Here is a 144,179-nt window from a genome sequence, read left to right on the forward strand (position 1 = left end):
TTTGTCACCGTGCCGTACATTGATTCGTAGGCGACCACCTATGCAGGACGCCTAATGATCGCCTATCTCTCGGCCGGTGCGACCTTGGGACGCATTGACGCGCCGTCAGTGGATCGCCGCTCTCTTCCGCGGACGGGCGCGCGCGCCCGCCGACGCTGACGCACAAGACACCTACCTACCCACGAAACGCAGCACGGCTGCTCTGCGTAGCGTCGGTGTCCTGCCGTGAAGCATCTGGTTGCGCCGCGGGGGCGCGTTTTCAGAGCGTCCGGAGCCGATCCGGCAGCACACCGTGATTCGGTAAATACAATATTCTGGCAGAGCTAATGGTGCATATAACGTGAAGTTTTACCATAGCACTGCCGGCGTAATGATGTGGCCCCGTGCACTGCACACTAAAAAAAAAAAAAAAACTGCAGCCAGTTTCACGCAGTGAAAACTGTTGGACTGTGACACTGCAAGTGCGTGAGTATATGGATTGGCTAGCGAGATGTCATTTATCATCATTCCCATAGTTTAGAATGATTTTAATCATCATAGTCACCATAATTCAGAACCATCATAGTTTTGGGCGTCTCCATCATGGCTAATAATAATAATAATAATAATAATAATAATAATAATAATAATAATAATAATAATAATAATAATAATAATAATAATAATAATAATAATAATAATAATGACATATATTTCATTTTGTTATTAACTTCCCTCGGTCATGTGACTCATGTGACGAAGAGCACTACTATTGTTGCTGCAACTATGCTACTACAACTACTTCTACAAGTAGTAGTAGTACTAGTAGTAGTATTAGTAGTAGTAGTAGTAGTAGTAGTAGCAGTAGTATGACGACGGTGACAACCCCAAAGGGTAGACTCAGCATCGCTGCAAAAAAATGCTGAGGGCGTTGCGGGAGATGTCATACCAATAGGCATGTTATTTAACTAATCAGACATCATCTCTGGCTTTTTTTTCTATCTTCATCGCATTCCCTGAAGATGGAAGGCCGATATATGCAGATATATGAGCAAGTTTCATTCTTTCTCGCTTTCGTGATCTTCTGAGTTTTGTCTTGGCATATACTTTCCATTTCACCCTGCTGCTTGAGTAGCGAGCCTGGGATTTTACAATAGCCGGCCCTAACGCAGCCTACCTCCTCACGTTCGTGAATACTCTTAGAAAGAGAAGCATTTTATGGTATTACGCGCCCCAGGGTAGAATAGAAACCTTGAAAATGTGGCGTTTCGGGCATTCATGGAGAGGCGCCCCAACGAGCGGCTGGCCATTTATAACTTTTTATCGGCTTCGTCACAGCGCGACAATGTCCAGCAGAGAAGCACCTGGTTTGAAGTGCTCAGCGTGAATTTTTTTAATGAAATGAGCGTGACGCAAGACAATCGCACGCGCCGACCCCAGCTGCCCCTGCAACTCTGCACCAAGACAACGCAACACAGTTATCGCTGTTTCCTTACATTTACTGCCGCAACGACTCTGAAAAGTGATAACGCAAGCATCTCAGTGGTGCACAATCGTTGCTGAAATGCGAGCGTAATCATATTAGTGCACGCGGTTCTCCACTAGGTGGTGCCAAGTTTCACAGCAGATGCTCCCACGTTGACCAAGTACGAAGGAAAAAAAAACAACCTTTGCGGCGAAAAACTTTCAAAAAATTTGGCCGATCCCACGTACCTTGGGAATCGACGTTATGCGAAGCATGCGGAGGGTGGTCACCGGCTTTCAGAAGTATACTAAACGAGACAGGTAAGTAGTTCGTGGCATGCACCGTCAGAAGCTACCATTAATGGCAGCCTGTATTGGAAGAAACCTGCATGACGGTAACCCTGCATTTCAATTGAAACGATGGTGGTACTACCAAGGAATTTGTGGCCTAACCTTCTCTGTGCGTGCGCCTATGAACGTAAAAGCGCTATCTGCAAGCTTCTGTTCTGAAAATGCTATACCACCATGCCTTTTCCTAGCGAAGACGCGGCGTTCTATGTCCTATTTCTGCATTCCGGGAAAATACTGTGCCTACGGAGATGTTTCTCCTCTGATTTTTATACACTGATCAATCAATCAATCAATCAATCAGTCAGTCAGTCAACAGAAAAATCAAACTTTCAGTATATCAATTCAGATATTTTCTCTGCAGACAATACATTGCCACTTCGACAATAGGGGGTAAGAAAGAAAGAAAGAAAGAAAGAAAGAAAAAAGAAAGAAAAAAGAAAGAAAGAGAAAAGAAAGAAAGGAAGAAGGAAAGAACGAAAGAAAGAAAGAAAGAAAGAAAGGAAGAAACTAAGGAAGGAAGGAATAGAAAGAAATCAGAGGGGTTAACCAAACACATGCCCGGTTTGCTACCCTGCGCTGGGGGAATGGGAAGGGGTTATAAAGATGAGAGAGAAGAGAAAGAGAAGGAAAAGAGAGGAGAAATTGGTCAGTACATGGGCTAGAAAAAAGCTGCGCCTGCGCAGCTAGACTAAGCTCGGCTTTCGAACAGCAGCGGGGACAAAACATACAACAAAATGTAGCCCCAGTAGAGAATACTATTTCATAAATTAGTTAAACAATCTACAAAGTTGCAATGAAAAAGAAGCCACCAACGTGTGTTTCATTTACAATAACTTTGGTGAAAGGGGCTACCGTGCATTTACAAACATGAGTAGCCCAAATACATTTACGCAAACAGAGATAGTAAATTTTTGTTCGTAATGTCAAGAACGCCAGCCCTTCTTTAGGCTTCTTCCGACAGTTGAGGTGCCATAAAGCTAATTGTGCGTCTATGAAGACCGCCTCAGGGAAAGTGGCCACAACACGTACGTGTTTTACGTGTCATGCCAAGAAGCGCCCACGGATCGATTGCGACACAAGGCAGGTGAGAATCCGAGACGAAGCGGAAAGCTTTATGCGCACATCGGCGGCACTTTCTTGCGCACTTTCTTGGAAGATCAATTGTCATCCAACGACGCCAGAGAGTGGTGCAGCAGCTGCCCGCACGTTGACGCGCGACTGATTAAGTAAAACACTGCATGAAGAATAATAACGGACCGTCATTTCGAGAAACATGTATTCTACAGGCGATTTCGTGTATAAGTTTAACATGTTATAATAACAACACTAAGCGAACGCGTTCGTCTGCAGTGTATACGTTGCAAGATTTCGGGACCGGAATATTTCGACAATACGGTCGCCGTTTCTTACGTCTCATTATCTCCCTTTATCCTGTATTGTTATTTGAACGCGCGCTTATATAGTTTGTGTTTAGCCAGAGAAGAGGATCCAGAGCTCGTGAGGCTTCAATAATGCCACGTTCCATTTCCCGAGCTTTGTTCGTCCCAAAACACTACACGATTCTCGGCGCAAACCGCGCCTGCAGTTTTCGAGAAGCTTCCGGACAGTCGTAGATCATTTCGATAAGATCACGCCTACTCTGCGAACTGTACAGATTATTCTGGAACCTACGCCACCGCCGGCGATAACGCTAGAACATTCGACGGCAAGAGTATAAATGCCGACGCGCTTCGCCGCTTGTCAGTACATATATATATAGTTGATCGACGGCCGACGTTCCGTTCACTGCTATCTGTGCAAGACTGCTACTGTGATCGAACTTTCCGTTCACCGGGCACAGTTTCGCCCAAATAAACAGTTAAATCGCAACATAAAGTCTCCTGTCTTCGGCTACGTCACGACCCCGTGGCAATATACTCCACACGTGCCGCGACTGTGTAGAGAATCAACGAACGACCTAAACGAGATCACGCATTCCAAGCGAGCGTTGTTGACAACATGTGGCAAGTCAACTCAACTCGCGCCTAATCGATCGGAACACGTGGCAGATTTCTCGAAGCCATGCATATACTGCTCGTAAGTGGCTGATACGCGCTCACTAATGAAAACCACCGGAAACCGGCCCGTTCAGTTGGTTCTGCGCGCAGCTAGGGGTCGACCTCCGTCGTATACAGTTGAGGGACGACGGCCGAGGAACCAAGGCCTTTCGGAACGCGTGTAGGACGATGCGTGGTCGAGAACGCGTGTACACAAACACGATGTGGCTGAGCAAGCAGTTCGAAGTCTGTTTCGCATCTGTTCCATGGCACCCTGACGCGATGTAGCCTCGCCCAGTAGCACAGCCAGATAGCGAGACAGTTTCCAGACAAACTCCGAAGCTCCCGTTTTCCGGCCAGTTTTTTTTTTATCTTTTTTTCAGCAGTTGTCTTTCTTAGCGTGGGGGAAGGGCGACCACCGGGAGACGCGCGAAACAGAGTATACACAACGGTATACGCTTAAGAAAAAGGAGACCACTTGGTGTGGCTTTTCTGCGCAGCTTCTGTATATACGTGCACGTATCGGCACAATCGCCACTGCACAATCGCGGAAGCGAGGCTTCAGATCTTCATCGTTATCTCTGCTTCTCTATCTTCGTTCTCTGTGCGGAGTTTTCATTCCGCTACAGAAGCTTCTTCCTTTCCTCACGAACCACTAACTAACCATTCCGCTATGGAAGCAAGACGTGTGCACTTTACGCGATGACGAGATTACGACGAGATTACGCTTGCGGAGAACTGCTTAATGCGAGTCCGTCCGAGGGTGCGAGCGTATATATACGGTGCTCCGATCGGTCCGTTGAAGGAGGCATGCGCACATACAGTCCACGAGGAAGTGGCTCAACCCAATGACGATAACGACGTCCGGCAGAAATTATGGACTGCGGTAGCCGCGCCCTGCACATGCACCGGGTCCCGTGCGAGTCCATCGGGCCCGCGGTGCACATTCGTCTTGCCAGACAGCGCCATGCGTCACGCTGATAGTTGGCCCCGACTCGCTAACGTCTTCTCCCCGCGGGAGGTAAGAAAATCAGCGAACTGGAGAGATGAAACACGCAAAAGAAATGAAGTAACGGAGAAAGTTGGCTTCCAAAATTGCGAAAGTGGCCATCTTATACCTCCATTCACGAAACGTGAGTGTACGGGAGAGCGTATACACTAATTGCCTCTGGACGATATGCGCGCCCCGGTTCGGCGTATTCGCGAAGCTTTTGGGATGTTCGATTTCAGACGATGTGCATAAGAATAATTTGTTTACTACAGTGCAATATACTTTGTTCGAACATGTTAGGGGTGCTGAAATGATAATAGTGAAATGTGAGGATCGATACCAAACGTTCAAACCCATACGCGTGCGCACGAGGGGGGAAGGGGGGAGGACACCCTCTAAGGCACCTAAGAAGGGGGTGTGATACTAAGCATCTACCATACATTTACCTTATAAAAAAAGGGGGGGGGGGGGCATCAAGCCTACCTCGTACATTCACTTTATATAGGGAGGGTGGGCGCTGCGGCGAATTCGCCCCTGCTGAATGGGAACCTGCGCACGCTTATGCTCAAACTCACTGACGTATCTCTAGGCCAACATGATATCAAACGACACTTCTATAGCTTTGATAAGTGGAGGATATAAGTGACGGTGACATTTAACAGAAGCTTTAAGTCATGAAGAGCATATCGCGTTGTAGTGACGAAGACTTGCAAGAGACAAAAACCGAGTGATACTTTTGATGAACGGATTCGTGTCCCGTAAACAAAGTGATAATCAGTTAAAGTGCAACGATGCCGGTGAGCGCTCTCGCTGGTCGCGGAAAACTCGTCAGCCCGTTGAACGCATCAAGATATTCGCGCGTGACGCGCGTCGCACATTTCAGCGCAAGTACTGCCGCACGCTCATACTAGTTCCAATGCGTGTACTAAAGTTCGCACAAGTGACCTCGTGTCACTCACTTCTTTACTATATATATGGTGCGTCACCACATTTGAGAAGGACCGCATTGAGAAAGGTGCGTCTTATTCGCCAAACGAAAGCTCTCTTATACCATTGTGGTGACTGTTTCACATCGCCTGACATATATGTTACAATTGATACTGTGGAATATGCCTCATCGTAAGGTCCCAACATCGTATTCCAATGGATACCCAGCCACATTGGAATAAAAGGAAATGAAGAGGCTGATAGCCTCGTGAAGAAAGCGTTGAAGAATTAAGGACGAGATTGCGCAATTCCTATGTCTGGGGCGGATATTCGACATTTTATATCGCAAGGGGCTAACCATTGTTCGATGGAGAAGTGGTTTGAGAGCCCCAAATCAAAGGAAACGCTACTTTATGAAGTTGATCTACACAGAAAATTTTCCATAGCGACAGACCTCCCACGACACCTAGAGACATTGATCCGCCGTCTTCGATTGGAAGTAGCATACACAAACAGCTTCCTGCACAAGATACATCGATCCAACTCACCGGAATGCCATTGTGGTCATGCAGAAGAAAATGTTCGCCATATTGTTTTGGAGTGCGTTAAATACGCGAATGAAAGAGAAAAATTAAAGAACAAATTAGCAAGTTTGGACAGACGGCCCCTCACAATAAAGAAACTACTTGGACCATGGGCTGAGATGCACCTCCAGAAAAAGGCAATAATCTTCCTGACAGACTTTTTAGTGGAGACAGGACTGGACAAGCGCCTATGACAGACAGCCTGAGATGGGTACATATAAAGTGTGGTCATGTATATACTGACAGTAGAATAGTAAAGTGTGCGTGTGAATAGTTTATGACTGTGTGAACTGCGCGAAGAAAACTCTGTATTGGCATGATATATTAACTGGTTTCAGCGTGCTATTATGTTTTTTTTTCTTTTCCGTATTGTTAATTTTTGGGTACCGTTCTGTATCATTATTTTATTTTTCGCTGAAGGACTTTGTGATATGGAGTAGCCGAGGCAATACGCACCTCAACCACTCCACAGCAAAACAGTTAAAACAGAACAGAACAATTGATGTACAGATATCAATGTGGTTTCTGGAAGGAGTGCTCGCGGAGCTGGTGCAGCAGAAAAGGGTAGGATACACTGATGGAGACTTATAGGGAGTGGAAACTTAGCGTTGGAGAGATCTAAATGAAAAGGGCGAACTACAGTTCACTAGAAAGAGGTTTCAACTTTCTCACATCGGTAGTCGGTGCACAGCTTTAGTTAACGGATGCACCACATTTAGATTTCTTGCATCCACATGCTAAAAAATTACACCGTATTCTACGAAAAATAACCACAGCACTAGGTTATGTTAGGTTAGGTTATGTTAGGTTAGGATAGGTAGCGTTCGTGTCCTTCTTGTCTCTTTGTCGTCGTTCTGTTCTCGCGCTATAACTATCGTCATGCGAAGCAGCGCATGGGTCGACTTAAATTTCATTCATCACCGGCACCTTGACCGATGTGAACGCGTCCTTGCTAGTATAGAGCGCCCCATGAATTCACTGTATAATTTTTGTCGATGTTACGCCACGCGAAATCACGTGGGTTGCGTCTTGCGTCTGCAGAATCTCATTCGTGGACGCCATCACGTGATTCGTGAAAGAGTGTAATGGGGAGAGGCCACATACATAGCCACGGGCCGGAACGCGCTAGCGCGTAAGCACGTTCTGACAGTGCTTGGGTCAGCTGCTGCGTATCCCAAGCACTGACAGAACGCGTGAATAATGCATTCTGACATCATTCCGACAAGTCATGAATAATGTGCACAATCCCATCGCGTACGTCAGAATCAAAATCAGAATCAGAATTTTATTAATAAAATTGTGCATAATAACAGACATTTATTTAGTACGCAGAAGGAGGTACTATAGTCAAGAGACTGTATTGAGACCTCCTGTACAAAAACAGTGTGTTAGTAAACACTTGATAGCAAGAATACCACTGAAAACGAAAAATATAGTAAAAAATGTACAAATAAATGCATGAAACAGTAAAGGCTAACATATCAAATCAAAGCGAAAAGTACAAGACAAGAAAGGGAAAAAGCGACGCAACAGTTTATTAATCTTTATCCAAAAATAAAAAAAAACACCGAAAAAAGCACACCAAATGAAACAAACAGTAACTGCTGTGGTTAAAGTCCGCGTGAAGAAAATACATAGGTGTTCTTTCGAATTGATGAAATGAGTTTTAAGTTTTTATGTAAAGTAGAAGAGTGATCCATATATAGTGAGATGGAAGTGAATCTTACAGTTTGTTTACCATAATTAGTATGAATACCGGATAAAATAAAATTGTGTTTTAATGCGAATCGGGTATTACTAAAAATCATAAGATTAGAAGACAGAAAAATGGTCGGGGGAAATACGTTATTAATAAGTATATAGAAAAAGAATACCTCAGTCGTATTTAGTGAGTTCTGTAAGGGTATGTTATTCTCGTGTAGTAAATATTTAGCATTGGAAAGACGTGAGCTGTATGTAATTACTCTAATAGCATGATTCTAGACGACCCGGAGAGGTGAAATATAAGTATGTTAAGTATTTCCCCAACCTATTATGCCGTAAGTAAAATGAGAATGAATGAGAGAGTGATAAAAAATACAGTGCAAGAGAAATAAGGGTGCGTTTTAATTAAGACTCGTATGCCATATGCTATATCTTTTTTTTTTTTCAGCAATATTCCTCTGATATTTCAAGTTACTACCTAGAAGGATGCCAAGAAAGGAAGAACACGAGCTATAGGAGAGATGGAGTGGGTGCCAAAAGTGGTACGTGGTGCTGATGTTACATTCCGTTGGTGTGAAGAGAAAACGACAAGCTTGGGTTTAGAAGCAATAATATATAACGTGCTGGTATTACACCATGCACTTTAAAATTTTCTCTAAATCACTATTCAGAATGTTTACAAGAGAAAAGATGTCTTTATGAGAGGGGAATATGGTGGTATCATCGACGTACAAATTGCATTGTGATGACGATAGACAATCAGGTAAATCATTAATGTAAATCAAAAACAAAAGTGGTTCTTAAATGAAGCCTTGAGACACGCCAATGTTAGTAATCTGTTGTCGGGAGTAAACGTTGGAAATAGAAACAACTTGAACTCTGTTATATAACTAGCTTTTTAGTAGTGAAAGAGCTGGGCCGCAAATGCCAAGAGACTTCACTTTAGTGAAGAGATTATTATTTATGTAGTCAAATGCTTTCGTTAGATCGATAAAAACTGAGGCCATTAAGTATCCATCATTTATGATTTTTTTAGATGATCACTAAGATGAATAAGTGCCATATCTGTTGAGAAACCATGGCGGAAACCAAATTGAGAAGATGGGATATTAAACTTGGCAAGTTAATTTGTTAGTCGTGTTTCGATGGGTTTCTCAATCGCTTTACCAAAGAACGGCAAAATACAACTGGGTCGCTGGTTCTTTAATTATGATTTCCCTCCTTTCTTAAGTACAGGTATTACTTTGCCACACTTCAGTTCACAGGGAAACACACAGTTCTCACACAACAAATTAGCGATGAATAAAAACATGTCCGATATTAGATGTACAATTAATTTTATGTTAGCAGGGTGGATATCCTCTATACCAGCACTTGTAATTTTTAGACTACGAACAACAGCAGTTATTTCATCCGGTGTTGTAGAAAATAAAAAGAATGAGCGAGGTAGGCGAATAGTGTTGATATAGCTTGTGTAGGAGTATTTGAAATTTCAAGGAAGAAGAAGCTACTAAACACCTCAGCTCCGTAAGAAGGAGAATCGCATTATACCCCATAAATAAGAATTCGTAGAACCTCGTATTGCCTTGAGTTGGTATTTCAAAAAAAGTTGGCAATCTCTCGTGTTTTTTTTTAGTGTTAGACGCCTACATGGTTCTTCCTGCAAAATAATGTTTTTGGCAGTTTCAAATTTGCAGTTAAAAGTATTGCAGAAACTCTCGTCATCAAACACTTCCCGCCAAACAGTGCCACATACCCGTGGCCGGGTATGTGCCACATATGAGAGAAAGTGAGCAAGGTTCATTACCGACGTAAGAGAGAGTACCCCTCGCTCCCACCAGGCTATTTTCACGTGGGTACCGACAGTTCCAGCTGGCGGGTCTTGGTCACGGGCGTATCGGACGGCCATGATTTAGTCTTGAGATTTAGTGCTGTGCAGCATGGCTTCCCATCTTGGCTTGCTGTGTGTCGGGTCCAGCGACCCACATCCTTTAGTGCCAGTCATGATTGACACTTGGTATCTATACCCAGGAACGAAGAGAACACACATGAGCAATTGAATGCGTAAGCGTTAAGAAAAACCTGACACCGGAAGCGTTGACCCGATGAGTGAAAAGAAACAATCGAAGCCAAGCATTCTGCGTGGAGAGAGAGGAGTAAACGTTTATTTTGAAACAGTGCCCCGAGCAAATGCATGCCCGGTGTCACCCTGAGGTGGGAGGGCTCCTTAGTCCAGGAACCCTCTGGCTTCTACTGCCCTCTTGGCCCTGGCGACGAGTTGTTGTTGCTCTTCCAGGTCCTCGAGGGCGAGCTTCGCCTCCCACGTTTCGGTTAGGTCTTCGTTCGTCCGTCCTGCTTCGTTATCAGTCGTGTGTTGTTGCAGATCACGTCTGGCAATACACTGGCATGCAAGAAGAAATTAAGTTTGCCAGGGTGTCCAGTATGCTGCAGAGAGGGCACATAGAGCTATATCTCGTTGGGTAGAGACGGTGTATTAGGGCTCCATGTGTGTATGTGCTGCTTTGCAGGCGTCTTAGTATTAAGAGCAAACCTCATAAGCGCGAAAATGCACGCGACAGCGACGAGCGACGCTATGAGCGACGAAACAGGGCGTTCGCGCGACGTGTCGCGTGCTCGTTTTCGCGCGATCGCTCGGTTCTCCAGATTTGGAAACAGTCGCTCATCGCCCGGAAGTGCTGGGCTCAAGCAGCCAATAGCGAAATACCGGAAAAGACAAAGACTACATAGATGCACGTGACCCTGCCCGAGTCACGTATGCGCAACAAGAAATAACCAATGTTTACGCATGTGCATATAAAAAAAGTGCTGCAAGGCAATAATAAACACTTTCCATTCCATTACACAACAATATATCTTATTTTTAAATTGCATACCGCTCACTACGCGGTTTTCTTGGTGCGAGTAGAGCCTCATGCCAGCAACAGTGGAATTCGCTCGCCGAAGCCGTCGCGTGAATGAGGTTTGCCAACTGATCGCGCGAAGACGATCTACGTCGCGTCACTCGTCGCTGTCGCGTGCATTTTCGTGCTTATGAGGTTTGGCCCTTGCGCTTTTCTCTTTTGTCAGTTTTGGGTGTGGTGGAGGGTATACTCGTCACTCTAGCCTGCTGGAGTAACGACGAGTAGGTGTTCTGAACAACTTCCGTCTCTTCAACGACGGGTTGGATGTCCTGTGGGTAGGGGGCAGCCCGGCTGACGTGCTCGCGGGCAGTGGCGGGGGCCGCTTCATTTTTCTGCAGACCCTCGTGTCCTGGCACCCATAACACACAAGTGTATGGGAGTGGAGTGCTTCGCCGTTTCAAAATGTCGATGGCATTGGCTGAGATACGGCCCTTAGCGAAATTCCTGCAGGCGGCTTGTGAGTCGGTGAAAAATCACCGCGGCGTCTGTACATGTTGTGGTTGCTAACGCGATTGCCGATTCTTCTGCGGCGTCTGAATTGAGTGCGTTGACCGTGGCCGAAGCTCATTCTCGGCCTTGAGAATGTACGACGCTGATAGCGTATACGCGTTTCTATGCGGATACTTGGCTGCGTCAGTGTAGCGGGCGTCCGGGTCTTGCTTGAACTTTCGTTGAATAGCGTTAGCTCTAGCCTTGCGTCTACTTTTGTGGAAAGTAGGATGCATGTTGCGTGGAATAGGTGCGATGGACAGCAACCCTCTAATGTACAGCGGGATTCGCTTTTTTCCGGTCTGCATCGGCGATGAACGTGTCGCTGTATAGTTGAGGTGCCGGAGCACCGACCTCCCCGTGGGCGTCAGCTTGAGCCTCTCCAGCTGACTATTCCTATGCGCTTCAATGAGCTCTTGCCACGTGTTGTGGACGCCCATCTTTAGAAGACGTTTGGTAGAGGCCATCGGGCGAAGTCCCAGGGCTACTATGGTGGCCTTTCTTATCATGATATTAAGTTCTTCAATTTCAGCTGTTTTCAAATATTCTACCACAAAGCCACGCCAGGTCTCGGAACTACGTTTCAAATAGACCCCAATGTTCGTGAAGCGTTAACTGCGGTTCAGTGCTGGCTACTCAATTTTATAAACATTACGTATGTACTCCTATGATACAGCCGTCACGTCGACCTATAGCATCAGTTGTAGTTATAGGTGTCATGCGCTGAAGTTGATTTATGTAGCAGTCTCCAGGGTTACCACGCATACTCATGAGCACCAGCGCTTCATATCAGTTTATCGCTTCTGGTGTTGCTAATAGTCTAATACTCATGTTCCTGTTGGCATTGTTGTGCATGTGCAAAGAACTGGTTACATTAACATCTGAAACTCTTCAACACATGTCTGTGCGCATGGCATGTTGCTCAATAAAAAAAGTTACAACACGGTCGCGTTCTATCTGCACGCTTTGCATAACGTCAATTGCCAAGGTACTTGAGATCTGCCGAACTTTTCTTTCGGAAGAGGGGAGGTGGTGCACTTGTTGAATAACTTAAAGAAGACATATTTTTTATTATTTTCCTTCAATTTAACACCCCTCACCAGCCGATTCCCAGGGGTCGGAGGAGGGGGGGGGGGGGGCCAGGAGCGCTGATTGTTCACCAATGGAACTGCGTTGAATGCTCATGAACAGAATATTAACCGGTGCGGTATGAAGCGCATGAAAACGTTTACATTACGCCATAAAGTACTTATGCACATATTCGCTGTTTAAGGATTTTTGACAAGTGCAGGTCTGTCCACAGTAATTGTTATTCAATGACTTTGTCGATATGATTTTCATAATATTTTAAATATATTTGTACGACTTGAATGAGGCCAACTTGTAAATAAAGCTATTGTACTTATCTTTATTAGCTGCGATAATAGGAAATGTTTAGGTACTGAAGAGCCCACTACCTCAAAACTGTAAGCGCAAAAAATAAATATGAGGCTCAAGAAAGAAACACGTTAAAGAACCCCAGGTGGTCAAAATTTCCGGAGCCCTCCACTACGGCGTCTCTCATAATCATATGGTGGTTTTGGGACGTTAAACCCCACAAATCCAATCAAGAAAGAAACAACGCAAAACTACAGGTTGATTGAAAGCAATGAAAAAAAAAGAAGAAATCGTCATAACTATTCAAGAAGTGAGAGAGACACACTATAAAATAAATGCTAAAAATTGTCGCAGAGCTTTATATCATTAACATCACAGCGACAAGCATGATTTTTTACAGGAAAACAGAGTATATATTGAAGTAGTATCGTTCGAAGCAAAGCGCGTTCAATTCAACAGAATATACCCGATTGAATGTCAATTGAATGTCCTTAAATACTCTTTCTTTCCAAATTGTATTAGTGACGGGAATACGCTAAAAATACCAATATTCTCTGATTCTAATTTCCTAACAGTCATTGAAACAGCATTTTGAGCTGCTGAAATAACCCATATATTTAACGTTGGCTTTGTACTTCTCTTGGTTGTTGATTCTTTATATGTATAATTACTGCTTTCGTTGTATAATCCTGTGTTTTGTACTTTTGTTCTAATGCTGTACTACAAGTGTTGATTTCTCCTGTATACTGTAATGCACGATTTATTTGCTTTTAATTTTGCTGTTTTGTATTCTATTTTCTACTGTAACCCCCCTACAAAGATGCCAAATGGGCGATGTAGGTACTTGTAATAAATAAATAAAATAAAACGCAAACCACACCCCCTCGTACATGGAGAAGTAAGCACATCGTATACCATGTCATTAACAACTGAGTCTATGACAGGCTTCTTGGTGACTCAAGAACGCGCGCGCATATTATTCACGTGCACGATGTAACGTACAAGACATTGCGAGCACGAAAATGGCTATAGCCTTGTGCACACGGGCATTGCAGAAAAGCCAGCTTTGACGAGCGAATATCTCCCCGTTAGGTGCTCCGCTCGTAACTCGGAGATGGGCGTTCGTCAAAGCTTGCAGCTGTTGATTGCGCACTGCTGACGCGTACTGGAAGTACATAAGCACATATATGATTCTGTTTATGACAGCGAAATCATTCGCCTTTTGAACTGGAACGACTGACAACCCTTTTTGCGACAACTGTGGTAGCGAGAAAACATTAGAGCACATCGTTTGCCCTCGCAACAATGCGCAGAGAACATGTCAATATCAGCCACTCTAGCTCGGATATATTAAAGACCGATGACGGCTGAAATCATTCTGGAGTGTCGTCCTGAGAGATTATCATGGGTGAAGGCGACCAAGACAGTGCTCAACTTATTGAAGGCAACAGACTTGCACCAGCGATTGTAAATTTAATGTGCTATGAAGACTGAGATGTGGGCGACTTTGTGTGCATGCGCTCATTTCTCTCTCTCTCTCTCTCTTTGCAAATATTTAACCACCTCTCTTTTGTAGGGTAGCATACCAGTTCCCTTAGATTGGTTAACGTCCTGGCCTTTCCTTTTCTTCCTTCCTGTTTACAACAGGAAAAGTTTCATTTTTATTGTGTATGCGCGAATCCCACATCGTGTCTAATATCGCATCAACTTGATGCATTGCTATTTTTGCCTGGTCTGCTACTTCTCTGCACAGCAATGAACCTTCGGTTGTGAGCCAGATCTTAACTGTGCAGTGGCGCCGTTCTTACGTTATAGTGAGCCCAACGTGCTTGCACAGTGTAAGCGTGTAGAGTCACAAATATCCACTTCTGATGCATTTGATGACGTTTCGGCAAGCCATACATAGTCCACATTAGACCATCTCTAGTAATCCTAATATTTGTTTTGATGAATGCTTCAACCTTTGTCATGCGTCCAAGATCTTCATACTGACTTCAAAACCACCTTGCAAGCTTTCGCACATGCTAGTCGTGCTGCGTACAAAGTGTATGTGCTCTTCCATAGTAGGCCATTGTTATAAAGATGGAAGTCATGTTAAAGGGCAATATTGTTGTCCCTCTTTGCAACCATAAAGTATTATGCGTATTTCATCCGTCCCATTTCACACAATCTACAGAACTGCGTCCCAACTATTTGATTTAGGGACCTGCCGCCAGTTTGCGAAGCGTTAGTTTCATTCAGCGCACTCAATTCTTCTAGGTCCTGCAGTCGTGTGACCGGTGGAGCTGTCAGACTCATAATGTGAACGTCTCAAAACTTAGGCATCCTATCTGTTAACAAGAACAACGTATTAGATCAATAATGGCAACACCTTTTCACCATCCCGATGTCCCTTCAATTCGTTAACAAACCAACATTTAACAACAACAAAAAAGACAAGCAGGCTTCTCCACATAAAAGTCCTTTTTGTGGTGAAGCTAGCTTCGACGACCTATTTTAATGGGCGTACTGTGAAGAATCCAGAAATCTCTTACCTACGTAAAAAGCATACCACCTTTTCACATTATGTGAAATGTATGCACAACAGTTCAACAGATGTATTTTTATGGAAAAAAACCAATATTGTGACTATACAGCTCACGTTTCGATTCGCAGTTCTTGTGGAAGGCTCAGCTGATACAATTTGGACATGAAGACAACGCACATACGATTAGCGACTGCAGCTTAACTGAAACGACATTGGTGCACATTGTATCTCAAAGGTGATATTGATTTCAATAATATGATATGATTTAGGCTCACATTCAAAACTCTTTCCAGCGTGCCATATACGTCCGCTGTACAGGAAGACCAGCAAAAAGGGGCACATGCACACGTGACATGCGTGTATGCTTGAATCGGTATACTGTCTGAAAAAGGGTCACTGTTATTATTATAATTTTTAGTGCACGCAGTTGCTCAAAAAAAAAAACAACACGAAATTTACGTGTGCCGTGGCGACGGGTTGGTCACACTTGCCTCCAGTATCGGTCGACAGACTTAATTGGTCATGTCACTTCTGCCACTCGCTAGTATGAATGATCCCCAAATGTTTTTTTTTTTTTCGGCGTCTCGATAGTAACACTGTGGAGCGTTAGAAAGGCAGTCCGTTGTGAACCTTAACAACGCCTACAGACCCGTTTCGCGCGGACGAAACAGTCTGCCATCGATCGGCCTTGAGCGTAACACCACAGCCAGACAATTGCGCGAGCGCCACAGCCCTCCGCCCGGGGCTAATATGCGTGCAGCTGCGCGTCCGCATTGAGTGTCTGGACCAATGCCATCAAAAAGGCGGAAAAAGCGTGCTCCTGTCTTGTCTTTCCGGGCGCTATAGAGCGGTAAGTGCTACACTGTGCGTTTCCCAATGACGGAAGCGGAGTTTCGTCGATTCAGCTCACGTTTTACTACCGCCTGGTCGGAGTCCGATGCGTATGCGCGAAGGCACCCACGTCACCTTATGCTTTGCCTTTTACGCATGTGGGTGAAAGGATGAAGAATAAAGTGCCGCTTCGCAGGGTCCTTTCAGTTGCAGTGATTGAGAAGCGCGTGAACTTGCCCCAGGAAGAAAAAAACTTCCGCCACAGACTGCCGGAATACGAAGGTTTTATTTCTGTTTTAGCGCCTAGATGTTGCTGGCGAGGTATTCTAAAGCTGGCCAAGTGAGCGATGCCTCACATCGTTACGATGAAGGTAAAGTCGGCGACACATCAACTGTTCGTTAATGCACTTGTACCGTCGTATCGCCAGAAGTTCGCCGTGACTCGGCTGGCCTCCAAATGAAGCGTAATACGAAGCCTCGGCCGACTCGCCGCTCCGTGCGCTGTCAGCGAGCGTCTCGCTTCTACGCGCGCGATTTCGTAAATAGCCGGGCGAGCGGGGGAGAAAAAAAAACAAGCCGGTCGCGCACGCCGACCGACGAATGTGGGCGTCCCGCGCAAAACTGCTCTCATGACGTCACTGTTTGAAAGGCGGAGCTTAGTTGCGGGGATCGCCTCCCCGTGGGCGTGGCTCGCGGCACGCACCGCAGCGCCGGAGGCTGGGAAGGGTGTAAGCAACGCGCTACGGGGAGTAGCAGTGGCTGTGCGCGCTCAGTGCGAGTGAGAAGTCGTCCCGCAGCGTGCGACGATGCTCGCGGGAGCAGCAGCATGATGGACACCGCCGGCGGCCTGGGCCGGCCGCGAACGGCGGCTGCCGCGGCCGCTGCCGCCGCCGCAGCTGCCGCGCGGCTCGACACTTACGAACAGGAGCTAGGAGTGTCCGAAGCGCCGCACTTCCAGAACGGATTCGCCATGCACACGCCCCACCCGCACGTGTCGGCCGCGGGATACACGGCCGCCGTGGCCAGGGACTTGCTGTTCCGCGGCGCCACGGACCTGGGGCCGCCGCCCCCGCACCACCACCATCATCACGCGGCGACCGCCGCCGATGGCATGTTTGTGCACCACCATCACCACCACGCCGCCGCGCAGGACCTGTATTCGTCGCGACTGCCGCTCACCGCGGCCGACGTGTACCGCGGCGAAGCGTTCCAGCCGCGACCCGAGCCCGTGTACGCCACCTCGATGGGAGGCCATCCGCACGGCGCTTTCTTCCGCTACATGAGGCAGCCGGTGAAGCAGGAGCTGACCTGCATGTGGGTGGAGCAGCCGGCCATCCACCACCATCCGCACCACCACCCGCACCACCACGCGCAGCTGAGCAGCAACAGCCCGCGCAAGCCGTGCGGCAAGAGCTTCTCGTCCATGCACGAAATCGTGACGCACCTGACGGTGGAGCACGTGGGGGGACCGGAGTGCACCAACCACGCCTGCTTCTGGCAGGACTGCGTGCGAAACGGACGCCCGTTCAAGGCCAAGTACAAGCTGGTCAACCACATTCGCGTGCACACCGGCGAAAAGCCGTTCCCGTGCCCGTTTCCCGGCTGCGGGAAGGTGTTCGCGCGATCCGAAAACCTCAAGATCCACAAGCGAACGCACACAGGTCAGTCTACTGTTGTTATCTCGATCCGCGAACTGTTCGCGTACACGCCTGCGTGATCTTGTTGAGGAGCTTTTTTTTTTTTTTCTTGCAACTACGCCGTGTTTACGCGGACAAACCCGAACCGCCGGAGAAATATGCATGTACAGCTGATTTCATTGCGGTGCGCTTCCCTCCGAGAAAGGATATCGCGGCCAGCGAACTGCATGCATGGCCTTCGCAGGTCCCTGCACGTCTCCGGCTTGGGGGAAATCGCGCATTCGCAAGCTACACGTGTGAACGACCCGAACGTATATAAACTACAGCTGGGGAACCCTGCGTTTTGTTTCCATGATTTCAACTCGAGTAGAGAGAGAGAGAGAGAGAAACGCACAGGCGGGCCTTACAACAGAGTCGCGCGCCCTTTTTCGAAGAAAAAAAAAAACGCGACGCGCATCGTACGTTACACATCGCCGCAGGAGATCTCTCGAAGCGTATTAGGCGTGCACGAATCTCTGGCGCACCGCACCGATCAAACAGTGCAGCGCAACGGCAACGCGCGACACAACGGCCGGCCGTCCATTATTTACGCCGTTAGCCACAAGGTGTTTCTTTTCGCGCAATCCGAGGAGCGAGTGCCCTCCTCTCTTCTCCGTCCTCCCTCGTTCACTCCACGCGGCGGCGACCGCTCCTTCCTTCCGTCACCGCAGCGCGGTGTCGCGGGCCTATTATGCACCCGAACGAGGACTCCCTTTCCGTCGACGACGAAGCGGGCTGCAGGGTGTGCAGCGGCCCGTCATCGGCAATTTGCGAGGCCCTGCCCGAGTGTATACTCGTTTGTTAACCGGTCGACTATTGTTACTTCTCGACGCGAACAGGTTTCGTGACAAATTTCTCCCTTAGTCGCCTTTAACCGATGACGCGCGGCATAAGGCGACATGTATAGACGATGTCTCGCGTAGTCAAAGAGGACCAGTTAATGAGCGATTGTTTGTGGGACTTCGTGGGCGGTGGCTGTACGAATTACATTTTTGAAAAAGCGCCTCCATCGTATTCGTACATTTTTGCTTGTAATGGACAGCTAGCTCCTCCTCACTGAATAACACTAAGATTCCTTGCTTGTTCGACTATATATATATTTGTATATACATCAATAGGTATAATTGTTAAACGAAACTAGCTGGCGAATTATTATTATTATTATTATTATTATTATTATTATTATTATTATTATTCATGACAGTGTTAGAAATTGCAAGCACCTTGTGGCATTGACTCACCTTCATTTGACGTTAACCCACAGTGATTAGACTTGACTGTGTTTACGCCAGGCCCCCAATACCATATATATGAATACGATTCTACTGCGTAATACGTTTACAATATTTCACAAATAAAGTGGGGGGAGAAGGGGTAGTGACATCGAGTACTCTTTGATGAGCAACGTCACAAAGATGTATATTGTGACAATGACAATTAATGGTTTTTCTCTGCTGATTACCGAGTATCTTGAAGCATTTGATGACGTGTTAAAACGGTTCAATGTGATTGCCGTGCACTTTTTGATCTGAGCGTGCCATATTTATTTGTTTATTTATTTGTCTAAAGGAACTGTGGACGCGTGAGTTTTTGTTATAGCAGGAGAAAAAAAAACTGCCAAAAATAAATCAATGACACCGTGAAAAACAATGGAACGTATATGTAAATAAACATCAATGAATGTTTCTAAGGCTGTATATAGCAAGTCCAACATGAAACACAATGCAAGCACAACGTTGGAACATTACATATAGTTTTCAACACTAAGCTACGAATAAATTATTCCTCCTGCATATGTCCTCTGAAGTCCATGGAAGCGATAACATGGTAGATGATTAGTTTTCTTTTACACTGTTCCATAAAAAAAATGCGCTTGAAAATATTACTTCGCGCAACAAAAAATGGGTGCTAATCAATGTTATAGTTTCGGCAATCAGGCGAATGTCAATGGTCTCAAGTTTTGTTCGCATAATATATTATTTTTCTTTAATTCTGATGACGCTTATGTGGACGTTAACCAAGTGTATGCAACGTACACCTAAGCGATAGCATGTACGAACACAAGTTATGCACGAAGGGATGTGGCGATGTGATATACAAAGCTTCATGTCTCTCAGTTATAACTGTTGCACCGCTTTCGACAATGCATTGTGCGCTTAACGCAAAGCGCATCGACACGCACGCATTTCATAAATATACAGAAACATGTTTAAATAACGTGTGCCTTTAACCTTCTTTTGTATTAACCGAACTATACTGGAATGCAGGACATTCTTCGTTTCGCTTTATACCTAGTACTGTTGCCGACATTCAACCAACCTAATTCGCCTCAGTGCTGCCTTCGAAAATGGCAATACATAGCTGTTCATCTTTTAAAGAGAAAGGCTTCCGTTATACGTATATGCAAACGCACTCTGTAATGTATGCATATGGCAAGTCTTCGAACACCTGTTGAAATACTGAAGTATACCGTAGTTACGTTTTTTTTTGGTTATGTTTTTCTCTAGTTTTGTTCTGTTTTGATACTGTTCGTGACAAAAGGCGGCAGCATATCATTTGAATATAATATCGCTTTGCGAGTACATACTGCGTTTCTGTTGCGCTGGTTAAGCCGATGGTTAGCAAAGATGACATCCATTCTACGGGAGTTGCTTTAAAGAAATGTGATTTTATAGGGACCTCAGGCAGGGTTGAGGCACATACAGCAAGTTTAAATAATTATGCCACTCGGAACTCTGTAGCAGTCACGTACGTTTTGATCTGTTTACGGGTAAGATGTGTGTGTGTTTTACAGCAGCTGTTCATCTCCTTGCCTTCACTCTTATAAAGTACCCTATTCAAAATAGAAAGCCCTGCAGAATGCAAAGCTGGCAGCGCCATCTTTCATCAAACTCTCCAAACGTAACGTCAGAAAAGTTCACCGAGATCGGCCGTTTATGTAAAGAGACACTATAGACGCGTCGTTTTTAGACGCTCTCTCTCTCAAAAATCGAGTGTATCAATGTTGAAATACAAACGAGAAACGCATCTGGGCTCTCTTTGCGAAGGTCAGTGGTGTTATGACACCGCTTTGGCTATCAGCGTAACATCGATTCCAGAATAAGACTATCGAGCCGATATGTAGGTATAATAGAGTTGGGGGAATGGTCGTTATGAGTACACCACCTTCTTTGCATAACAATGTGTTACCTTATAAAGACGAAAAAATCGGGTTATAAAAGCAGCGATATAAGAGCTCACTTTTACGTCAGTAAACAGAAATGTGCCAGGTTACCCAACCACTCGCTGCATGCTTTTCCGGTGTCCTTCACTGTATACACACATATGAGAACGTGATGCTTGGGAGGGGTATTCGTGCTGTACACGTCTGCTGCTTCTGTGGGCGATTTCTGTATTCCATATACAGAGCGATGAAGTCAAAGCGCGCAGTATATATATATATATATACTCCGCTCCGTGCAACTGTGTCGCTATCGCCTAAAGGTCCTTCACCGCACACACCAAGAACATTTTGTTGCATCTGAGCGCGTGATACGAAGTTTATCGAAGAGAACAATGTTTTTATACGGAACTTATACGGTGCATATACTTATGCGGAATAAAACAGTGTGTAAGGCTATACAGAAGATAAGACATATATCGTGTGTCCTACGGGCGGGGATACAACACAGGTGGGCATGCATAAGTTAATAATGATAATAATGTGCAGCTAATTTCAGTTGTTTATAGTCGGTTTATGTTTTTGTGTGAAATTCTCCTCTCTGCACGTCAATCTCGCAGCTGAAGCGCGGCAAAGCCAGTTCTTAAGCAGCGCCGAATGATATCACACACACACACACACACACACACACACACACACACACACACACACACACACACACACACACACACATATATATATAAATATATATATATATATATATATATATCAGGAAGTTCAAGGGGTCTGGTACGTATAAAGAACACAAGCGAGTACACGTACGAAAGAGCAATACTTTTATGCCAACGTTTCAGCCGTGGCACGGCCTTCGTCAGGGAATAAAGAGTAGACAAGCAGGTGCCCCTTTTAAGGGCCGTTGAAATCACACAATTGATCAGAATAGTGATTAGAAAGTGCGAAAGCAATACCAAAACAACATTGTCAGTATAATTTGATACGAGTATTGAGCAACAATATCGCTGTGGATAACTCAAGATATGAGCGCATAGCTTCAGCGTAGGGCAAATTTTTATGCGTAGGGCAAATTTTTAAAGCAATAAAGCACTTCATAAGCCAAGCGAATATCATGAGCACATGTCACGCACACTGTAAGATACCCGAGGGACAGTAAACAAAATTCAACTGGTAACTGAAGCGTCAAGTTTGATGCCAAACTACTGCATGCGCACATATAATAAATGGAAGCACACACAAAAAATATATATAATCAAACAAATGAGAGAAGAAACGATGGCACGGGTTGGGGGGCATTTAACGCATTCCTGTGATGGACAATGCTACATAGAAAGGAAAGTAACGCGTCCAACGCTTTCGTTGATGCCTGAGTGCAAAGTGTTGAACTTGTTAATGAGATAGGACTCGCGAACTTCTCGGTCATGATGAGTTTTAAACCCGGATTGTAATATTGTGGCTTTGATGTTATCGAAAGAGTGCCCTGGCATCTGGACATGTTTTGACAGTGGAAGATGAGGAAGGTTAGAAGCATGGGCTCTGTGGTTGTTAAAACGTAACCTGAATGATGTTTCGGTATGCCCAATGTATTGCATACGGCAAGTGGAGCACTCAAGCATGTAGATAACATTAGCGCTGTCGCAAGTGAAGTCTCCGTTGAATTTTAAGGAAAAGTTTGATGCGGTGCTAGTTGCGGTATGAGTACTTGACATGTGCGGGCAAACCTTGCAGCGGGGCTTATTGCAAGGATGGCAACCACTGTAGTTGGACCGATTAATTATTTTCGATGATGTTAATGTATCATGCAGGTTGCGTGATCTGCGGTAAACTACCCTCGATGGTTCCGTAAAAATGTCTTTTAAGTGATCACTTTGTTGCAAGATATTGTGGTGTTTTCTTAGAATATTGGCCACATTAGGAACCGAAGCTGAGTGCGTAAGGATGAGGTTAACACTGTTACGTGAAGTGTTTGCAGATCGTTTGTTGCTTGTGAGCAACTCTTTACGGTCAATGTTGTTAGCCTTCTTGAGGGCGTCGTCTATGATTCCCGATGGGTATCCTTGCCTCGCAAGAGCACCTCGTAGGTCTTCGCAGTTGCGAGCGAAATCATTGTTATCAGAGCAGATGCGTTTAAAGCGAATGGCCTGACTATATGGAATACTGGTTTTGCAGTGTTTTGTGTGACTACTATGGAAGTGAAGATACTGATGTCTATCGGTTGGTTTCCTATATAGTTTGGTCGTCAATTTTCGATTGCACAGTGTCACTGTGACGTCAAGAAAGTTGACACTGGTGTCCGAGTATGAGTGCGAGAATGAGCCTAAGCAAGACAACGTTTCAGACGAAGGCCGTGCCACGGCTGAAACGTTGGCATAAAAGTATTGCTCTTTCGTACGTGTACTCGCTTGTGTTCTTATATATATATATATATATATATATATATATATATATATATATATATATATATATATATATATATATATATATATATATATATATATATATATACTCATTGCACCTTCACGTATTTCACCCTCTTATATAATCACCAAACAATCCCTTTCCATTATACTGTACCAGAAATTATTTACCAACCAAGAATTAAGAGCTTAATGATCTGATAACTGTGTAGCAGGCACTTAATACGTTACATGCCTGTATATGCAGAGATTATGATCATGTTTCGATTCGCACTGAGTGGAATAAATCCATTTCTACGGTGTTAGTCACCACTCCCGAAATGCCACATCACAAAAAAATTTGCGTAAATAAATCTGTGTTCCATATCTGAGGTTAGGAAATATTAGAGGAATTGTCAATGGAACTGTTGATCGAACACAATTCCCGCACCCGCTAGCCACAAAACTTATCTTCTTCTCCTTCTCTCTTTTTTTTTCGATAATAATTTGTGTTTGGTCGTACGCTTATAAAAAAAAAAACTGTTGGTCAGAGTACGAACTGATCGAGAAACAAAACAACGAGTAACAAGTCGCCGACTTTTAGAATATAATCCAGTGGCCACTACAAATTTGGTGCATAGTTTGTTTAGTTGCCGAGTTCCTGCTAAATGCATGTAATAATAAAACCATCACAAACCAGTTTTATTCGCTGCGTTTCGAATCAGAGGGAGACCCGCGATAACGTAAATGACCCGGTAAAGCTCACGTGGTCTCCACCATCCACCATGATCTAATCTGCGCCCGGTCAAGCGCACTGTCTTACACGGCAAATCAACAGGAACCCATAAGAGGCGCGTGCACCGGAGGAATGGCAAGATATGTATCAACGTTGGTCGGCTCGCTGAATTTGCCTAAATTTGATTCGTTTAAAGGCTCGCGCCCGTAAAGATGACGTTTCTAAGTTCTTCTCCGCGGAAGCTTTCGCGTTACGCTATATACACACTCAAACGCGTGCTTCCAGTCACGTGCAGAATCACGCGTTTACTCGCCAACGTGTGTACACAGACCTTAAACGCACAAAACAAGAGCGGATGCTATCGGCAGCTCAATCAAGTCGCGAGGCATTCCGCGGGGAGCGGCGCAGGACATCGACGCAAGGCGAGGCACTATACTCGTGGAGCCGCAGTTTATCGGCTGCGGAGACACGCGCCACGCGTTTAATCCTCTTGTAGAACCAGCCGAGGACTAGACCCTGCCGGCCAGCCGATCGATATACTGCAGCCGGGCTCTTTCCTGCGTCGAGAGCAGTATATATAGTAGCTCATTCGAAGCGGACAGCGGTGCCCCGCGTAAACCTCCCCTCTCCCCATGTTCTCTCGCTCTATAGTCACTTGCACAGACAAACCTCTGACCGTATATATGCACTATTTTTCTTTTTTTCATCAGGAACAAGCACAATCCGCAGCGATGCATGTATATGCGCATAAACTAGTGCACGGTGATCGATTTGATTTAGCCATGCACCACGTCGTCTTATAGATAGTATATATAGTGTCCTGAACGAGCCATAAACGCCTTTTACTACCAATAACCCCGCTGTGCTAGGCCGGCTATCAAACGTGAACTTATTTCTGGGTTTCGAATTCCCCAATATGCGTCGCGATCACGAGGCACGCCGAATCTTCGTGGACATGGTGTTCATTTTGAGTACATTTGGGTCTTTGATAGCCGCTTATGAATTTAGGTACACGAGGGTTTTTGCATTCTGTACGCCGCTATGGCAAATAATTGAACTCTGGTGCGAATATAGCAGGTGAGAAATTTCACTTTCACCATACTTAAGCCGTTTGTTTTATAAATATGCAGTATAAATCGGAGGGGGCACCCAGGATAAGTGAGTTCCTTCAAATGAAGGGAGCAGGAAGGCAGGGAAGTTAGTCCTCTTTTGCACTAATGCATTCTTTCCCTGCGTCATCCTTATTTATAATAACGTAGCGCCCTGCCTTATTCACGCAACCCTGTTCGGTTTAGCTGGTACTCGTATAAAGGAGTCAGATGGTGATTTAGCTAGACATTTACAGTGGAACCGAATATTCATCTTCTCCTTCATTAAGGTGAAATCCCTAGGGTGCTACGTTGACGATCGCATGCAGGAGACGTTGTGAGAGTTAGCGAAACGGTAAGGTCTCAAAAGGTTTTGTCCAAAAACCCGCGTGACCTTTTTCGGGCGATCGATGACGTCTTCGAGACGTCACAGATCGCGAAAAATTTTGACGTCATCAGGACGCCGTCGTTACGCGAAACGATGACGTCACCATACGACATCATGGCGTCATAAATAAACATATTTTTCACAGTTGCAAAGTTAGCTTTCCGGCTATGCAGTTGGCGATAATAATGGCCGCTGGCCACTTGCCGCTAACAGCGTATTCAAGCGGACTTTGCTTGCACTATGAGGTGAAAAATGTAGGCTCGGCTCTTTTGACATGCACATGTGTAATACACACGCCCCAGCGCGGGCATCTAGGACTTTGCCTCCACTTGAAGCACGACAGGCGGCGCCTTTAGTTGGGTGAATACGCAACGCAGTGAAGCACACTTGCCGATTATTCATGAAAATGGTCTACCGACATTATCAGTGTGTGGAAAGTGCACAATTTCGGAGGCGGTACAACTAAGGCAGAGAATGTTATACAGTACAGAAGGGAGAGGAACGTTGTGATCGACTGACAACGACGTCAAAGTATTTTACTGTGCGTCAGCTTGTTATGTCTCGCAGGAAGGCTCGTCCCCGATGCACAGAGTGTGAAACAGACTTCCGCCTTCAGATGTTCCGCGGATTGCGAAGTACCGCCATTTTGATAAATTTGGACCACACAATTTGATCGTAGGTCAATTTGACGCGTTGGTACACGTTTATTGTCTCTTTCGTGAGCGCTACCTGTATGACGTATTTACGTGAACGCTTATGAGTTGCGAAGCATGTATATAGTCCGTCCACAGATAATGACGATGATAGTTTCTTGTGGGCTGTCCGTGCAGCCTTGGCGTCTAGCACGTGATGACTGTCTTACAGTTGATGTCATTTATTGGGATCATATTCTATCAAAGGACCCACGTGTCACCATGATGTTAGACACAAGTACTAGCAGAGAGGAGATAGAAGATATCAGGAACAAGTGTTAAAAGAAGAACAGAAAGATGTGAAACAGAGGAGTAAAATATCGCATAAATGGTGCATAACCAGCGTACATCATGAGTGTGTATTCCTGGAACAGTCTGTTGGCAATACGCGTACGTCAGAGGGCATTGCTGAAATATCTGTGCATTGGCAACGCGAAAAACAAAACGTAAACATGTATAGTAGAATGGCAATATAAATAACACTACTACCTGCGTATACGCACGCATAAGAAACGTGTAATATGCGTTTAAAGGTAAAACATAAAACCTTGCTTGCACATACAATGCTTGCATAATCCATCCTCGCCTTAAGTAACTTGCCGAAAAAAATAGCACCTCTTTTAAGCTCAGACGTTTAAAACGTAGCCAGCATTGTGCGAATATTTCCGGATATAGCTAATCATATACGCAAGAAAGATCACACAATGCAGCCAGCACAAGATCAGGAAGAACCTTGAGGACCAAATACATGAGTGCAGTTCGCGCTATTGCGAAGCGACACATTGTCAGAACAGCCGATGATGTATCTCGTGCACCATGCAGTACTAACTGATAGTTGAACCATTCAAGCACAACTCATCGGCAACTCTAACTCACCAATAAGGGGAATCACAGCGCGTTTCAGATACACGTACCTGCAGTTGATGTTCACCACAGATTAAAAAAAAAAAGACAATCTCAGAAGGGTTTATCTGGCCGATACCACGAGGGAACTGCAAACTCAACGAGCGAGCTGTGTGCCATTTCCCGCTAAACCACCGATTTTCGTTTGTTTATACGTTTTTCTACATTGACGCGCCTCCGCGTGATACAGCATTTTACTGGGGAGACAATTTCCAGGCTATAAGTTCCAATTATGAAGCAAGACAGAGTCTGGAACATTCATTTTTTTTTTCACCAGCTGCATGAATCAATAATATCATTATAAAGCAATGTAGTTGAACATCCTCGAACTGCACGACGGATTTTGATAGCTAAGCTATGTAGAGTATAAGGTTTAGGGTTAATTTTAATGTCAACGCTAACGTTTTCTGTCATTTAGCTTGATTAAGTATGTAGTCGTCCCGGTAGGGGGTCGTATACCGCGACTAGGCAGCCATTAATCCTCTGTTGGCTATAGTGGTGATTCCAGAAATACTGTACAGGAACATGAATATGTAAATTTGTATACAGAAAGGAAAAAAAAATGATATTTCGCCTATAGTTTCTTATGCAACCACCTTAGAAGACTGGAAGGCAAAAGCCACCTTCTTTCTTGCGTATTAATCTGCCCCCCTCCCCATCCGAAAGTTTTCTGATCCCAACCTATAGTTTTGCACTGCTGTAGGATCGGAGGCATTAAAGATAAATAATAACTGTTGAGACTTTACGTCCTTATATCACGCTATATGATCCCGAGGAGGCGCCTTATGGAGGGCTCCAGAAGTTTCGGCCACTTACCCCCATATTCACGAACGCTCCTCGACTCGACTTTCACCCTTCACTTGGCACTGCGCCGCTGCTCGTTTGAAAGTGACGCTGCGCTACTCAAGAATCACAGCAGATTATCACTGATATGCAGTGACTTTCCCTGTCTAGAGACGGCGCTCCCATCGGCCTTCTCAAGTGAAGGTGAAGCGTTGAGTGGAGGGACGTTCTATAGAATACGGGGGTTAAAGCTCTTAAATGTGCATCTAAACTTATGTATGCGGCCAATCGGGCATTACGAGCATTCTGCATCTTGCGTGATCTTGCACAGCATCCATGACCCGCCGCGTTGCCCAGGCGATGATGTTCTAGACTTATGTCATCATATTCGGTGATGCCACTATGACGTCATCATTTACGGCTCTTTGCGGCGTCATGTAGGAATACTGTTGATGACGCCTTGTTATACTGAGATCACGTGACGTGAGGTATATACACCGACTGCGCGCACGCACTCACTTGATTATCACGTGAGTTTCGACCGACTTTTTCTGCTTAGTTGTTTTTGGCATCATTCGTGATGACGGTGACACGTGCACTTATGCATTGTATGCAGTAGTTGTATGCAAGTTTGTTTTTTGAATGTACGAAGCCTGACGGTCTTATTGCGCTGCTCAGAACACATGCACGGCTGCCATGGTGGTCTAGTAGTTGGGGTGCAGACCTGAAGGTCACGGGTTCGACTGCCACCCACGGTGGCCACATTTTCGATGGAGGCGAATATGCTTGAGTCCCATGTACCGATAGATTTAGGATCACGCCAATTAAGAACCCCAGGTGGCCGAAATTTCCGGAGCACTCCACTATGCGGCGTCCCTCACGATCCAGCAAGATGGCAAGTTGGACCAGTCGGATTACGTCCATAATTGAATATTTTGTTTAAGCACGCCAAAAAAAAAAACACAGGCAAAAGAGGCTCACAAGGACAGCGCTTGCTCTCACAACTGAAGTTTTATTAGTCAGAAAAAAATTATTTAGAAGTGGTTACATGGTTGATTCTTCGCGCATGTGCAACCGAACAGGGTGAAACAAAAACCGCTCGTATCGGTATTGCAAGATCGTCTGTGTTATTTGTGATTTATTATATTTTTCAAGCGTTACGCATTGAGATGCGCGCATTCTTTATCATGCAGCGCAATCATGGCTCGGCTTAACACATGTCATGTCCCCTCTTTTGGATGTGATATGATTCCACTTTCTCTTGGGTCAGCTGATCCTTATGTCAGAATAATACTTCTGTTTCTTTAAACACAAGGTAACATCCGCAGTTTTTACAGTGATTCGCAAGGTGAGTGTTGCCTGATGCCTTAAGATACGCGTGGTGTTCTCTAAGGTGGTCGTTGACGCATCTTCCTGAATCTTCCTCATAAATAGCGTTGTTTTAGGACGTTAAAGCTCAACCATCAATACATTAGTATTATTATCATACGCTGCTCGGAACGTGAACCCCAAACCACGTGCTTGCGCTTTTCACGAGCACTTGTAGTAGAGCCATGTATCCTTCAGATGCGCGGTTTAACGAGAATATAAGCAACTTCTCCTGCAGAGCTTCCATTCTTCTTTCGAACAATGATCGCAGAGTAATGCCCAGCAACTATAGGGTATTCGACTTTATGACATACATCAGTGAAACGCCTGTCTCAGAGTTCGCTGAACCGATTCTCTGCCTGTAAATTGATGGTATACCGAGAAGTTATTCACCGCTTCCGCGCCTTTCGACTCTTTATAGCAGAAAGAGACATGTATGACCGGCTTGCTTAGTATATCTGCCGGTAGTTGAGCGTACGTCGTTTACGTGAAAACAAAGCTACTTGTGACGTCATCGAGACATTGTCCGACAAGCAAGTTTAATTATTTACCGAATTTTCTAAAGTGAAATCGTACGTGTTGTTTAGAAGATGTTAGCGCTAGCGCCAGATACTGCCTTTCGCACATGACAGGACTCCTGAAAATTACAGCAGCAGTGAGCAAAAAAAAAAAATGCTGGCAGAAGTACCGACAAGGAGAATTCACTCAAGTTACTTAAGCAATGAAAGTTGTCGCATAATCACAAAGTCTGTTCACGTAGCCACACAAACACAAAAATTAAATACAGTCCAATAAGAAACTACTATGCAGTTCACATAAAATGCATGCCCCAGGAACATCCTATGCATATATGGTGAAAATGACATTATTACATAATTTCCGGTCACAATACAACAATGCAGTTGCAAAGTGCCGCATTGATTTGCGAATCTCATAAAAATATTCTCTCAGCTTATTCCTGTCTTGATTTTCGTTGAAGCACGGAATTATCATCGGTGACATGGCGCCATAGCTTCTGAAGCGGGATACAATTTAGATCATATATATGTATATATATAGACAAGTTCACGTGAATTTTTAGTCGGTGTGTTGCTCATTTCATTAAGCCATTGTCACCCAGCTGCCGTAGAACAAGTCTTATAAATTAAAAATCGCACAGGACGTTAAATGGGGGTCCTATAATCTGCAGCTGTCGATAAGTTCCCTCGTCACCCAATGAAACCGCGAGTTTACGAGTTTACGAACGCCGATGATGTATAGTGAGCAGGCTGGTCCGAACACCTTTCTCCCTCCCCTGAAATTTTCACTTCTAACGTTTGCGTATTCGTGCGCGCACGCAAATGCGCGCCCGCACTTACATGAAGTATGTTTGAATCCTTCACCGAAAGAAACGAAATTCTGGCTGTGCTATACTGATGAACACCATGCTGATAATCCCAAGTTCCTTATATAGACTCATCCAGACATTTATTGCCCTGTGGTGTTAAGAATGCCCTCTAACTATGAACGTCGTCCGTGGGCGGAGTCGTTGTTACCTGGCTCTCATACCTTCCTCTTCTGGCTAAGATTCATTTTTGCTCTACCCGCGTATAGCTTGTGAGACATCACCGAAATAAAAAGAAATCTTTATTTTCAGTGTGCCTTTGCTTCGAAAGGACATTCAGGATTGTACTCTAGTATCTACAAAACTTGTGTCCTCTGCATATTAAAATAAATACGTCAACCTCTCGCTTTTCTCTTTTACTTTCAGAATGAGAGCATTGCCCTTGCAACTGTATCATCCGTGCATACACATCGCGTGTCAGCTTTGTTACTTAAACTTTTACTGTTACATCCCAGTTTTCGAAGTCGTATTTTCCGAGTTTACAGAATTTCGCTAGAAGTTAGAGCTAGCTATTGCGAAAGAATACCTCGACTATATACTTTTGGTGGTCTGCGTTTCGTACGCCAGATGCTCGCATTATATTCTGGCCACTAAGCACTCTTAAAAAAGTTTTCGTGTAGTAAAATTATTGTTCCTAAGAGAAAATCAGTTCAAGGCGTTCAAGCGAACGATGAAATTAACAGCAACACTGCAATTTGTGCTTTATGAATCCGGGATCTCCTGTCATTTTTTTCATTACGGGAAATAATAGATCTTTACGGCGAGTATACTGTGGTGACGAGGTGCATATGTCGCATACAAGATATAACAGTTATCGATACGTGAACGGTGAACTGGGGGAGTGCACCAGTGTGACCGACGGGTTGACATAAGGCAGCGTAATCCAATCATGCACTCGGTTTGCCTAATATTCAATGTTTGTTTTGCTATTATTGTTGTATCTTTACAGCTTTTGCGTGGTCGCAAGCGCCGGCTAATACACACTTTGAATTAATGACATTGAATAAATTTTCAAGTAGTAAGCATTTATTAGCACTATACATGTAGTACATGCAGGCAGTAACTATACCAACTCACCGACTCCTCCGCTGTTACACTTACCACTTGTAGGTGATACCCAGCGGGTTTGTATTGATGAGCACTAGCAGATAGCAATGCCAAGGCATTTTTGGCATTTTCCGTTAGTTTTTATTAATATAAATGTCGTGTTTAACAAAGAAAAACGAGCCCCTTGAATTTACGCTTCCTACCCCCCCCCCCCCCCCCTCAGGAAATGTAGTGACTCGCTCCAAAGTTTTATTCCTAAACAAGCAGATAATATAAGTACGCGCAGCATTAGAGCATTAAAGATTATTTACATATGCGCAATAAACATGGGTATGTTGCTACCTGGTTGCTACCTAGTAACGAGATACAACCAGCGATTTCTTTTGGCAAAAGGGATATCGTATACATAGCGAGACTAATGCAGTTAGGTGTTCTGCATCGACCGTCCTGATAGGATCGCGATGAGATGTTCTCCTCGGTTCACGCAATCGAAGGACGACCAGAAAAGGGATCGCCTTCAACTGTTACTCGTACTTCCACACTTTTAAACAGAACGCACCATTCAGACACTTGCATTTTACTGAGAGTACGTTTTTTTTTTTTTTGGGGGGGGGGGGGGGCGGCTGCTTTGCACCACCACAAAGGCATCTGCCGCGTTGTTGCCGAGCAAAAACAAACTTTGCACTTTGCTAAAACTGCTGATTGCGTATAAGTTGGTTCATGATTATTTGGACCGATTTATCAGCGCAAAAAGACGGAACATTTAGGGAAGAAACAAACACACAGCACTGTTCTCTCTCTCTCTCTCTCTCTCACACACACACACACACACACACACACACATTTTGTTCGTGATAATCTTCTACCTACACATAGAGATGCATGCCAGGAAAAAAAGTACTCGCAGGATATCTTGTGCATTCGCTCAAGAGTATACTCGAAGGTGAATGCCTACCTATTTCCTTTCTCAGTCGATGTATTGGCCAACCCCAGCCCCTATCCGAAAGTTGCCTGAACCGGACGTGCTTTTGCACGTCCTCCAAGATCGAAGGCATCGCAAAGTTTTTGCACGTCTCCTAGTTTCGGGCTGCCTCCGTGATCGAGCCACTTTTATTGACAAGCGGCGTTGTCATGCGATGCCGTAAACACGTGACGTCAAGGTGACATCACAAACTTTGGTGACGTCATGGTGACGTCATCGCGTGGTCTCTTCCGTCACTTGTGTTCACGCCCGCACCGCGCGAAAGCGGTCGACGCTGACAGTCAATATTCGCGTTTGATGACGCATCAGAGGCTTTCGCCTTAATTGAATGCAACGTCGCAGTTGACTCAATTTGGCATGCATAGCGACATAGAAGTGATTCGAGATTCTTCCGCAGCGCCCTCTAGCGGTGTATCCACGTACTGCAATTATACACGGTGTGTCTCGGAGTATACCATTCAGGTTGTTTTCGGGGTCCCTCCTCGTACGTTTGGTGTATACGGGCATGCGTGCAAGTTGCGAAATGCTTATTGCTCTCCGGTGTGTCACCAATCTCTCTCTGGCACGAAGGGGCGTCGGCGATTACGCGTATATACAACGCCCGCGGCGAACTCCGCGAAATGAGCCGGAGGGAAGCTCGGCATCATGACCGATTGGGTGAAGCTGAAGTTCGCCAACCGCTGAGAGCAGGCGCTGTAGACAGGCAGAAGGCCGCCTTGCCGCGGGTGGCTGGCACATAGGCGCACATCAATAGCGGCGGCAGCGCCGCAGATGGCGCGCAAACATACCCGCTTCGCGAGTAAGAAAAAATATACACTTTTGTAGGACCATCGCTGTTTCCGTACGTTACGTTGAACGCGGCGCCTATCTGTCCTCGCATTGGATGCATACACGCCTCTATTCTGCAGTACACGCGCTGACCCTGCGGTTCATCCGGGACTTCGTGGCGTGCAGGTGGTGGACTGGCTTTTGATTGACACGCCTTGCGTGGCTCGGCAGATTCACCCGAAAGCTTGTGTTTCGACGGCTGAGAGAGAAGATGGGAGAGGAGGAGGGGGCATGCAAGGGCATCGAGCTGATAGACAAGCGTCTCTAACACACAGGAATACGCTAGTGAACATCAGCAATCGTCATGTGCTTCAGAAACAAATATGTAGTGAGCCGCGTTCCTACTATCTGTACGCAACGTTCTAACGCGATGCGTTTGGTGTCGCATTGGTTCCGAGATGCCCGTAAACTGTTACGCTATATGCGTATGTGCACGCATGTGCGTAAACCGATGGAAGAGTTCCAATGGATTTCTCGTACAATATGACGGACGTTCGGAGATGCTGTGGAATCAAATTCGAACAATCACTATTGATTGATCTGCCATTTCACTGAACTGGCTGTGCCTGTGTGCTTTCAGGCAGAATTGTACTGTCATGACTTTAACTTTCGTTATGGATTCTCCTCTCTCCTTTTATGCCTTCGCACCTCCTTCCCCACTTTCCAAGTACAGGGTAGCCAACTGTACACTCCTTCTGATTAGTTCACTGTCCTATCTCTACGTCTCCCGTTTACTATCGGCTTCATATTAGGTTTTATACCTTTCTTTCTAATCTTCATTAAGCGGACGATGACGTATCAGAATAAGACAAGGAGTCCGGCATATATCGTTTGTTGCTCTGTTGTGTAGTTGTGCAGATAAAAACGTCAGCAAATATAGCACATGTGGATGCTGATCAGATGGAGATACATATAAATAGTGGGTGTCAACGAGCTGTCAACGACCAACAACTCAGAACTCGTGCTTACATAACGCACGGTCATCGTTTTCTTCAAATATTTGCCCGACACATATCACCTCTGATTTTCGGCTATATAGACTGTAAGGGATGGACGAACAAACGGTTTTATTGAAAGGGCTATAGGCAACTACTGATCGCCACAACGTATCTAAGGGGATGCTAATAAATAAACATGATCAGCTGCAGCAACATCACATATACGAAAACTAAGAGAGTCGGCAAAAAAAAAATCAAACAGCTGCACGCAGCGGATATTGATGAAATAAAAAAGCTGTTTGCTGACAAAGAAGCCTTCCCTTCAAATATTTTAGATGGTTGAATGTAGCGGTGTTGAATGAAACGAATTGAAGTTGGTTGAACGAACTGGGAATGAAGTTGAAGGAAGCGAGAAAAATGGTGGAAGTAGCAGTGGACGTGGCGCTGAATGGTGAGAGTCGCGAGTGGTGCACCTATACCCGTTTGCCATATACGACCGGTCTCCGCGCACATAAAAGCTTCAATTAAGGAGAGCTTCGCCGTTAAAATGCTACTCGCATTACATTGCTTATGAATTAGAAAACCCGATACGCCAGCATATAAGGCTTGTCATGTCCTCGTCTGCTTACGACGTCAGTAAGTCGTATAGAAGAAAGCAGTACTTGCGTGGAAGACCTGACACGTTCAAATGTGACTGATCAGACGAAGCTTCGGCAAGGCAACCGACCAGTCGAGTGGTCAGCACACAGGAAAATCAACGGCAGCGTTTGCGGAAACAGACAAACCGCTCGTGAGATACCCGCCAAACGCCGCAGCACGCGGGCCGTCATCAAGCGCAGGAGCAAGGAGGAAAACACGACGTATAGTGCTCTCGGCGATCGAAACAGTGTATACGGACTAAACAATGCGCCAGCGTTGTCCAAGGGTTCGGTGTCTGTATCGGTATACGGGTGCTGGGGCAGCTGCGGGGGGGACATAAAACAGGGCCGCGTCGTGTCGACGTCGCCGAAATGAGGCATAAATCTGTCAAGGCGGCGAAACAATGCGGCCTTCCCCCTTGAAGGTGCGTGTATCGGCGAGGCGTCTCTGTGCGACGATGCAGCTGAACGGATGGCTTCATAGAGACGCCGTAGTCCAAAAAATGTGTGGCCGCACTCTCGCGAGGCTTCTCGTACGTCTTTTCTTACCTTGGACTTCGAAGAATGAGCGAGTGGCATGGGGCGAGTAAGCGGAGTGGAGTGGAGTGAGAGAGTGGAATGGAGTGGAGTAAGTGGAGTGGAGTAAGAGAGTGGAATGGAGTGGAGTAGGCGGAGTGGAGAGAGTGGAATGGAGTGGAGTAAGAGGAGTGGAGTGAGAGAGTGGAATGGAGTGGAGAACGCGGAGTGGAGTGAGAGAGTGGAATGGAGTGGAAAGCGGAGTGGAGTGAGAGAGTGGAATGGAGTGGAGTAAGCGGAGTGGAGTGAGAGAGTGGAATGGAGTGGAGTAAGCGGAGTGGAGTGAGAGAATGGAATGGAGTGGAGTAAGCGGAGTGGAGTGAGAGAGTGGAATGGAGTGGAGTAAGAGGAGTGGAGTGAGAGAGTGGAATGGAGTGGAGTAACACTGGGTAAACTGGTGTGCGCACAAAAAAACAGACAAACGACAGCAGAGAAGAGACAGGGACAAGCGCAGACTTTCAACTAAATTTAATTCTTCGTCAACCTTCAATTTACCGTCGCACAGAACATAGTCAAGTGGTCACGAGGACAGAACCTAATAGTTTACAACAGGCCACGCAAAAAATGACGCTCACTATCAAAAAGCGAAATGGATGTATCACTAACACAGGTATTGCCTCTAGCAGAAATATAAAACGCTTCCATCAGTTCCCGGGCTGTGGTATCAACACTCCGACCCAAAATCCTAATCTCCGAGAAAATCGGTGAGCACGTGCAAGCTTTGCAATGCGCGGGCAAATGCGTGATCCCGTTATTTTTAAGTGACAGCTCATGTTCCCTTGCACGGTCGTTCACGCAACGCCCCGTATGACCCACGTAAAATTTCCCACAAGACAGCGGTATTTCGTAGACAACGCCCGTCGCACATTTCACATACACAAACGCGTGCTTTTTTCCGCAACCACCGGATCTCTTCTCGCCAGGGAAGATTCTGGGACAAAGTCCAGCCAACTTACGTGGGGCGGAGAACACGATCGGCACACCGTGTCTACTCGCTATCTTTTTGAGGTTGTGGGAAATGCGATGCATATAAGGCATCACCTCCGGACGCCACCTGCGACGCAGGCCAGGGTTCCCGCTGGAACGGACTGCTTTGGCATCACGCAGAAGCACTTCAGCGACTGCCGAGACTACCGTGCAAGGATACCCAGCGGCAATTAAACGCCGCACCTGATCATTAAAGCTTTCTTGCATTGCATGTGAGCATGACTTCTCAAGAGCGGACCGTAGACACAGTTTGGCAATCCCCCTTTTTACAAGTTTAGAATGCGCAGAATCATAGGACAAAAGGGCCTTCTGCGCACGGGGACAATAACGCCAACATAGGTGGTCATATAAAACGAGACGTAAATCTAAAAACTGCAACGAATTATCAGTAGGAAATTCATAGGTGAAGGTCAAGCCCTTACCGCACAGTTTAAATGCATTAAGAATAGCGTCAACAGAGTTGTCCAAAGAAGTAAAATGGGGTCTCTTTAAAAGAATTAAAAAATCGTCCACATACCTAAAAACTTTAACAACGCATCTATTATCAAGAATGCTAACTAAACCCCGATCAACATCCGCCAAGAAAATGTTGCATAAAACAGGCGCCACGCACGATCCAATACAAATACCTTCTCGCTGCAGATAAAAACCATCTTTAAATGAAACAAAGGTAGAACGAAGATAAAATTCTAGTAACGACATGAAATTCTCGACCGATAAGCCGGAAGCATTTTGAAAAGCTATGACTCCATTCGAATCAATGCAGGCACGAACAGACGCGAACAACTGCGCATGAGGAACGGAATAAAATAGATCCTCTACATCCACAGAAAACATAAAGTCCGTACAATTCTCGACCTGCAGAAACCGCACAACATCCTCTGAACTCTTTGTAGCGAAAGGATCCACAACTTTCAGCCCATTCAGTTCTTTGAGCAAGAACTGGCTAACTGAATGCTGCCATGAACCCTGCTCATTAACTATCGTCCGCAAAGGAACTCCAGGCTTGTGCGTCTTTGCAGTGAAGAAAACTTTGAGTGCATTACCTTTGCTTGTGCTAATATCTCTTGCCAACCGAACGAGTTCAAAGTCCTTGCACATGTTAACTGCTTTAGTTTTAACACGAACAGTACTGCTTTTAACAGAAACAAAGTTCTTAGAAATTGCCTCCATAGCCTTCTCAGCATACGAACCAGATCCTAGAACAACAAAACCGCCCTCTTTATCCGCTTGAAGAAGGCAAAGATCATTTTCTCTGAAATACTTCACCACCTGTTCTGTGGGATCCCGCCGCTGATGGCAGTTTGCCTTATGCACAGTCCTTGACAATGCGTCGACGCCCTCAAGCAAACAACGCACATACTGATCTTGAGGTGCTCTGGTTGCAACACGTCTGTTAAAAGCAAGCAATTCTTGAGGCGGCACAACTGGTTCATAGCTAAACTTGGGACCCTTCTTGAGGATGCGTTCCACGTGTTCCGGGATTTCCACATCATCTCCTAAGACGAGAACAGGTGACTCACCTCTTCGTTTGTCGGCTTTCTTTCGGATAACGTGAAGCACACTACTCAGGTAGGAGGCCCACCAAAACTCAACCATTCGAGCAGTGTACGCCCTCAGGGAACGCAACTCCACTTCTGCCTTCCAGGGCGGGTCACTAGCATAGCATAAGACACGCAGATAATCCTGGAGAAGCCGAGTTTGCCTCCAAAGTTCAGAGCGGATAAGACGACACACGCGATTGGCATGACCTGGCGTCGGTAACGCAAAACCGAACAGCCCCAAAACTTCTGCCGGTACCAGGCCTTTCCTTAAACAGAACGAGAGATATCTTGAACGGCAGGTAGTTGTGACAATGTGGCTCACCAAGAGATTGAAGGTTGACGACGAAGGAACGGACGAAACATTGAAGAGTGGAGTAAGCGGAGTGGAGTGAGAGAATGGAATGGAGTGGAGTAAGCGGAGTGGAGTGAGAGTGGAATGGAGTGGAGTAAGAGGAGTGGAGTGAGAGAGTGGAATGGAGTGGAGTAAGCGGAGTGGAGTGAGAGAGTGGAATGGAGTGGAGTAAGTGGAGTGGAGTGAGAGAGTGGATCGAGTGCAGTGCGCGCATGTTGTGCGAGAGTGCGCGATGCGTGAAGTAATTTACGAGAAAAAACTATGGCAAAAAAAACAAGAAAGGAGATTGAGGAGCAAGACCATAAATCAGAACATGCAAATACTGTAGTTGTCTGGTTTCCCACAATGCGTAGCCTGGGATTACAGAATATTAACAACACGAATTAACGAGCGTGTAAGACTACGATTTGACACTGTTCCTGACAAGCCTTAAGCACAAAGAACGTTTCGGTAAATGATGGCCCTCACACGGCCGTTAATCAGTATACAGTCCTCGGAGCATTGCAGCGCACCATCATTGCTTTTTTTTTTTCTTCGTGATAAACGCGCTGTCTTACACGGAGAGCCGATTTGCTCCGCAGTGCGCTCGAGAACAACGCCCAGTAGAGCAGTGCAGCACGTACTCTCTCTCTCCCTCTCTCTCTCTCACTATCTTAGAGGTCGCGGGCAACGCCTGTGGCAGACCAACAACAGCAGCAACGCACCACCGGAGTTCAGCAGCGGTCACACTGCAGCAGAGACGCAAACGATGGTTTCCAGCCCCATAGGAGACGACGCAAATGTGGGCCCATTAATTGACGAGCGAGGCGAGAGCACCATCACGGCGTGCGCTGCAGCTGCAAGCGTTCGATGAATGCGCGCTGCCAACGGCACCACTACACGCTACAAGGGAGGGCCCTGCGCTCTCGCATGTACGCTGTGTATACGCTCATGCGGGAACCAATTGACGCTGCCGGTTTCCTGTTTTACTTCACTTTTTGTTTCTTTCTTTCTTTCTCCTGCACTCGTTGCGAGTCATCGCAACATAGATAGCTCGCAGCGCGTAAAAGTAAGCTCATAGCGCGGGAGAGTCAATATAAAAAGAAAAATAGACCACGCAGCGGTAAAGGAGAAGAGACGAAAGCCATTTTGAAGCACGCGCACGGACGTCCGAGAAAGCTGCATTACGAGAGACACGCTACTCCCTTAAAATAGGGGCGACTCGAGGCGTGCCCGGCACTTCCATTCATCTGGAGGCTTGCTCCGCTTTGCGGGCCGAAGAGCAGCGACCGGCGCGCGATTCTCCATTAACACAGCCTCGCCCCTCGGCATGGCCGGCCGGGCGACCGCCGCCGTCCCGGAGGAAACCGCAAACGAGACAGGCCTTCAATTTGGCCGTCTTCTTCGAGCCCCGTGGCAGTGTAGCGTTGAGAGCGCTATACGGCAACAAGCGGGGGGGCGCGGACGGACGTTCCATTACGCACACCTCGGCACGTCCGCCCCTTTCCTGCCACACCTGCAAGCCGCGGCAGCTACCGGCCGCGCTGGTGCCGGCCGTGCTCTCGGTCGTCGAAGTGACGACGACGCTGATCCCTCGGAGCAGACTGTATACCACTCCCTGTTGTACAAAGCGGCCGCCTTCTTCGACGTACCAGATGCCTCGCCAGAGACGTCGACGACATATATATATATACATGCGCGTACCCTTGACGAGCATTTCCTCTTGGTCGATGTCGGCGCGTGCACTGGGTGCCCTTGCAGCGTCCAGCGTCGATCAGCGCCTGGACGCGCGTAGGGGAGATGTCAGGAGTGAAGGACAAGGTCAAGAACGGCCAAGAAACGCTCGCGATCGCCGCTCCTTGGCGTGCCTGCGCCGTCCCGCCAACGTTTGATGCTCTGGCGCTCGTTGACGCCAGCCGCCATTGTGTAGAATGTATGGTCGGTACCTATAGTGTGATTTCGTTGAACGAGCGCCAACTTGCGTTAGCGTTATTAGCAGGCTGTCATGGTGCACGTGGCTAAGCGACACTGCATCTGGAGATGGCCGCATGCCACTCGCCGTATAGTCGAGACGGTATTCTTTCGAAGGGTCGAAGTTCGCATATAACTGCAAGTTCTAAGCAAAGGCGCGAAGGAAGTAACAACTCGGAGTCTCGTATAAAGTCCTGTTCTCGTTCATCTATTATTACAACCGTGGCTGTTCCAGCAGTTTGTGTGGTTCCGGTGTTCAATTTCAATGGTATATATACACCCGCTAAGGTGTCTTGATGTGCCTGCTTCTGCGTGTGTCAGATGAACGATGTGGTGCTGTGCGAGCAATTTTTTTTAAACGCAATTAAATGTGTTGGGATAGACAGCTTAAAGCTCTCCCATAGTAGAGTACCCTGTACTCTAAATCGTTACCCATTTTTTCTAACCCCCCCCCCCCCCCAACCATCTTAACTTATCTCCAAATAATCATCACATGCGTTTAGTATATACAGAAATTTTGTGATCACCGTCCATTTCGAATGACTATTCTAACGTTTTGCCATGGAAATGACACCCGGTTATGGCACGTACACTCTCTCAAAAACGCGCGAAGATTATTGGCAGACCGAGAGGGTCATCAATCGGTCGGGCAAGTTTACTTTGGAAGTACTTACCGCGAGCGCATGAAGGATGTGCCATACATGTACCTCACAAATATATATACTTCTCCTCAAGAACCCGCATTTCGTTTAGGTTGTAAACACGTGAATTTCGTTCATCTTTGCAAGCGCCCAAACAGCGTTCAACGCTTCTTTTTAAATTTTGCTCGGCCTATCTGTTAAAAAGTCAGTTCCTTTTTTCACATCCTACGGGTATTTCCAATTTCATCGCGCTGTTGACGCCATGCGACACATACCGCAAAACCTTAAAAACATCGTTATAGAAGAATGATGGAATATATAAGAAATCTGTGCCAATTGATCGTGTTTTCACTTTGCCGCGGTACGGTGCTAAGCCAAGGACGACGAATAAATGAACGTTACATAAACAGAGCTCGCAGCACCTATAGAGCGTGCAAAATTTCATACTCAGTTTACTAAATATGAGGTTGCTGGGTGAAAGAAAAAAAAAGGGGGGGGGGGCACCGGCTATAGTCATCGGTACCAGTCCAATCTCAAACTTTGCCTCATAGTTACTAATAGTTGTTCGCAAACTGTCGATTCAGCCGGCATCCACGCGTTTACGCCCAGGCGCACGCCGAAAATAAGCCGGAGTCTCCCGACTGTCGATCGGAGGAAGAGGGGCTTAACGGCGATCTTCACCGTCGCTCTTGGGGCGTAGTGCACGACGACGCTTTCGAAACGCGCGGTCTCGCTGGAGAAAACTGCCTGTCAGTCGCAGTCGCGCTTGTTTCACCGAGTCTCTCGGCCTCACGCGGGTTGTAGTTGCTGTTGAGCGAACGTATACACTACTGTCGACTCCCGTCACCCCCTCTATCGCCGCTTCTTCAGCGCGAAGAACCACGTCCTCCTCCCCCCTCGACTTCATCTGCAGGTGGTTCGCTCAAGGCGGTCTTTCATTTCTCTTTATGCATTCTCTCCTCTCGCAATTTCTCTATTCGCTTCTTCTCGTCCTCCGCATCGCTTGCCGTGTGTACGCTGCAGCCGTCATGTTTCGCTCCGACTGCATGCGCCGATAGAAAATTGGTGTCTGCGGTTTGTGTTCCGGCTGAAAGCCAGCTCTCTTCGCCAGCGGAAGAGGGGAGTTGGCACGAACGAAAATAGAAAGAGACGTTCGGTAGGTGACTTCGGCATGGCGGCGCAAGGTTGCACGTGCCACCCGAAGACGCCCCCCCCAAATTAATGACTGCCATTATTGCTGCGAGAAAAAATGGGACGACAATGTTCTCTGCCCCGTGGTTAACGACGCGGCGATCGCAGAAAAGATATCGGCAGACTCCGTCGAGAAGTCTATAGTCGTTTCGCGTGGCCGAAAGGGCACTCTGAAACGAGCGACAATATATAATATGCCGATAGGTGTGGAAAAGGTTGCTAGAAAGTGCGAGGCATTTCTGTCAGGCGTGTGCTTTGCGCAACCGGAGGGTACTCAGGGTCATTGAAGTTCACCTGAGAAGGACTTCTTGATGCGTTAGTTTAAGAAGCATCTTTGAAGGAAAATCGCAAATTTCGACACCATGACAGTGAGATTTCAAGACGAGCGCTGGTTTCGTTATCTCACTTTAGTGGTGTCTACATTTGCGCCTTTCCTTTCAGGAAGTTCATCCATCCCCTAGAAATCGAGAGCCTTCGTGCTGTGCGGTGTACGTTATTTTCTGTGACGCGAACCATTGCCGGCTTGTTGTAGTATCGTAAGCAACTTTCTGACATCTGCAATACAGTACACCAAGGAGAAAGCTTATCGTGAACATTGTCCCGCCGGACAATAGCACACAAGTTTTAAATGGACGTTTCTTCGTACGTGGGAGCTGCCCCCGGCGTCGAATTCAGCCGGCACACTTGCTGCGATTAGGACTTCGTTATATCGAGGTTAGACCTTATACGTGCTTCAATGTGGCCTCCAATCCTCACATAACCGGCGACGCATTGTCTCCTTTTATTCGCTGACGACTGTGCGTGTACAATCGCACATGCAGAAGCGCCAACGGCAACAAGGAGAGCGTTAAAGGCGCGCCACATTCAGGGTCAAGTGAGTCGGTCAACAACCGAAGAAACCGCGGCGCCGTAAGGCGCGCGTCTTCAGTCGCGCCCGCTCTCTCTCCCTCTTCGTTATTTCGGGGAAGCCGGCCAGCAGTGCTTCGTTGTGCGAAGAACACGGCGGGCCGCGCAAACACAGCCCGATGTGTATACACCTGAGGAGAATAAGAAGAAGAAAAAGCGTGTGCCGGGCTCTCGAGTAAAACACTGGGACTCAAAATAAAAACGAAGAAGAAGGCGCGCCGTGATGTGGTCCAAGTCGCAGAGAAAGAGGAACACGCCGTGACCACAGAAGCGAGGGCTTCTTGGCGCGTGCAACAAAACGCGTTCCGCCTGGTGGCAATTAAAAGAAACAAACCACTCTCGCCGGTGTACACGAATGGTACACACACGCACGCAAGGAAGGTTCCCTTCTCTCTCTCTCTCTCTCTACACGCATGTCCGCCCGAAGTTCTTGTCTTTGCTCGCCAATGTACGCAGGGCAGTCAACTCAGGCCTATAGCGCGCCGTTCACATTTACTGCAGTTCGGCACCCATCAGTATACCGGATTTGCTCTCACTTAAGGAAGCCTCGGAGTTAAGGAAGCCTCGAAGGACGGCAACCGGAACGTCCAGGACGCAAGGCTTTTCTTTCGTAATTCGATCCGAACAGCGCATGAACTGAACTGAAACGTCACATACACGACGTTCTTGCACGGCCTTTAAATGAAAAGAAGAAGAAAAGTGGCCGTGGCTCTTGCATCGCTAATCACAAATGTTCTAAGATGGTTGAGCGTGAGACGTGTAAGAGGCTACCTCTCGTAACGTAATCGCGGCCTTTATTGGGATTTCCAAAGGCGCTATTAGTAGCTGCAACTCCTAATTGAAATATCTTGCCGTCAGCTAGGAGTACAATTAGCGAAGCGCGTCGTCACAGGAAAACAAATACACGCACTGCGTTCGCCATACTGACGTCCTGTGCTGACGCTAACGTCTGATACTATACTCGGTGGCAAGCTTGTTCAAGTCTGCGAGGCTTTGTGAATGACAGTTCATCAAACCTCAACAGATACACTATAACAAATATAGCAGTGACAGCGCAAGCTCAATTGATCAGTAACGAAATTTTCCCAAGGAGAACATGCGTATACCGTCCATGTGCGTATTATAACACAAAGACACGAACGAAGGAACACAGAAGGCTTTGCTTGCGTTTACAACGCCGTTCCTGCACTCGATGAGTCGCCCACAGACGAGATGCCATAAAGGGGACATAAAACGCACTGCAACTTTTGTTGTATAGGAAGAACTTCCTTGAGGCTTCAGCCGTTTCTCGGGTTGGTGAAAGCGGACACATTCATTGACGTGACGGACGCTTAAATACAACAGATCACTCAACTGATAATTAGAGGGTACAAAAGAGGGGCGAAAACGGGCTGTAAATTCTAAGCCTGATAAAGTTATGCGCTTCTTTCTGAGCAGCAGTAGCACATTTGGAGGATGCCTGTGCTATCGGCGAGTCGGTGTGGGCATGAGAACGCTTTTTCCGCAAGTGAAAGAGATGTTAACCATGGTCAACGCATCCTCTAAAGATATAGAGAAGGCGGCGGGTATGGTATACGCACGTCTGCCGGAGCACGTGAATATTACTTCCATTAAGGCTGCGTAATTTTATTTAATGTTCTCGTGACTTCTGCATTTCCCATCGTACGTATACAAACACTGATTCAAAGTGCTTACTTAACCTGCGCAACGCAAAACGTCCACTAACTGTGCCCGTATACCGGACACTCAATAGGGATTCACTAAACCGTGACAGTGCACACTCACACGTGCTCAGACCCTCAGGTCCGTCCGCCCGTGTCTCTAAAACGCGCACTCGTTTTTCAGCCCACGCTCTGACCCGTCTACCCGCACCTTTTGTTTTCTCCCATTGTGGCGCCGCTTTACACACTCGCACGTGCGGCCGTCTATAGGCGCTTCGAATCGCCCGCGCTTGTTTCATATATCCGCGCGATGCGTCCGGCACCACCTTCGCGCTTTCCCGCCCTTTGTTATTGGCGCGCAAACCTGACCGCCGTACACGCGGGAGTCTTCTCCGTCGTTGTCGTCGACGCTTGTTTCGAGCCGACGAGTCCTTTGTTGCGGCGGCGAACAGGTGTACGCGTTTGCGCTCCCCGGGGCTCTTGGGACCGCCGCTACTACATCGCCTCGCCACCCAACGCTTGTTTGCCGAGCTCATCAGAGCTCGGCGAGGGTCAGCAGAAGGGCCTCCGGGAGCTTACCGAAAAGCGGCGTACCGCCAGAGTGTGTTTACCGTGACGGCCGCGTCGTTCGTCAGCGAAGTAGTGTTTTCTTGCTGCTGTGGCCAACAGAGGCCGCAGAATGAGGATATAGTGTGTGCTCGTGTATAATTAGATTGTAAAGGCGCGAGGAAATAGAAGAGGTGAGCGAAAAGATAGGAAACTGGGTTGACCAACAAAAATATCCGACTATAGGTATAGCTTGCATTTTGGGTGGGATAAGGATCTGGAAAGAACGACAATAGGGAAGAGAAGCAGGAACATGCGCATGGCCCCCGCTGTTCCGAGCAATAGATGACATTGTACAGTCATTCATAGAAATTCATGCGCAAGTCATGAAATTGCAAAATTAGCCCTCTAGGCTCTATACTGAGCGACTGAGGCATTCCTTCTGAAGAGATAGGTGGTCTCAGGTCATCTTGAATAGGGGGGTTCCGAATCATACTCAGCTTAATGCACCTTAGGCTGAATTTACAAAGCTGTAGCAGTTTTTAATGGCTTTTCGTGGTTATTTGTAAACCCAGCGACCTCTTTCCGTCCCTTCGTCGCTTTTCCGAATTAGCATATTAAAAACGTTTTCTTCATCATCATCCCAATGCAGGGTAGCAAATAGTAGGTGCGTTTGTATACCACCAGTGTATACCACTGCGGCAGCTTGCCTCATGGTCGTGTGGCACATAACATGTGCAATGTGTATTTCCTCCTCCTCCTCTCTCTCTCTTCTCCCTCATTCCCCTCTCTCCCAGTGTAGGGTAGCAAGCTGGACTTAATCTAGTTAACATCCCTACCTTTCTAATATTTCTTCTTTTCCTCTCTCTCTCTCTCAACACTTTCCAAGGTTATCAGAGCTTGCTTAACAAAGCACTACAGCTTGCTTAACGTTTTGATTAAACTTTAGGTGCTCCTGTGTATCTTTATAATCCATACAGAGGCCTCAAGATTCAAGAAGGGTGTACGCTACGGAAATGAAAAAAAAACAGAAATAAACAAAGCAGGAAAAAGAAACAACACGCATATTGGTACAATAATTTTGTTGCGCCATCTCAACATGTATTATTATGTCTAGGTGACGTTATATGCTATTTTTTGTTCTTTTATTAAAGGAACTTTTACAACGTACACCGATGAGAACAAAAGGAATGATCACACCGTCGTAAATTTTCCTTATCTGTGCACTCGATCTTCAGATCAAACTGTTCTTATTGTCTTTCTCCTTTCTCTCTCCTTCTAAAAACCGATGCGTCGTTAGGTTTTGAAGTTCAGAGAGAAAGAAAGAAAGAAAAAAAACATGACACCAGACAAAATACAAGAAAAAGCTCGAAACGGGGACCCAGCTAGCGCGCAGGGTTCAACGACGGGTGTGGGTATATACGCAGTTTAGGAGGCGAGAAACGCCCTTGGTCCCATAAATAACGCTTACAAGTCCTGTCTTTGCACCCTTTGAGTTAGATATGCAAGACCGCCGCGGCTGCAGTGAATGGACCTGTATGTACCGTATACTACGTCTTATCACTTCTTGCAGGGACGCGAAGCGCGCACTCTCTCGACCTGCGTCCCCGGTCAGCGGCAATAGTTTACGTCTTGGCGGAGCATCGTGCAACCACAGAATAATAGCTCCTTTGGAAGTGTGGTACATTTATACGCTCTGCGTGGGACATCTAGAAGGCCGAAAGTAGAGCAATGGCCGTTCGGAAAAGCGTTTCTTGCAGTGCACATGGTTCTCGCACTGAAGTGCACATTGAAGAACGGCGAGTCATAACCATTGCTAGCGTACGTACCTACACGTACACGTTAATACTACGTATACTACAGTTTTCGCGCTGAGACTTTTATACGCACGCAGAATGGTGTGACAAATGAAATGAATCTGCGCAGGGTGGCTTTTATATATAGGCGTATAACATACGCACGGACTGTCCCACTCAGCCGTACGTATTTTGTGTGATGTTTGGCGTTGTCTCGTATAACTTGGACGGTGCATGCGCTCTTCTTCTGCAGGTGCAAAGTGGCGCACAATTCGTAACTGTTGGTATATATAGTCTCGCTCATTAACTGCAGCCGTCGTCAAGCTTGTCGCCCGTGTCCGTTCTTTATCGAAATAGTTGTTTATATTTGTATTCTGATAGCCTACTTCTAGCGTTTTGTACTTAGCGGAATTGTTACGAAGTGTTTACTGGTTATAGTTTACTTCAGGTTATATATGGTTAAAGTGTTCAAATTTGATAAAATTTTTAATTAATTCTTTTCTATTAACCTCTTTATCCTTTGTTCTCTCCATCTTGCGCTCTTTTTTGTCCAACGAACAACGATAAAGGAACTCGCCTCTCCTTTTTCACGCGCTGAGATTCTTTATGCGTCATAAAACCAAAAAAAAAAAAGAAGAAGGAAAAAGAGACACCCACTTGCGTTCCCAGGAAGCGTTGTTATATCCTATCACGGGGACATCGTCACCCAAGGAAACGTTTTGGCAAGCAAAATATGGATATATATATATATATCGGCTATGCCAACGGGCCACTTGTTGGCTCGAACGGGTAAGTTTGTTGCAAAGCATGAAAGCCACTTGTGATAAGGAAATAGGAAAGCATTTAAACTATATATATAAAAAGGAAACAGCTACGTCCGCCGCATCGTCACCGTACAGAGCATAACTATACACGCATATACAGGACGTATATTGAGCTGAATCACTCGGTTTGTGGCACTTGGCGGATATGCGTGCACTTTCTTTCTCTCAACCTGTTTGCATAATGAATCCTTTATTCAAGTTACCGTTGTGCAATGGGCCGACAGCGTCTCTATTTATCTGCCTTAGATCTTACCTCGTCATGCTTTTGGCTCGAGCAGTGGCTTTGATCCCATGCCCTCCTTTGCAATCTTTGCCCTGTTTCTTTTTCGAATGTAAATTCATTTTCTCTATCGAATAATTCTAAGAAGAAGTGAAGAGGAATTAGAGCATATCGGAGCTGATAGTCAAGAAGCAGATGTCCAGCTGCGAATCGCACTGCCTTAAACGACTGCACAGCGGGTGCATAAGCCGGTTCTTGTGGATGTGTCTTGAGCATCCTATTTGCTCGTGAGTAGCTTTTGTTCGTTGAAAAGAGTTACCTCGCAGTAATTTATAGCACTAGGAACACGCCCATATAAAGGCTTTAAAAATGTGTGCGTATATTTATTTGCCCGTACGAGGTCATTTGATATGCATTTAGTGATCCACACACACACACACACACAACATACGCGCATGACTACATGACACAAAAGTATTTACAACAAGCACACTAGTAAACTATTAAACTTCATGGTATGTTGGTTGAATGCTACATATTTATAGCCAGGTTGCGCAATCTCAGATTGTTCATCACTTGGTTATCTATAGTTCTCATCGAATCCCCAACACATCTGCTTTCTTTAGCTCATGGTTTTGGTCTATGGGTGATACAGAGAAACAGCCGCCAATGTTTACGCATGAACGACTCTGTACGTTAATCCCTGACATCATACTGTTCTTGAATGGGACAAAGCAGGCTTGCCCTATTGCTGCGAAAACCTCAACACAAACGGTACCCTGCGGGCGCCGCATGCTAACAGATATCTCAAGACAGGATCCGCTTCTTCATGCTTTACGGCAGACGCCGGCGCATCGGTGTGCAACATGCTCGTTCAACGTGAAAAATGATCCTCATGGGGGACACATTTTTTACGTCTCCTCTAACAAGGTCACGATCTCGCGTTGTGGTTCAGAGATCCGTACTCGCTCGCGGTACAGATAACGAAGACTACTCTCACTCTCTTTCTTTTTCTTCTTTCAATAACCCGTGCCTCGTAGAATAGAGAGATAAGACGGCATCGGCCGCTTTTGTAGTTTGATGTTTAGGTCTACACGCCGTTGTATACACAGAGAGCCTATATCATCTCCAGAGTATCGATCCCACATGCCTTTCCCGCCTCGGCGGTATCGACGATTCGAAGCGGTGCCCGGCAGTATCGGCTGCAGCGATCGGTCTGGAAAAGCCCGCGCGGGCTTACGTACGCGAGTTGGGAGAGCGTTTGAATGTCGCCATACATCATCAAAGACACCTCGGTGTCGTAACACGCATCTAGCACTCGCCCTACGAGAACGGGTCGTGGCGACGACCGTTGTCTACATACACATGGCCATTGTGTTGCTCGATGACGTACACACGCCTCTGAGTTCCGCGTATATACAATCCGGCTCGTAAAACCGAGCAGTTGAATCTGCAAACACGTGAGCTGTGGCGAAAGAGTAGCCTTTCTTTCTTTCTTCGGCGCTCTCTTGACACTGGTTTCTTTTGTTTTTGGATACTTGTTTGGTTTTGTTTTCCTTTTCCCGCTCTTTCTTATCGTTATTCCTTTCGCCCGCAGCTGTTATCGGGAACGCGCATCGGATCATTATGCCATCAAGCCTGGCTCCCTGGCTTCTCCGTTTCATTTTGTGGCGCGCTGCTTGTTTTCGGCAGTTGAGCGCACAGGAACAAAAACACACACAAATAACGAGGAAGGAGGGTGGAATAAGTCTCCGTCGAAGCGCGCGCTTAGATCTACGGTGGCATTCGGAACAGCGATCCGGAAAGAAGGGGCGAATGAAATAAATACGATAGTGCGGCTCTTCGTCTGTGGCCACCTCCGCCACTCTCTCCACACATTGTTTCCTCTTTGTCTCTGATTGTGCGTCTCTGTACGTCAGCTTTCATTTCGTTTTTTTTTTTTCGTTTCCTCCGCGACCCCTGCGCCAACCAGCGAACGGTGATGACGATATCGATCGGTTATACGGTCGAATTCGGTAGATCGCGCTGCGCGAAACATCCGGGATCCTCCTCGCCGTGGGCCGGCTGTAGGGCGTGCTTTGGCGGCGTCGATGTTGGTATGATATACTATGGGAGTGGCTCTCCTCACAAATGGTCGGTGCTGCCTGATGCATTCAGCGTATGCTCCGGCTGCATGACCGTATAAAGCATAGTGTCGCCGATACAAGCCGGAACAGCGCACTTAATGGGCTGGCATTATTCATGGCAACATAAACATTGAGAGATTTAAAGATTAAACTGTATAGGTATTCGTTATACAGGTGCCACTTCGACAAATCAATCAAGCCTGCACATGTAGATTAACGACTATGTGAATGAGACAGAGCGCGTAAGCACGGAAGCAAGAGGGAGGGAGGGAGGAAGCAAGAGGGAAGCAAGAGGGAAGCAAGAGGGGGAAACAAGAGGGGGGAAGCAAGAGGGAAGCAAGAGGGCGAATCAAGAGGGGGGGAAGCAAGAGGGGGAAGCAGGACATTGGATACAAACGCCGGGAACAGAAAATAACAATTAAAAAAGCCAGAATTGTTCGGATGAGTAAGAAAACGCTGAAACGGGCTCACAGAGTGATAGAAACAATGCTTCTCTCACTTGTTGTTATGTTTGCACGTCCTCTCTCTTTAACACGAATAACCAACCAACAAGAAATTCACCTATTTCTCACGACACGTTGCACGGCATCGTCCGCAAAGACTGCTGAACTTTATCCACCTACCGATGAAATCCGGCACTTGCGTAACCTGAAAACTTACAGGAGCTCCTCGCGCCAACAGAAAAAAGAGGCGGAGCTTAAGCTTTCTTCGAAGAGAGCGCAAAAACTCGTCAGCTCTTAGAGTCGGCACTTCTCCGCATTCCTTTACGAAGAAAGCCAGTTCGTTATTAATCATGGGACATTTCAAATGAAGATAATAAAGAGATATTGCTTCTACAAACTATACACTACGGAATATATTGGAAAAGTTGACTCATTACTTGACCGATCACCTGCATTAGGTATAAGCCAGTCAAAGAGGAAAACGAAAGTAACACATAACGTGTCACTTATCGCGGCTTAGCTTGTTCAGGGCAAGCGCGCCGTGAGACTGTGTTCATGGAAAGAAAGAAAGAAAGAAAGAAAGAAAGAAAGAAAGAAAGAAAGAAAGAAAGAAAGAAAGAAAGAAAGAAAGAAACATTGAGCAGCTAAACGGCGCGCGTTTGTGTATAATTCGTCCTTGTAAAGTCTTTGACACTATTCGTTTCCGAAGGATAAAGCCCCCTTCTCCAATTAATTATTTCTGACCCTCGGCAGGCATACTCACATACATGGTTATACGGCGTTCTGCTGACGATAGTTCCGACGACAGCAGGCACCCATTCAATGTGCGCGGAATGCAAAATGTGCCCTTTAGAGTGTTGTTGTGCGCACGTCATAAAGAATCCCATACTGGCCTCAAAATTAAATTTCGTCCCTACCCCCTTTCCTTTTATTTCTTTCTTGCGCATAAGTTCCACTTGCCCTCCGCCCTCTTCGCAAGACTCAACCGCGAAGCTCATCGATTCGATCTGCGCAAGCGCAGCCGAAGCTGTATAGCTATAGCGCTCTGCTCGCCTCTTGAAGACAAATGAATTTGTGTCATCCAAAGTCGAACCCTCCAGTCGCGCGTGCGCGTACAAACACAGACGCAAAAAAAAAAAAAAAAACACTGCAGGCGTGCGAATGACGATGCTTGTTCGTCCCACTGCTTATCGGAGATCGCGCTCGGTTTCTGGAGGCTGCCGCGAGGAGTCAGAAAAGGTCAAACCGCGGAGTCCGCCGCCGTTCGATGCCGCACACGTGACCTTCGAACCTGCGCGCCCACGCACAATGTGCGTCGTTCGTCTTCTGTCATTTCGTTCGCCTGTGGCGGTCACTGACCTCTATATTAGAACTTCGTGGAAGGGAGGAGGATATAAACTGATTAAAAGTGATGGCGTGAAATTAAAAACACTCAAGCTTGGATAACGTTCAGGGTTGATTATTTTCATTAGAAAAGCCGGCAAGACTTGCGATTGAGTGAATCATAACTTTGTCTCGATAGGAACGAAAGTAAACGAAGGAGCGAGAATTTATGAAGGTGTCGTTTTCTTTTGTGATGTACAACCTTGTGGAACTAACAGTCAATGGGACCGAGTGAAGTATTGGGAGATTATTTGTAGTCTTGAACTGTAATGTTGTTATTAGTATATATATCATGGACAAGAACCCAACTCGACGCTGGTATATGGATTGAACGTACAGCCTACGACTCAGCACCTCCCGGCAGCAACTTGTCTTTTTGCCCACTTCAGTTTATTTCCACGTACATTGCAACTACCACATTAGGGTTAAAGATTATACAAACAATATTTTTATACTATCATTGGCTTCATAAGATCGCACATTTATGAAGGCTACAATTAGCCGAACAAACCGGTGTGTGCAATTTGCGTGGGCTATCGAAAAAATATCCGATGATATACAATTACGTGCCCCAAATATTGGGCCAATCCTACAACTGACCACTGGTCAACTAGAAATGAATAAGCCTGCAGTTCGCAGGCCACTAAAGGGACACTAAGAAAACAATGACTCGGTGTAGATGGACAAACTGGGTTCCGAAAACTCCGTACATAAGACAAGTTAATTGTTAGCGGAGAAAATAAGGGTTTAAGTTTTTTTTTAATTTTTCGCCGAAGGCTCCGCGCGTCACGTAAAAAAATTTGAAAACATGTTTTTAGTATTGTCGTGACATTGGTACGATGAAAATTTTTGGAACTTCATATGCCAGATTTGTGCTACCCACAGATGACAATACACCGATAGAATCACACTTATATAGAGCGGCGGAGCGCCTGTCTGTCGACATTGTTGTTGGTCATGGCTTCTATTTCACGTTAGCTATACAAGCTTTCGTTGATGCTTGCGTTATTATAACACAAGGGCCTAACACGCAGTATCACCCTGTTTGGCATCATGACGGCGTTTCTCTTCACACATTTCTGAAAAGAACGGCAGCTGCAGTGGCCGGCTGGGCGCTCCGAACAAGTTTTATTTCATCCGTACTTCCTCGATTTGAAGGACCCAGTAGACGCCTTTGAAATCTATGACGTCGCAGTGTTTGGTGCAGGAATTTTAAGGTGGCGTCTCCACCCGTATTTTCTTATCGTGTGTTTTTTCGCTTGCCATGCGTCATGTTGCGATATAAGAGTGGCGTTTTGTGAAACTGAACTTCACTGATACGTGGAAAAATCCCGTTTCTCTTTAGTGTCCCTTTAACTATATATATAGGACCTCTATACCGTCAGAATCAACGTGGAAACAATATATAGTATCATCTAGCTTAAGTCTGACAACGACCTAAAAGCAACATGTAAGCACAAACTGCATCACGTAATGAGGCTTACAAACAGCTCATAGAAGCAACCACGTTAGTCTTCAGAATCGCCCATTATCACTGTTCCGAGGTTTACGCGACGTAGTTGAAGATTCAAGTTCTTTTTTTTTTTTTCGCGATCACCACAACAACAGATATGAAGATAAGGCAACCGACAACCTAGGGAAGAGCCATGCGTGTGAAGTTGGTGTATATAACTACACTGTTGAAGAGGGAGACCTGAAAAGAGGCAATGTATACACAAAGCGAGAACAAGAGAAACATCTCGCAGAGTGCATCGAAACATTTCGCAATGCCTGCAATAACACTGCCGCGTGGACACTGACCCCGTCTGCGCATGCATTGTTGTCTGTGTGCACAATGCGGCAAAAGTAGAGCGAACGCACTCGGCCTCGACAAAGCAAGCACGATTATCGAATGCGAATATATGCCGCAGGTCGCGGGTTCGATTCCCGGCTGCGGCGGCTGCATTTCCGATGGAGGCGGAAATGTTGTAGGCCCGTGTGCTCAGATTTGGGTGCACGTTAAAGAACCCCAGGTGGTCTAAATTTCCGGAGCCCTCCACTACGGCGTCTCTCATAATCATATGGTGGTTTTGGGACGTTAAACCCCACATATCAATCAAATCAATGCGTATATATGAAGCTGGCCATCGAGCATCCTGATAGCGCAGATTTTGCTGCAAGTGGGTTGTTTATTTTTTTTTATCTGGCTGTACTTTTTCAGCGTAGCTGTCTTTTATAGTCGTCGTCGATTAGTATATAGGTAATAACAAGAATAAAAATTGTTGGCATCCCAAAACCACGATATGATTATGACGTATGCCAGACCGGAGGGCTCCGAAAATTTTTAACGTGCACTTATATCTAAGTATAACCGAACGTGGGTATTTTCGCCTCCATCGAAAATGCGACCATCACGGCAAGAATTCGATCCCGCAACATTGGGGTCAGCAGTCGAGCGTCAAAACTACTAGACCACCACGATAGGTGTATAATTGATTGACTGATTTGTGGGGTTTAACGTTCCAAAGCCACCATATTATTCTGAGAGACGCCGTAGTGGAGGGCTCCGGAAATTTCGACCACCTGGGGTTCTTTAATGTGCACTCAAATCACGGTAGGTGTATATTATACATGTAGTAGTATAGTAGTAGTAGTAGTAGTAGTAGTAGTAGTAGTAGTAGTAGTAGTAGTAGTAGTAGTCTTACAGCTCACGTGATCATAGCGGGTGTGAATAATACAAATGATGATGGCATTTTTTGTACTGAAAATCGTCACCATTTTACAGCTTCGCTGTCCGGTGGCTGCACTGGCGTCGCAATTAATGGATAAATTTTCTTTCTCTCTCTCTCTCTCAAACAAAACGCTTCCTTTTCTTTATATTTTAATCAGGCGCCGCGCAAAGGGCTGGATATCGTCAGGAAACGGCAGTTTATATAGCCGGCATTTAACCAGGACCCGATTATGTGTGTCGCCATCTTGGCAATGATTTCCCCAAACACAGACAACTTCGACAAGACCCGCCTTGGTCACATGAGGATATCGACTGTCAGGTGGTGATTCCACGGGTGCACCGCGAGATCTCCACACCCACAGCAGAAGTACGTTCGTCGGTATTTGAATACATTGAAGAAAAGTACGCCGATCATTTGAAAGTTTTCACCGATAAATCGGTCAATATAGAGTGCGAAGCGAGTGCTGCTGCGTCTGTGATCCCGTCTCTAAAGCTGTCCTTGGCACCACGGTTCGAGTGCGTTATTTCATCGACAGCATGTGAAAGCGTGGCGATTCAGGCAGCCCTGAAGAAACTGTAGTTTTGTAGGGAGCAACTAGTCACTGCTTTCGAACAGCCCGCTCTACAGAGGCTAAAGCATGGATTGGTTTCGGATCAGTGCACTGAAAGATCGCTGCGTACCCTTAAAGACTTGCATGGCATTGGTCTAAACATCAAATTTCAATGGATTCCATCACATGTGGGTTTAGCGAGTAGTGAGGCGGCTGACAGACTTGCCCGCAGTGCTATGGAGCTTACAACAACGAAGAAGGCTCCCAAAGACAACCAGCTTCTTTTACGAGAAGCTTTCAACAAGCATTCACTCTCGTTATGGCTGACGCCTCACCAGCCATGTGTGACAAAAGGGCTATCAAGAGAAGAGGCCTGCTTGCTTCATCGCATTTGAACGGGATCAGCACGTATACCCAGCATGGCTCCAGAAGATCAGACTCTCCACGACACCCTTGTGCCCGATGTGCAAGGGAAATGGTGATATAAAACACTATTTGCTCAAGTGTCGTGAGCTCATGAAAGAAGGAACGACAAAGTTTATTAGAGGAACTGCAACGTTTATGCTCGCCATGCGACAGTGTGACTGATATTGTGTTTCCGCGTGGCCATTGAATCTTTAGAGAACAGGTGTCGTCACTTCTTTTGAAATTTTCGAATGCTATATACCTGGTAATGAGTGACAATTATGTTTGAGGTAGGTTGAACGTGAGATAGAGTACCGGCACTATACTGCATGTGGAATAGCACGAAGGCCGCCGGCTTATGCAGGCTTACGTCGCGCTATGCGCTGTTAATTTTTAAGAGCCTACCTGTGCTTAGTCGATGAACAAAGAAACTAAAGAACTATAGATACAATTAGCTAAAAGAAAACGGGGCGGGGCAATCGCGTGCAAATTATGCGAGGCTAGATCAGCCGGCTATGTTGTAGGTATACACCTACATGAATATACCTACAAGGATGTTGTAGGTATACCCTACAACATCCTTATCTTAGTCCTAATCCTGTATATACGGAGGCTGTATATAAGTTCTCCCGCAATGCCAATCTGAATTCTCAGATGCGTTGCAGGCAGGCGCAGCGCGACCTCGGTCACTGCCACGAACATATACATTGTAAGTGTCCGGCCATGGCCGCCCCCGCATGCGCTTGCACACGGACTTTCTATATTTAAATTGTGACCTTTCGGCCGCGCCTGCCCGCCGCGGAACGCACATAGCCTGCACGCTGTAGATATATGCAGCCGACATGCGTACTGCTTCTCGAGGTACTCCATTTTCTCCGCAAGGTTGACCTCCGTTCGCACCATGCACACGAGCCGCGTGCCAGATGGACGACCGTCCTTGGAACGTTGTATACGTTCCTATATAAACAAGTTACATTGATACAAACAAGCTTTTTGGCGCACGTATATGTATGCGCATGCCTGTGGTTTCACGTGCTAAGCGTGTGGGGTGGAACTGCGGTGACCGGAGCGATTCTCTCCGCCCGCGTACCCGAAACTTCGGCTCTAGCTGTATAGACGTATACGCGTCATACTTAACGTTGATTTGTGTATGTGTTTCCATTAGGAGGTAAGCTATCGCAGGACGAATTCACAAATGAGGAGAGACAGATGTGTTTGTTCGGATCTGAAGTAATTACAACGCTCACTATTCCACGGAGTCACTTTTGGATAAGGGCCGCTTGCGCGCATGCTTGCATAGTTTAGTGTGGAGTGGGCACGCGCGTTTGCCCATTCCGAGCAGCGAAAAAGATCGCTCTGATTTTGCTCCGCAATACAATTTATTGAAGACAGTTATATGTGATACAGTACAGCGCTACCGATATTCAACAAAGAATTGGGAAATGAGAATGGTTGCTTTTCTTTTTCTGCGTATATTTACCACCCGGAAATATAGAACGACCTTATTGCAGGCTTGTTGGTTCGTATCACTAGACGGGTGCAGTACTGCGCAAGCCCGATAAAAGAAACACAAAGAGACTGCGCTCTTTCCTGTCTTTTCCTGCTTCCTCTTTTGCGCAGTACTGTCCACGTCCAATGTCTACCACGATTTAGTAAGTCTACCGGAATAGCCCGGAACGAAACATGTACATGCGTTACGCAAAGCACGGACAGCTGACCGTTGTTCAAAGCTGTTCAATTTCTCGTTGTCGCGCTTCTGGCATTGGACACGGGTGGAAAAATTTCGAGTATACGAAAGGAAAACCAGTAAGAAGGACGGTCATTGTCCCTCGACTACGTATATGCGTATGTTCTGCTCGAAAGCTCTTCTGCGGCATTGTTCAGGATGGTGAAAGACGCGTGAAAATGGGCACCGCAGCGTAGTTGTACGATCTCGCATATTCTACAATGTATCAGAAGTCATACTTAATCATATGGTGGTTTTGGGACGTTAAACCCCAGAAATCAGAAATCATCATCAGAAGTCATACTGCCCTTATTGGCCGCACACACACAAACGTATACACACTTAGCAGTTCCGCATATAGAGCAACACACACACACACACACACACACACACACACACACACACACACACACACACACACACACACACACACACACACACACGCACGCACACACACGCACACACACACAAGTACGGAATAAAACGCGTTCATTCTATAGTATATATACGCAGTATATCTCGCCTTCACGCTGCGACGTTGTTTTTCGTTGTGGCCGCGCCGCCGGTTGTCTGCATTTAGCGGCGCGAGGCGCACGCGAATGATTTACGAGTTGCCTCCGTATCACCTGGGAGATCTGCGGCGCAGGAGGGGGGTCGACTCCGTAGCAGCAGCAGCAGCAGCAGCAGCAGCAGCAGGAGCAATGGAAGCATGGAGGGAATTTCAAAAGCGCGCGCGCGAATCGCATAACGGTCGGCGGCCCGATCTTGCGTTTCTTTTGGTCCTTTTCTGTTTCGCCGCGCGCGGTGTTTGCAGACGTGTGCACTCGCGCGTCGTCTGCGCACTTACAAAACGAATAGGTCACCTGTGCCGGAACAAAGAGAAGGCGTCGGTTGACGACGCCGTACAAGCCCTGCAGCTTGCGCGACTTGCATTCAACAGTGGTATAAAGATCTTAAGGCGTGACGTCGACGACTTACACTTCTGCGTGCGGCGATGGCTGTTTAATGCATGTGCCAAAATTTAATCACCTAGTCATTCTTTACGTCTTCGAGGAAGTTGGTGACATCTGCGCGCTCCTAGAGTATACGAAAGATAAAACGGAAAGTAAAGTATTATTTTACTATCATATAGCGCTACTGCACCACCATCAAAGCAATTCGTGATGCGATATGAAAAGTCGCCGTTCCCCCCCCCCCCTCTTTTTTTTTTTTTTTGATGTAATGAGTCCTTTAGTTAGCTTTAAAGCTGTGAATGTGTTCCAGTACTTCATTGCGCCATACCTTAACCATGGCGCTGCGCAACAACACGTGTGCTCTGATGACGTCGAAGGCTGGGCTGGAAGCATTACTTGTACAAATTCGTTGTTCTGACTTATGGAAGCCAGCAAAAAAAAAGAAAGAAAAAAGAAGGTGCGTGCACAACTGCACTGCATTTGTTCCCGTAGCTCAGCGCTGTTATACGCGTTTCTCCTGCAAACAAGTGCACCAATCGACTGGTTGCAAATGTATATAACCCTCTTGAATGCATATAGGGTATATCTGAAGAAAAGGAAAACATTGAAAAGGGTCAAAACCAATTAAACGAACGAATGGCAGTGCCGTGAACACGAGCTATGACGACATACGTAGCGCTCGGCCGTACCGAGGCAGATAAATACAAAGTCCGTATTCGCACCATTAGATAAGTATGTGTATGTATACGTGCGAACCACAGATGGTCACCAGAACGCGTCACTTTTCATTTGATAAATTCTGGTCTCGTCTCGCGCGCATTCGAAGCATGCAATGAGCACGTTAGCGCTATGCATGCAGGTATATGTGTGCATTTCGGCTTCACTACGCTAACCACAACTTTGCACTTCATACGCATACAGACGCATATCCGTTCGCCGCATAGCGCTGGTAAGCGCTGCCCCCCCAGCTTTTGAGAAAACGCTTTCAACAAATTGGACGGCACGCGAAGTTGATATTGTATTAGTTCCGTCCTATAGCACAGGAAGGGGCGACAACGAGAGCTATACATTCCCCAAATCGGCATGGTGCAACCCGACACGCGAAGTTAAGTCGCTTATCTTTGTTCGTATATCTATATATATTTTTATACGAGCATCTGGCAGACTCCTACATTCACACACGACACGCACAATTCCAGTATATATCAACCGCTTCAGTGAACACCTGAATGCGCTCCTGTCCACCTCCCTTTTCATGCATATCGGATTACGGCTGTTCACCGCTTGCCTGCGCTTCCTCTTTAAACGCGTTTTCACGCGGAGCTCGGGGCTGCAGACGCGCTAACAGGCCAGGGGCGTAAATATAAATTACGACCGTCCCGCGGCGGAATCCGCTAACGGGCCTCGCTGATTGGGAGAGCCAGTGTGTCGGCTGACGCGTATTGCGCGGCCGATTGTTTCTTTTTAACGAGCTGCGCATCCCTTATCGCCGGTCCAATCAGAGTGGCCCGCGTCTCTCGTCGGAGTCAACCATGCGTTCACTTCTCGCCTGTATACGCACCGCCAGAGTACTTCGGCGTTATCTGGATACGCTGAAGCATGCCGGGATATGCCGACGTGCAGTGTTTCAACCGAGAAGAGAGAGAGAGATGGGGGAGGAGGTTTGTCGAAGTAAAGACATACGGCGCCGTACAGTTACCGTTTCTATAGTCGTTCCACTGTTAGTGAACGTTGGTGAACCTTGGAGTCGGTTGGTCTATATATAAGTTCCTCAACGAGGCTCCATGTATACTGACGACAAGGGGCCGCCCGACACCAGTATACAAACTAAATCCAATTAATGGGGTCTTTAGGTGGATCAGCTTCAAACACGAATTCATATTATCATGATTAGCGCAGAAACTCAGATTGACACAGACACGTGGTAGAATTAGAAGCAGAGTGCGTGTCTGTGTTTCTATATAGTTGTTTTTATCATCTTGTCATTGTGAATTACTGCGCTTATTACTGCGAATAACAATCCAATTGATCCTCGTGCTTGGCGAGTTACGGTGCAGCCACTGGCCACAGGAACTACGATAAACAAAACAATAAACAGAAAATTCAAGGTCGTGTAAAGGTATGGAGAAATTTATTGTTTGCGTGCATGCGCTCACATCCATGTATGCGTTTTTTCGTTTCGTATTATCTATTGGAACACACTGAGACAGCCTTGCCCTCTCGAAACGAAGGAAGAAACCTGTCGAGCAGATATTTTATGCCTGCGCGCGCGACTTGAATAGCAAAATGAGCGGAGGTGCAGGAGACGCGTATTCCGAAGCGGGCTTTCGGTTGCTCATGTGCTCTCAAGTGTATGGCGTGCTGTAGCCTCGAATGAGGCACAACCTTGGAGACCCCGTTGATTGCCAATTTCGCTTTTCCTGGAGCCGCGTGCTTGCTATACATTACTCTTGCAGGACATGCCAAACTATCAGGCTGTGTGTTTTTGTGATGCAAATGGCGGATCCTTTTCGGCGCACGTTAAAACGAACTCAATCCCGAGTGGATTTTCGTGAGGCGATTCGTTCGATTATTTTGCCAGTTTGTTGACATCACTGATCGTATACATCGCGTACGTACTTACTGTTAGACGCTTGTTTTTAATTTCTCCCTCTATGCATGCAATTTCACACTCGGGATTTATTTAGTTGTATAGGTGGACATTTCGCTTTTATTTTTCTTTCTCTGTGCGACCTTGAGCGAAGAAGATTCAGTTACTTTGATCGCTCCGAACGAGTGATTACGCCACGACAGATGGTTGAGAATGAACACAGGGTGATAAAATGAGCATATATGGAAAAATAGAAATTAAACAGACATGAAAACTTTGGCCCTTCTAAAGGAGGCATGCACGATGGCCTTCACACACGGACATTTTGTATATATATATATATATATATATATATATATATATATATATATATATATATATATATATATATATATATATATATATATATATATATATACAGAGAGAGAGAGAGACAATGCCGCACCTCTGCTAAACGTTATACCGCTCTACATTATCAGACACCACTTCTTTCCTCGCGGTCAGAGATTTGATTTGATTTATTTATGGGGTTTAACGTCCCAAAACCACCATATGATTATGAGAGACGCTCGCGGTCAGAGAGAAAGACCACGGGGGAAGAAGTGGTGTGTGATAATGTATAGCGGTGTAACGTTTAGCAGACGTGTGGCACTGTGAAGACAGTAATTAGCGACGACAAAACATGTACTCCTCGCTGTATCGAGAGAGCGTATTACAATTCTGTCCAGCTATACAGAAGAGCTCGCGCAAATGTGACGATGCCGGAGCCTGGTTGCGCGCCTCCGATACGCCACCGCGTTTGTCTAGCGTATAGTCGGCCATGTTGGGCAGTTGAGTTCTATTCGCGGTGCCGTGGCGACGCGACACAGCGGAGTAGCATTTCCCGCGGCGCCCGTCGCCGCGAGGGGCTGCTATGTGCAACAGCATGCAGCGGCGGCGGCGGCGGCGCGCGGTTAATAGAGAGTTTTAGTACTGCGGAATGGTGCTACGTACGCACCACGCAAGCGCCTTGCGTTACGTGGCGTCTTTGGCCACTAATCGGCTTTTAGTACGCCGTAGTACCCTCATACGTATCGAGCGTGAAGAGTGTTGCGCCATCTGGTAGATCAAAATCGAAGCACGTGTTGTTGACAGCCAATCTGAGCCAATCCAAGTGTTATAGCCAGATTATGGCCATATTTTAAGCCACAGAGCCGGTCGGTGCTTGCCTTCGATGCCGCCATTTTGCAAAACGAAGTCTCGTGCTGTCGCGAACTTGTTCGAGAGCGGCGCGATCACCGCATACGTACGCACGCACGCATCTCATGCGTGCGTACGTAGCGGCTGCGTACGTAACGCGATACGTGCGCGTTGCGGTCTGCGCATGCGCACTACGCAGAACGTGGCGTCCTTACGTACGAAACGCCGCCACGCACGCAGCGTACGCAGTACTAAAACTCTCTAATGCCGGTAGATTTCGCCTGTCGTATGCACACACACACTACGCACGCTACGCGATTATGTGAGTGAGCTCGCGCATCGCTCGCCCGTTGCGCGTCCTCTTTCCGAGCTTAGATAAGAACCGGGATGTCACGCAGTGCGTCGCGTTAACGCATGCACGCAACTGGGGCGAATGGATGAGGCCGATAGCCGTGCTCCGCCTTTGTAAAACTGTGCGTCGTTGTGCAGCGTTACATAGAACCGGTGGCTGGCGATCGCGAGCAAAGTTCGCAACATCCTGAATTCGATTGGTCGTTTCCGAACTTCCTGGAAGCACTGCAAACGCAGGAAGTATAATGAGAGCCAGGGTGAACGACAAAAAAGATAAAGAAGTTAACCGCGAGGAGCTCTAAAGTTGGGTACATTATTCGTTTCGGTAGGAGAGGGAGATAGCTTAATTTACAGGCCGACAGACGTCAGCCTCCGTGATTTTTTTTGTGGGGGGGGGGAGAGAGGGGGAGTCGGGCACCTTTTTGATGTGGACATTCTTTAATTCACTCTGTATATATGCCATGACAAAAAAAAAACCGAGGGGGGGGAGGGGTGCATGTATTTGACTGCCATGCCAGCCCCTGGCTGCTCCACTGTTCCTGAGCGCTGGACAGCCGTGATTATATGCGACAACTCCGTTGAGATTGCCTGAAGTAGCGTTCCTACAAATGATGCTTCATGAAATAAATAAATAAATAAATAAATAAATAAATAAATAAATAAATAAATAAATAAATAAATAAATAAATAAATAAATAAATAAAGTTCAGCGACGTTCTGCCTGCTAACTACTGTGGACAACTATACCTTGGAGCAGTCAAGCTTGGTCACGACGATTAAATTCAAGACATTCCACGCAACAATCAACGGCAGCAGAATTTGCAGTCCGTCGTATACCGCGTTACAATTCGTCATTGGTCAACATACACGCAAGTGGACTATTTGTGAAGTATTTTCTGTGACGCGACGGCGGCACTTCAGTAGACTGTCAGTCTTGCACCACGGAGCACACGAGCAACTGGTATAAGAGATAGCAGAGGTTATACGCCGCCTAACTGAAAAAGGCCAGATTACATTTTAGTGGTTGCCCAGTCACTGCGGAATCACCGGCAATGAGGGCCGATCAAGCTGTCCGCTCGGGTAGAAACAGCGCCAAAAACGGAGCACAAAAAAAAAGAAGGAGACAGACAGCAGTGCCGCTGTCTGTCTCCTTTTTCTAGTGCGTGCTCAGCCCACGCAGAAGACCATGAACTGCAACTGCTGCGTTCTAGGACCGATGCTGCACAGAAGCTCCTCCGATTTGCTCGTCAACACACCGCGTCACTATAGAATCAGCCACACTTCAAGCATACTCGACTTTACTCGCTTGACCCTACTTAAGTCAAGTCTTGAAGTCCCGTCGAGGCTTTGCCGAGCACACGAGACCCTTTTATGCATACGCTGTAGTTGTGTGTTGCATTTACTAACGCCTACGCTTCCAGCATTGCCGACACCGCAGCCTGTGACCACAGTGGCAACGAAGAAACCATTCGACATATCTTTTGTGACTGCCTACAGTATATAGTGGACAGCGACTGTGGGCAATGACAGCGCAATAAGATCAGCAAATAAATAATCAACCTCTGTCGGAGAAAATAGTTTTACGATATCGCCAGGAGGCAACGTCACAGAAGAAGGTCCTGCAAGTGCTACTGAGCTTTTTACGATCGACAGGCCTTTCTGGACGGCTGTATAGCCAGAACTCCCTTCCTGTCAATATATGGTTGATCAAGCGAGTTGGTGATACATGACTGTTTTGAAATGACTGTCCGCGTCTAAGTAGTGCGCTCTCATTTCAAAACAGTCCCTCCCTTCTAAACAGTCCTGAGACTACTTGTTCTTTTAACTTTCTCCCTCTCTCCACACCCTCTTTTTTTTGGCCCCTGTTTCCCCTCCCCCAGTGCTGGGTAGCAAACAGGATGCCAACATCTAGTTAACCTCCCGGCCTTCCTCTTCTCTCTCTCTCTCTCTCTCTCTCTCTCTCTCTCTCTCTCTCTCTCTCTCTCTCTCTCTCTCTCTCTCTCTCTACCTTGAAACTGCTTCAACTGAGAGAGATGCCAGACCGGCCTCACGTGTAGCGTGCATTCTTTCATGTCTTCCGGGCGCACCAATGTTAGTAGTGATGTGTGGCATCCGACCCTGAATCACGGGGGCGGGGTGGCGCTCTCGGAGAGGCGCATACCTGATAACACGGAGCGTCCAATGCGGCCGTCGGCCGCTGCCGCCCGCGCGAATTAATCGCGGGGGAAGAGGAGAGCCGCCGGGAGCGGAAGAGGCAGTGCGAAGAAAAAAGAAAAAAGAGAAACGAAAAAGAACCCGGGGAAGAAAGCGACGATGAGAGACCATCGGTGAGCGCGCAGAGGTTTCTGTAAGCGACCAGAGAGAGAGAGAGAGAGAAAGAGTGATTGTGATGCAACCGCTACGGGATGCGCGCTCAGCCGTGGCGGCTCATCCATTGTATGCGCGCCGCAACCAGGCGCAGATGCGTGGGTAGTACGCGCGCATGCGGCAAAGAGGAGAGAAGGGCTGAGGCCGCCGGTAAATGCGGAGGAGAGAACGGCGAGCATCTCGCCCGCCCGTTCGCGGGGCCGTCTCTCTATTGGCGCGGTGTATATAAATATGTCCGCTCGCGGTGTATACATATATGAGCGCGTGGACCACGTGTGTGTACACACCTACACCCCCCTCCGTACCTTCCATTTTTAATATTTCCTTTGTTTTCCTTTCCGCCGTTCGCCTTCTCGGAATGATGCTCTCACATCACTGCTCGCGTGTTGCCGAGCTTAGCACTCTCCTTATTCCCGCTTCGTTCGGCGCGTAATAAAGTGTGGGTGGGAGTGGCTCGCCAGCAATTTCTCCCGCGGCGACCAGTTCTATTCCGGGATCGCGGGCTCACAATGAAGGGTCCTTGCCGGGAACCCTGGATCGCCCCCTTGTGGGCGCGTGGTGTACAACATTTCAAAAAGGAGACGTGTATACCCAGTGCGGCGTACGGGGTATAATGTACACGCGAGGCCTCGCTCTCGCAACGGCGTCCGAGAGATGACGCAACAAACCGCGAAGTGGGCGGGGCTACGTGCTCTGACCTTTATTACATATAGACCCGCCGCGGCACCCAGAAAAGATCATTGCGTATAAACTAGATAGGGCGGAACAAAGGTGCCTTTCGCCGGCCGTATACGCATTCCCCGATATAGCGTCTTGTCTTTACCGGCGTTACCAATTTTATTTTGTGGGAGTCGAAAGGCTATAGAGCTGTGCGATGTCCGCGCACATTAAAGAACACCAGGTGGTAGACAGTATCCAGACTCCGCAGCCGTCCGCTACGTCGACTTTCAAAACATAAGCAGCTTTCAAAATCAGGAGCAGTTTATTGAAGTCACGAAATGGTGGCCATTAAATTATTCGTATCTCCATGTACATACGGTGAAAAGTTAAACGACATAAACAAAACAACCGGTTTTCTTTTGACCTTCTTTCGCGATTTCTCTTGGCACGAAACGTATAGAGAAGCACACAAAAAGTTTAAATTCCGGCTGATTATTTCCCTATCATGTGCGTGCGTGCGTGTGTGCGTGCGTGTGTGTGTGTGTGCGTGCGTGTGTGTGTGTGTGTGTGTGTGTGTGTGTGTGTGTGTGTGTGTGTGTGTGTGTGTGTGTGTGTGTGTGTGTGTGTGTGTGTGTGTGTGTGTGTGTGTGTGTGTGTGTGTGTGTGTGTGTGTGTGATTGTGTGTGATGTTAGGGTAGGAGTGTGTGTGTGTGTGTGTGTGTGTGTGTGTGTGTGTGTGTGTGTGTGTGTGTGTGTGTGTGTGTGTGTGTGTGTGTGTGTGTGTGTGTGTGTGCACGCGCGTGCTTGTGTGCGTGTATCACATCATATAGCCTTTATCGTAAAGCGAAGCCGTGAAACTTGAATTTAGCGAGCGCGTCAAGTGAAGAGAAACAACTCCATTTTGAAATTCGAGATCCGAGTTTGTTGGTCGCGGTAACAAAGGTCGGAAACCATATCGCTCAGATGGGTGTCGCTCGTTCATTTCCGTATACATACAACTGCGTGGCTATTCCAAACTCTATACCTGGCCTGTCTGACAGAGCGTCATAGCGAAAATTGCTAAAAGTCACAAAAAAGTGTGATTGTTATTAAGGTGACTGAAAGCTATATACTCTTGTTTTCTTGGTCATGCAGTCGCTGTCGTATTCGATCCACCCATGTGCGGAATTGTGGTTGCCTTTTCCTAAATTAGGAAAATAAGCGAATCTTCCGAGCATGTTTCGTAATTTTTTTTTGGGGGGGGGGGAGGGGGGGTAGTGGTGCTCAAATTTTTCTGACAGCCCTACTTCTATACCTACTCGAGGCCCACCGGACGGTTCTCCTATGGTAGAGTACCACTTTATCTTAACACACATCGTTCTACATTCCACGTTGAGAGGTAGTACATCTATACTGAATCTGGTACGGCCTACAACTCTCACATGCATGGTAATGCGAAGTGCTCTGTGTCGTTAGCAACTTTTCTAAGAGCACATAGCATACAGCGAATCGTTTACAATATCGTAACATAGTATATGCATGGTGTCATACGGTTATCTTCTGATACTTATAAACATGGGACTCGCTGGATTTCGTGCCGACCGGTTGTGCCCCCGCGATCTCCGACGACAGCACAGCTCTGGCCGATCGGCTCGCCCTACGCCATCTCCTGACGCCGTGAAGCTCTCGCTGATTGGTGCCCCGTCCTCGGACTCCTGCGAACGTGTCCATCTTTCCTGTTTTCTTCTTATTTATGTGTGTGGGTCTCTGTCCCCGCTCTATCCATGTTTATTTTAATTTCTCCTTACCCCCATCCTTCGTGAGCCACTGTTGAGGTGTCGCACCATGATGCAGTCAGTTACGGGGCTCACTTTAACTTATTTTCTCTCTTTTAACAATCACTTACTACTTATAAACACTTTCCCACCTGTATTTAAACCGTATGGTATACCATACGCATACCATAAACGTATACGTTTATGGTGGCGGTGGTGGTGAACAACTTTATTCAAACCAGTGGATTGAGGCGTGGTGCCTATAGGCCGCGAGGGGCGCTGGAGAGACCCAGTCTACCAGCCGTCTCTCATGCTCGCAGGATCGAGCGCTGATATTTGATCTTGCCGATCCGGGCAAGATCAAGTACTATGTATAAATTATCTATCGGAGAATACCCATACGTTTTTTTTTTTTTTCTCCTTTTCGTTCGTTAATGCTGCGCTCGAGCCATTGCTGCAAATGCAGAAAGCGGATTCGCGAAGCTCTTCAAGAGGATCCTTCCGCAACATGTATTGGTAAACTGCTGTTGAAGAATATGAACGAACGAAGTGGTGTTTTGGTTCCGATGTGCTGTTACATTAGAGAGTTTTAGTACTGCGGAATGGTGCTACGTACGCATCACGCAAGCGCTGTGCGTTACGTGGCGTTGTTTGCCACTAATCGGCTTTTAGTACGCCGTAGTACCCGCGTTCGTAACGAGCGTGAAGCGTGTTGCGTCATCTGGTAGAACAAAATAGAAGCACGTGTTGTTGACAGCCAATGTGAGCCAATCCAAGTGTTATAGCCAGATTATGGCCATATTTTAAGCCACAGAGCCGGTCGGTGCTTGGCTTCGATGCCGCCATTTTGCAAAACGAAGTCTCGCGCTGTCGCGAACTTGTTCGAGAGCGGCGCGATCACCTCATACGTACGCACGCACGCATCTCATGCGTGCGTACGTAGCGGCTGCGTACGTAATGCGATACGTGCGCGTCGCGGTCTGCGCATGCGCACAACGCAGAACGTGGCGTACTTACGTACGCAACGCCGCCACGTACGCAGCGTACGCAGTACTAAAACTCTCTAATATAGCGCACAAGACAAACGTCGGGGCACCTTCGACGTTGCGTGCGAGGGATGCGGAGAAGAAGGGCGCGTCTCCTTGGAGAGAGGACCAAGTGCGCGGCCCCCGAATGACGTGAGCCGTGAAAGGGGCGCAAACAAGCCGAGAGTCCGTCACGCTGCGGCGACAGCCGCGGGGATGTCAATCACGCCGTCGTCGTCGTCGTCGAGGCCGCCGACGCCTCCACAGCTCAGTGACACGCGGCAGTTCCAATAGAGTCCTCTTTACGCCATCCCTTGGGCAAGACTACATACTTAAGCAGGAACGGTCTCTAAAGCTAAACAAAGAAGTTGATAAATAAAAGCGTCGTTAAGGCGAAAGCCTTGCATGCTTCATCTCTCACGAAAAGCGACTGTCAACGCGAGTGATGCGAGAAATGATCACGCGGCATCATCGCCCTATGACGTCACGATGTCGCCATGACGTCGGTCAACACGTATCGGGACGTGGTAGAAGAAAAAAGGAGCGCACGTGGCTCTATATTTGGGTAACCGAGTGGTTACACGTGCAACGCTGCCGCGTGCAACAAGCCTAGCCGGAACGTCCGAGAACCTTCTCGATTATTTTGGACTTTTCTGGACTCTTCCGATTAGATTACGCACAAAACACGAACACTGCAATTTATTCTGGATCATACGCCGCGCCGCCAGCGATAACACTGGGATATTCGATGCCACGGGTACGAATGCCGACGTGCCGTACAGCTTGTCAGGTTATTCGACGACCGAATACCATGTGCGCCGATATCGCTGCGTCATTCTTTTTTTCTGTGGACGATTGATTGATTGATTTGTGGGGTTTAACGTCCCAAAACCACCATATGATTATGAGAGACGCCGTAGTGGAGGGCTCCGGAAATTTTGACCACCTGGGGTTCTTTAACGTGCACCCAAATCTGAGCACACGAGCCTACAACATTTCCGCCTCCATCGGAAATGCAGCCGCCGCAGCCGGGATTTGAACCCGCGACCTGCGGGTCAGCAGCCGAGTACCTTAGCCACTAGACCACCGCGGCGGGGCTTTCTGTGGACGAGTTCACTCAGTAAGAAGTTTCGTCTTTACCGGTTACCGTTCACAGTCACGATCATGTGACATTATGATGGCGCCATCACGTGGCCGCCGTCAATTGGTCACAGCTTGGACCGATCCCGGAGACACGTATGATGCAAATAGATGCAAAAAACTTACAGCGCCTCCAATCAGAGAGACAATGCAAAGTCACGTGCTATATTCGAGTAGCTTAGAAAGCTTTCGGGAACGGGGCGATCAATACAATCGACTGAGAAAAAACAAAGGGCTCTCACCTTCAAATCACCCTATAGGGGATTTCTTAAAGGGCTTACTGAGGGGATTGATTGCATGTCTTGGAAGCCATGGTCGTATCATTTCAGTTCAGGGCTCCACTGGCCTACTCGGATGCCGGCATGCTTCCTGGAATTATATATATATATATATATATATATATATATATATATATATATATATATATATATATATATATATATATATATATATTGTAACGACGAGAAATAAGACACAACGCCTTTGCTGCAGGCCGGCTGTTCTTATTCTGCTTCGTCTTCCTCGGCTTCCTCCTAGCATGCGAGTCTGTGCCAGAGAGAGTTCCAGTTTCGGTTTTCGTCATTACACTCGGCCATGACTGCTAGCGCGCAAAGGGCAATTTTCTCTGGAGGGCGGCACTGGGAGTGCCGTGGTAGTCTGTCATGTGCACGCCTCGAGCTGTCCTGTGGAACTGTCCTGTACTCTGGTGGACGACCCTGGCTGTGTCGAGGTGGTCGCTGCAGGTCGCGTCCGCGCGGCAAGTTAATGTAGTCACCTGGAGAATGTAAACCCAGCAGGTGATACTGGCTGGTGCGGAGTGATCGCATTGGTGGCGGACCATCGCGATGACTACCCCTTCGCTGCTTGGATGACATTGCAGGGACACCAGTATGCAGTACTGCGGCCCACACTGAGCGGGGACGCCTGCGTTGTTCAGAGCGAGGGAAGGTACGATGGGCTATATCGATAGATATCAGCGACATCGCTGTGTAGACTTTGCGCGTAGACTTGCGACGCAAGTCGTGCTCTAGCGTCTTCGCTGATGCACTGCTGGTCGAAGTGGAGGTTTTTGCCAATCCGTCACGTGCGTTCATGTCGACATGGCCAGTTGCCTCGCCATCCGGAGCAACCGTGAACTGCACCGGAATGACTTCGATGGCATCCTCCTCAGGTGGAGTAGGCACTTGTGGCTCGTTAGGGGAGACGGCATTTGGCAAGTTACGAGCGTCCACGCACTCGGCCAATGACGGCAAAGGTGGCAGGGGATGGTGCGGCTCCTTACTATGGGTCAAAGGTAATTGTGTGTCAGGTGTCGACGCGGAGTCAGAGATCTGCCCGGAGGAGTACACCGTCCAGCTTGTCTCGATGATTGCCGCAGGGTACTCTGGGAAGCTGTCCGGAGAGGGGGCACGCGGCACAGCTGTAGGGGGGCGCGGCGCCTCGTGAGGTTGATCTCCGAGGTAGGGCAGGTTGGCAGAGGGTGCAGCTGCCTCGTCGTTGTGCTTCTCAATAGCCCCTTGCTCGGTAGTGGCGAGGGTAGAATGAGAGGTAGCAGTGAGGTCAGACTCAATTCTTCCAAACGCAGCAATGAGCTTGGCGCTCCAGTCCGCCCAGGACTGCTGCCGCACGCCTTCGTACCTGTGCCACGCAGCAGCAGGATTTTGAAGGCGGTCTAAGGCCACGCACCACTTCTGATTGTCGCTCCATCCCTTGCGAGCTCCGAGAGCATTGATGGTAGCCACCCAATCGACGGCATCGTCCTGGAAGCCGCGAAACTCGGGTAGCTCGGAGGCAGCCGGTGGTGGTGTCACGGCAGGCGAAGCTCCAGAAAATAGCGACGCCACACAGCCAAGTTGGTGTGAAAGAGCCGCGAGAGTATACTGGAGCTTGCTGCGGCTCTCGGGGGAAGTTGTTGAATGGTCTTGCGAGGCGGCCGCGGCCAACGCCTCATCGATAATGTGAAGTCCCGGCAAGGCAGCAGGGAATATCGCAGAACTCGACGCTGTCAGGGCGCCGACCTCGAGGCGGAGTCGCGCAATGGTGCGCGAAAGCTCGGTGGCACTCTCGGGCGGCCCACATGCGGAGCCAGTGGGGACGTGTTCCCCGATCAGCGTACTCACTGCTGTGGTACCCTCGGCCGAGGGAGCTTGAACAGCACCCCTGAGCGGCTGAGGTGCCGATGAAGCACTGAGCAGGACGTTGTCGCAGTGGGAAGCGTGAACGGCATTCCCGGTCAACGACAGGCCATGTACTGTCGTGGTGGGGCCGGGGCAAGCCTGCCCAGGAGCCATCGAGAAGGCCTGGACGCCGTCCCCGAATGGCGGCACAGGTGCTCCCGGCTGCAGGAGGGCTGTCGGCTCCATGATCGAGGAAGCGTGAACAGCGTTTTTACGATGAGAGAACCACGCTGCCGATGATCCACGAGGGTACGGACAGGTGGCTTGTGCCGCAGGGTTCACTTGTGGACCTGTGCTCACGGCACAATCCGTGGCGAAGGACGCGTAGACGGTGTCCCTTTTCATGAAGAAATACCGGTGATGGGTATACTAGAGCCGCCGAGGAGGCCTTGGCGCCATCCCCGAACGGTGGTGTCAGTGGCGGCAGGTGAACAGCTGCCGAGGAGGGCTTGACGCCGTCCTCAAGCGACGCTTACCGCGGCTGCACGTCGGCGGGCGTTCTGGATGACGAAGCCGGGACGTAAGCCGTTTTCTTCGTCGGCTGCGCCATTGTAACGACGAGAAATAAGACACAACGCCTTTGCTGCAGGCCGGCTGTTCTTATTCTGCTTCGTCTTCCTCGGCTTCCTCCTAGCATGCGAGTCTGTGCCAGAGAGAGTTCCAGTTTCGGTTTTCGTCATTACACTATATATATATATATATATATATATATATATATATATATATATATATATATATATATATATATATATATATATATATATATATATATATATATATATACTTCTAACTGCTTGATGGTAGTTCCACTGCTTATACCTGATACACTGTTAAGCGATAAAGGTTCTCGTGCGATATATGAGATAGACTGGAGATGCTGGAAGCCTTGCAAAGGTACCTGGTCTCACAATGCTTTGTCGAGAAAAGTGGACTCGCTTACACTTCAGCCTTATTCCGGCTTGGGAACATATTAAATTCGGATATACAACAAGCGCATTCGAGAGCTATACGTATAGAACTTGTTGAGTATGATTTGAAAGTTTTCAAAGACAGCCTTGTGAAGGGACGGCATACCAGAACAGAAATGAGATTCTATTGAAATGAACCATGTATAAGCTCGCACTTAAGCTTAGTTCCTCACGGCCATGCGCAGTGTTCCCTTTTACGGTGAAGCGAGAGGGACGCAAAGTTTTATCGCAGTGCTCTGTACCAGATCCTTTAAGAGACTCCTATAGACAGACGACGCTATACTAACTACATACGCTTTCTATACGAGCGCACTCAGAAACAGGATTTCGTTCCGAGCGAAGGCTGTCTTGATTTCTTTCGGGGCATACAGCACGGCTTCTGTCGAGTGTTAAGCTACTAAAGTAGATCCCGTGTCGTGATGCAACCTTCCCATTGTCACATGCGAACAACTTATTTCCACTCAGGGAGCGTATAGAAAAATGTGCCGTTTCTCGCAAAGTACACGCTTTCCTCTCTTCATAGCCGCCTGCGACGGTTGCAGTCTACAGTGCACGCGAACTATATACTATACTCTCTCGCGTACGCACACGCGAAAACTACGGAGCGCTCAGGAAGAGAAGGAAGAGATAGAGAGAGAGAGAGAGAGAGAAAGAGAGAGAGTTGTTGAAGGGCGCATTGAGGAAGGGTGGCGAGTGAGGCTGCGTGCTCCATCACCTGCGTTTGACATCCGCAGGTCGGAGGCTAAGCGGCGAGCAATGGAAGGAGACCCGTAGCCGTGCAGCTACGAGGAGAAGAAGGCCTCAGTTGTGTCTGTACATCGAGCGCGTTCTCCTAGCAGCAAGCCAGCTCTACCGTTGCGCTGCACGCGGACGGACGGGAGGGCGACGACGAAACGCAGCCGTGGCCGCACTTGTTGCTTGGCCTGCGTGTGTGCCAGCGGCCCTTTTCGCTCGATGAGTTATAACCAGCGCTTTCTACCCTGTTTCCTCGCCTGCAAACCTTTTTTGTTTGGTCGGTTGCTTTCTGTTTCCTGCAGCCCCTTCGTAGCTCACTTACTGGACGTCGCCGCTTTATTTCTGCTTACTTCACTTACCTTTCAGAAGGAATTCGGATGTGTACGTGGTTAGCGAGAGAACGGAGGGGAAAAAAAAAAAGAGGCGCAGAATGACGTGGTCTGAACGAGGAGAGGGAACGAACAACAACTACAACAAAAAATGTCGGAAAAGGGATCGGTGATGAGACTATTGGTTTCTCTGGCCACTGAGTGATTGTTGCTTCGTGCGTGAACCGTGCACAAGCTCTCTGTGATTCGCCCTCCTCCCAAAATCATTATCACCACCAAGAAGCAGTGAAACGGGCGATATGGTAAAGAGTGGCTGGAATAGGCACTGATATGCAGTCATTTACGCTCTAAATACGCGGAGAACAGCAGCAACAACGTGAACATTCTGTACTTTGTAGAAATTCATCATGCATTGAATTTCGAGTTTTATTTGCAGTGGGCTAAACGAAAAAGTGCTTGCCGAATGTGCTCCACCCCATTCTTATTCTTCTAGTTACTTCAATCTCGTGGTTAGGCTCTGCGGTTATTACCTGCCCTAAGTAGACATAGTCTTTTACAACTTCAAGTGCACTATTACCTATCTCGAAGCGCTTCTCCTTTCCGAGGTTGTTGTACATTACTTTCGTTTTCTGCAGATTAATTTTAAGACCCACCTTTCTGCTCTCCTTGTCTAACTCCGTAATCATGAGTTGCAATTCGTCCCCTGAGTTACTCAGCAATGCAATGTCATCGGCGAAGCGCAGGTTACTAAGGTATTCTCCATTAACTCTTATCCCTAACTGTTCCCATTCTAGGCTTCTGAAAACCTCCTGTAAGCACGCGGTAAATAGCATTGGGGAGATAGTGTCCCCCTGCCTTACATTCTTCTTGATTGGTATTCTGTTGCTTTCTTTATGAAGCACTATGGTAACATGGGAGAGGCCCTTGTCCTGCAGTGGACGTAGTCAGGCTGATGATGATGATGAAATGAAAAAGTCTGAAAGAACGACAGATAGAGAAAGAAAAGGGGGGGGGGGGAATAAGTAAGGACGTGTAGGTTAACTACGGGAGATTCCTGATTGAGTATACACTACATTCGAGCACGGAGAGTGTTTCCGAACGCTGATTGACTTTGGTGAACGCAAGTAACCGAGATGAGAACAAATATATAACGGTGATTAGTTGTCTACACACCCTATTCGATTGACGAATTAATCAGGATAGACCACTCGAACGATAAGTTCGGTTCTGAGATCATAGTCGCACAGCTAGGCTAGTCGGTTTATATTCATGGTCAGAGAATTCTCCCCCTCCCACCGCCCTCTGAAAAAAAAAAAAACCAAGAGAGCGCGACACGGGACGAATAACGACATTGGATACAGGAAGAACGACACAGGCTTGTCCTGTAGCACGCTTCAGTACGCCGAATACGAGCGCTTGAGTGTACGAATGGCCAGGGCGCGTAGCAGAAAAGCAGCACGTGCGGAAATCGCCGACATTCTGCCGATCCTGTGCTGCCATATTGCTTGCTCACTTCAGATGCGAGCGTGATTGTACACTCGGAGTGCCCCGAACATGCAGTGAGCGATGTTCCGTGGGTCAATTTCGCGATATCGCCCCCTACTTGCATATACGTGCGTAACGCAATGTATACCACGTCGATCTGTTGCCGCTCGGAACAAAAGAAGGAACCCCCGAACCACACCCTTCGTTCATTCTTCAGGCACAGCATGCGGAGGCGTCGATCACGTGAGCGCACTGCAGCGAGGCGTCTCCCCCATAAATGCATACACGGAGGGAGAGAGATAAATAGAGAGAGAGAGGGAGAAAGCTCGAACCACGCACGTGGTTATATCGTGCAGCTGCAGGAGTTTCGGGTTACACGGTCCCGGTGTTTGGGCTCCTTTTCTTCGGAGAGAAACTTTCTCCTCCCCATCCATATCCGCTGCCCCTCATTGTTATTTTTCTCTGTGCCACCACGTGGCATTGTTAATCGACGTGTTAGGGGCCGATCTCTGTTTGCTTCACCGGTGCACCTGAGCCTGCCTTAACGGTGAATAGTATAAGATGTGCGGTTTTGCGTGTCTTTAAGATTCACGGGGTTTTCCGGATCGGCTATGCCGCAGACTCGGACGTTATCCGGATATTTTGACCGTAAGAGGTCGTAAAATGAACCCGTCTCAATAACAGTGACCCTTTAATGTGTCTCCTGTCCGAGAATGTCGAAGAAAAACAGTAAACAATAAGTCTTGACATAAACAGCTTGGTAAATGTAACTCCTCTCGATGCTTTCTCATCAAATCTTTTTTATATGTGATGTTTTTTTTTGTACACGTGGCAACCATGTTTGGACAGCATTGTCGCAAAACAACGCAATGTAAACTTCATGTGAAAATTACTAGAGGAAGTTGTACAATGATAGCCTTGATGTCTCTTGGTTTAAACACTGCAGCACAATTCTATATTTTATTAAACAAATAGCACTTTATTTTTTACTGGTTTGCCCTTCGAGCACACATAGGTAATAAGTGCCCCAGGAGGGCTCCAAGGAAACCTGTGAAGGTGAGTGCCTCACAAAAAGCACATTGGATTATATTTAAAGCAGAACTAGAGAAAAGAAAAAAGCATCGGTTTACATATAAAACACAACTTTTTCGCACATTATAGCAACACTGGCACGTGACTGCTGTAAAGCCTTTTAACAACAGTTCTTCGCCATAAATGCAGGAAAGAAAGTTCAAGAAAGAAAATAGCAGTGAAGGTAAAAATTATACGTAATTACAGCAGTCAAACTAATTGTCACGATTTATTGTTGAGGCGTTTTTCACAATTCATTTGGCAGTTTTCCCCCCAAAATGCGCATGGTCGTTGCTTTTTTTTTGGTCAGGCAGGAAGCGAGTCCTGCCAGAGGTGTGGCAGCTTGAGCTAGTTGGTATGGCATGACGATAGTTATAGCGCGAGAGCAAAACGACGACATAGAGACAAGAAGGGCACGAAGGACATGAGTGCTGTCTCTGTGTCGTTTTGTTCTCGTGCTATAACTATCGTCCTGCCAGAGGCTTCGTTGATGGATCTCTCTTTTTTTTTTCTCTCCCCCGGGTCTAGAGGCGAGATGTTGCATTGTTGCCCGAGGGGCTGCAGACGGATATAAGTGTATAGATGGTTTCTGTGTGGGCCCGCTACCATATACCGAAACACACATATGGTTAGTCTAGGAACTGACGACTGTTGGTTTTCGCCGCACCAAACAAGGACCACATGTGAGCGGCCATGTGTAATGCCGTCAAAGGGTACGCCGACGCAAAAGTACTTCACGTCGGCGGACAAAGTCGTTGTCGGGGGGGGGGGGGGAGGGGAGGAAACGAAAACACCGACAGATGAGCCTGTCGGTGTTTTCCATTTGTCGCCCTCCGCCATCGTTAGGGGTCACTCTGTTTACCCTGTGCTTTTTTTTTCTCATCTTCATTCGCTGAAAAAAAAAAAAACTTCACACCATAAACACACAAGAACTAGCCCAAGCTTCCACACTTGTTAGGTAGGGGCAGAAGGAACGATGACTGAAGGCAAGACAGTGTCAGATAAGTGTTGAAACTAAAAACACGTGTTGCCCAAGCTGTGCAGAGTGAGGAATTCCGGCGCTTTCTGCCTGCCCGTCCGCTTGGTTCATCCGTCTGTCTGTCCGTCCATGCGTCCGTCCATAGCTCACGCTATACGTATATCCTATAGCATATCCGAGCTAAGCCGCTGCTATATTATTCGCAACGTGGTCACATCTCGCGAATCGGCTCAAGAGCATCGCTGCAGTATCTCTTGCGCCTGCGGGTCGTGCAAGTCTGCCGTGTTCGCGTGCCACGCGCATTCGGCCAAACACGAATGCAAAGGCCTTGATCGATTCGATATAAGCATATGCACCCGCCGCAACCCCACGCGGAGCACTGTCGCAGTGAAAAACGAGCAGGAATCGAGCTCGGCATTATTCGAGTGTAACACACCGGACCGAGTGTGACTGACACCGACGCCCCCTCGCGAATCGGGCTGGCACGTTTCGCGTTCGTCGGACCCAATTGCGACAGACTGCGGACAGCGAGATAGGCGGGCGCGCTATCCACTCTCGGCGCTGTCAGTCCTCATTCGCGCAACCTTCGAAACTGAACGGACACCTCGTTTCCGATAGGTGTCGTTGCGACAGTCTATACACGCGCTTATATGCATACACAACGCGTCGCGCGATTCTCGATAGTCACGGATCCACGTAGTAGTAGTGCTGGCCTTCCAGCCGCAGATGTCGTCGTGCGGCGAATGTTCTCGTGCGTAGGCAGGCAGAGCCAGCGCCGTTGAGACTTCGCAGTCGCAACGTTTCACATTAACGATCGCCTGACGTCTCCGGCCGGTGCGTGCCGGCGGGCGCTGCGAAATACGAGAACAGCAGTAACAAACAAACAACGGCGACTTTCGGTTGAAACGAACAAACGCAGGAGCGAGATGGAGGAGAGGTTTCGGAATCGAGTGAAGCGCCTGGCGTCGCTGCGGAAGAGACGGGAACTGACCTTCGGCCGTCGTGTTCCTATGCGTTCGCTGTGAACGATCGACGGCGATCGGTCACGCACCCCCCCCCCCCCCCCCGGACGAAAGATTTTTTTTACACCACGAGCGCTGTGCGCAAAACCACGACTTTCGCAGGTGCAAGCAGCGGCGGCGTGACACGATTACGTCAGGCGTCGTATTACGGCATGGCACGTCGTGGGTCGTTGAACGGACAGCGCGTATTATACGCGGTTCTGTGTTTCGCATGCATGCGCGTGTCATTATGAGCTGCTTGCGAGTGTGGCATGCATAGAAGACGTGTGTTCGATGTACTCGGAAAGTTCGGCGACCTCCGTTTAACGCACCAACTGCGAGTATATACGGACGTCTGAATTTCTTCTTTTCACGACATTTATCAGTCTATTATTATTATTATTATTATTATTATTATTATTTTGCGATGTCACAGTTGTGATTCACTGGAATAGTGACACAACTGTCTAAAGTTGTAGACACAAGAAAAATTGTTCCATCTATTGATCGTCATTTCAATAGCGTAGTTAGATTTTATTCTCGAAAATTTCGAAGCGAAACACGAAGTGAGAAGATAAGGCATTCCGGCCCCTCCCGTTTAAAGCGATGGAGAAATGAGTTGCGAAACGCAAGAAGATTAGACGGCACACAAACGTCCGATTTGTTACGCGTTGTGTGAAAAAAAAAAAAGGCAGGGATAGAACAAAAAAAAATGGCAGCATATCCACGGAGTGAATGATGGAGAGTGGGGCGAAGAATTCGTCCGTCCATTCGTTCTTGCTTCCGTCCGTCCATGCGTCCGTCAGTGTGACCGTCCATGCGTCCATCAGCCCGTCCGTGCGTGCGTCTGTTCGTGCGTCCGTCCCTGCGTTCGTCCATGCATCCGCCCCTGCGTCCGTTCATGCGTTCATCCATGCATCTGTCTACGTGTCCGTTCGTCCATCTATTCAACACTCCAAGTACCACCATCTCGCATCTTTTCATCATATATTCCCCATATAGAAGCACCGCCATCCAGCGGACATTCCAAGGAATAAACGAGAGGTGGCACACGCACACTTTCTTACGGCTTGCGCTTCGGGTCCACTTCCCACCTTTAACCACCTCGAGTTCATGGTATATACTAGTTCACTGTATTCATGGCACTGCGGCCGAACGCTCGCTAAACCTTTCGAAGGAGGTTACGCCCAGCGAGTATGACGTAGCAAACTTTTTCAGTCAGATAGTGCTCAATGTACATGCCAATGGCTGCTAATGGGAAATGAGAGGCTGAGAATTCGGCTTTTACTTTCTTACGGCTTGCGCTTCGTATCTACTTCCCATTTTTAACCACCTCGAGTTCATTCATGGTATATACAAGTTCATTGTATTCATGGCACTGCGGCTCAACGCTCGCTAAACCTTTCTAAAGCTAAGGAGGTTACACCCAGCGAGTATAACGTAGCAACCCTTTCTTGTCAGATAGTGCTCAATGTACATGCCAATGGCTGCTAATGGTGATCGCAGCCTGCGCGTTAACTAAAAGCCGAATGCTCCTGTCTCTCATTCCCCATTAGCAGCCATTGACATGTACGTTGAGCACTATTTTTTATTGTTCAACAACGCACAGAAGTCTCTCACCGGCACCACCTTGGAGGTCAAAATGTTATACTTGTTACATACTACGGGGGACGAACGGGTGCCGCTATAAGGAGTTTCGCCCCTAAAACTGGAAGAGAGTTGTTATATTGATTTGCTTGACAGGTCTATATAGTCCAACCTAGCTGTGTGACCTGTCTGTTTACATTGTCGCAACAACAAGGCGTATACAGCTCTTTGAGCGGATTCCGCTGTCTAATTCACCCGCTAGGAAACAGACAATACAGCATTGGCCTATCAGACGTGAGTGATACAAGAGTAGGCAGCAGCAGCTAGCTGCGAGCGAATGAGTCCGTGCGCTTCTAATCAATTATTTCGGGTTCAACCCGTCAACGGGTCAAAGGTCCGGAAGATGTCATCTACCCGCTGAAACGAAACATGCGACCCATGCGCACTTTTTTTGTGCAACAGCTGCGATTTCCTGGAATCGCGTCGATATAATGGTTCGCAGTGTGCGACGGGCAGCACGGCCGAGTCTCGCTTCTGTTTGTTGACACGGAGACGCCGAGATAGAGACGACGACAGCGGCATGCCCCAGGAAGTATGTATAGACTCTGCAGCACCACTCCATAGATCACAAATGGAATCGTGCTTCGCTATATACAATTCCAACAGCGCGTGCCCACAAGTATAATCGCATTGTTCTTTATCGTATGAGCCCTTCACAGCCTGTGAAACGTATAAGTAACCAGCTTGTGTACTCGAGGAAACTCGAGCACTCTGCGGCTGCATGAGCTGTACAAATCGTCGCGGTGACCTGGCGTGTCATTCGACGCGTGCCACCGCATCGATGTTTGTCCGGCCAAGCCGCGCTTGACGAGGCGCAGGGTTCATCGGAATTCACACTACGAGATGACTTCAAGGACATTGTTTACACAGAAGTTGGACTGAATGCAAGAGTATATATTGTGTGGCGATTCTACGTAAAGAGGGCCACTGTTGAGAGACGATCATTTAGCAAGTAAAAAGTAACGTCAAGAAAGAACGAAACAAACAAAAAAAACAAAGAAACAAACAAAAAAAAACAAAGAAAGGAGCAAAGAAAGAAAGAAAGAAAGAAAGAAAGAAAGAAAGAAAGAAAGAAAGAAAGAAAGAAAGAAAGAAAGAAAGAAAGAGGGCTTTATGTATGATTAGTTTCAATTGCAATGTTGGCACTACCGCGAGGCAGTATGCCAAGCTAATTTCGCTTAAGTCATTTTTTTACGACCAGCGCCTATACGATGAGGCTTCGTGGGTATTACAAGGTAGAATGTGTAGACTTATGCATAAAGAGTGCAGAGGTAAAACAACGTAATGCCAAAAATCAGCATGCCAGCTTCGGGGAAAAAAAATCGCCAAGTCTGCGCGAAACGCGCAGCAAAGTCAGAGCGAAAGCATGAAGAATGGCCTTTAAGAGCCTTTTCTCAACACTCTTTGGGTGTTGTGGGTAGCATGGTGTAGTAGGTATAGCAAGTGTGAAGCGCACTTGCTACCCACTACACAATAAATATTCATGATTTCTGTGTATAGGCCGGCATTCACAATACTATCCTGCGTCATTCTTCGGAGAAGCGTGGTATCCGACCCGCTAAGCACTTGCAACGGATTTTGTGCGAATTTTGTGCTGCATTCGATGGCTGACGACGACGAAGACCTGAAGTGGGTATGCATGACAGTAAACAGGGAATCAAGAACAAGTTTTTGTAATGTTCTACCACAGGGCCACGCATATGTGCTATTATTTTTTTTTCCGGATTGTTCATTTTTGGGTTCCGTTCAGTATTATTCTTTCTTTTTCGCTGCAGAACTTCGTGATATGGAGTAGCCCAGGCAATATGGACCTCAACCTCTCCACAGTAAAACAGTTAGAACAGAACAGAACAGCTTTTGTAATGTGTTGGAGCATTGGACGACCCACTCGTTACGTGATTCACATTGTGTGACGCCTGGTTGTTCCTTTGTTGTTCTAAAACGCTTTATTACTCATATTACCGCGATTACTTTCCGGACATCTATAGCCTGCCTGGAAGTTTGCGAACGAGTCCTGAGCATCGGCGTTTATCAGTGGTAGAATACTGGGCTGACACGCAATGGACTCGGGTTCGAATCCCACGACGTCACAAGTCTGTAATGTTTTTATGACGTTTTTTTCTTACTTGAGCGATAGTGGTTACGGACACCGGCGGCGGCGGCGGACAATTATGGCGCCGCGCGTGACCCATGTATTGTGATCTCATAACAGCTTTCCCTGTAAAACGTTTCCATTTCGTAATCAGAGGAGGATTACGCCCATGCATGGGCACATGTGCCATGTGGAGAGGAGAACTTTCGGATTATAGATGGTTCGCATGGGAATCAAAATCTCCAGTGCGAAAGTCAAGAAGGTATATGGCGAAAGAAGCTAAGTAAAATGTGAGAAGAACCGGCTCTCGAAAAACGTATACCTTCAGTTATCTTGTGAACACTTACACTGCGCGCTGCTTTTTCACAACACACTCATTCAAACAGTGCATAAATACGACGTTTCATTGTTCTTTGACTAAAAAAAATCAACTTTTGGGGATAATCGTTAACTATACTATCGGCTAGTGATGTAGGGTGCACATCAATCCTCGATTGACATAGATACATGTATAGGTAACGTAGCCCAAGGATGGTAACCAATAATTTCGTGATCAAGCTCAATGCTGTTTTGCACAAGTGTTACAGTAAAAAGAAAATAGTGTGAAAAAAAAACAAAGACGACACATTTGAAGATGGACTAGCTCTAGTGTTCTCTTGTGAGCGAATATCCCCAGCGCATATAAATCACTGAGTAGCGCATCTGAAGCCACAGCGACGTATGTATACGTACATTGAAAGCCGATTTCTACGAAACAAGACGGCGAGATCGGCTATCATTTATGTTTAAAGCGAAAACTCTTTAAGCGCCGTCCTGTCAAATTCCTGCTGTACTGTCCTCGTTTTATGTGCACCTAAAAAAGCTTGTGCTTTAAACACGAATTCTACGAAACATGGTTCGAGAAAAGTTTCGGTTAAAGAATGTATATACATGGTCTTATTCGATACATTTTCGCAAAGTAATCTTATCCGTGTCGATGAATATGCCGATAACATTTTTTTAAGTAAAAATAATTTGCGTCATCTGAACTTGCCTTGAAAGTAGCATATATGAAAGTCATTTAGTTCAGGCTGTGGTATTCTCGGTATTTCGAATCAAACGTAATAGTTTCTTTTTTTTCCCTGAAACTCTCCTGTCATTACAGGAAGCCCTTGGCTCGTGATATCCGCTAGTTCGACTAACAAGTTCTACAGCGGCATCCAAACTCGTTTCGCAATTCACCGTATAAATCAAAGGAAACAACAAGCATTCTGTGTAAGCCTTCAAACACTTTCCGTGCCGGGCATTTTCCTTGCGAGCAGAGTAGCGACGTGTAACAACTCCGGCAGGCAGTCCTACGATTCAGTATACACGCCGCGCAGCCATGTTAAGAAAAGCAGAAACACCTCGTGAATGGACGGACGTGTAGACACCGCTGCGTTGGTTGCTCGCATTTTCACTGACAGCCAGAACGAATGGACGGCAGCGCTAATCACAGCGCGCCCATTGTTGGGCGAGCACTTTTGCGAAAAGGCCCGGTGCGATTCATCACGCGGACGGATCGTAGCGCATCACGCCCTTCCTGTGGCTCGAGCCGTACTCGAGCCAACGCTCTCGTTTAGAGACAGAGAGGGTGTGTATATATATAGTTCGCGTGTTCGTTCCTGGAATCATTCATTCACGTTTGTTCACTCAAGGCACGTTAGTCCGAGTATTTGCCCTCTATACACGCTAGCCAAGAGCAAACGTGTGATCAAACGGAATGTAATAGGCTTGCGTCTGAAGTCACGTCCTGTAGTGATGGTTTCAAAAGCATGTGCGCGTATAAGTGTACCCCGAGAGCCGGATTCAATTGCTGATTTGATTGATTGATTGATTGATTTGTGGGGTTTAACGTCCCAAAACCACCATATGATTATGAGAGACGCCGTAGTGGAGGGCTCTGGAAATTTCGACCACCTGGGGTTCTTTAACGTGCGCCCAAATCTGAGCACACGGGCCTACAACATTTCCACCTCCATCGGAAATGCAGCCGCCGCAGCCGGGAATCGAACCCGCGACCTGCGGGTCAGCAGCCGAGTACCTTAGCCACTAGACCACCGCGGCGGGGCCGGATTCAATTGCGGGTGCCGGAAACACGTCAAGACCACCATGTTTTAGACACCATCTTATGCACGTAACGTTGTGATGATCGACAGCGTACCACTGACGCACGCATTTGTTACTGTGACCGACAGCGTATAATAATAATAATTGCTGGGGTTTTACGTCTCACAATCAAACCATGACACGGTTATGGAGGGCCCCGCAGTGGAGGGCGGCGGAAATTTCGCCCCCCCTCCCCCTCAAGGGCTCTTCATGCACCCAAAATGTAAACACACTGTTTACCATTCCGTCTTTATTGAAATACAATCTCCACAATTGAAATCGCACCCACGTCTTCTGGGTCAGCAGCAGAGCCCCTTAATCATGCTCTCAACCATTACGGCGGCCATAGATCGAATGCATAGACATTCTTCTTACAAGTATACACACTACCTATATCTATACTTTTCGCTAAGGTTAACGTTAACCTCAAGTTCACATAAGATTGCATCGCATCCGTGCGTATATAGAAAGTAGCTGTCTGTGCATTAGTCATGCATTCCGACCTGGAAGCGGGCTCTGACACTCCCATAAGAAACGTGATACCTCAAACACTCCATTGACTCATCAAATTTTCGAAAAAAACTAAGGCAGACATATATAAAGAAACATTTTTTTTTCTCTTGAACCGTCATGTTTATTGCAACCAAGATACACACTCGTTTTTCAGCGTTGCTTCGGCCCTTCTCAAATCAGTGATGGAAGCAGGAGCGGTTAGAACTGGCAAGTGGCCGTCCCGTGGTGACCTCGTACATGATCGAGGACAAAATCTCGCAGATGCACTGATGGGCGACCACTGCCAAACGAATCATATACCACCGACGTGCACACGCGTCAATTTTGATCCGCGTTGATACGCTTCCCTATTAAACCGAGTATTTGTACAGATGGAGCTTCTGGCAATTCCCTTCCATAGAATAAGTTTGTGGAGGACTGCAAATGTACCAAGCCACGCTAAGAAAGAATCCTGTTTTCGCCCAGTAATTATGCGACGCTTTTCAGGCAGGTTCACAATAGCCGTCCGTGGCGAACCCACCGAAAGTGCACGCCGTTTTATGTGAACGAGGCTACACTCACAAGCATGCAGCGCGAATATGCGCGAACGACAAAGGCACGTTCTGTCACTCGCCGCGAAATTCGCTCGTGTCACGCTTTCGCAACGGGCATTGTGGATCAACCGAAAGCTCATCGGCCACGCCGGGCTCCACAGAAAGTCGAGAGGAGAGCGTGTCGAAAGAATGAAGCGGGCGAACAGTAGCGCATTACAAAGGCACGCGAGACAAAATGGGGAACAAAAAGTAAGCAAGCGCGTAACAAGCGGGGAGGAGTGCGAGCCGAGTGAAGTAGGCACAGCCCGCGGCAACAAGGCGTTAATCCCGCCGCTATTCAACGAAGTCCATCGCACCGCGTACTGCCGGGACGTGGAAGAGCGGGAGAGCCAAGCGGGTGTCGACCCCGGAGTCACGCCTTCTCCGCCTTGCACGGTTGTTGAGCGGCGAAGGACGATTTCGTGAGCTGTGAATTAGTTGGCCGCACGAACACGGGGCCCCAAAACATTCGACAGTTCCTACGGCAGCTCCCCGCCCTTGCCTCTTCGTTTCCTCTCGCTACTGCCCTAGTTACGCGGCGCGGTCTCCTTTGATCGCCGCGTGAATTCGGCTATAAGGTTACGCGGCGCTTAAACTGCTGCGCGAAGAGCGCTGTGGTTGCGTGCGTGCAATGTTCCATATTGGTGCGTGACGGGTATTTGAGTGCAAGGGGCGTGTGTGGGCGTGTTGCCTTCCGGAACGGCTCATTTGTTTCGCGGCACGTGCTTCTTAAGCAGGCGCCGGTAATTGCGGCCTTGCCTCTGCGCACGCCCGAGTAGGTGGTGGAAGCTTTTAAACGGCCTACAATCGGCATTGATTTCTATTGCGCTTGTAGATCAACTAGAAGCCGCGTAAAAATTACGCCAGGAAGTTGTGGGTAGATGACGGTGCCAGTGCGGCTTGGACGAAATTACTGTAGTATGAATAATATAAAAAGGCGGGTATGTGTTTTGCGATATCGAGATTGATGAGTTATGCGCACATAAGACGGTGTTGAGTAATGGACTGTGTTCCAGTAAGGCTATATAAAGGTACGTGGATCTCGTGGCTTGCCCGACGTGTCAGGACTAAAGTACGCATGATGGCAATGAACTTGACATCGCCTGAACATTTTTAGTGTGGCAAGCAACGGGGAAAAAAAAGAATATTTAGAAAAACCAACGAGAAAGCTGCACATTAGCACGCAAAGCCGGCATTTCTAAGCCAACTGTTGATTGATTGATATGTGGGGTTTAACGTCCCAAAACCACTATATGATTATGAGAGACGCCGTAGTGGAGGGCTCCGGAAATTTAGACCACCTGGGGTTCTTTAACGTGCGCCCAAATCTGAGCACACGGGCCTACAACATTTCCGCCTCCATCGGAAATGCAACCGCCGCAGCCGGGATTCGAACCCGCGCCCTGCGGGTCAGCAGCCGAGTACCTTAGCCACTAGACCACCGCGGCGGGGCTAAGCCAACTGTGATATGAATGATTATTACGATATGAACATACTCTACTTAACTTGACTGACCTCAATCGACTGACCAAATGATATGTGCTCCCTTGTCCCAAAGAATGCTGGCGAATTAAAACATGCACTGGTTTCACGTTTTGTAATGGCAGTGACACTGCTTATTCGTGACGACAGGCTCCGTAATTTCGTCTGCACATTAGGGGATCAAAGAGAGAGATTATTCAGAAGGGGCTTCCGACAACACATGCCGCGGGCTACCGGGCAAATAAAAGTTGTTTCCTTCTCCACGTGGCCACGGCCATCTCTCTTGTCACGCCCGAAACGCGAGCACTTTCACGAGGGCGCGCGCGCTCGCTAAACCGGGCGTACGAGCGACACGGACCGTAGTGTACTTACAACTGCGCGCTTACAAGCGAGAAAGCGATAAATGAAAGAGAGGGAGCGCGTTTACTACGAAACTCCCAACCGCGCGCGTACGGAGACGCCCCGCGAGGAGGAATGAAGCGAGGGCCCAGCGAGAGACGCTACCGAAACGCCAACGTCGGCTGCGCAGCGAGCGTCGCAGCATGCCCGGGTGGAAACCTGCAGCGATCCCGACAGCGCGCACAGCTTGAAGCGAGACAAAGGAAGAGAGCGATCGCGAGGAGGGCTCAACTGCTGCTGCTGCAGTCACTCCAGCGCAGTCGCCGTAGTGCCACAATTGCAGGGGCGGCAACGGCGTGTCTCCGATCCCCGCCTGACAGCAGACAGATGGCCATCGACGCCCGGCTCTACGTGTGCGTGCGTACTTACACACAACGCCTCTTCGCTCAGCCAAGCGCCGCTAGACGCGGCCGGGCGCACCGCTTTTTGTGCCGTTGTTCGAACGGACGCACGATCGGAAATGTGCCCTTCCATGCACTCCCCCCTTGATGATGCTGCCGACGAGTGTGTATACACCGGTGTTCAAGGCGCCCTCTACACAGGCACCCCTCCCTGCCCGGTCCTTGTCTCTTTCCACCTCTCCCGCCCTCGCGGGCTGACAAGCGTGTGTGACTCGCGAGCGCGTTTTTTTAAAAAGCTGTAGCGTTTAAAGTCCACTTACAGGGAACGGCGTCCTGCGCCGGCTTCGTATCCACGTTGTCTGTGCGCTATTATGTACTCAGCACACCGATTATCAGTTATCCTGGGGGTTTAGAGGATGTACACGCACGTGATTGTTGGTGGCTGTAGTTGAAGCCTTCCCGACGTGTGCCCGACTACGTATTATTTCGATCTTGTTTTTTTTTTCTCCTCGTCTATCTCCTTTACCTAGGTTACCTGTGAATTTGAAAGCTGTTTGTAATAAGTCGTCCTATGGCACACTCAGCGTCCCCATCTAGGTTTTTAATGATTTACGTTGTAGTTAATTTCTGTTCTGACTACATAAACAGATGACGACAAGGTGTTGCATATAGAGTGTAAAATCTTTCCGCACGAACCATGCAGCACAACCGAGCAGCACAACCCTGTCCAAATCATGCTTTGACATAAAACGCGAGGCCAACCCTGCAAATGATAGGAACGTGCCTTTCTGGAGCATCTTCATCTATACGTTTCGCCTTGCGTTTACAATGGGTTTGTGCCAGCCAGTCCAGCTTCTATATGCACTTCTGGAGGTGCACACTTATCAATGGTCACGTTTCTTTTGGCATACAAGCAGCGTCTTCGCGTATACGGGGCCAAATTAACCACCCAGCGCTGAGCTCACGTCAATATCCCAGCGGCCAAGATCGTATATATAGCTGCGTTACCCGCTGCACTCGGTCGCCGCCCTGAACGCTCGGCTTGATCGCGGCACTTGCCGCCTGCCATACATCAAAGTCGGCCCGCTGATGGAAATCCTCCTCAGACAGGAGGCACGGCCGCGTCCATCCTTGCTCCGGACGCTGCCCCTCTTACTCTCTAAAGCCGTGAGTGGATATGCCGTACACTGCGACGTGGGGCACTTGATGTACAGGTTATTAAACCACGCGTGCGGCAGGTGCCCACGCAGGGAAGCTATCCTCAACGTATACGAAGACAAAAGTGTGAAGGAGCCTTACGGTTTCACGTCAAGCTGCTCCTATTTCCTTTATAGTATACATCTCCGCAAGTCACCCACTATATATAGTTAACGTATTGAAGATGAGTGGCACTGTTCCAAACCCGCCGGTCGGTACAGCACTTGCTTTTTGTATTTATGGAGACAGAGCGGGTCATCCATCATAGGTTTCCCGTGACGCATGCGCTGTTGATCAGGTTTTTAGTTGTTGAGTTATACTTGCGGTATACTCTCTGGTCTACTAGGGTGAAGTAACGTGCCTTGTTGATAATCTCTGTTACGTAAACACAGGTTCAGTATCGGTGACAATCATTTTAAAGAGTCAATCCCATAAAACAAGTTTCCCTCGTCGTTTAGGGGAGTCGTCAGCGATATGAGATTGAACACACAGTGACTCCTGTCTTGCTCTCAGGTCTTCATTTATTGTGCACTGTGCGTATATTAACACAATCGTACATTAATATACCACCTCGTATGCATAGAATATGATGACCACATTTGACTGAGAATCGATCAGTTATGCAATACCGATGCAGAGGTGGGCTACGTATGCGCGCAACAGTAGTGTCGCTTCCTTTTCTCCTGCTGTCGTTTGTGCGGCGTTCTTGATTTTAACTGAGAGATCGCAACAGCGATGCTACGCATACTGAGTCTAGATGTTCAGAATAAACACAGTCCTGTACTAGTTTCGATTCGGCTGGTCCCGTGTTCAACAACATCGCAAAACGGAGACGCAATGTGGCCGGCTGCCTTCAACTCACACTCCTTCTTCAAGCCTTGGTGACGTATTATGAAAAAAAATAATAATAATAAACGCACCCAGTACTATGAAATTAGCCAGCATAATAAATGATTTCAAAGTACACGTTCAATAACTACATTTAAAAAAACTACACTGGTCCCCTTTTGGCTAAGCGGTTTTAAAATGCATTGGTACCTACTGAGGACACCATCGAACTTAGCCATGATCAAAAAACAAAGACAAGGTGGGAAAGAAAAAATAACCTTGAGATATCTCCAGTTGGCTATAGTGTATACTAGGAAAAGGGAAATCGGAGTATACACTATACACAAGAACCGTAGAATATGCGCGGATACGGCACATGTGATTTAAAGTTTATACTGTTACATGTACTGCTGCATATACATATATAGAATCGTCGAGGATGTTGATTCTGGGAAGACCCGCACTCTTCACCAAAATGTTATACAGCGAGAAAGCCGTTTAGGAATATATTTACACTCCAAGGCAGGCGAACAACATAGAGTACAGTCTGAATGGGATAGCACTAAACATGGTCTCCTTCCCTATTATGTTCATCTCTGGCGCCCCGTAAGAATACCAAATCTGGGACAGTGAGAATAACTGGAAAATTTTGACGCTATATTTGGTACGAAGCTCGAGTTGCGTAAAATCCGGTGCTGTAGTCGACGGCGTTGTCCGCGCAAGAAAAATACCAATGGAAGCACGAAATAGCTATGTTGCTCTTGTGTGGGCCTTATAGTGTTTGAGCCTAATGCAGATCCGCAACCGTGAAACCCCAGGAAGTGTGTATAGCGCGGACAACCCACCCAGCAAACACAGCGTTTGCCACGACAATCGCGCGCTTGCCGAGGCGGTGGCGCCCTCTTTTGCGTGTCTTGGCTATCAGCCAAATGTTTTTTATAACTGTTTCTCGTGACTTTAGGGAAAACAATTGCGAATAATTTGTAGGTATTTCTGTAGTTCGTATTATTTTAAACCTTCATTGTTCATTTCGCATTACTTCTGTGATATATTTAGCGTTGGTTTAGGCCTGTGTTGACCAACGTTTCTTGACCAGTTCTGGAAACGTTGTGTGTTGACCACTGCGTGACCATGTGACGTGACACTGTGGGTGGAGGGCAAGCGGGCCCCCCAAAGTGCTTCGCACTTGAAAGGGTCCTTGGATGACGTTGCGGATGGCCGCTCCTCCGCACGTGGTCTCCAATCTGCTCACTCTTTTATCTTAAGACCGTTCTCCCTCGCCTGCGGCGTTGAGCCACGTTCCCTTATCACTTTCAGAAGTCAGGTCTATGGTAGCGCCATATTTTCCTATTCGTAACATTAGCGCACCAGCCTCCACCCCTTTTCCCGCGTCCCTGTCGCACGTTTCGGACCTCGCGCCCCTCCTCCATCATCATCCGCACGCCCCCCGAGAAAGGACAGCGGCCGCACGACGCTAAACACGACGCGCAGCTGACCGTCATGATTTACGAGCCGCCAGTAAAGAGAAAGAGCGCGGCGGTGGACAGCGCTCCGAGGAGCTCGAATCGAGCAGCGCTTCCGGGGATGCGGCGGCCATTCCATTCTTTCCACGGCGCGGCTCAAACTCCCGCAGAGCGCGCGCACAACAGAAGAGGCTGGCAAGGTCGCCACAAAAACAGCGCGCCGGTTGTGCGTCTCGAAGCGCGACCAGCTTGTCCGTCGCTGTCTGTGCGATGACCTGCTGAGAAGCGCGGCACGCATGTGAGTGAGCAGGCCGATCATCAATTTGGTTGGGAGAGAAAGGCGATCGGCGCCCTCACGCGGATGCCGATTCAACGAGCGGGCGTGCGCGGTGGGCTCGTACACCAAACAAAAAAATAAATGCAACTGTATACAGCCGTTCGCGCATTCTCGACGGCATGTGGTCGCCCACGCACGAAGGCGGGCGTGCGTTATGATGCCCGCGTCGCTTATCGCTTGTTGATGAAAAATGGTTTTGTCCATTGAGAGCGGTAATGGAGCTCGGGCACCGATAGGCAGCAGGATTATAATGGAGGTCACTTCATTCGCAGAAGTCGATCGTCACCTGCTCCTTTTCTTGTATACGACGCTCGGTTTTTTCGAAGAGTTGAGATACCAGTGTTTACAGCTGCTTCTGCCTTTGTTTAATTTTTTGTTTTATTTTTTCATAAAGACCGCGAGTAACGCTGCATGGGCCACCTAGCGGAGCAGTCAAAAGTTGAGTTTACCCAAAGAAAAAGAAAGGTCATTGCTCGGAATGCATAATAAAACAGAGGCTACAAAAATAGTGATAGAATCGGTTGGATCTTCAAGGAAGCGGATTAACAAAAATTTTCGATACGTTTTGTTCTTCGCACTTTGTTCTGCAATTCAACTTGTAGTCTTAGCACTGATGTAGTACTATATACAGAACGGCATTACCTCCTCATCCCTATTTTTTTATCTCTTGTTTTTCATATTCATTTGAATGGAGCTGAAGTTGCAAATGATGTGAGATTAAGAAAATTATTCCAGGATGAAGGGGTATTAGAATAATGCGATAGGATTTTCTGTACTTAAGCACAACTGTGTTAGCGAGATTAGTATATTGGCTCCTCTATAGCACATATCATAACAGCTAAATAACATTAAAGTGGGATGGGTACGAAAAAAGTATTTGCTCTTTATTAATATTGAACTGCAGTGTCTTCGTGGGTAATACGATACAGTGGTATTTATACTAGATAACAGAAGAGCGCTCTTCTGTTATCTAGTATAATTACCGCTGTATCGTTTTTTTGTTGTTTCCATTGTTTCCTTGCTGCTCATATACTTTGCCTTTGAGAAACCGAGATTACTACTTCACAATAGATGGTTTTCACGTGAACTAGTAATACCTGCACCGACGTCAGAATATCTAGCCATGTGTCAAACGTTTCAGCTTCTGCACATACATTTCGTTAAAGTTATAACCTGACATTGATAAACCTTAAGTATCTCCTTGCCTCAATATTTAATCACAATCTATCGGGAAGACTAGATTACGTTATATTCGATATGATTTTAAACTTAGATGCTGATTTAGAACAGGCTGTGAGTAATAAGGAAGTAGGATGTGGAGAGCACTGGCGCAACACTTCGACAAAAAAAAAGTTCATAATATTGCTGCTTCAGCGATTCAACACAATCAGAGCTATGGTGTTTATAACGTTTATTTTAAGTAAGTTATTACGTTGTATATTTTCATGCTTTCAGGTGATTACAGAGAAGTGAAAAGTCACTCAATTTCGGTCTTTAGCACGTGCTCTCTGAAATGTTCTCCAAAAATTCCTATGGCTGTAACCGCAATTTTCAGTGTCGGGGTTGGCTGCGATCTCTTACTAACGATTGCAGGACATTTATATTGTACGCACGGCATAGATTTATACGTTGATGTGGGATTTGATTCCGTGACCCGGGTGAGCAGTCGAGCATTACAACCATGCATTAGCGGCAGCCGCATGTCGGTAGAGGCAAAATGATTGAGGCTCGCGTGCTTAGATTTAACTGCCCGTTAAAGAACCCCAGATGGTCCCGACTTCCAGAGCCCAGCACTATAGAGCGTCTCTCACACCGTGGTTTTGGGACGCAAAAACCCGACAATTATTATTCAAGTACAGTAGAGATTTTCATGAACTCAATGATTGATTGATATGTGGGGTTTAACGTCCCAAAACCACCATATGATTATGAGAGACGCCGTGGTGGAGGTCTCCGGAAATTTCGACCATCTGGGGTTCTTTAACGTGCACCCAAATCTGAGCACACGGGTCTACAACATTTCCTCCTCCATCGGAAATGCAGCCGCCGCAGCCGGGTCCAGTAACCTTGACAAGAACAATAATAGCACAGTAACGACTAAGAGCATTGCTATAAAGGGCGGCGGAACAATGAGAAGAAAGTTCTTACGAACAAATATATTTTGCGTACTCGGTCTTTGATATACCTTTGCGAGTGTATTCAGATTAGGAAGGCATCAACTTGGGCTTGTTGGTATGCCATTACTCGTAGGCTGTTGCAACTAAACATCGTAATATATAACCTATACCGAGGATTCAGGCATAGTGCCGCCGGCGCGACACAACATATTTTTTCCATAAGAGATAAGATTAATCATGGCAGGAAGTATTAAATAATATCAGGGGCTTTACTTCTTAAAACCACGGTACGAATATGAGAAATGCCGCACTGGAGGGCTGCGGAAAATTTGATCATCTAGTGTTTACATGGGCCTCAACCATTTGGCCTCCACCAAAATGCGGCCGCGCGCCGCGGCCGTAATGAAGCCCGCCGTGACCTTCGGGTTAGCAGCAGTGCACCGTAGCCACTGTTCCACAGTGGCGGACAGGCTATATCTACCACAGAGACGTGAATGGTAGTTCTATCTCTCCTCCTTATACTTTTTTAGATGCGAAGCAGGTTTTGCTCGTGGTTGTCCGTCCCTCGGCGACCGTCCGCTCCCCCATTGCGCAAGCGCCAACTCTCTCCCTCTCCTCGCTTGAGCGCGAGAAGTTGCGAGGAGGAGGGGTAAAAGAGGTGGCAGAGTGCTGCCTCCGCTTCGTTTCTCCACTCCCGTTTATCTCTCCGCCACAGCTGTGCGCTCGTATATAACGCTGCGCGCGCTCACTCCGTTGCACTTTGCTAGCAGCACCGAGTGTTCACTTTGCGGTACACACTCAAGGTAATACACACAAATGGGAAGGGGGCGGGCTAGAATAAGCGGTATACAACATATACACAACTCCACGCACTATCGAAACATACACGGAAACAGACAGATGGAAACAACAAGTGGAAACTCAAGTGAAAACCAGCAATGCTTCGCATCCCCACATGGTTCCCTTTAGTGCGAGATGTAATTTTGTTTTATTTTTGTTGGGTGTTGATCGATACGCTGCTTATATACACGATTGTGTCAGCAAACAGTATAACTAAAAATGGAACAGAAACGTAATAACCAGCGAATGATAGTCCTGCCAGGGTTTCTATAAAATGGTTCGAGTTCAGTTCCGCACTCCGAGCCAAAACAATAGTAAACACGAACTCGCGACAGCAGCGCTCGCAAAGCGAAAAGTAGCAAGTGCGCGAAATAATAAAAAATGGTGAGAAAAGAAGGAAGCAAAGAAAGAAGAGGAAGTAAGTCGGTCGCCGAGTTCGCCGCTAGACGGGGCTACGACTCGCAGATGCACTGCGCAGACGCGAGTGCATCCCGGAGGTCGTCGTCGTTTGTCACTCGCTCTAACGAGCGAGTCGCGCAAGCATCTGCAACAAGCCCCTCTACATCGTTGCCTCCTCGTTCATGCAACTGGCTTGCCACTACTCCACACACACACACACACACACACACACACACACACACACACACACACACACACACACACACACACACACACCTTCGCTTTGCAGTAGCAGCCCGGGTCGTGCAACACACCAACTTTCCACGCGGCTCAGCATTGGCTACGGCTTGGATCGGCTTCTACATAGCTACAAGCAAGCACGCACACACGTACGCAGACTCAGCAAGGCACCGCTTGGCCGACCAAGCGATATGGCAGGCAAGCGACAGGGCGTCGCTTACACGGCTGACGCGCGCGGCTGCACTTTTTCTCATTTTAGGTGGGCCAGAAGCGCCCCCTAGCTGCAGCTTCTACTGCCACCGCCGCTGGTCGCGCCGTTTTATTGTTTTATTTTTTTTTTTAGCCTGGCGCGTTTTGGAGTTTTGCTTAGCACGTCCATTAGAGGGGGCAGAGGACGAGCTCGATCCTCTTATCTCTTCGTCGCCGGCTCGCGATTGGCGAGGAGATTTCTGGTTTTCACCTGAAGCGTATACACTACGATTGACGGCTTCTTCCGGGAATACATGCTTCCCTTGTCAGCGCGCGCGTCGGCGGGAGCTTGCGTTAGCGTCTAATCTCCCTGCAGGCATCTGTTTATCGCATAGTTGCCGATTTCAGGCCTCGCGAACAAGCGAGTTGCTACTGCGAGGACGTGTCTAGTGCGGAGGTTAAACTGTGTCTGGGCAAGCATGGGACGGAACACGACCATCGATGTGGAGAAATCACTTGCTTGTTTCTCCCCTTTTCGGGTCACGCACAGTTGTCCGCCGCCGGTATCCGTAACCACATCGTGCGAAAACCTTGCACCAATGACACAGTGGGGCTTGAACCCGGGTCCGCTGGGTGCCAGCCCAGTTTTCTACCACTGAGCTACACTGGTGCTTGCGACTTGTAAAATTTGCCTTAGGCAGCCTTGATGTCGGGAAAGCAATCGTGTTATTACGACTTAGAGTGTTTTACAACAGCCAAAGAACAACCAGTCGTCGCACAAAGCGAATAGCGTAACAAGTGGGCAGTCTAATGCTCCAACCCATCACAAAAGCTTGTTCTTGTTCCCCTATTAACAGTAGCGCATACCCACTTCAGCCATAATTCCTCATCGTCGGCAGCCACTGCATACGGTGATGTTAAGAAAAGGAAGAGAACCCACTGCATACCGTCGCACAGTCCCATAACTGTCAAGATAACAGTCACATAATCGTTCGTTTTTCTGATATTTTTTTTTCATCACAACAAAAATTGGGAGAGCCCAGAATGGAAGGACAGAAGGCGAAACGCGTCACATTGCGCCCTTCTAGTTTGTTTGTCGTTTTAATTGTGTCTTCCCCATCGCGAGTTCTTCCCGACTCCAAGGTAAAATACACGTTGTAGCCATTTTTTTTATTTCAGTGGCACGTCAGATGGCTACACATGTGTAAAGCGCAACCTTTATACAGCAAGCAGTGTTTAGGAACAATCCACTTGTACTCAGGCAAACTAAATCAGCTTTAAAAACGGGTTAGGGTGAAAGGAAAGTGGAAGCATTGTCATCATGCAAAGTAAACGTGAACCTCTTTGTGTAATCCGAGGGCATGTGCCTTCGAAACTGAATATAAGCTTCAAAAACCTAGTGCACAGAATAGTTTAAGCCTCCGTGGTTTAACCAAACAGTTATGCGCACATCGCGTTACCGCTACACGGGCGTACATGTTGTGATTGTGTACATGGCTGCATCAATGTCGTATTTAGTAAGCTGATAAAAAGGTCCCCTTTCTGGAAAAAAATATATATTGGAATGCTTTAAAGGAGTCCGACAAATCATTCAAAATGCTGGCAGGGCGGACTAGTTAGTATACCGTACACATAGTTATTTAATACAGCGCAGGGAATGAACACAGAATTAATAGATCAACCAACACAGGCACTGATTTCAGTAACAAACAATTAAATCTACAAAGCCGACGACCGGTGCTATCAGCGATGAACTTCATCACTGAATTTGTGGTAGTTATCAATAAATTTGAAAGATGACGGAAGAATTTCACCGCTTTTTTGATTATGTATATAGGATTGATTGATTGATTGATATGTGGGGTATAACGTCTCAAAACCACCATATGATTATGAGAGACGCTGTAGTGGAGGGCTCCGGAAATTTCGACCACCTGGGGTTCTTTAACGTGCACCCAAATCTGAGCACACGTGCCTACAACATTTCCGCCTATATGTACTTAGGAGGAAGAGCAGACTCCGGCTATACATATGCACTACACAGCTTCAAAAAAGATATTAAATCACGTCCCACTATAAGCGGCAAAGCCGATTAAATAAATCTTCAATTGTTAGACTTATGAAGAGCTCATGGTGTCATTTCGATGTCTTTGTACAACTCAGCAGGTATGCGGCAAAATACACACACACACACACACACACACACACACACACACACACACACACACACACGCATACGCAAACGCACACATACACACACAATACACCCACGCAAAACAAAAGCGGTTTGTTTTTTGCGCTACCTGCGTGCTCACACATTATCTTACAAATTCACTTACATTTCACGCCCTTACATAAATGAACCATTAGTGACGTCAAAATAGAGTTCCTGAAAATGATGGCGACTTCCAAGAACGTCCAATTCGATATATAACCATGTCAACACAACACGTGGAGTACCTATAGCACACCGACAATTAATCAAAGAACGTGATGCATAGTTTTGCTAAAATCACTGGCGAAAGCACACTTGCTTTATGTATGAAGGTGTATAAACTTACATTTTGCGATTTCTGGTGTCGTCGGCCAGAATTTACCAGTTGTTATAGGAAAGCTTCAATGGAACCGCGAAGACCTTTCACTGGGAACAGTGAGCGACCAACAATCGGTATGGTTGTAGGAAATAAATAACAGTTTGGAATATAGTAACAAAACAGCTCGCAATAAATATGTCGCTTCTCGGAGTATGCACAGCGGGAGTGTATTCGAAAAAAAAAAAGGATGCCTCGTACATGGAGAGGCTGCCCTTCGGTAGACATGTAAGGGATACAACGGCAGAGAAAACGATAAATGTGCCAACGCACCGTCGGGGCTTGCAGCTCTGCATGCTAAATGCCAGGGAATGTGTGCGTGAAATAAAAGAAATTAACAAAAAATAACACATTCCCTGCTCGTAAGGAAGAAGTGTGCGCACGCCTTTGTGTGGGATTATTATCATTATATATAATTTTTCTTTTTTATAAGCGGCGGGCGGTATTTGTCATGGAACGCGGTGCCCTCAGCAGAATTCAAACAGTCTATAGTGCGTGACGGTCCACCTAATTGGTCATGCGCGTATTTTCCCGGCTTTTACGCGTCGTCTTCTGCGATACCAATGTGTCACATAATTGATTACTTATTTTTCATTGCTACATTTCTTTATTGAGAAACAAAAACGCTGGCTAAATGTATGTGTTACGGTACCCATGACAGCCAAACTAATTTGATTAAACGGCAGTACGTATACGAAATATACATGGTAGTCAGGATCACAATGAAGTAAACAGCCAGTGTCTGCCATTCAAAACATGTATTAAGGATATTAATTCTTTTACTTGATTGAAAACATATATAACAGGATGAGCGTGAAAGCGACACCTAAACAACGAAGAAAGTGGAAAGGAAAATGGCGCTGGGGTAGCTCAGGCGCAAGAGAATGCATAGTGACGCATTGCGGAGACGCGGCTTCGTATCCCACCTGCGGCCGGTTGTTTTATCGGCCACTTTTGATTTCTTTTCTGAATATTTTCTTTCTAATTTCAATAGAGGAAAGTTAACTATATGTAATCCCTCGTGCTTGCCTTGAATGCCATTGTCAGCTGGTTTCGTTGTGCGTGTTAGCTTCCGGCAGATCCCACACATTGTGGCAGTCGATTTCATGCGAAGCTGTCACCGAATTGCCTATGGGCGCTTTTTTTTCTTTATATTATTACTATTATTATTTATAAGGCGTGAAGCTCTTTGGGATCTAGCCTTGTTTTCCGTTGTGGCCACAGTATCAAAATGTCGTACACAGTATATAATGTCGAAACATGTGATCACACATAAAATGTAGGATTTACAATATACTTCAACGTAGACATAGGCTAATTGTAAGGAATAAAGATCGCTATTCTCCGAGAAAATACCTTATCTTGAACCAATAGAATGCTTAGACATTGGGGCTTGTCAAGGAAACCTGGAACACAAAGTCACAAGTCGAGCATTGCTTGTCCCAACAAATTACCCGCATTAAAATGGTATCTTGTCACCTGTAAGATGGCGGGTCATTGCATTCACTTTCGAGGCATATCCTCCCTTCCAGCAATTTTCTAAACCTCTCTTGAATTGCGTGGAAGGTGAAATAGATTTACATTTCTTATGTGCACTTTGTGTCACGCAATTTACTTTTATACGGGGCAACGCACCGTTACTCACCGATGCGATACCCGGAGCTTCGCCCACTCCTCCACTTCGCCCACTCACTTCATCTAGATTCGTGAACTTAGGTTTTTTTTTATTATTATTATTGAGCCAAGCATTTCATCGGGGATCGACGACAGCATACTCTTCGAGAAGCTGTGCACATGCATATAGTACTCACATGGTTCTCCTTCGTCTGGTCGCTTATACTCATACAAACTCGGACAGCATGCGGAGCTGTTTACTGGCGTTTTGCCACAGGAGGCAAACGTCAGTAAACGGCTCCACTGTGGGGCCTCCTCAAACTTCTTATAAGAGAGAGCGAAAAAAAAAATAATAACACACGCGAACACCGCGAAGAAAGTTGATGCTCGAATACGTGACGCGATACGCGGCTCGTTCTCCTTCGCCCCGAGCTGACTTCGCGTACAGTGACGTGACCACTCATTGGGGCAGCCCGCGTCTGACGCCACATTTCAAAAGCGATCCGAAATCCACTCTCCCTCTCTGGGGCACGGCAGCGTCACGTCTTGGGGTCCATAGGGCGGCGCCTTCCCCAGACGGTCGCCTCATCGCGAAACGCACACACGATTCGCTCCCGCGGCTCTGCCGGCGGCGGCTCGGGGGTCAAGCGCGGCGACGGCTGCTTTCGATTAATTCGCGGCGGCGGCGGCTTCTCCAAAAGCGCCGCTTTCGCTTATTTTCTTTGTTGTTGTTTCTTTCGTCCAAAGAAGGGCCACCAGTAAGGCACACACGCCACACTTTCGCCCCGGTCTAGACGTACGCACCGAGTCAGCGGCCCTGAATCGAGGAGAGAAGAAGGCGTCGAAGGACTCCCTTGAAGCCCCAACAACAACGCATCGACGGGCAGCCGCGGCAACAACGAGCCCGAGAGAGGAGACGAGAGACCGCGAGAGGAGACGAGAGACCGCCCGTCGCGAGGAGGACGCTCCTCCTTCTTCGGCGGCTCCCCGCAACAAACTCGCGCGCCTCGGCCGCGGTTAACTTGCGGAGCCTGATCCACATATGATCCCAGCGCTTCCCATAAGCCGCCGTGGTCATTATGGGAACGCGCGTGCGCTCTCCGGTCACGACCGTTTCTGGAAGTCACGTCCGCGATCTCTCCCCCCCCCCCTCCCCAACCACCCAGCTCCGGCACCTCATTCCGCCCGCCCCGGTATTCCTCACCTTATGCCTGCTCTTCTGCGTCGTCATGGTGCTGTTGTTTTCCAGCCGCTGCTTGTGTTTTTTTTTCACTCGCCCCCGTCGGTCGCTTTCGCGGAGACCGGTTCCGAAGCCACGCGATGCTCGGCCGAGCCGCAGAGACAACGCCATCTCGACGGCAGCAGTACTGCAACGCGCTCTCGAAACGCATAAAGAAAAAAGCTACGCCGCGATGCCGTCCCATCGATTATCTGCCTCGCGGGAGAAAACGCGAGGTGAAAGAGACTAACGACGACAAGCAAAGGGAGCAAAAGAAAAGCGGCCGGCGCGCTTTCGGGTAAATCGCCCGACTCCGATGCGACCCCGCGATGCGAGTCCACACGGCTGCCTTCTCGGGGCCAAACGAGCGAAGCTCTCGATTCGCCCCACGCTGCCCCAGCGGCGTCGGTGAGCGGACACAGAGCAGCTCCGTGCATTCCTTGTTCTTAAGCCGGATCGTCCTCTTAATTCTTCGTTTTCTTTTTTTTTTTCCGCTTCCACGGCGAAAACCTGCGCGGTCCCCCAATTTTAACTCTTCTGTACTCCGAACAAGTATTCTCATCGGTCGTGACTCGCGTATCAAGCGGTTTAATGTTTCGTTGGTTCGCTTTTGCATCCCAGGGCGAAACTGCCGATTCTTCTCCGATAATAATATGTGGAGCATGGCAATCGCTACTTTATCTAAAACGTTCCGAAATGAGGGGGATAGTCGCTCTAAAGGTGGTGAAACTGTTGCCACCGGGACTGTGTTTTTTTTTTTTTCTTACCTATAGCGGTACATTCTTCCGCCTTTTGTGGAAACCAAACCGAGTAACGTGTGTAAGCTCAAACACAAAACGAGGAGATCGACTTCCATGGTGTACTCGGGAAAAAAAATGGTCCAGATGAGAGGACGTTCTGTGAGAGCTATAAAGAGGACACACGAACTGTGCCTATATGCAGGCCCGAGGGGAAAGATGAAACGAGTGAGCTGTAAAGATGAAGCAAATCATATGCAGAAACAAAGACTATAGGGACCCGTAAACTGGAAGTATACATTGCAAGTCTCGGTAGATGCCAATCTCACGCAGAGTAGCCGAACTGCCTCCATTGTACGCGACAAATGTAGAGTCAGTGCCGTTCTACGGATCAATACAGTCGAACCCACGTATAACGATACTGGTTTTAACAATATATTGGTTATAACAACGAGAAGCTGGTGCATTGCCAGCTTTTATATGTATTCCTTAGTGAAATAACTCACTTACAGCAATGCCGGCATGCTGCATTTTTGGGTTATAGCAATGGATTCTGGCAGTTGGGTCTGCGTGCCGCAAAGTAATGGTACGCGAAACTCTCGGAAAGAAAGATTAAAACGAGAAACTCAAGCTGCTGAACCTCCGCATACATCCCCAACGTCCCCCAGTGCCCCTTCGGATTCGTGATGCGCTATAACGCGTGGCGTTATGGCATTGCGGCAAAATTGGCTGTTGGAAGTCTGCGACGGTTAGAAGTTTCGGCTTGGAAGAGTTTCGGCATCCAATGCCTCAGGTTTTGTCTTCTTACATTGGTTCCATGTCGCTTGTGGCGGTCCCGTTACATAGTTGAAATTTTCAAGCATCTCGGAAAAATCGGCAGCTTTGTAATCCTTACCAGTGACGCCTGTTGACATATCTCATCTGATAATACACTTTTTTTGTCACAACAGCCTGCCAACCCCTGCCTTAACTCTTTTTTTTCCTGCAACCAGCTTATAGCTAATATCGATTATGACAATGAAATTTTCGTGGCCCTCGAGTGAGTTCGACTACATACCAGCAAAAAATATGCTATCATCATGCGCATGCATGCAATAAAGTGCATTGTACAAATTTAGTAACGTAACACCTAGGTATTATTCCAACACATTTAAATATATATTAAAGGACTGAGAGGCAAAACATTCGCTAATTTTAAAATAAATACGAGTCGGAGTATTAGAGGTGCGAACGAACTTACGCCTGCTAGTTCCCGATCACAGCAAGTGGTTCTGTTTTAGAGGGCGTTTTACACACAACTGCTGATGACCACGGCATGTCATAGAACGATTGGTTTGTAGGCAGTAAAGCAGTTACACCAAAGAGCTCGCCCTCGTTACAGAAAGGTCAAGCGCTTAAAGGCACGGTGTCCTAGACACGCGCGAAAACGTTTACACTCCCCGATATGGCAGGCAGCCTGACGCGGGACAGAAACTGGAATGGCCCACATAGCCGCGGGCAGCGCGTCTAAAAGACGCTTCACATGCTGCAGTTACAAGAAAATGAGCTACATCTCGAAGCGCAACTGCACGACTATAGATAGCCGACCATCGTCCCTTAATCTCTATCAGACGCCGCACTCCGCGAGATAAATATTCCCGAAGGCGCTTGTAGCATACGCTATATTCGCCTCCTCCCTCGGCCGGCCGAAATCGCACACTTTTTACGTCGACGTGGACAATTTGCGAGGAGCGAAAGAGCTCTCCCACTGCGCGCCTGCCTATATGGCGAATAGCTATAACGTCAAGAATCGACGAAGAAAACAGGCGAGATTGAAGAGACAACGAGAAGAAGAAAAAGATATAGTATCGAGAGACGAGGCTGGAAGTTCATGCAGTGCCACGGCGGTGGAGAGAGGGCGGAAACGCGCCAATGCAGCCGGAATCCGCTCGAAGAGAGACAACGTGCGTGTGCAAACCGACGGCAGCGGCGGGTATATGGGACCCGGGGAGGCGCCTAAAAAGATGGCTCCCCATCCCGCGGTGACCATTTGTCAGGGGCCAAATCCGGATCTCACACGAACTCAGGACCGGTTTGGTGCAAGATTCCTGCAGCCGCCGCGTTCTGGCTGCGAGGACTCTCCCCCCGGATCAGTCCGTGGTGCACCACCACACTGACACACACACGCGCACGTAGTATGCCTACATGCAGGCAGTCTGCGCACGCATGAACCACCGTGGTGACGCCACCCCTTGAAAATTTCGTGTGTGCTCGAAACGGGTGATAAATGTCCGCGATTCTCGAGCTCGCACTCCTGTACGCACATGTATGATAGGGCCGTGTACTGTAGGTATTGGTCTGCGCTTAATTTATCTTCACTGGCGTACAAGTGAACCCTGTGCGAAGCCTGCAGCCGTCGATATGTAAAAAAAAAAAAAAAACGATCTACGATAGGCATTTAAAATGGGGTTCTAGTTAGTCAACGTGGTCTCCCCAACAATACACTGTATGGACGCAATGATGCAGAACTAAAGGAAGTACACGCAAGACAGGGGACAGGGGGGGGGGGGGGGGGGCTCTCGCATGCGCCAGTTGCACATGGCATGTAATTATTTTCCTTAGAATTGTGCACGCCGAAACGCTGGGAACGAACAGTCAACATGGCTTACTCATCCTCCTGCATGTGAGCCGTGCTGATATCCATCTACATATACTATGTACGATGCGCATAGGAGCAGCCAATAATAAGCGATGCTTCCATGCATGGACGTTCTTACGACGCCGGAACCGCACACGCTTCTGGCAGGGCGCATCAACTCCTTTCAACTTTATTCAATACCATAGTGCGCGGGCGGATGTTCAACGCAGTCCAGTATAGTATAGCTGACAGCTGTAAGCTTCATATAAAGTTCTGTACTCGAAGCGTATATGCAGAAGCGAAGCATCTCAACTTTACGCTGCAGTGCATAATCGTATATGAACCGACCCCGCCGCATATACTTCCATATATGGTATATGGAAGCCACATATGCTGACATATGTGCCTATATGTGGCCTCATATAACTTATACAAGTGCCATATATGGCATTTCCGTAATGTATAGTGCCCTAGGTACGTCTTCAAAGCGGCTTACGTAGATGCAATTAACATGTCGCACCACACTCGTCAGTAATATAGGAGCTTGCAAAGCTGACAGACATACTAGTCTATCTCATGCAGTAGTCCGTGTTAGGTACAAAAACAGTGTATCCCTATACAATATCGCTTATTGTGAGTTAGTCCAGTTAAACCAGCCATCTTATTCTTAGCAACATTACGTGTTGAAGCTCGGCGGCGGGAACATTCGTGTACACCTTGGCTGTAGGCACATTACATGGCTGTAGACACATTATCCAACTCCCTGTGTCGTTTGTTTACGAAACCTGGCCGTTAGAGCAATGAAATGGGCGTGCCCTGTCGGAAATGAGCGAAAATCGGTGCCGGCTATGACACTGACTATATAACCGCCTCTCGATCCTCGAGAATCGGAACAAATCGCGCCCGCGTCGCCCTTCTTCGAATAGCATTCCGAGAAGACAAACTTCGCATTTCTTCGAGGGGCCACCGCGAAGTTATGTGAGAGCAGCTCCACGCCCTCATCGACCACCGCGCTGTCTGAGAAGGCGTGGGGACGAAAGAAGACCAAGCGGGAGGGAAAAGAAAAAAGGCGTCCGTAATACAAACCAATAAATTTTCACTCGATATAGTCCGCTGACTTCGAACGCAGAACGCGCAGCAGCCATAGCCGCCGAAGCAATCTCTCCCTCTCTCTCACACAACTGGCTGCTGCCGCGCTTCGATAGCTCGGAGCTTATTTTTCGTTCGGGTGCTCTCCTTTAGTTTCGTTTCTCTCTCTCTCTCTCTCTCTCTCTCTCTCTCTCTTGGCTATTTCTCGCTTCCGACAGCTCATCGCGCTCTCTCATTTCTCAACTGACTCGCATCCGACACCTTAGCTCTCTCCCTTTCTCGACTTGCCCTCCTCCTTCTCTCTTGCTTATCCCTCGCAGTCTTCGTTGGCGAACGCATACCCGGGTGTCTACAGGTGTACGCTCGCCCAGATCAGAGATGTGTCCCTCGATTGCCGCCGAACGCGCTAGCAGCAGCAGTGATGGCGGCGGAGGCATCGTATATATATATATATATATATATATATATATATATATATATATATATATATATATATAGTCTAGTGGCACTTTTGAGGGAGCGAAAGAGGCTGTTTGGGCGCGTGCTTGTCACCCGGGAGACGAGATTCGTTTCGACGATTAACCCAGCGGAACGAAGGGAGTCAGGTACGGCGAAATTTCTTTCGCCGAAAGAACACGGCGGTCACGTGCATGACTGCGAAACTATAGAGTAACTTTTACAGCAAATGTCAACGTGTGCCCTATTTCAATAGATGCGGTATAGCTGACGCTGGAGGAGTATTGATGAGGTAGCGCGAAACGGGTGTTCACTAAAAAAATAAGCAATAAGAAAAAAAAAGAGAAAGTGGGATCTACCGTGTGTGTACTCTTCGGCAGCGCTTTAGTACACCTTCAGTTGCGTCATCCCAGCAAGGCCCGGTCAAAGCACTTCTGAGGGTTATAGCCATCAGCGTCTTTCTCAATTGCCACTCGATTTGTTGGCGAATATGTTTCTCGTGAGTGTGGCGATGCCTGATAAAGGCGTGGCATTACTGACTATAGTCATGAGTACAGTAGTATCGCGCTTGCAAACGTCTATCGTGCGTTCTAGCAGACTTCACATTTTTATCCAAGGCAAGGTAATGGTAATGAACCGTCAGGGAAATAAAAACCTGCGCCATCACAACCTTTCGTTTCTTTGTCAGAAATGAACAAATGATTGATCATTTCTGATCGGTCAAATAGCTCGTTGGCAGCATTTTATGACGCCACACGCGTGAAAAGTTGTCAATAAACCAACATGTGGGATTTAACGTCCCAGAACCACCATATGGTTATGAGACTCGCCGTAGTGGAGGGGCTCCGGAAATTTCGACCACCTGGGGTTGCACCCAAATCTGAGCAGACGGGCCTCGGCATTTTCGCCTCTATCGAAAATGCAGCCACCGCAGCCGGGATTCGATCCCGCGACCTGCGGGTTGTGAATAAACCGAAAAAGAAATTAAAACCTGTGACGGAACAGCCTTTCTTTTTTTTTCTGGCTTATTCGCCACTTTTCGCAGGGGTAGTGTCACAAAACGCTACCTACTAGCGAACTTGATTGCTTTAGATGATCAATGTATCGGTATACGTTTACTTCCTGGCTGTATGGCATATGGAACTATATAACAACCGAACCATTTTCCGTATGTCAATCTTTCCAGTGTATACTTACACATAAGAGAACAGATCAGTGCCAGTTAGAGTTTTCACTTGAGCGGGCTAAGCTGCATGCCACCACCGCAGTTCCCTCCACCGATGCACGCAACTAAGTGCTCTTGCGAGGAACTTGAAATAACAGGAGCTACTAGTGAGTGGTGGGCGTGAGAAGGTGAAGCGGGTCAGGCGCCTCACGTTTTAGCCACGCGCCATCCCCGAAGCGCAGCTGCGGTAAATATCCCGAACCCTCCCATGCAATTACGCGGGCACCTCCCTTGTTAAGCGCACGCATACCGGGCTGCCCTGCCCCGAAAGCTTCACGTCCGCATACAGCTGCCACCAGAGGGCTGCACTCACGGCTTCCACACGGTGGCAGTGCCTCTTCGAAGAGGCAGGCTCGATTGAGTGCGCCCAACAAATTTGCGGTTGCCACCGCGGGGCAAGCAGATTTTTTACGCGGAAACGAGCCCCGTATAGATGCATCCCAGAGCCGCCTCACGTGGTTGTTGTTTTGCTTTGTGCTGCTGCAGTTGTATATATACTATAATCTTGACCACGCATTCGACTTGAGCGTTGTGAAAATGTACTATTTGATGACGATTTTCGTTTTTTTTTGGGGGGGGGGGCGGAGTATTCTTTGTCGTTGCGTAAAGCAGGCATGCCTGTTCGTGTGTTTCTCCTGTATGGGACAGCCATTTTCGCAAGTGGGCTTGGTGCATCGATGTGTGTCTATTGCATGCGATGAGCTTGTGGCTGTCCGACAAATGAGTTGCGACGCGCCACATGCCTTCAACTCATAACAGCCAATCACATTGTGTACAACAACAACAACAACAACAACAATAATAATAATAATAATAATAATAATAATAATAATAATAATAATAATAATAATAATAATAATAATAATGCAAACTCTTCGCAGGTCATTAACTTAGTGGGATTTACCGCGCAACAAGCTCACTGCAACGTATACAATACTGTGGCAGTGGTAAAGATACGGTGATCGCTGATGGAAAAGAAGTTAAGTTGACAGGATAACAGATGCCGAGTTGCGCGCTCACAATGTTTTTAATTTCTACATGTAGCGGGAAGATAAACAAACTATTGGTTACATGCGTCAGACAATCAGTGTGACAAAGCGCGACTATAAAATAATTCATCTTCTGTTGTCGAAGGAAGTGAGCTTGAAAAATAGCATCGCGATACCTTTCTGTCTACCACACGTCACTGACGCACCGTGGAGAGAACTTGAAAGAATCTTGGAAAACGAATGGCAATCGACAAACTGTCCCGACATTTTCACTGCCGCACGTATGTTGCGAACGTGTTTTCCCTATGAATCTCCAAATAACACAATTGAAAATCCTATCCCGTATTACTTGAAAGTGGCCTGTCTTATTCAATCATTCTACGAGGAGGAATGAGAGTACCGAAATAAATCGCACTGCACAAAATAAATAAACAAAAATAAGTAAAATAATTAAATAAATAAAAAAATGAATGAAGCATATAACAAGTTACAATCAATTGTGCTAGGTTTCGGAGTTGCGTCGTATCAGAGAGAGAGAGAGAGAGAGAGGTATCAGAATCATTTAGAAACAGAATATGGTCACTGTACAGCTTTTAAGTGTTCGCACCGAAGGAACACCTATAGCCATGCGTATCGCGCGTTGGGGACAACATCACTGCTATGCGCAGATAATGACAATTTACTGTGCGGGGTAGTGGTATTTAGTTAAAGAACAGTGATAAATGGCCTTGAAAAGTGCTGTAATATTGACGACATATACCGTTAGTATGTGCACACTTTCGACAAGGAGTGGTCTTATTCACTCTGTCTGGGGCGCTGCAAAAAGAGAGAAAAAACTAATTACTGTGACACTGAAGCAGCTGCCGATTAGTGTCTCAATGCGCCCTTCTCGATTCGCAGGTGAGAAGCCCTTCAAGTGCGAGTTCGAAGGCTGCGACCGGCGGTTCGCCAACTCGTCGGACCGCAAGAAGCACTCGCACGTGCACACGTCGGACAAGCCGTACAACTGCAAGATCCGCGGCTGCGACAAGAGCTACACGCACCCGAGCTCGCTGCGCAAGCACATGAAGGTGCACGGAAAGTCGCCGCCCCCGTCGCCCTCGTCGTCGTCCGCCTCGGGCTACGAGAGCGACCCGGGGGCGGCAGGCATCACCGCAGCGAGTCTCGGCACCGTGACGGGCTCTTGCAACGCCGCGAATCCCGCCGTCGGCGCGCTGGCCGGGACGCCGCTGCAGCCGCTCGGGCTGGCCTCCCACCAGCTGGCAGCGCCGGCGTCGACGGCGCTGAACGAGTGGTACGTGTGCCAGACGAGCGGCATGCCCACGCCGCCCAGCAACGAGCATTCGCCGCTGGGCGGGCCGCCGCACTCACACCACCTGGCGCCGCCGCCATACTGACCCCGGCTGACGGGGGCGACAGGATTCTGAGGACCCCCGCCACGACAAGCGTGGACCCCTTCCCCGGCAACGCCGGTGCGCCGCCGCCAGGAGACGCAGCGACCGATGCGTTCACACTCGCGGTTACATCTGCCGCACAGCCGCCGCAGTGCGGCGACGTCGCGCGGCGCACGCCACCGCCGCGGCTGACACTTCGCCCTCTCGTGCTACGACGGGCACAAGCGACGCGAAGGGCCCGAGCCAGCGCTCACCCGGACAGCAGAGCGCAAGACGTCGTTGAAGCAAAGCGGTTCCTTCCCTTGTCAGCGCGTCTTCTTTTGTCTGCACCAGTGTTAAGATGAACTCCGCATGTTAGCGAGCTGTTTAGAGCAAAGTTGACGCTTGGTGAAAAAAAAAAGAGACTGACCAAAGAGCGCGGCGACAACGTTGTGCAGCGAGGAAGTGGAAAATAACCTGCGTGCTCTGTTGTATACGCTTCCGCTACCGTTGTTGCACCACAGAGACAGTACGAAATACGTGTCAGTGGCAGTCGCTAGTTACCACACCGCTGCGGCCTACGGTAGCGGTGAGGCGACAGCATGGTACAAGAGGTGCTGCAGGTGACCGGAATACTGATATCGCGACACGATGTGCGCAGAGTCACATGAAGTTGAACACGCGCATTCGAAACGCTCACGGGCAAACCGTGAATAGACAGTGTGTTCTAAATGTGCTGCAGTTTCCCACGGCCTGCTGAACAACAAGCGCGAGGTGGTGTCTCCCTATTGGTCTCTCAAAATTTTTTTCCTCGGTCTACGTCACAGCACATCCATGCGGCTTGTCACTTCTTCAGCTGCGCCCCAAAAATGGGGGGAAAATTCGTGCTAAGCCACGTAACAACGATGTACCAAGTGGCCTTTTCGCTATCACAGCTTTCAGTTCGGGGTCACTTGACGCGTAAGGTTCGCGGTCAGCAGAACAACTGTAGAACGGATGACTCCTTTAAATTCACAAGCTCGAGGACGCGGGTTCGAACCGGCTCCTCCGCAGCCGTGTTTCAAAGAGGGCAAGTTACGAAAACGCCCTTGTTGGTCTACTTAGGTTTAGGAGACTCTTTAAAGAGGCCCAGATTGTCAGAAATAATCCAGAGTTGCCATTTACTATGCAGCATGACTCGCAAGCATATCCTGGTTTTGGCATGCCACATTCTATATTTACAGATGTTTTTTATTCGCCTTCACTAATTTGCAGGAAACAAGTCATTCGAATTACGAGATATTACGACGGCAAGCATTACGCTTTCACTACATGTATGGGCCCGCTTAGCTAGGTGCTGCATCAGGTGTGTATATTGATAGGAAAAGAATTCCCGAAAATGGTGACTTCAATCCCGACAATGGCGGCTGCATCTTGACTTGAGGCCCGACAGGATCATCAACTGCCCAGCAGATGGTCTAAATTTTCGGAGCAAAGGCGCACCTCACAATTAGGCCGTTGTTTCGACACGTAAATGTTATTATTGCCGATAAAATGCGCAAACCAACTGAATATTATGGTCAGATGCTAATGAAATCTAGAGAGAAAGAAAAAATGCCAATTTTAGGGCGCAGCAGTAAACGCCTCATACGTTTGCTAACACCAAGAGTGACAAGCGTAACGATGTAGGCTTGCGACCAAAAATTGGGCTTTTATCGGTCGTGATTGTGTTCAGTCTCTTGCGTCCAAGATCTAGAGGTGTACAGATGTGTGTGTATGTGTGTGCAGGTGTGCGTATGTGTATCTTTTTCTGTTGTTTACCATTCCTTGTCTGACAAATGTTGCTAAGTGTACGAATGAAAACACACAAGAGAAAAATCATGTGTTCTTATTTTGTCTTGTGATAGAGATGAGTTTCTTCGACTACGTGTATAGCCATGCCGCTTCTGCCATTTCCAATTGGCCGAACTGGCGACCTCAGGACGATGACACGTGTACTTTTAGTTACGTGCGAATAGAAATGCGTAAACATAAGATCACGAGTTCAATCAAGATACATTCAGCACCATCAAGGAAATTCGAAACAATAACTTGACCTTTACCTATAGGCAGACAGAAAACAAAAAAAAAAGTGCCGTTTGCGTATGCAAATGCGTCTTTAGGCCCACACAGGTGCAACAGCGTCTGTTACTCGCAGATCCAAGATTGTCTTCATATTGGCATTAAAATCAGAAGCTTCGCAGCATCAAAATTGAGAAAAAAGATCTTGATTTATCACAAGAGAACCATTGCAGCAGATCGACGTGTGTGATCTGTCTCTCAAAACGGGATTTACAAACAAAAACAAAGAAAACAACGTGGCGAGATAGAAACCAAGAATTGAGTGCGGGCTTCAACTACCAAACAGGCTAGCTTGATAGCACTGTTTAACCTTCTACTTACGATATGGGCGACTTGCCGATATTTTGCAACTTGGGAACAAAAGAAAAATCATTTTTGCCTGTCTTGATGATACACACGTGCAAGTATAATATCGGTTTGCCCGGGTGCTAGACGGGAGATTTAGTATTCATAACATCCATCTGTCTTGTCAGGTTGATTTTATGTTTTGAATTCATTTTTTCAAGTGATACGGTGTGTTATTTATTTCTTAATCACGTGACATCGTAGCTACGCGAGAAACAGGAAGGCAAGTAGTTCTGTCATTTCATTTCTCATTTACACATAATCAGTCGATAAGTTAACCACCTAAATAACTTAAGTTTGCCGATATACCTGATACGAGAAACAAATGCGAACTGCTTGATGATTAACGCAGAAAGCGGAATGAGGTGAGCTGGTTAAATCCTGTAGCCCTTGTAAGCTACTTAACGGTACAGTCAGTACAGTCATGATCATTCATCGTTGTTGTTGGTTCACGTGGCGAGCATTTCCCTTATTTCAAATATTTGGCGCTCACCAGTTGATGCACATCGGCGGGCAGTGTCAACGAGGCACTGAAAGCTGAAGATAGATCAGGTTAAACATGGGCTTCTCTGAGTCTCTTCTCACACAATTTATTTCGAAAGTCTACTGATAGTTTGTGAACTCTCCGCAAACATCATGTGGACCTGGTTATCTACCTTCCATCCACGTTCGTCAATTAAAACAAGCTACATAGATAAGTAAGCTGCAAACGAAATCAGCGTCATAGGATGATGCTTGTAATGCGAAGTAGCTTGTAAAACGTGTTCGTAGAAGACAGTACACCCATAAATATCCCTAAAGGCTCGCCGAGTTTCTTGTGTAGCCGGAAATTCATTGTTAGTGTCAAAGCTTACAAAGAAAAGACGTCTGTAACTTTCTTACCTGTTCACATGCCAGCTTCAAGCGGTATCTCGGTACGACAAAAGAGATTACGGTGGTTTCAGTAAAACTTGCAGCTGGGCTAGTTGGTTCATATTTCACAATAAGCTGGTGTGCGCGAATTGAAGACAAGGACACAGAAAAGATGAGACGGGGACAAGCGCGAACTTTCAACTGGATTTTATTATTTGTCAACCTTCAAATATATACTTAGGAAAGATCATAGTCACGTGCACATGGTCACATGGTCAAAAAGCAAAGAGCTTACAAAAAGCGACGTAGAAACGTACGCTCACTATCTAATAAAGAAATTGACGTGTCGCCAACACAATCATTGCCTTTTGCAGAAACATACAATGCTTCCATTAGTTCGCGTGCTGTGGTATCATTGCTCCTACCCAAAATCTTAATCTCTCTGAAAACCAGCGAGCACCTGCAAGCTTGGCAATGCGCCGCAAAATGTGCATTCCCGTTATCTCTAAGTGTTTCCGGTGGTTTCACCGAACGGTATATTCCTTGTAAACTTTCCGTGCAAAGTAGCTGTTATAAATTCTAGAATGACATTCTGTATTTTTTTTAGGGGCGAAGCTCCTTAGGGCGTGGGCTGTGCGTCCCCTGTAGCCTGTATGTAGCCACCTCTCGTTTAGTTCTTGCAGTGTCCACTAGATGGCGGTACCGTCTCCTGTATGTCGCCTCTTCTCGTTTAGTTCTTGCAGTGTTCACTAGATGGTGGCTCCGTCTCCTGCATGTAGCCACCTCTCGTTTAGTTCTTTCAGTGCTCACTAGATGGTGGGACTTGTAGCTGATGATGTAAGATGCGAGATGTTATAAAATAGGAATGATGTCACATATGGCACGTGTCATTGGTGGAAGGCAATCGTTCGATTTAGTGCGGCGACGTACGCTAGGGGGAGCATTGTAATAAAATCGAGTAGGCAAAATGTACGGAAGATTCATGGTTTACCAGGTTTTCCTCCAGAGCTTCGCCCACTCATCATCATTCACTTCGTGGATATGGCGGCACTTTTTTATTGGAAGGACACTCGCCAGTCATTGAGGCTCAGCTTTATCAGTGATGTTGCAAGACGATAGAAGGCATTCACGGCGTTTCCTTGCATGCCAAGAACGCACTGCCAATGTGATAGGTAACTAACTATTCAGTGTGTTAATATTGCAGTCTGCCAGGCTAATTATTCTTCATGTTTCTCGCCTTTAGTGCCCTTCACTAAGCGACATCCACTACCTCACACGTTGCGAAGCAAATGTCGCGGCTGCGACTGCACTATAGCTCGGCTTCGCGGCGCAACAAATGAGTATTGCGACTTCCCTGCGTTGTGGCGGCGACATTCGACGCCACGGTGGCTTTCGGAACGCGTGACGGCGGTGGGCGACCCATGTTACACGTGTTGCGTGAGGTTTGCTGCCACGAGCATGGCTTTAAGCGTGAGAGTCGATGACCCGAACGTTCTATTCCGACGGTCCACGTTTACTTAACAGCGATTCGTGTACACGACACATTACCAGCGGGGAAAAAAAAACGAGCTTTTTTTGGGCGCGCTGTTTAGGTCACGGCACGTGACATCAATCTGGTTACTCCATTGATTCAGCTTTTCACTGTTTGTGACTCCACGACGAACGAAACACAAAGACACGAAGCACCATGTTCCAAACACTCTCGAAAAAGAAACAGAAAACTGCCACTATAGGCTTCCTAAAGCTAATTCCGATCATATGTGTCAGCCTATAACAACTGCGCTCCCTTGTGACAGCTCGGCGAAATTTATCAAAATTGCATCTTGCAAAACATTACACAACCATCTATTTTGCTCGAGTTTGCCCGTTGCTTGTTCACTTTTGTTGTATAGTAACAAAAACATAGTCTCGTAATCACAAATATTTCAAGTATAGAAAGAATTCTTCTCCGTGAATCGATGCTTGAAGATAATTAGAACATTTGTGCTACTTATTATTTGATGTAAGAGTCATAAGCTACGAAAACCACTGTATACCCAAACCTCTGGCTACCTACTTTGAGTGTTCACACGCTGAACGGAAAGTGCTGTATTCTTCAGTGAATTCACGTGCAACACAAACTGTTTTCATGCTTAAAAAAAAAAGCACCAAGGAAGACGAAGGACAAACAGAGAAACACACAAAACGAGGGCTGTCTTTGAGTTTTACATCAGGTTACGGCATCTGTAATGTTTGTTTGCTCATGCATCGTCTCATGTGGAGCTGTTTATCCTTCCTTGAAGCGTTCATAACTGTTCTGTTCTGTTGTGACTGTCTTGCTGTGTAGAAGTTGAGGTTTTACATTACCTCTGCCTCTCTGTTTCTAACAATAGCCCATCAAACCACGCTTCTGTGTTCATGCGTACAGACTGGACAGCGAAAAATGATAAGAAAATGTAAATACGAAGCCAGAGATAGAAAAAAAAAGCAGGTCAAATTTTGTTATTTGCTTGGCAGAAAACCCAGTCGAAACGAATTTCTGCCCTCTACACACCAGACTGGTCACTGAAGAAAGACACATTTCCTTTTAGGTTTTTTTTTTATGCCTGTGTATTATAGTCAAAGGCCGGCAAGCGACGGAGCATTTTACCTCGTGTGCACGCACAGTCCTCTCCAAAAGTATCTATAGGTCACAGCGCTTAGGACGGGTGTTGTCAGCGGCACCATATTTGCGCGTTGTGTGTCACGTCATGTAAGCTTAGTCATTTTCCAATATCTTGATTGATTGATTTATTGATTGATTGATTGATTGATTGATTGATTGATTGACATGTGGGGTTCAGCGTCCCAAAACCACCATATGATTATGAGATACGCCGTAGTGGAGGGCTCCGGAAATTTTGACCACCTGGGGTTCTTTAACGTGCACCCAAATCTGAGCACACGGGCCTACAACATTTCCGCCTCCATCGGAAATGCAGCCGCCGCAGCCGGGATTTGATCCCGCGACCTGCGGGTCAGCAGCCGAGTACCTTAGCCACTAGACCACCTCGGCGGGGCTTCCAATATCTTCGTGTAACGCTACGTTGTAGCTCAGTGGCCATTGCGTTATCACGTTCAGACGAGGTCCGCAAGTTTGACTGCTGGACGCGCCGTGCTTAAGTTGATATGGCAGAGAGCCACTGGAGATTTTCGTATTCTTCAAAAAGTCTACAGGCGGGCGAAATTTCAGAAAGTCTGTATACTACAGATGTGTAAGGTATTTTAAAGCGAACACACTTTATGTACACCTTGCAAAAAAAAAAAAAAACAGTTACTGTACATTGGCTCCACGTCAAGAATCACTGTCGTGCGAATTAATGTACGAGGCTCATAATTGAATGGATAACTGTGTAGGCCGTAATGGCGGTGCTCAACTTGCTGACCCGAAGGACGAGGGTTCGGTACTTTACCGCGCGGGTCACGTTTCGATGGAGACAAACTTGCTAGAGCTCCTTACACTTACATTTGGCGTTCGTCAAAAAAAAAAAAAAAAAACCAGATGGTCTGAATTTTCCTCAGCTTTCTCCTATGGCGTACTTCGTAATCATATCGTCGTTTTCGCATGTGAAATCCGAGTAATCATTATTAAGGTAGCGAAAGATGCTACAGGATAAAACTTTCAATTGCAGGTTGTCCCCAAGCTGGGCAGGAATCCAGGTTTTCGAAAATCTCTTAACACTTCGTTGCTAGGTGTGCCTATAGAACTTTCGATAGCGAAAGGAAGCCTATATCCCGGTATTCTACCCAATGAATCAATGCTTCGGTGACACTCACGGTGACCTTGAATCTTTTGGCACGGTCTGTACCATGCAGCAACATGCGAGATTCGTTCGCACCCTCACCTTGCCGGCCTTCGTTGTAAGATACCGTATGCATGCATCCACAGTTTTTTGTTCATCCGCTTTGTGTTTCTACCATGTTATGATAGTTGTGTACGTGCGTGTGTGGTTGCGTGTTCTCGCAAGAGTCAAGCCTGCGCCCATGGCCGGTGCATGCGCTCCGCGGACTTGTGCGAACTCACCGGGTAGCCGAGTCTATACAGGCAGCGGACTCGGGCAGCGCTGCCACCGAACTGCGCCTTGGGACCACAAACAAGACGGTTGTACTCCGTCGTACCAGTCATGCCTCGATACAAGAAGAAAAAGGATCGAGTCTTCGTCACGTGATCGACCCTCTATGCCGTGTGCGTGCCTGTGCCTACCAGTAAGCGAAAACAACTCTCGTGCGTGAGTGTCGACGGATGACTGTGTGTGACCCGGGTCGTGAACTTACGAGAACTGGCGAGAGTAGAGGACGCTACACATGAACGTGCATGCTTGTGCGCTCTATGCGGGCGTGTTTACGTGTCTTCAAGTGCCGTGCGTGTGTGTGTGTGTCTGTGTAAATTTCGAGCTCTCTATTTTATTACGGCGACGAGAACAGCTCTTCTACCGACATCCTCTTCCCTGGCCCGAAAGCCTTTCACCAACATCGCCGACAGACATCCCGCCGAGAAGAAGAAAAACAAAATCGCAAGTGATAGCGCATGAAGTTCACTCGTCGTCTATTTTTGCAATGAACTTGGCTGAAATCGTAGCGGGTGCAAGTGAATGCAGCATTAAATAGAGAGAAGAAGAAAAAAAAGACGAGTTGCAAAACCAAAGCTGAATTTGTCCTGTCTTCTTGTTTATTCAGACCGCTGCATGGTGTGGCGCCAAGCGTTGAATCTGCTTGCCCACATCGACGTGCGGACACAAATCCAGACGCTGAAAATAATCCTATCGGTATTGGATGCGTTTCGCTGAAAGAAAAAAAAAACAGTCAGACACAGACAAACATGGGGATGCTAAACATACAGCCAGTGCATATACATGTGTCATGGATGCGCTGATTTACCGGGTACTTAACAAATAATAGGAGCACCAAGAACACCTAATAAACACTATGTACATGACGTGATTGTTTGCCAAGTGGTTTTAATTGTTATGCTGTCGGTAAGAAACAACTGGTGCTATTTTCTTTCATACTTTTTCTTTCATCTGGCCATCAGTGTGGCACATTTATGACACCCATAACATGTGTGCGCGCCCAAGTCCTCATTATAAGGACCACAGACTTATTTGTGCATGCGTTTTTGCATAGTGACAAAAATATTGTCCCGCAGAAGTAGGAATGGAGACATCTATAATAATTGATTTAGGTTACATTACCGCGGCGACTTGTCTCAGCGTTTCTGAGAAAGTACTTAAATAGCAAAATACTCCTTCTCAAAAGTAATCAAAGTAACTTGAAATTGCTCTAACAAAAGTTCTTCATTCATGAACACACTTATGTATACATTTTGTGTTCATTGATATCTTTGAGATTTTCGTTGCATCGCCACAGTGTTTGCAGCCTGTGGCCTTGATTAAAAGACAAACGTAATTCACCATGCATACACTCAGATTAGTTGGTCTCTGTTAGTCTTTCTTCCTTTCTTGATCAACTGTTTATGCCACAACTGAAGCGTATACATGTTAAGTTTTACTCAAACATAATTCAGAAGTAATTTCTCCAAATCATTCGCATAAATTCATTCGCGAGATTACTCAATACAGCGAAACGTAATTTAATTATCTTAATTTCGTTACGTCTAGGTCTACGTAGAAGGTCCGTTGCTCTGCTGAAACAGACTGTGCTGATAATTGTTTTCTGCCCAGATGCATTCGTGCACAGATGCATTTGTGTAGACAAACACTTTTGATGTCCAGTAATACAAAAGCAACACCTAAAGTGGATAATTACGCAAAAGATAAAGCACCACATCACGCGGAAATGTTTGACACATTGATATACCGACGAATGATTTTTTTAGGGTGTACACTGAAATTTCATACGAATTGAAGAATTTCGCAGTATTGTATAGCACGGACATGTATACTGGACATACTGCCGGTTGTCCCGCAATAAGACAGATTTTTGGATGTCACTCGATCCGACTGTGAACGAGTGTGGCATGCATGTCCACAGCCACGCTGGTGACACCAAGTCACAAATACATGTGCAACCGTTTCTTCACGTCTTCTTAACCCGGGTGGTACAGGTTGACCTTTTTGACAAGCGCCAATGGAAGTATAGGCGGCCGTTTGTGGAACAGTCTGACGTGGTGGTGTAGTGAATCACGTTACTTGGCTGGCCCCGCCGCGGTGGTCTAGTGGCTAAGGTACTCGGCTGCTGACCCGCAGGTCGCGGGTTCGTATCCCGGCTGTGGCAGCTGCATTTCCGATGGAGGCGGAAATGTTGTAGGCCCGTGTACTCAGATTTGGGTGCACGTTAAAGAACCCCAGCTGGTCGAAATTTCCGGAGCCCTCCACTACGGCATCTCTCATAATCATCAGTGGTTTTGGGACGTTAAACCCCACATATCAATCAATCAATCAATCAAATCAACGTTACTCGGCTGCTGATTCGGAGGTCACGGGTTCGAACGCAGTGGTGGTGGTTACATTTCGATGGATGAGAAATTCTAGATGTCCGTGTACTGTGCTATGTTGGTGCACATTAATAGTAAATGTTTCCGAAGCCCTCCACAGCGGGCCTCAGAATCATATCGTGGATTTGGCACGTTAAATTTCAGATATTATTTTTGCCATTATTGGTGTTGTTGAAGCGATCGAGTCTCACGCAACCGATGTGCAGTGGCGCGCCACGGTTCGATGCGCAGTGTTTGCGTCGATTCTTGCTAACGCAGAAATACATCTGCTGCTGTCGTGGCACGATTTGGTGTATTATTCGCCACAATCGTTCTCACTGCATAATTATAGCCTACCAAGAGCCACTGCAAATACATATATTCACTGTTTTTTTAATTAAACACACACGTAGTAATGAACGTTCCTGCATATACCGTCAAGTGATGCTGGTACAGCATTCAGCGTAATCAGTACATATACATTGCACTTTGAGGAAGCACGATCTGTTTGGTTGTCTAAAGAGGCACTGATGGCGCTTGTTATCGTGTAGTACCGATGTGACTCTTCAATGTGAAACTGGTGTACAGGTAAGCCGTGGGAAACGAACTTAGTTAGCACAGTATGCCTCGTTTGTAGTGAAAGTCTTCCAGTGAATACGCTCGTACATGCATACATACACGTCTACAACGTATACCTTCCAGCAAGACCCGTATACAAGCGTTTATGTACCCAAACACGCACATTTCTCAACGTCTACCACGCTTGCGTGACCCCGGTCTATTCATTTCTTTCCGCTCGGACGTGCGTGATCAGCTCACGGACAACAGATCCGAGCGCCGGCCACGAAGAAATTCATTGAATTCGAATCCGCGTGCGAGGAACAGTGCGAGATAGCTTTCGATCAGCCGCTATAGCACGTCGAGAGCTGTATATATGTATGCAGCATATGTGCATATATGCTTAATGCATGTACATTCCCGCACCAGCGGCAACACGCACTCTTTCAAGGCAAGCATTAAAATACAGATGGATTCGGTTGCGAAGACTTCTTCGTGCGGCTATAGCTTTAGCGAAGGGGAAGGGGGGGGGGGGAGCATATTTTGCGAGTTCGGCTTGTCAGATAGCCGGGCCGAGCCGTCGCCTGCGCATATAGCGACACATTCGTGACCCGCTGGAGAACGTTTGTTGCGTGCCCGCGCATCTATCTCAGAGCGTATACACGAAGCGCCCCCTCTGTGCGGACGCGAAAACCAAGGCGACAGGAGCGGAGAGGACAGATAGCTTTCGCAGTGCGTTTTGCGCAGCTATAGCTATATCTACCGGAGCACATTCGCGAACAGCCCTCGCGAAGCACGTATAAGCTTGTGCGATGCCAGGCCTTTGCACGCATTCCTATATAGTTCGCCTGTACAATACCTCGCAGAACGTTGCCTTTTTTTGTTTCTTTCCTTTTCGCCCACGTTGGTCCAGTCGTGCGGTGCGTGCTTGCACGTTGTCTGATTTAGCTGTCTTTGAGAGGCAAAAAACTACCGTACATTGACAGGCGATTACACGAGACTCGATCGGCACTTGAGGCTTGCGAAGATATTCCATTTGTGAATCACCCCTGACGGTAATAGTTTTATTTTATCTCCCCGTGGCCGCTTCTCCATCTCGGCCACATCGGCCATGTACGTGAGCTGTATAGCAGAGCGTGCCTGATATTCAAATGAGTCTCAACTCTTTGCGCACGCGGCTACCGATGGTGTCCGTATAGTGCACGCACGACGGGGCGAAAAGCGTGCACAATACACAACACATGCGTAACATTTGGTGCAGAGCCATATCAAACGTATACGAGCCAATGACCTTCCGAACCAGCTATAGGAGGCAGCGTGCAAAAGGAAATCGTGCCGTATATCATTGTAGACGCTGCACGCCACACTGAGTTATCTCACACTGGCTTCATGCGCGCAACGCCATGATCGCGAAATAACGACCTCACCGAATCTTCGCGCGTGCAGTTTACTCCGACATACAAGTCTCCTGTTATGTGTGAATTAAGCTGAGTGAATGATCATCTGACATTTTATTTTGGTACACTCTAAAAAAGAGCGAGTAAAAAAGGGTGTCTTTTTGTCCCACAACAATAATCGTCATCTATATCGCGTTCCATCCTTGCGCTATCGTTCCGCGCCCGGTACATTTTGGTCACGATCGACATGGCCATTATCAGGGTTACATTGCATTCTCGATAGGAAAGTGGCCAGCGCCGAGTTTTCAAGAAAGGAAGCGCACGCAAGCTTGATGACAATTATTGTTGTGGGACAAAAAGACACCCTTTTCACTCGATAATTTTTAGAGTGTATACGGAAGTCACACGCACCAGTATACGCCTAGCGTTGATGACGTCAGATATATGAGTGCCTTTTTTTTTTTCGTCCGTGTTTTCTGTGCACTTTCAATTTTTTTTTTTCAAAATGATTTACGAACACACCCAAACTGCCGCAATGGCGATGACGTGAGGCACCACCATGCAGCAGCGTCACCAACGGAGGCACAGTGCGAAAATGCCGTGGAAACGTCATCTTTTCTTGCGTTAATGCACGACTTGAAGCTCGTGTACCATGTCCTGACGCCACGGTATACGTCGGGAACCGATAGTAATAGCTTTTAAGAAGACGCGGCGATTAATTTTTCAGGGAGCACTTAAGGTTAGTGGTACATTTTTTTAGGCTCTTGGGGTCCTCCTTCGTTTGACTCAAAAACAAAATAAACAAGAGAAACTCCGACAAGTCCAAATCTTAGTACGAATTTAAACAGCGTTACAACATACATGCATGCACGTAAGCATAGTCGACTTGACGCATTATATCACAATCATTGGGCATAATGACACCGCCTATCTGTGGCTTACAATTCATAGCAATGTGGTTAGGTGTTTACACATATACGTACGCCGTCATAACTGTTAGTTTAAATAAGAGAAACTCCGACAACTCCAAATCTTAGTACCCATTTAAACAGCCATACAATATACATGCATGCACGTATACTCATAGTCGATTTGACGCATTCCATCGCAATCATTGGTCATAATGACACCGTAAGCTTATCTATGGCTTACAATTCATAGCAATGTGATAAGGTGTTTACACATATACGTGCGCCGGCATAACTGTTGGTTTCTTTGAATTCCTCTAGATTATCCGATGCAATAAAACTATCGCATTTATTTGAAAAGGCACAATTGTTTATCCGATAATGCCTTAGAAGTTTGGGTGTGGCCACAGTCACTTCCCTAAACTATTTTTCGTCATATTCCGCATACTGCACATCTTTACGGTAGAATATATTTCAAATGAGTATCAGGTTGTTGCCGCCGGAATCTCTGGTTGCTATGTGAAGTTAAGGCTTATGTGCTCTTTATAAGGTGTTTTTTTTAATTATTATTCAAGAAGCAGATTTTTGCGCCTTTGAGACGTGGCTGCTACTATTATTATAACAGGAGCTGATATACTTACTTACAAAAACATTAATAATCCAGTACTAAACAAAAGAAAGGCAACGAAAAAGGAAAGGAGCCGGCGGACATGCCATGGAGACTGGAAATCACTGAAAACCAAAGTGTCACACGTTGAAAGTCCTTGCAATGTAGCCACTGTGAGGAATCACCTATAAATCGAGCGGTAAAGGTAAATACTCATAATGATGAACTTAAGGAATGTAAATTACGAATTACAGTATTATTGCCGAAATGTCCGTCATTCTTCATATTCGCTTGTCTCAAGCGCACGCGCTAGTTACACTTTGTTTCCTTTACGTTAAGCTTTATGGCTGCTATTGACTCTGATATTATCACTTTTGCCTCTGGTTCCTCTTGTTGAAGTACGTAACGGTACATAACGGCACATAACGGTAGCACATAACGGTGAATTTTGGTGGACTTGCCAACAAGCTGTTTTCTCATGCCCATCGCAGAGGCACGTGCGCAGCTGTGCACATATCTATAACCAATGTATCTTTTCTCAACGGCATCTTGCAGCACACAACGCGCATCTACTCTTGCACTATATCTAGTAAATCAAGCTGCATTCTCCTTAATACAGGCAGCCCACATGTACCTTCCTTAATGGGGCCACGAAATTCAAAGAAAGCTTGGTTTGAAAGTATATACTCGGGTACAGATGTCAGGAATGCCATGACAGCTCACAGCACAGATAGCAAATCACACTTACTGCAAGTTTTTTAGGGGGAAACAAACAAAAAAAAAACTCAAGGGTGCTACTTCTCCTTTATACATATGATGCAGAGAAGTGGACAGTACGGAAGTTTTTGGATTCATTTATACTGACATTTGGATTCATATATATTGTGTTTATTTGCTGTGTAGCTTTTGAATGGCGACTTCTGTTAAAAAACAGATCTCTGCCACGACCCTTGAAAGCGCTCAGGGATTCTAGTAGTATAACAAAAAAAAAAAGGGAGGGGGTGGCTTTCGGAGAGGGAGAAAAGAGGGCTTCGCAACAAGTGCTTCTTCCATGCAGAACTATCGCGGAGAGAAAGGGCCATGCGTTTTTTTGGACTTTCATGAGTAAGGCTAGAATAAATATAAATCATAGCAAGAAAGAGAGAGAGAGAAAAGAAAAAAATATGAGAAAGGTAGGGAGGTTAACTAGACTAAGTCCAGTTCGCTACCCTACACAGGGGAGAGGGGAAGATAGCCTGGGCTAACTACGGAGCTACCGGCGCCTGCTGTTGAACTTCAAACAACAGACAGCATAATTAGTGGTCAACAGCTATAGGCAAAAATCAAGAACGGCCTTTGAATCGGGTGCACTTATTCCCTCCGGGGAGCTGCCTCGCGTTGGCTCCACGCTTCGTAGTCTGCTATAGTGTTACACAGTAACAGGGGCGTAACCAGAAATTTTTGTTGGGGGGGGGGGGGATTACTTGATTTTGGGGAGGGCTTCCCCTTCAGACGTTCATTTTTCGCTATTAATGTCGAGGGGGAGGGTAAACGGGAAAGGGGGAGGGGCGGACAAGGTGTGCAACCCCCTGGCTACACACACAGTAGCCACACTAGCGCTCACAGGAATCGCAACGAAAGAGAGCGAGCGCGTTTCGTCGTACGCACTCGTCGGAACGAAAAGAAGACAAGAAGCGCTCGAAGCACGCGAGCAACAAGTTTCCGTTAGCTCCGCTAATTCCGGACAGATTCGAAAACTTTTTGAGGCAGCGGATTTGTGAGGCATTAAGCGCCGATACTGTGGTCAGTCAATAATCACCCGAAAATGTGATTCAAACTGAGTCCTTCAAGTGGCGGGTGAGATGGACGCGTTTCCGCGGAAGAGAATGGTGGGAGTTTACATTTGATCGTTTTAAGCAGAAATGAAAAATTTTGGTCAAAGGGGAAATTAATGATGATATACTTGCTGGGAAGTTTACACGGAAAAGGCGCATTTCTTTTAGTATTGAAGTGACGATCGAAATAAGAGAGGTTAGTGCATCATGGTGACGTCGGCTACTCTTTTACGCTCAGTGGACAAAATAGGGAATAAAACATAATAAGGGCACATAATACAATGCAGTAGAACACAACATGGGAAAATACAGCCCAACAGAACATCACATGAATATCCAGAAACGTATTTGCCAATATGTGTTATGACCGTTGGTTAAGTGTTTGATTAATTTTGTGAATTCACGGGATAAATACGCAACGCAAAAGAAAAAGAAGAAATACAGGGACAGACGAAACAAAAGAGCGGGTACCACGAGAGCTCGTGGCGTACATTTCTTTTTTTTCGTCTGTCCTTCTTTTTTGTTTGTTTGTATTTATTCAGTAATGTCACATGCAAACTCACCTGAGCTTCCGTGCTCGTAATTTCATAATTTCATGCCGCTTCTTTATATACGATTAATTTGGGTCATTCTCGGCCGAATGTTCAAGCCATTGTGGAGACAGTCTCAAATGTAACGGATGCAAATTCTGCTTGCCTAATGAACTTGAAACGATGAATTACCGGGATATTTTTGATAGGAAAATAATTTTAAGTCACGTGTGAGCCTTCCAAACTTCGCAGAATGTCTTCCAGGTGACGTTTACCCAGAAAATTTAATCCGAGGTCACAATATCTCGCGGCAATACAAAATTTGATTTGCGTGTTAATCAAGAATTTTCCGGGACTGGTTTGATGGTCGGTGAAATTAGTTGCTTTAATCTTTCTGCTGTATAAAGACAGGATGCGCTAGGTTTACATGTACGTTTTTGTAATAATAAGCTGGGTACGAATATTTCAGCAATCAATACCGATACTACGGAAGATACATTTTGTGTTAAAATATTTTTCCTCCACTGAAGCTTGTATATCCTATAAAAGATCATAGATTTGAAAGAAAAAAATTCACATTTTTGTATCCAATGAAACGCAATTTACTCCACATAATGCTTCACTTATAATAACGTTCTTACCACAATAAAAAAAGAGATAATGCTTTGCTTTTTGTAAATTAATATTTATTATGTTTTCAAGCAAGAAAATATTTTTTTTTTTTGAAGTTCATTCCTGACTGCAATACTCACATTGGCCCATGTGGCAGCTTCTCCACATGGCTCATCCATGTTACAAGCGATACAACGGAGTTTTTTGCACCTCATCCCGCAAAATGCGATGAGCAGGCATACGATAATGGGGCCACACAAAGGAAATGAGGAGGTTTGAAGCCACAATGATATGATCGGACAGTATCTACGAGACAGAGTAAAAGTGCCATGCGGTGAAGCCACCGTATGAACCAACAGAAAGGTCGCCGTCAATGATGAGCTTTAAAGGTTATTTTCTTGCTTAAAAACTGTAAAGCATGTCCCATAATAGGAGCTAGTCATTTGCCTCGACATGAGGTATAAAGCTCACTTATAATTTGGGAACAACAAGTGTCTCAAAGCGGTCAAACATTACGATTTTGTCAAACTTATTTGTTTTCATGAGACTTAAACACTTCAGTGGCAGAAAAATACTTGAACAGAGAACGTGTATTCTTAGCAGTTATATGCAGTTCAAAACACCGAAGTAACTCACTGTTGCTGTTTTTCTGTTTTCTTTCATTTTTCACTCGGGATAAAAGTCTGCATGGTCATTACATATACAGTAAACTTCCTTCGCTAGCATGAACTTCTTCATTAGCTGCCCAGTTTTTTCGTCAAACGTCTCTTACGTTCTACGCACTTCATTTATGGAAGAACCTTGATAACCGAAATAAATATTTAGGGAGTCGGGATATTCAAAAGCCATCAATTAGTAAGTTAATATATTACAAATTATTATCGCATCGTGAATACTCTCGGTAATATATTATTTAAACAGGCGTGGTGGATCACTTGAGTGCGTTTATTCATCTATTTTAATAACATTATCCCTAGTCATTATTGGTGCGTTTCGGACGGAGGGGGGATATCCCTGACATAGAATTGATTAACGCTTTCATCCTTAAACATGTATACTGCAAGAATAAAATGACTGAAGAAGAGATAAATGATCCTTTAAAAAAGCATCAGCTGCGCAACGGTTGACTGAAACATTGATCAAATTGATCCACTTCTGTTTACACGTACCCAGCGCCGCAAATGTCACACTGATAACGCGGCAGTTTGGGCTGTCAAGAGGTGGCAATACGTCAAAGGCAAGAACGCGGCGTACCTCGGTATGAACAATGCGCAAAGCATCCGAGATTCTCTGCGTTCAGCTCTACACCTGCACAAAGCAGTCGCACAGACGAAGAAGCCCGTTTTACTACACTTAAGGGACAAACGTTAAAAAGAGTGTAAGACCTGACAAAGAAAAGAAGCTAGCGACACAAAAGAACGTAGACACGACGCACACCTCCATCATGTGACTCTCCGCCACTGGCGCCCCAACGACTGCTCTTCTATTTTGCACTGTTTCTTTTTCTTTTCTTTTTTTCGTGCACTGTAGCACTTGTGAAGCTCCCACGGTCCCCTCTTCTCATCTTGATAGTTACTCGCGGCAGCCACCGTCACCTTCTTCGCGGAAACGTGTTGTTCCAAATGTCGAAGAACGCGGAACAAAAGAAAAAACAAAAACACGTAAAGCGTCCATTCGACAGCTTTCCTGGCTCTGTGAGACGAAGCCACCACCTGTCCTGTACACGGCGCGCAGCACACTCACTCGCGGTCGCAACTGTACACCGAGCACGCAACACACACACACACATAATGTGAAACAGAAACACATGCGCGCGCGAGACACAAGCGTCGTCTCCCTCATAAAAGGTACGCGAGTGGCAGCAGTGAAAGGGGAATCCAGTGACGTTGCTGCTGCGCCTGTTATGTACGCTATTCTCTCGGCTACGTGTTTTTCCGAGCGCAATCCCCTCCCTCTCCTCTGCCAGCGTATTTCTTTTGCTGCACAGAGAAAGCTGTAAATGCTTCCTTCATCGCCAACGAGATCGTAAACGGAGCCATTCCTCTCTTTTTCTGCTTGTGGCCAAGCGTCAGTGCATGCCCCCTCCCCACCTTTCGGTCTCCCCGGTCCTGCCCAGTTGCCCCTCATCTCTCCGGTTGTTCTACCAACAAAAAAGCCTCGGTTTCAGAAGCACCTTCGTTAGAGAGAGCTTGTTCTTGACCCGTGTATACCCCTCGTGCGTCCACCTGACGGTCGAAACGAAAACGAGACGAGACTCCGAAACTCAAATAACGAATGAAAGAGGAACGGAAGGTTCTGGGTATATAGCTGCGCAGTGGTGTTCCTTTCCTTCATGCCCTCTTCGCCCCTAGACAGCCGTTGCTTTCACCTTCGTTTACAGCTTTCCAAATGACCTCACGCACGAAATTTCCCGGCCAACTCCTAAAGGTTTGACGCGGTTAGCGAGAAGAAGAAAAAAGAAGGCGAAACACTGGCGAGCTTAAGTCGTACTTGGTTTGTCACCTGCAATATAGAGCCTGAGCTCAAGTTTTGTGTTAGCAGCAGTAGCCAATCTCCAGAACGACAGAGCACACAGCGTGACAACGCATAATAGTCGCGAAAGCCCGAGAAAAAAAAAAATGAAAGTATAGAGGCGATCGAGAAGGCTAGAATCACTCAAGGTGCACTCTGGGGGACCCTTAACGTGGGGCTAAATGAGGGCGAAGCACTGACCCGGTCAGGCACACCACAAGGTGAACCAAAGAAGAAAAGCTAAGTGACGAACGGAGCCCCGCGGCTATGTCGGAGACAAAAGGAAAGACGGAAGGGCGCAGGGAACGCATAAACGGGCCACCTTTGAAAAGAGACACCCAAACAACGTCGGGAGGCATGCGGAGAGCAGTCTCTACTGTGCAGGAAGAAGAATAGACACACGGCTGGCGCTAGAATCTGGGCCGTAAACAATCTCTCTCTTGTTCACAGTCAAGCCACGCCGAAATAATGTAGCGGGTACCTGCCGTCTTACAACCAAGATCATCCAAACAACAACGGCGACAACATGCGACGAAAAGGAGTGGGCGGAGGCGCTCGCCCCTTCGCGAGAACTCCACGGTGCTCCAGTAAGGACTTCGTGTTGATGGCGCTCGGCCCTCCCTGAAAACGCGTCCAAGGTCACTGCAGGGGTTGAACAGGTAAAGTTAAGGTAGAGAGGGAGGGCCGTGACAGGGCGGGTTGCTGGCACTGCGGTGGATGAGGGAGCACGCTGCTGAGAGGCGTCGAAGAAACCAGCGGGGCTGCCCAGATGACATCGCAACGGGAGCGAGCATTTTCTCACGAAGTCGTCAAACCGACTGAAAGCTTACTGCGGGGGTGGACGAGATTTCTGACGGCGGCGCCCCCCGCGCACCGCCGGAGAGACGTTAAAAAGCCGGGCTGGACCCCCCCCCCCCCCAAAAAAAAGGGGGGGGGGGAGGAAGGAAGAGGAGTCGTGCAGCGAGGCGCAGGCAGGCAGGCAGCATGATTGGAAAAGGTGTATTCATCGCAATGCTCGCGAGTCGTGTATGTAATACAGGACCTCCCTTGTCGACGAAGATTCCACGTATGAGAACATTCCCGAAAGACCACGGAGGTCGTGGAGTGAACGGGCGGCGAAGAAAGCGACACCATTCGCAGGTGACCCTGTGTCCTTCCTACCCGATGCTTTTCCGTTTCTTTCGGGAGCGCGCTTCTTATTAACTGAAGACGAGTGCTTTGCATTGAAGCCAACACAGGGTAGCACTACAGACTCACGGCAGTCCGACAAAAGCCTCGTCGCTCCGGCAAAGGACGAGCGGGAGATGAGGGCGAAGAAGTCCTCCAAAGCGATCGCCGTGAGTCGCGAAGCTGAATGACAGGGGAGAAACAACGGGCAAGCAGGCGGCAACAAACCAATAGCAGCAACCTGTCGCGAAGCGGGCAAGAAATAACGAAATGACACATCGCCGTCCGGCACAAAGAGATGACGTCGAAGCGCGCAGCAAAACGAGCGGCGAAATATGCCCGAGAAAAAAAAATGTCGGTCTGGGTGTGTCTGGACGCTTCTTTGCGAGTGCGCTCTCTGTAAGCAGTCGTGGCGCATCAGAAGCGTTTGCCCCTACACACCCCGAGCAGTTCGGACTCGTCGAAACACAAGAGAGCACGGAGGGAGGGGACGACGACGAATGAGAGCTCTGTCGAAGCGAGTCTTCATCTTGCGCCTCTTGCAGCACGGCTCGGTTTGAAAAATCACCAGCGGGTACCCCCCCTCCCATATCCCGTGTTCCTCCCCCGTTCGCTGACTGCTGCTCACCGCCGGCGCTGCTGCTGCGTAGCCTTTTACTTTCTCCTCGGTGTGTCTCCCAGCAGCGGCGGTGGGACTACTGCTCTCTCGCGGCGCAAGTAGCAGCCGCAAGCAAGCGAGCACCGGCGGCAGAGAGTCCTTGAAGTGCCACTTGCCCCGCCGGCATTCCCGATGCGCGTTCGTTCTTCGGCGTGGCAGCAGCAGCAGCAGAGCAGTGTTCTCTTGTTTTGTTTCGCAGGCCGCTTGTGCACGGCGCGGCTCGGTCGGTCGGTCGCTTGGTCGGTCGGTCGGTCAAACGCCGCGTGGTGGCAGCAGCATCGGTCGTCGTGCGTCGTGGCATTCCAGGCATGCTTCTTCCTTTCCGACGCCTGGACAGTCGATCCACCGCGCGGCATACCACCGCCATCCTGATTGCTTTCTCCAGAACGCCCCCGACAGTCGCTTGCTCTGCATTTCTTTCATTTTTTTCACCTCTCCCGCGAGTTCGCATTCGCAACAGAACGCGATGCCGTTTTAAAAGAATCGGGGGAATCCGAACGGGACGGAACGTCAGGTGTGATACATGCTCGGCCCGAGTGTGGGTCAGCACCCGGCCGCGGGGAACCGTTTAGAACGGTCGACAAGGGAGGTAATTGGTTGGCGATAAAAGCTGAGCGATGCCTCACGCACGCTGACATGTCGAAGTTGCTCCGTTCGCTTTCTTTCTGCCAGTTGTTTTCCCCTCCTCGCCGCTGTGCAAGCTCGCCCTTGTACACAGATGCGTGTTACAACGCTCAGAGAGGCAGCTCTCGTTTTACGAAGCGCAGAAGAAGTTCCCGGCAGTCTTCGAAACGCGGATGCCTGAAATACCTTCGTGCAGGTCGACAATCCGCTTCTCCGAGTCTGAGTTGTGAGACGAGAAGACCGGCAAGAAAGGGGAGCATCGATTTCAAAATTACTGCCATGTTTGTTCATTGGCTGTCTCTCGCACTACGATTGAATGCGGTGGTATAGTGAGTTCACGCGTTCGAACACAGCGCACCGTTGGAAGGTGTTAACCGGTGCTCGTGAGACGCCCGGACGCTTGCCACCGATGAAAAATCGACACCAACGTATACCCAGTTGTCTTCCAAATTATTTTTTTCCCACGCCAACGTCTGAAAATTGCCGAGTGTAACGCCTCCTTGCCCCGGACAACAGTTATTTCTTCTCGAGTGACGTGTTCTACGAATCCCGAAACTGGAACCCACGCAGAGCTCCCACTGACAGTGCAAATAAGAGGCCAGCTCTTACACAGGACTATCACGAGTCGATGTGAACTATACGCCAACATTGTGTGAAACATTGCTGCTCATGTCCCTTGCCTTATAATTATAAAAACATAAGCACTCACTCACATACACGCTTAGCCTGAGTCGGCGATGAAGGCACTGCTTTTGCACATTCGTGTTGAATCACGACGTTATCTACAGGCGTGAAGAACGGTATACCTATATTCATGAAAACACTGGCTTCGCCATGCCAACACCACGACTCTTGTTTGGCGAAGACAGCGAGAAAATTAACGTTAAATAAACTGGTCGAAACACCGCCACCTCCCATTCATGTACCAAGCTGACACAGCGTTGTCAAGTCGTCGCTTCGTTTGCTGCTATTATAGTATAATTAACCAACTGTCGGCAAAGTAGAACCTGAACGTATATAGTACAAACGGGAAGACGAGCATTTATTTTCCGTGTTAGCGCCAAGATTATGTGTCGATGGTCAAGAATTCCAGATATGTTCTTGTACGGAAATGATATGTTCCTGTACCTTTCTGAGAAAGTTGCCCAAATTCATATGTTTCTGTTGTTTTTGAATGCGAACACCATGATTCCCTCCTGCTAAAGAGCCTGCTAAAGGTGCCGACACTGAAGCATATTGCTCTCATTCTCTTCGGAGTACCGATGTTCCCACAAAACATCTTTAAAAAATTGGGGGAACCTTCGTTTCTCTCGGACTATTAAGTAACGTTTTTGTCGCTGTGAACCACCTTTAAGAGTTGAACGCAATATCAATATCATGTCCCTATAGTGTGTACTTCAAACCCTTGGTGCATGCTCTATGCTTGTCATGCATGCACTGCAAGGTAAGAAAAACGAGAGACAGCACAGGGTGATGCGCATCACCCTGTGTTGTCTCTCGTTTTTCGTACATTGCAGCGCTTTACAAACATGAAGACGGACCACCTGGCCCCCATTACCGCCTGACCATCTGACATGCCGTTGCCCTCGATTTGCCGCTAAAAGACGGAAGCTTTCGGACACATTGCGACAATTGGAAGATCGGCCACTCTCTATGCAGACGCTACTGGAACACCGTCTTCGCCTTTCGTCGGCTCAAAAAGCAGTCAATACCGTCTTGTGCTTTTTGAGGATTACCGGCCTATGTGACCGTGCACCTTCAACTTTTGTGAAGTGCGACCGCTGCATACGCGTCAGCCCGTTGACTGACAATCCCCCCTTTCTCTCTCTTTCTATATATATATATATATATATATATATATATATATATATATATATATATATATATATATATATATATATATATATATATATATATATATATATATATATATATATATATATATATCTTAATGCCCCCTTCCCATTCCCCCAGCGCACGTAGGGCAGCAAACCGGGCATGTGCCTGGTTAACCTCCCTGCCTTCTCTCTTGTTACTCTTTTCCTCCTGCCTCCTTATTAGCACTTAGTGCATACTTTTTACTGTATGTTACTCGAGAAGTTTAAATTGTGGATCAATACAACGTAATAGATAAATTTGAAAGTGGCTTGCGTCAGTGAACCTTTCACATAAGGCTGCATTGTGGGTAATGGGTGGCATGCTCTAAACGACGAGCAATTATGCGCGTGGAATGCTTTCGAGCTTGCTGTGCACACACTACATGGCCTTAAGGTTTTTTAAAAGGGTGAATCAATCATTGAATCAATCAATAAATCAATCTTAAGAGAATACGTAGAGTACCATGTGTGTCTTTTGTGATTGGTGGCCAGCTTTAAACAATGAAGTCGTTATGATGATCACACGGTCTGACGCCCGATAGTAATGTATGCTTGAAACACGCAATGTTAGTGAAATAATGCATGTTGTATTGCGAATCGTGTATATACAGGACGCTGGTGTTTGTAAAACATGAAAGGTATTTTCACTGCCGCATTTTCGATCAGACGCGTGACTGTGTGGTACAACACTTGTTTGCCACGCAGGCCGCCTCACTCGGACTCAGAAATGTTTGTTAATTATCTTTCGATTTTTCGGTCACGGGAAAGATTATGAGTGTTCATTGGATACCAACGACGCCGACGCCGGATTATCTGTTAAGCGAGCTCGTTAACCCTATTGCTTTAATAGTAGACGGGGTTCAAGTACAACGCATGGGCGTCGGCAGAGGGGGTGCTGCCCTTTTCAACCCTCACCACTTGCCCCACACCAGCCTTCAAACCCCGGAAAGGAAAGCCCTGCTCACCCCAATTCTTGCATGGCGTGCAATGCGTGCAGCTAATGCGTTTTCACGCCACTTCTCAGCTGATCCCTTTGAGCGGCTGGAGTTTCAAGCACAGCTTCCGAGGCTTCCGTGTGCAGTATAATCTCCGAGCGAAAGCTTTCAGCTGCGACACACACGACATTATCCCCCTCCCCCTCCTTTTCTTTACTTTCATTGAGGTGACGAAGCCCGTTGCGTAAAAGACGTAAGTACGGGCATTCCGCAAACCACGCCCGAACCGAAAACGGTTTTTCGAAATACACGGCCGGCCCGGGAACTTCGACACAAACAACACAGGTGCCTCACGAGCAAAACGACGAAGGATCTGCGGTGAGGACGTCCGTGGAACGAGTACTTGTGGATACCTACGAGGAGGGGGCTAAGAGAGAAAAAGAACAAAACTAAAACCTTTTAACCGCCTGTCAAGCGTGTTAACTTTTCTTTTCTTCTTAAAGCATTTCTTCAGTTACTTTTTGTTTGTTTGCGTTTTCACCTCGGTATATATGCCGTTCATTGTTCAACTCACATGGAGAGGCCTTTTCGAGTCAGTCTCGTTAGTTGTTGCTGCCATTTGGCTTTTGCGCCCTCCGGAACGCCCGGTGCTCCATTGGTGGAAACCAGTTCCAAGGAGACGACAGCGGAGTGATGGAGAGGAGGTGCACAGAAAGAGAGAGAGAGGGAGCGAAGGGGATGAGTGTTCGAAGAAAAACGCTTCGCTGACACAACGCAATCTGCGGGTAGGAAAGAAGGAAAGAAAAAAAAAAAGGAACGTGAAGGAAGGCAGCGTAGCCTGCTCGTTTTGGAACAATGGTCCGTTAAGTGATCGCTCATTTCTGCTTGACTCGTGGCGCTTCCTTCTCGTCACACCATTTTGTTTCCCTTCACCGAGTCGCTATAGCATCGCTATTGACGCATGCGAAAGTCCTCCTACGCACTCGTCGTTTTCATCAGCTCCTCTTCTGTTTGCTCGGTGCTAGCTTTCCGTTCGACTGATTTCGAAAGTCCCTTTTTCTTCTTCTTTTTCTTTTACCCTGCTCGTATCCTCGGCTTCACGATTCTTCTCCCGCATTCTGCGGCTTCTTATGCGAAGCGCGCGTTCCTTCTTCGTGAGTTCGGGTAGCTATTCTGCTTCTCCTTAGCGCTTCTTCATTAGGCCGAAAACTTCGTCATTCGCGTTCCTCTCGTTTGGCTCCGTGCCTGCGGAAACGATTGCGAAAAGATGCGGTGAACGCGAAGGCTTTATCGCGATTCTCGTCGTAGCGAGTCGTGGAAACGGGGAGCCGTAAGTTATCTTCACCACGTCTTGCATTTTCGTTTATATTTATTTTGAAAACGACGTCTTCGTGGACCTATAACGTCGTTTTTGAGGAGCAGGGTGTGATGATGTAAACAGCATGTGATTGCGACGACAATTACTCTCCAAATTCGATAATTATAGGGCGCCTTACAGTCACAAACTGAAACCCAGTTTGAGTAGGCTAAAAAAACAAAGTCCCCGTGAACAAAGATTGCCTGCAGCTTTTTCATGTACAACAGAGGACATTGTCGGCGAGAACGCTGCGGGCAAGGACTTGAGGAAGAGGGTGAGAGGATATAAAGAATGAAAAATTGCTCACCCACTCTCGAATTTGTTCGGTGTTGCGGTTGTATATATACCCGAGCACACCTAAATACACGTACGATCGTGTATAAGGCGCAGTTGAATTCCCCCATTCCCCTTCTCTTCTAAAAAAAAAAAAGAAAAATTCTGGCTACGCACCGGGTAGGTGAGAATGCATTGATTTGAAACTAAATGGCTGTCTCAGCAAGGACAGGTCAGCAAGCAGCACTCAGCCAAATTCATGGGTGTCTGAAAACCACAGTTTATGATATTGCCGAGTGGCGAAGGTCGCAAGAAACAACCGCGTTAGCTATGAAATGCTAGAAAAGGGGAACAAACGACTGGATTATTATTTTTGGTGTGTAGGTGTTGCTAATGCACATATAGCTTTTTCACAAATTATCATGCTGCTACATGGTCGTCTCCTCGCCAGTTTAATGAGGCAATATTGTTCTTAATAAATAATGACTCCACCAAAAATATGGCCACCAAAGTTGGCCACCACCGTTCCTAAATTATTCAATATGAAAACTGATAAAGTAGCTCGTAAACAATAAAAAAAAGAAAACAATAATCAACCATCGTTTCACACGGGAGCACAGATGTCTCCCATAAACCACGAGATACACACAATCCACGCGCGGCATACTCTCGACGCACCACGTGTGGCAGATATTTCGGCGGTTACGAAACACCACCTTGTTCTCTTTCCCGTACTTTCCCTCACCTCTGACGAGCACGTCTGGGAAAGAGCGACGAGCGTCGCTCAAGACCACCCCGTACTGCCGTAATAGGTGCCAAAAACCGAGTCACCTGGCGAACGAAACGAAAAAGAGAGAGAAGCAAAACGAGCCGAGAGGCTGGCGATCTGCGGAGAGGGTCATCCGCAGTCCACTGCGTGACGCGCCGGACAGCTGGACACCGGAGCGAAGACGAATTGCTCCTCCGTGCGCAAGAAATAAAAAAAGGTGGGGGTGCCACCACCGACGTGCGGTGGGCGTTTGCGCCTCGATCGCCCTGAGCGTACTTTTTCTGATCGAGTGAGGCGACACGCAGAGAGATTTGCACGCGCGCACATCATCTGCATGCGTTGTCCCCGCGGGCATACTACACACACGCGCCGACTCTGTAACGCGTCTAGTTTTCGCGCACAGCCAGTTGTAATAGCTTCCCCGACACGAAACGGTGGCTTTCTTTCTCTTTCTCCTCCATTGTTCCTTTCTCCTGTGATGCACTTCAGGACCACACAGCGAGATCATGGTTAAGCTCTGCAACTGCGAAAGCCGCGTCATCCCGTCTTTCATTTCAAATCTCGTTTCTTTAATAAAACAATATTTGAGGTCTAACCTCCCGAAACCGCGATACGATTTCGAGGGACGCCGTGGAGGAGGGCTGCGGGGGAAATGTTTAGCATCCGGTGCCTTAACGTAACCTAAATCGACATGCGCAGGCCTCTGATATTTCGCCTCCATCAAAATGCAGCAGGCGCAGCCTGGATTTCATCACGTGACGTTTGGTTCAGCAGTCGATCAGCTAAACCAGAAAGAACCCCGTAGTGGGGTTTGTTTGTTTCTTTAAATGTGTGTTAAACATCAAGAATATTCAATTCCACTGCCCTACCGCACCAGATATACGTACAACATTAAATAAGGTTCGTTCATTGTTATGGTGTCGAGGTGGATGCAAGCTCTTCCAGTATGGGCACTGTATGCCGGAAAACAATGTTTTAGAATGAGCTGCTAGAATTGGCAGTGAGGTTTCGTAGTCTGAAATTGTCACATTGAAATAGTCTTTGCCGTTTGTGGTAGAGGGGCTGAGGACTCTATAAATTATTTGCAACTAGGCTTTCACACCTGGGTGGCTAAAGTATAAGTGATCACCTGTAGGACACATAGCCAAATTGGAGTGAGATATTGTGCGACACCCTGATAAACTATAATGTTTTAGGAGCTTCGCCCCTAAAACATTATACCATGCATGCTACTGCAGGAAGAATGGAGGTTTTCACAATAACTGCCAAATCATTTAACAATGTCTACGACGCTCTATACTATATTTGTTCGAAATAATCGACTTGTCCAAGCTGATCGTATAACGTGCTTACGTGCGTGCGTGATCCAGATTCGCGCTTCAGAAAGAAAAAAAAAAACGTTTTAACGGTTACGCGACGTTCACACGACCTTGTGCTGTCCGTCTTTATGTGGGACGATAAAAAACGCGAAAGTCGTCGGCAACTGAGTGGCACACTTTCCTTGCGACACAGAGCCACATTCGACGCAGCCATCTTGGAATGCGATCCGGCGCCGCCCTCCCGGACTTCCTCGCACGCTTTATAATCGAAGCAGCCACGGCACTTTTACCTCTAAGCCTGAGCGAGACGAAAGAGCAAGGCGGCGGAGAAACGGAATCGTCGCTGTGGCGCAATACCGGCGCCTCGCGTGTACTCTATGACACGCACGAGCGAAATTTGAATAGCTGACAGGGAGAACGCCCTTCCGTCAAATTAGGTCAGCCTCCTGCACGAGGAGCTGCCAGCCTCCGCTTCTGCGCGGCGTATTGCGCGGATGTCGACACCGGAACGCGGCGCGGCGTACAAAGCGACGCCGCGAGTATACATTGACGCGTCATGGATGCAGCAGCCACGTAGGCCGCAGCCGTTTGGCAACGCACGGCGAGACTCATATGGGGGCGTGCGTATACATATGCATGCAGGTCACCACTGTATAGATATACGTATAAGCATACTCGTTACAGAATGCATATTGGAAGCTGAACACTTCCATCGTAAGGCCGCGTTCACACTGAGCAATCCGGCCGCCGAAACTGCTCCGAATCCGGTTCGGCGGCGGCGAAATTCGCCGAAAGGGCCCTCTCCGCGCCGATCGCTCTCGGACCGATTTTCGCGGCGTCTGCCGCCGAATCGGTCACCACGGACCAATAGGAGCGCTAGTCAAGGAATTTTGAAAAATGGCGGCCGAGCCCTACTCACTTGTTATGCCGCAGTGCACGTAACTGAAGGCTGAAATCAACGGTAGTTTAACCTACTCTGTGCCTACTTCGCCTCCGTATTTCGTGAAAGTGGTGACCGAGCTTGCTGTTGGCGTGACCGAGCTTGTTGCGGTCTTGCAGAGCAAAACGAACCCACCAACGCAGCTGGCGTGGGTGGTTTTTTTCTGCTCTTCGTGCATTACAAGACAGCCACTTGCCAGCAAAGCAAGCCGTACTGTCTTTTCTTGCTTCCTGCGTACGAGAATCATCGAAGTATACACTACCGAATATCGTAGTAACGTTTGCGAGCCGTGACAACAACCGGGTGACAGCGCATCCATCCCGCGTTCGCCCGGTGGTGGATGGCATATTCGGCGGCTCGGCCGCGTCCAGTGCGAACAACGCTGCGTTTCGGCGGCAGGGGAATTTCGGTTGCTGTAGAAAGCGGATGTTTCAGTGTGAACTAGGCTTAAGAGAGGGACAACTATATACGACGGATATTTCCAAGTATGTATGAGACAATCGTCGGCGTTTTCCTGTAACATTACGGGTCTGTTTAACATCACAGATGCCTGAAACATCGTGGTTTTTCATATTGCAACCACTCCTTGTAACATCACACGATGTGACGCTTCCATAATCTTCCAAATGATAATAACCTAAGCATCATGCTCGAAACGAAAGTACGTATACATTCTAGGTTAAATTCGGCTGCAGTGTAAAGGATACCGAACGTGGAACAGTGCGCAGCAATATTTTCCTAATGTTAGCATGCGTTGTGTACTTTATTGACTAGTTAGATCGTGCGAACAAGACCAGGCAGGCGCCAGCCATTTTTTTTTTCTGAAGGGATAGTGGAGGGGGTACCTTTCTGAAGGCTTTCACTGCTTGAGAGAAAAAAAAAACTTAGTGCCCTTGATTTTCACGATCAACAGTATAAACTCGATAGCGTAATCGGGCCCCTTGTGCATCACATTCTCAATTGATAAGTTACAGTGCACGCCTAAACTATGTCGTAAGAAAACGAACAATCTTGTATGTTTAACTTTGGGCGTTTCAAGCTATATCCGATAATGCCAGTGCTTTTGCTTCAAAGTGGATAACAGGTTTAGCTGTCAAATGGATTCAGGTCGACCTCCGAACTTTCCCGACACAATAAACATTTCTCCTCTCTTATTGCAAGTACAATTGTTAAGTGTTCATTACTCCATAATTATTTAATTTGCGAGTCAGCGAGGGGCACCCTGAGCGTCCGGAAGGCAACACGCGAACTTAAAATGCTCCCACCTATTCATGCTATTGTCGCTGATGATGATTATGCCGCTGATGATTAGACTGCTTTGTAATGGGTGGGCCTCTTTAATCACCCATCCGCAGCACTTCACACGTTTTGATGCCTGGTGATATTCCACTCTTCTGCCACGCAATCTGACAGACATTAAGGAGACTCCTTCCGCCTTAAGCATGTAACTCGTACACTGTTTTTTATTTTTTTTTGGGGGGGGCACTTTCAAGAAATATCAGCGCTGTATATTCGGAAGGGTTATTAGATACTAATTCAAGTGAAATAATGTCAGAATTAGAGCCTCATTATAATGAATTGTTCAGCGGCTCTTTTGATGACCATAACGAAGATCTTAATTGTAACTTAGTTTATGTCATGTGCGACTCCTCCAACTGATGAGGAATGTGAATATATTGTATTAGTGGGCCAATTACTGTATAAAAAATTATTGTCACTTAACAATAGCTATGGTGAAAAACGTTAAGATCCGATGAAATGTCGCGTGAGTGTTACAAAAAATGTTAAACCATTGCTGTGCCCGGTACTGATCGACATTGTTACGCAGAATTGTATTCTGGAGACGCTTCATTGATATTTTACGAAACTCCACACTGTCCTATTTCCAAAAAAACTCAGACGGAGAAAAACTTCGTCATGTAGACGGCTACAGACTGATCACATTGTGCAGCGTTGACAATAACTTTTTTTTTTTGAAAAAGTGCTCTCAAACAGACTTTGATTTTCAATGTCAAAAGTTATCCATCAGACGTGCGTTCTAACATTGATGGATTGATATGTGGGGTTTAACATCCCAAAACCACTATATGATTATGAGAGACGCCGTAGTGGAGGGCTCCGGAAATTTCGACCATCTGGGGTTCTTTAACGTGCACCCAAATCTGAGCACACGGGCCTACAACATTTCCGCCTCCATCGGAAATGCAGCCGCCGCAGCCGGGACTCGAACCCGCGACCTGCGGGTCAGCAGCCGAGTACCTTAGCCACTAGACCACCGCGGCGGGGCGTGCGTTCTAAGAGGTGGCTCAACCAACACACGCGTAGCTTGCGCAGTATTGGAACATGGCTCAGACTCACGTGAACAACTGGCAATACTACAAGTACACACTTTGTGAGGCCTTTGATCGGGTTCGGCATTCTTTTCCGCTTTCTTTTCAAGAACATGCCAACGTTGGCTCCACTGTATTTAATGGTGTAGACCTATGCTACAATGATTGTTAAATCCATTCGATTTGTTAATGGTCATCCGTCAAAGCCTGTGTCAGCACACTCGTCTGTGAAAAAAAAGGCTGTTCCCTGTCATGAATGCCCCCCCCCCCCCCCCCATTTTTTTAAGCCACTATGCTTAACCGTAATTCGATCTTGCAACGTTTATGGTTTGAGTGTTTACGGGAATGAAGTTATTGGCGTACGCGGATTACCAATAAGGTATTTGTTTTGTAGAAATGTTTCTAGTATAAAATTTTAATGTTAACAGTCTGGGGATTTGGATCCATTTCAGCGGCATAAATAAGCTTTGCTAAATGTTTGGGACTCTGGTTTGCCCCATGGACTTATCAACCAACCCATTTCGAATGTACATGGAATGGTCTTGTGTGCCACCAAATTATCTAGGTGTTTTATTAAATGCGTATAGATAAAGCGCGCATTACTGAAGCGAACGTTTGTATACCCAGGCGTTTATTCCACATCTCTCTATTTTTGGCAAAGCTAAAGCACGTAGTCTGCTCCGGGCAACAAAATATTCTACGTGGCAACAAAAATATTGTACGTGCTGCAAATAATTCAATCTTCCAGGGTTTACACCCAGAAGTTTCATCGATTATTTACTACCTTTATTTGGTCCTCAACCTATATATATCAACCGATTTGGCGTGACAGTTTAGTTAGCAATTTTCGAAGAAAGTATTAAGGTGGTACACCTCTTTATTAGGCAATTGACGTAACACTTTTTTTGTACTTTCGGGACTGTGCTAATCCACCACCTCAAACATTCTTTCAGACAAGTTCATTGCACCGATGTTTTACCAAGTTTAGAGGAGTCTACAAATCTCGCATCCCCTCCTATTAGCAAGGGTTCATCCATGAAGCCTGTACGAATAAGTGCGCACTATGACAGCCGGATTCGCCAATGATTATTTGTTCTCAAGCTGAAGAAAAGATTATATAATGATATATTAGGGTGGTATTTCCGACTCCACTGTACAGCTCACTATATCTTGTATTGTATGGTCATTAAGTGCTTGTGCGTATGAGGAAAAAAATTTATTTCAACGACAACCAAGACATTCTTCTACACTGTGCACACAGAAACACCAAGAAACACTGCCTGTAAATGCCTGGTTAAGCACCAAAGGTATTTTTCTTTCCTCGATTAGTGACGTCTCCATCAAGTTCTAGAAACAATAGAACATTGTTTCATCAGTTTTAAGGACGCCATCCTCTTTTGAGACGTCCTGCAAAGGGCTTTTGAAGAGAAAATTCATTTAAATTTTCCTAGCACGTTATCTAGTGCCACCGAAACGTAATTCTACGCCAGTTGACTCGCTCTTGTTATTGGGCATGCTCAGATTATGTAAAACTCGAATATTAGACTGCCATGCGGAACCAATGGTGTTTTCGAGGTCACATTTTGTACGAATAACTGTACAGCCAAAAAGACTTTTATGAAAAACTACAGTTTCAGCCAGACTGGTATCCACTGTTCGGGAAATGCACAGCTTTAATACCCTTTTAGAATGCAACCTCATCTTGCTGAGTTAAGAGACCGATCGGGATGCACCTATTACGTACAATGACATAACACAGCATTTTTACGTTGAACGCCGCATTTTTCCACCCCCACATCTGAAACTTAACCGACCACAGGCATTAACCCTACGCCTATTACAGACACACACGTACCCAAACCTCGCCACGCTTCACGTTTATTATCCTCATGCCTACCCCAGCGACACATGCACATCATGTGGACACACAGCGACACTCGCACACATGCTCTGAGAGTGTAGAACAACTCCTCCCGACTTTACCTCAAGCGAGTGGGAGAGGTCCCTCAGGAGCTCCCTTCTCGCCGACCAGCAATGGGCTGTTACTCCCTGTCGGTCTCTACGTGGGAGACACCCGCTAGCGCTAAGCGCGTCCTGCAGGACTGAAATAAAGTTTTTTTTTCATTCCATTCCAACCCATTGTTTTATGAAACTTGTTTTGTGATGCCTATTGTACGTTTGTAGAGGCGGACTTTAGCAGTTTGTACGCTATACCTAAGCTTCATTATTAATAAATATCATAAAAGAAAAACACACCACACACACACACACACACACACACCGTTACTCTGTTGTAAATCACCTGCTTGCCCCGCAGACGACCTCGGTTCAATTCTCACTCACGTAAGCTTTTATTATTTGTTTAAAAAATCATCCTTGCACTACATGAAATTCGTATTATTCGTTTTTTCACCGAGGTGTTTTCAAGCATTACAGTGGCTCTGTAGCAGAACACCTGCTTGCCGCGCAATCGACCTGCGTTAGATTTTCACTCGAACCGAACATCTTTATTATTTAATTTAAGAGTCAGAATCATTTTATTTTTCACGCCAAACAAAGGATTGGAAACGTGATAAGTAGATACAGAAGGAGGTGCCATAGTTACGAACTTAATGGGGACCTCCTGCACATGATGGCACAGTGAATAACACGAGTAAATTGACAAATCATGGACATAATAATAATAATAATAATAATAATAATAATAATAATAATAATAATAATAATAATAATAATAATAATAATAATAATAATAATAATAATAATAATAATAATAATAATAATAATAATAATAATAATAATAATAACTAATTCGTATTAAGTAAGAAAAAACTTATGAACAGCTTTAACAAAAAGCATTCAATGAGAACAAGGACAGCACGAAAGACATTTCAAAAGGAATAAACAGAAACGCAGTATAAAACATAGTAAAGCTCAAACCAATAAACAATGCATAAAGACAAACATTGGAATTCGAAGAAAAAGGATACAAGAATGAGGAAAGAAATTCATTTTATTTGCATTTTTCATAGTTTCTCGGTCACGAAATAGATGATGAGTTCGCGCTCACAACCAACTACACCGACACTGACACCAGAATTTCTGCTAAATTAGTTGTTTATTGCTATCACGTTAATTAAATCACATATTTTCATTGTTTACTCGCTATAAAACACTCCCCTTCCGTCGAAATTCAGAGCGAGGAGAATTGGGGGGGAGGGGGGGACCCATAGGGCACCATTGGCTACGGGTTTGGTGTGCGCGATGCACTTGTAGTACATCGCAAACATTGGCTCAGGTCTGATTGATGGGCTCGTCTACTCCAGGGCGACGATTAGGTATCACGGTGAAAACAATTCCAAACAAAGTATGAAAATATATATTAATTTCCTAATTTGTGTAGCAAATTTATTCAACATTCACTGTCGGCTCCAGGGTGACAATTAGGTATCATGGTGAAAACAATTCCAAACAAAGTGTAAAAATATGTATTATTTCCTAATTTGTGTAGCAAATTTATTGAACATTCACTGTCGGTTGAGATCCCCAGTCGGTTCTTCAACCTGCGCCCAATGCACGCTACCTGGGTGTTTTCGGCCATGTTTACCAATACCGCCACAGAGCACGGTTGGTCCCGTGACCTCGTGATTTGTGGCGGGATGCCACAGGCAACATACTTGGCCAGCATAGCGCGTAGAACACGACTTCTATCAGCTAAAAAAGATCATTAAGTGACGAGCAGTGTTTGTATGTAAGAGCGAACGATGGTCTCGTTCTCGAGAGTGGATGCATACCCCCATGAATCACCACAGATGGTGCGCAGTGACCCCGACGAAGGCTCATTCGCTGTCCGCCGTGACCTTGACAGCATACGAGAGGAGCCAGCCCGAGTTGTTTGTACGCAGTTCCCAAGTAAATATATGGTGTCTGAAACTAAAACAAGGTGACTTCAGGTGTTGAAGTACAATATTATGGTTCACTGTTGAAGGGAGCACTCGAAATGAACACCATCAATATTGCCGGCCCTCTAACAGCAAGTAGCTAAGG

General features: G+C 47.0%; 1 protein-coding gene across 1 annotated transcript; it reads left to right on the forward strand.

The window, feature by feature from the left end:
• Window positions 1-16,977: 16,977 nt before the first annotated feature.
• Window positions 16,978-117,158, forward strand: LOC119165042 (uncharacterized). The gene is made up of 2 exons (XM_037417238.2): window positions 16,978-17,842; window positions 108,726-117,158. The coding sequence occupies exons 1-2, from the start codon at window positions 17,008-17,010 to the stop codon at window positions 109,220-109,222; spliced, it is 1,332 nt and encodes a 443-aa protein (XP_037273135.2). The 5' UTR covers window positions 16,978-17,007; the 3' UTR covers window positions 109,223-117,158.
• The last annotated feature ends 27,021 nt before the right edge of the window (window positions 117,159-144,179 follow it).

The sequence above is a fragment of the Rhipicephalus microplus genome, chromosome 1, assembly GCF_043290135.1.
Source record: "Rhipicephalus microplus isolate Deutch F79 chromosome 1, USDA_Rmic, whole genome shotgun sequence".
NCBI lineage: Eukaryota > Metazoa > Arthropoda > Arachnida > Ixodida > Ixodidae > Rhipicephalus > Rhipicephalus microplus.

What these genes read in the sequence shown, in the direction of transcription:
- LOC119165042 (XM_037417238.2), top strand. Translation starts at nt 17,008, where the DNA reads ATGATGGACACCGCCGGCGGCCTGGGCCGGCCGCGAACGGCGGCTGCC. An exon ending in CCACAAGCGAACGCACACAG is followed by an intron (nt 17,843 to 108,725) that starts GTCAGTCTACTG and finishes CTCGATTCGCAG; the next exon opens with GTGAGAAGCCCTTCAAGTGC.